At 32.9% G+C, this 136,751-nt stretch overlaps 6 protein-coding genes and 1 long non-coding RNA gene across 9 annotated transcripts; 2 read left to right on the top strand and 5 right to left on the bottom strand.

Moving 5' to 3' along the window:
* Positions 1-5,260: 5,260 nt before the first annotated feature.
* Positions 5,261-15,105, bottom strand: LOC132748951 (uncharacterized). Of its 2 annotated transcripts, none has more exons than XR_009628339.1 (4): positions 14,222-14,374; positions 10,422-10,595; positions 10,054-10,140; positions 5,261-9,017 (listed from the first exon to the last, which is right to left on the bottom strand). XR_009628339.1 is itself a non-coding variant. In XM_060738616.1 (4 exons), exons 1-4 carry the CDS (start codon positions 14,991-14,993, stop codon positions 8,815-8,817), a joined length of 489 nt encoding a protein of 162 aa, XP_060594599.1. In that variant the 5' UTR covers positions 14,994-15,105; the 3' UTR covers positions 5,262-8,814. The 2 variants fall into 2 exon arrangements, 1 of the variants encoding a protein (XP_060594599.1); XM_060738616.1 differs by lacking the exon at positions 14,222-14,374 and adding an exon at positions 14,969-15,105 and having other exon boundaries at positions 5,262-9,017.
* Positions 15,106-18,893: 3,788 nt separating this feature from the next.
* Positions 18,894-21,794, bottom strand: LOC132748948 (uncharacterized). Its single transcript, XM_060738613.1, has 2 exons — positions 20,964-21,794; positions 18,894-20,147 (listed from the first exon to the last, which is right to left on the bottom strand). The coding sequence occupies exons 1-2, from the start codon at positions 21,690-21,692 to the stop codon at positions 19,317-19,319; spliced, it is 1,560 nt and encodes a 519-aa protein (XP_060594596.1). The 5' UTR covers positions 21,693-21,794; the 3' UTR covers positions 18,894-19,316.
* A 13,836-nt stretch (positions 21,795-35,630) lies between these two features.
* LOC132748949 (complement C1q-like protein 4) lies at positions 35,631-36,727 on the top strand. The gene is made up of 2 exons (XM_060738614.1): positions 35,631-35,846; positions 36,233-36,727. The coding sequence occupies exons 1-2, from the start codon at positions 35,693-35,695 to the stop codon at positions 36,682-36,684; spliced, it is 606 nt and encodes a 201-aa protein (XP_060594597.1). The 5' UTR covers positions 35,631-35,692; the 3' UTR covers positions 36,685-36,727.
* A 7,857-nt stretch (positions 36,728-44,584) lies between these two features.
* LOC132748950 (complement C1q-like protein 4) lies at positions 44,585-45,978 on the top strand. Its single transcript, XM_060738615.1, has 2 exons — positions 44,585-44,814; positions 45,398-45,978. The coding sequence occupies exons 1-2, from the start codon at positions 44,661-44,663 to the stop codon at positions 45,835-45,837; spliced, it is 594 nt and encodes a 197-aa protein (XP_060594598.1). The 5' UTR covers positions 44,585-44,660; the 3' UTR covers positions 45,838-45,978.
* Positions 45,979-57,349: 11,371 nt separating this feature from the next.
* LOC132748952 (adhesion G protein-coupled receptor B3-like) lies at positions 57,350-81,782 on the bottom strand. Of its 2 annotated transcripts, XM_060738617.1 has the most exons (22): positions 81,654-81,782; positions 80,910-81,047; positions 79,295-79,393; positions 78,444-78,535; positions 75,408-75,596; positions 74,143-74,214; positions 73,125-73,230; positions 72,765-72,884; positions 70,860-70,935; positions 70,529-70,634; positions 70,067-70,113; positions 68,589-68,721; positions 67,670-67,776; positions 66,857-66,959; positions 66,056-66,206; positions 65,682-65,751; positions 64,279-64,345; positions 61,470-61,555; positions 60,586-60,712; positions 59,668-59,709; positions 59,028-59,108; positions 57,350-58,646 (listed from the first exon to the last, which is right to left on the bottom strand). In XM_060738617.1, exons 3-22 carry the CDS (start codon positions 79,320-79,322, stop codon positions 58,620-58,622), a joined length of 1,830 nt encoding a protein of 609 aa, XP_060594600.1. In that variant the 5' UTR covers positions 79,323-79,393; positions 80,910-81,047; positions 81,654-81,782; the 3' UTR covers positions 57,350-58,619. The 2 variants fall into 2 exon arrangements, with proteins under 2 accessions (XP_060594600.1, XP_060594601.1); XM_060738618.1 differs by lacking the exons at positions 66,857-66,959; positions 67,670-67,776.
* Positions 81,783-81,802: 20 nt separating this feature from the next.
* LOC132748954 (uncharacterized) lies at positions 81,803-83,269 on the bottom strand. The gene is made up of 3 exons (XR_009628340.1): positions 83,197-83,269; positions 82,400-82,454; positions 81,803-81,888 (listed from the first exon to the last, which is right to left on the bottom strand). It is a non-coding gene; the product is annotated as an uncharacterized LOC132748954 (long non-coding RNA).
* A 5,465-nt stretch (positions 83,270-88,734) lies between these two features.
* LOC132748955 (C-type mannose receptor 2-like) lies at positions 88,735-117,491 on the bottom strand. Its single transcript, XM_060738619.1, has 12 exons — positions 117,222-117,491; positions 116,775-116,902; positions 115,292-115,425; positions 110,637-110,702; positions 107,617-107,783; positions 107,166-107,293; positions 105,692-105,819; positions 97,868-98,005; positions 94,326-94,463; positions 91,577-91,714; positions 89,497-89,634; positions 88,735-88,849 (listed from the first exon to the last, which is right to left on the bottom strand). Exons 1-12 carry the CDS (start codon positions 117,333-117,335, stop codon positions 88,827-88,829), a joined length of 1,440 nt encoding a protein of 479 aa, XP_060594602.1. The 5' UTR covers positions 117,336-117,491; the 3' UTR covers positions 88,735-88,826.
* Between the last annotated feature and the right edge of the window lie 19,260 nt (positions 117,492-136,751).

Consider the following 136,751-nt stretch of genomic DNA (forward strand, 5'->3'; position numbering starts at 1 on the left):
ACATCATATATTCGGAAAAAAATAACGTCGCTTCCTTTATTCAAAAAGGAAAATAAATATTGAATGAAGTTAAGACCATAAGTTTTGAACAAGTATATTAAAAATCTGGAAACAAGGTGATCCCTCGGAAGCATTAATCACAACAAAATTACATAAGAATTGCAGATTCGGTTTGATTGAGTCTGCACATGAGGGATAATGAACAAGTGCAACATGCCTCACGCCCCCTAGCACCGGCTTGAACGGTACTCAATTCTCAACACTTAATAGCGCTGGCATCAATGATCCCGAAAGACCAGAAAAATATAACAACACTGAAGTGAAGTTCGGGGCAACCTTTTACAGCTGCCTCACGGCACTTGAAACCTGCTGTTGTGAAGTATAAAAATCTGGAAACAAAGTGATCCCTCGAAAGCATTAATCACTACAAAATTACATAAGATTGCAGACTCGGTTTGATTGAAGTCTGTACATGGGGATTAATGAACAAGTGCAAAAAGTTTTTATTCATACTGAAAAATACCTTATTAAAGATTGTACATATATGTGCTACGGATAAGTACTTTCTTGATTTCGGAAAAGGAAATCTCGGTGGCCGCTTTAAAATATACTTGCATAGTTTTTGTTGAAAATGAAATTTGTGCCAACACATTTTTCAATGATACCAATAAGAATATTGGGTGTTTTTTTTACATTATTAATAAAATTACTCCCTTGAAGTTGGTCATTGTTTCCCCTAAAAATTTCCCAATCGCCGATGTTTCTCAGGAATATATGATAAACAAGATCAACAAGGAAATGCGGCGCTCAATGAACGCAACCCCACATGACCCAGCAACAAGAACAAGTGGCAAGAAGCCAAGGCGGACCCAAAACAAAACACAGGACAGGGCACTAGGCAGAGCACGGACAGGGCTAATCAATAAAATGATAAATAATTTGTAACTGATAAGAACATGATGTTAAAAATAAGGTAATGCATAAGTTATCTTCATCATAAATGGTAAAATCAGCAATTTTCAAGTGATGTTGCTACTGACAAAACTTTTGTAACAAATGTAACATATTTTATTAAAAATGCCGTATGTTGTCCTTCAGTTTTATTTAAAAATATGGGAGAGGCGCCGTTTTATACCTGTCCGCAATAGAAGTTCGTAAATACTCCGAGAGGGGCGGGGCGTTATGCTTGACTTAAAATCGTTTAACTGTGTGAATCTACTTTTGTCATTTTAAACATGTTACTGTGTTAATGTACTCTTGTAGTTCTACAACTGTTAACACGTTTTCTTAAACTCTATTTTCCGTATTCGAGTTTTACGTTTCATTTGTATATTTCAGATCTATAAGTGTGCAAACATGCATATGTATTGCATGCAATGGAAGATACGAACTTGTAAATTTGTTGTCGTTTTAGATGTTAGGTCAGTTGTTACGATATATATGTAAATTTGTTATATAAAGGCGGTAACCTTCAAATAAAAGATTGAATTAAGAGGTTTACAATAAAAATGGTAGGCATACAAGTTCGCATTTTCAAAAGTCATTTTAAAAAGGAACACTTTGCATGTCTGGAATTTTGGCAACGAACGCCCTCCATATTTATGAGCACCTAATTTGTTGTGACATTTTTCGTTAATTTTTGGACGTTTATCGTTAAAGGAGTTTTGGACATTTATCGGCGATTGAGACATTTATCGTCAATTTTTGGACATTTATCGTCGTTTGGACATTTTTCGACGTTTGGACATATATCGGCGCTACACCACTAGCACCATTAGACGCCAGTATAAAGTCGTCTGCATATAATAAACATATCTAACTTAACCGGATTGTGAACTTTGAGAAAAAAAATCTGGTAATTCTTCAACAAGTTTTGGCTAAAGTTGTGTCCCTGTCTCACACCAACAGATTGTTTGATTTATCAGTATACATAGTTTACTCATAACTGTGTGCATCATTTTCATTGTTATTTATTCAAGTTTTATAAAAATAGTTATTTGAATTATAATAATTGCCAGATGTTGAATATGTCTCTGTTGTTTTCTTGTTCCGACTTCCCTTTAATTTTTTAAAATTAAAAAATTTTAAAACCATTTCATTTTTAAAATTTTGGGAATTCTGCTTAACCCGGGTTTGTGGGGGGGTTGGAGGGAAAACTTCCCACTTTCCAGTATTTTTCATGAACGGGGCTAAAAATAAAAATTTTAATTTTTTGTTTTAGAGTTCTTTAGTGATTCCTTTTTTCCCTTTTTTTAACCCAGGGAATTTTAAATTACCCTTTTTAAATATATCCCCACGGGAAACTTTTAAAAAAGGCCCATTTACCCAAAATTTTAAATTTCCCTTTTTTTACAAAAAAGGACTAGAGTGAAAATATTTATAAAAAGTTTTGGAAAAAAACCCCACAACAAAACAGGTTGTAAAGCCATATGACAAGCTATAAATTTTTCAATAATAGTTTTATATACAAACAATTATGACCACTATTGTCAAAATCTTCGACGATACAGACGTGAACAACCATTTATTACTAAGAAACACACAGTGGGTGAACTAAATGTATTTCAATCGAATTTTGCGAACTGCATACTAGTATGCCACAAAATTCAGGGAAAGAAACGTAGATAAAGACTTAAGTATTTGTTTTTTGAAAGATATCTTATAAATGGCCATAAGTTATTGATTGCTTTACAATAAATTTGTAGAAGTTGATGAATATTTCTGTTTCTGTCCGTTATTATTTTCCACGAAATTCGGAGCAGGAGTAAAGTAACTCGTGGCCACGACATAGTATCTCGTGCGCACGAGATAAATTAAAACACGCACGCACGCACGCACACACACACACACACACACACACACACACACACACACACACACTTTGTGCCACCATGTCACCTTTGTGCCACCGTATTTGTGCCACCGTATATTTCTGATTAGATTCCGTTGATTTTATTCATATAGTTTCAGCCAAGTTTTGTACACACGACCTCGAAGACCGTGTTTTTGAACATGACGTCGTTGCGTATCCTTGTATCACAAAGTCATTGACGGACAAAATATCTTAAATTCTACAGCATTCGGCGGAAATTATTTTTTCCTTTAAGCTGATATAAAATTAATCGTTTTACGCCGAAATGTTTGAAAAATGGAAAGAAAACTGTCAATTTTGTGTAAAATTTGACGTTCAGTTTAGCCGAATTTTTCGGCTTTAAAGCGGCTTATAAAAAATGCCTGACATAAACAAATTTTAAACGTCCTTTAAAATGTTTATTTAGTCAAAATGACTAAGAAAAATAGGGGCTCACCGACTCAAATTTTTCGGTGCACGTGATTTTATAATGAGACATTACGATGGAAAAGCATATTCATATCATACGAGAACGTCATAATATAGTCGATTTATGTAAAATATATAAAAATGGTAAACTTTGTATATAACTGATAATACCAGATAAGTTCGTTACATCGCGATTTCACCATCGTACCATCGCGTTTTCATCATCGTACCATCGTGTTTTCACCATTGTACCATCGTGTTTTCACCATCGTACCATCAGAGGCATAGATAATCTATGTTTCTGGTACTATCGTGCATCGCGGAAAAATCACGATTGTAGGTCACTGTGTAGGAGATTGTAGAGAGTTAGAATACAGAATATAAATAAGGATCTGTTATAAATTCTTCTTATTTGGTTAAAACTAACTTGATTCAACAATGCTTAAGTTACAATTTACATACTATGTAATGAAACAACATTATCATAAGTTTAAGATTTCTACTGGAAGCTATCATCTTACAATATCAGCGTCTATCTGTTGTGGATATTTATTAATTTATTAATTAATAATAAGATAATTGCACATATTAAATTTGACCTCAATGGGAATGTTATCTATCGCTGATTTGCTGATATGTAAGACCCCTACCAACTTGACCGGCAGGCGACGTTATGTCAATTTAGGCATTAAGGCCTAGAACTAGATCTAGATAGTCCTGCATCACTGTATTAAATCTTATCCCCAGGATATCTACAGTTATTTTCTGAAGAAAAAAAAACGAATTTAAAAAAAAGAAAGGAAAAAAATAAAAAATAAAGTCTCTACGTATGCATTGTATATGTTTTGCGTTAGATTACGGTATGAAGGGTAGATGTAGCTGGCTTTTGAGAGAAGATCGTTAAATGACGTCACACGGATGAAGGTCTGCGTGACAGCATGATCGCAACTTTTCGGTCTACTTCATACTTTTGTAACGTATAATAAAACTTTCAAATATATTTATGTAGTATTACCAGTGTCATATTTGTATGCTGCTAAAGTTTAATCTTATTTTTCTTGCAGCCCATCACATTACCTTTTCTTTTTCAAGTAGAATAAGTCGAATATAGAAATTAGATGATTATAGTCCATAATTATTGTCCTGTGATGTTGGTCTTAACGGTACTTGGGCATGTCCAATAAAGGGTAAGTTTGCATATTATTTGAGATTGAAAGGGTCAAAAACTATATATAGTTTAATTCTAAAAAATGAGTACCATCGTATAGAAGCTCACTTGGTAAATCAACGTCAAAGTAACGTTTAATGATTTGCACTTGCTCTGCCATGTTACTATGATGATGTTGTTGTTGTTTTTCTCCCTTTTTCATTGTGTTTTTTGTATGATAATTTGAATATACATGTATTTGGTTCTTATAAATTTCTATTTTTATTTTATGTTTTTTTTTTATTTATTTCATTTTTGTTCCACTCTTTAGAAACTAACTACATTTCAAGTGATTTTTAAAAATTTTATTTCACATTTTAAACATCAAACAATTTTAAACACACTACGATTACGAAATATTAATGATTTGAATATATGGATCAATATATAACACACTTCAATTCATTATATTTCTAACATTTCTGATAATGCCTTTTTCCTGACGTTTTACAACTGCATATCAACCTGTGTACAAAAATATTCTATCTCATGCATTTGTAACTATTTGAAACAAAACTGGTCAAATAAAAAAGATACATAAAACACTCAAATGTAATGGTACCTCACTAAGATACGAGCATCTAAATGCATGAAACAACACTGACAATGATGCTCTGTCTACTGCGCTATCAAGGCTCATGGAAATATGACGTTTTAATTTTGTGTTTCATTTATTAGGCTTCAGTCTGCTTTACCTATTTTTCGAATTGTTATTAATTTTTATGTAGAAAACATAGGCTAAAGTTATTGTTCTTGGACAAAAAATGCCCCCAGGTTTATATGTGAAAACAACGTGTGAAATATATCTCCAATGTAAAACGCATATAAAACGTTTTTGAAACGTTCATGTTTTGCAAAATTAAAATAATTCTGTTATATACATAAAATAAGAAGTAGAAAAAACTTTAAACTCAAAATTTTCCAAGAAGTTATATATGATCATTTTAAAATTTCATAGCTGACTTACAAAGACGTTAACTGATAACCCGCTTGGTTTGCGTTTCTTATGCTGTATATAAACCAATTCAAAGATATTTCTGAAAATTAGCCTCCTTATCAATAACATAAGGCAAAGGCATTTTTTAAGTCTGCCCTTTAATAAAAGGGCGGACATCTCTTTGTCCCTTTCTCGTATGAGAAGGGGAATCCTGTGATGCGTGTATGTGGTCGCACGGTCACCTTCCTTCAAACATGTCCTCGATGCATGTGTGTGGTCCCATGGTCGAAAATCCCTAATAAAATGACAACATTAACAAAGGCGTTTTGGTCTAGATTTTAAAATCATAATTGGGAAAAAATATTATTAGTCGTTGAGAAATAAAATCTTACTTAAGAGGAGCTTCAAATACAGAATAAGACTAATAATATAAACTTCTTACATTCAATAATGCAAAGTTCTGTTCAATCCTTACACCATTTGCAATGCTTTATAGGGAAGGTCACTCTAACCGGATCTTTCGTAGCGCAACAATCACCTCCCTTTTAAACCAATACGCCATTTGTTATAGGGGAGGTCACTCTAATCAACTCTTTTTTGAAGGCAACAGTTACCTCCCTTTACAACCCTTACGCCATTTGCAATTTTATCAGGGGTGTTCACTCTAATCAACTCTTTTTTAAAGGCAACAGTAACCTCCCATTAGAGCCCTTACGCCATTTGTAATGTTTTCAGGGGCGGTCACTCTAACCGTCTCTTTTTTATTCCAAAAGTAACCTCCCTTTTCAACCTTTACGCCATTTGCACTGTTTTCAGGGGAGGTCACTCTTACCGACACTTTTTTAGTGTAACAGTAAACTCCCTTTTGAACCTTTATGCCATTTGCAATATTTTCAGGGGAGGTCACTTTAATCGACTTTTTTGGAGCACAATAGTTACCTCTCTTTGTACCCTTACATCATTTGCAATTCTATCAGGGGAGTTCACTCTAATCAACTCTTTATTGGAGCGCAACAGATACCTCCCACCGAACCCTTACGCCGTTTGCAATGTTTACAGGGTAGGTCACTGTAAATGACTATTTTTAGCGCAACGGTCACTTCTCTTTTGAACCCTTACGCCATTTGCAATGTTAACAGGAGAGGTCACTCAAAATGACTCGATTTGTAGCGCAAGAGTCACGTCCCTGTGGAGCTCCTACCAATTTGCAATGTTATCAGGGGATGTCACTCTAACTGACTCGATTTGTAGCGCAACAGTCACCTTCCTGTGGAACCCTAACTCATTTGTAATGATATCATGGAGATGTCACTGACAAAGATACACGCGTCTAATTTTGAGGAGCGTGGAAACAAAATATCTACATTCATAAGTTGTTTTACTATCCATTTAAACAAATGCTCAAATTTTATATTATTTTTTTATAATTGATACAAAGTCTCTTTGTATACAAAAAATAAACACGTTTTGACTTGATACAATGTAGATATGTCTGTTTAAAGTTCTATACATATATAGGTGGTTACGATATTAATATATAGTGTCATTAAAAAACTGGCATCTTTTTTCAAGAAAGGACCAACTTTACTTGTCCTGTAATAGGGAACGCAGCTTCTCATACATATTTTATTAATTCTTTTATTCAAATTAGACATATTCAATAAAAATTTAAGTATTTATTTAACCGCTAACAATTGAATGGTTTGATTATAATAAATGTTTGCCAAAGTATTTTAGATAAGAAGGCCCTCTTCCGTTTTTTTCGGATTAAAGGTTTCTTTCCTTATTTCCAAAGGTGTTGCAGGATTCGGGTATTTCGTATCAACATAATGTTGTCATTTATAAACTTTCAATTAAAATTTCGATTGGAACAAACTTCAATAACTTAAATGTTTTTCTTTGAGCTAAAACGACCAATAAAAGAATCACATGACGGTAAAAATGAACTTACACTAAAAAATTGAGTACGACATAAATTGTTTTTTTTTTTGTTTGTAGTTCTTATTTACTTCTTCATTACTTTTAAAGGATTTTCTTTAGACTTAAGATTTTGTTTCTATTAAAATACTTTGTGTTTGCAAACATATGCATATGATTTTAATATTTAGAAGATTTAAAAGTAAAATTCAATAATAGCTCAACATCATAATTCATATGATTCTTTTTCCATGTTTCCCAAATAGACCAGTTTTAGTTCGGCCGAGTATCTTTTTAAAGATACTTCTCGTTTTAAGTGTCTTTTTAAGGAAGTAGCCACGATATGCAAAGATAAAGTGTGGCTGTCATAAATATGAACATAAATTATTTTTGATGCAACTCTAGTCATGCAAAATTCCGATGTATCAAACTCAAATTGTTATGGTATAAAAACTAAACGCAGTCGCTACATCTCGGTGCCCTGTAAGATGAATTATAGTATATAAAAATAACTTTATACAGGAAAATACATACAGATATATACAGTACGATTTAGATTGCAAAGATCAGAAAATATATTATAATATATTTGTTCGTGTCTATAAAATAAGTTTTAGCCTACCGCAGTCTGATCAGGATCCATGTTGTTCGCTATCAGTTCCTCTACTTGTAATAAAGTTGGTTAGCGAACAGCATGGATCCTGATCAGACTGCGCGGATGCGCAGGCTCGTCTGGATCCATGCTGGTCGCAAACCCATTATGTTGGTTTTGTCATGACGCGGCTCAATTGTATTTCTGCTATAAAATGTTGCATTGTGATAACGATAATACTGACACAATCCAATAATAACCATATTGGACCTATGCCGTATAAAGAACACAGAGGAATTTTCAGCAGCTGCTGCTAAATTGCCTTGTTTCAAATGACGAACTATACGAATTTTATGTAAATATGCCCATATGGTCTTTTTCCGGTGGCGAGGGTAAACAAACGCAAACACACACTCGTTTGATTGTCCTCCGACTTCCCTGCGCGGCGTGCACGTCGCCCAGAGGGCATAGGTTACACCAGATAGATGACCTAGTTAGGTCACTTAGCTGGTGTGACCTAACCAACGGCGAAGGGAGTGGCCGTACAAAGAGCTGCTGCTCCCGGAAGAAGTGCCTTTCCCCCTATTGTGTACTGCGTTCTCGAAGCGAAGAACTGGGTCCTAGAAAAGATCTACGACGAAAGACGGCATGAGAAGACCTCCGTTGCGGCTCTACGACCAGCGACGTTGAAGACGAACTAAGTCCTCCGTAACAGAGGCCGATAGTCTGGGACATATGGCAAAGCCGGCGCCCAGTATAAATAAAACTAAAAACACACCCATTTGATTGTGTAGCGAAGCGAAGGGAGACAACTGCGTCGGAGTTTGATATATAAGTTTCGAATAATTGCTTCAATATTATTTTCGAATGATTTCTTTATATTAGTTTCGAATAATTTCCTTTATGATGGATCTAAGCACTCCATATCTTCTGTAAGGATTATATTGTTTAGAATCTTCGTAGCTTTTCCCAAGTAACTTAAGTCTTCTGATCTTTTGATCAAGCTTTTCTTTCCGCTCTTTTTTTCTCTGTATGTCCGCCTCTATTTCTTCTTTGGTTTTCAACTGTTCGATATCAATATACTCTGAAATAAAACAACAACAAAAACAATAATCATACTATGTATAATACAATGAATAAGACCACAGATAAGACCAACCCTATTGTAATGCTAAAGTTATATAAGGAATGTATATAAACTATATATTTCATGACTGTGTTGTATTAAACTTTCACTAATTTAGTTTATTTATTGATAATGATTACCGTATTTCATATTCATGCGTGTATATATATTGTTGTATATGAAGATGAGCTGTATGTGCTTAATTCAAAATAAAATATATGTTCTGTTTAAAATAAAATAAAATAAAAGTTGAGCATTATCTCAAGTCGAATACTGAACGAATTCACAAGATGTAGTAAGGTATAGTCCATATTGAACAGACATATATATTCTATGATAAAAGAAGAAACAGTTTTTTTAAACTGATAGATCTATCTCGTTTAATAACTAAAACTTTTTCATGTAGAAAATGTATAATTTAATACTCTTAATTTTTTAATTAATTTAGGACTCAATTATCAAGACTTTACCTGTATCTAAATACATGGAAACTAAGGTTATAAACCGACTTTTGCCTTTCAGAAAAAATGAAGCAACTATCCATTGCGTTCATAACATGACGTTACATTAATATATGTACGAGGGTTGTCCCAAAAGTCTGCATAAAGTTCCATTTTGAAAATATAAATTGAATAAAAACGTTATATTTTCATTTTCGTGATATATGGATTATATTTTCACTCATTATTCATTTCAGGCTCGCGACACTACATGTATGTGTCATTTTATCACGTTTCGTGAAAATATATTCCATATTTCACTCAAACGAAAAAATATTCTTTTATTATTTGCATGATCGAGAACACATACGTATTTTAAAATATTATCTAGCTACACGGCAAATTAAATAGAAAATACGTCATTGTTTTTTTTTTCCCTCGAAATGTTGCCAACCGGTGCGCGTCAAAATTCTGGCGATTGTCATATATATATTGTTTGTTGAGATGTAAAGTGAAAAACATTACTAAATACTTTGTAAGAAACACTCTCCTACCAAACGGTGCTTCGCTGGCGTCCTTGACGTATTTTGGTATAGGTGCATTACCGTACTGCTCCGGATGTTCCAAAAAATCAATACACTCTGTAATAAATGTTTTCTTCCTTCGTTAAGACCAATATAGATATATACCTTAAAAAAGAAAAAGTTGGCACACAAAAAAGAGAGAAAATTAAGAGACAATAAATAAAATAATAATATTTAAATAAAAATATATAATATGTCCTGCTTCAAAAAACAAAGCAAATTTCATGTTCAATTTTGTAAAACAGTCACATGTTGAAAATAATCATAGGATTAATTGAATCAATCACCAACTGTAAAAAAGTTTAATGCAAAAAGCCATCACAATGCCACATGATCACCTTTTAGCATCTCCTTGATGTGTCCATATCTCCATAACACAAATTGTCTTTTACAAGTCATATAAATATGACGAAGCCAATCCTCGGCGACCTTATACACCTTTTCATATTCATTTTCTGTTGCAAGCAATTCTTCGGTTAGCTTTTTGTCATCCTTTCTCAACGTTTTCATTTCTGAAACAAAACAAAATTGATGCTATGCCAATTCTTGAAATAAGTTAATTCAAGTTTATAACTAATTAGGTATCATTGACATCAGGGATTCAACCTCATGACACGCAAAACTGTTGAACCATATTGACGTCAGTGTTATATGTACCCGAATGGTATCCAGCTGCATTGCACAGGTTAGTACATGCTCATGCTCACCCCTAAACTGATCATTACAAGTAATATAAACAGTATTGTATAGCAAGTTCTGTTGGCAGCTAGATATGGTCTTTACATTTTCATTCAGTGTCAAATTATGTGCAATCATATGACTCAAAAGAAAATGTGTGAGAAAGCAAGCAATGTAAGTTCTAGCGTTCCTTGAGTATTTGCGCCCTAATATATCTAGTAGCAAAGTTACTGTGTGACAAATCTGAGGTACTATATGCCAAAGAATTGTAAATTGTAAAGAATTGAAAGCCGGACTATACTGCACTATTAAAAAGGTTCCATGCCTCGGTCTGATTGAGCCTTTTTATGGACGGCTGTAATAAGCGCAAATTATCTCTATGCCGCCTAAGAACATGAACATGATCTTTAAGTTTGAATTTTTAAGACATACTCAGAGTTCATACAGTGATAATCATAGAACCTTTAATGTGATACGTTCATGCCATTCCATGAAACCATATTGAACACTTTTATGGTCAATCCAATCCGTGAACATCATCGTATCAGTTTCAAAAACAACACTCCAAGCCAATCGGAACCTCCTCTGCCTTTATTTATAATAACCTCGGACATAATACGGATTGAAAGTACCAAAAAAATGTTCTATCAGGTGGTTTTAGATTTAAACAAAAACAGAGGGTGTAATATTTGATAATGTATAACGAATGCATACATTTGACATCCAAAGGAAAATAAAGTCTATATCGGTAAAATTATGACTGAACATAATTATGTCTGACATTCATAATCAATTTATAAATGCTCACTGATGTACAAAAAAGTATAACCAAATACGAATAAATGTACGGTGGCACAAAGGTGACATGTGTATTTTTATTTATCTCATTTATTTTTTCATAGTATCGCGTGGCCACGACTTAGTAACTCGTGGCCACGACATTGTATCTCGTGGCCACAACTTAGCTATCTCGTGGCCACGACTTAGTAACTCGTGCGCACGAGATAAATAAAAACACACACATGTCACATTTGTGCCACCGTATAAATGTCGACAGGTAGACAATCTGTACTTTCGGTTTCCACAACTTTTATAATAATTGTGCCGATTTTTTTGATGTTCTTTCTCTTTTGTATCATAGGAAAAAATAAAAACAAATTCTTGGTTGGACAGTTTTGTGGTTTTTTCTGTCCAACTTTGTGTCATCTATTATAACGTTCGCTACAATCCTTTTCTATATGAAAGCGTATTTGAAGTTTTTGGTTGATCTTTTGATAATATCATAATCTATTCTTAGATAATAAAGACGTCTGGCTCCGCCAGACATTATCAATCAAAGTTTTGTGTTTGTATTAACTCTACTGATTATGACACAAATAAACAAGGAGGAACATGTACCGTGGTAATAGTGAAACATAAGCACGGAAGCATGGTTTTGGTGTGATATCAGATGGTATCACAATGGAAAAGTGTAAAAGCTCTGCTTAACAAAAATGAAGTACTATAGTATAGATACACGTACTAGTTCATCTTTTTTTTATTTTTGCTGCATGCATATATTTTTATATTCAGAGTTGATTTATACTTCTTATATTAATCGATAGGAACTTATATCACATATGCATAATTACATGTATAAGATACCATTATGTCCATAAAATCTCAAATTAAATTTAAAACTAGAAATGTGTCCATAGGACACGGGTGCCCCCACCGCGCCACTGTTCTATCAATCTTTTTACTAAGTCAAGGGAAATAACTCTACAAATACTGGATAAATCCACAAGCGAAACCCCAGGTGCAAATCTAAATATGCTGAGCAACCTGCCCATAAGGTTTAATGACTATGTCAAATCCTTTTTCAGTAACTTGAGACACAAGTTGAAAATTGCAAAAATTTTCTAAGTGAAGGGCAATAACTCTAAAAATACTAAATAAATCCAGACGAAAATACCTGGTGCACAACTGCACATGCTGATCAATATTCCTGTAAAGTTACATGACTCTAGTCAAGTACTTTTTGAGTTATATGCGACACAAGTTGAAAATTGCAAAATTTTACTAAGTCAAGGGCAATAACTCTGAAAATACTAAAAATATCCGGACGAAAATTCCCAGGTGCACAACTACACATGCTGATCAACATTCCTGTAAAGTTTCATGACTCTAGGTCAAATACTTTTTGAGTTATATGCGACACAAGTTGAAAATTGCAAAATTTTACTAAGTCAAGGGCAATAACTCTGAAAATACTAAAAATATCCAGACGAAAATACCCAGGTGCACAACTACACATGCTGATCAACATTCCTGTAAAGTTTCATGACTCTAGGTCAAATACTTTTTGAGTTATATGCGACACAAGTTGAAAATTGCAAAATTTTACTAAGTCAAGGGCATTAACTCTGAAAATACTACAAATATCCAGACGAAAATACCCAGGTGCACAACAACACATGCTGGTCAACATTCCTGTAAAGTTTCATGACTCTAGGTCAAATACTTTTTGAGATATATGCGACACAAGTTGAAAATTGCAAAATTTTACTAAGTCAAGGGCAATCACTCTGAAAATACTAAAAATATCCAGACGAAAATACCCAGGTGCACAACTACACATGCTGATCAACATTCCTGTAAAGTTTCTTGACTCTAGGTCAAATACTTTTTGAGTTATATGCGACACAAGTTGAAAATTGCAAAATTTTACTAAGTCAAGGGCAATAACTCTGAAAATACTAAAAATATCCAGACGAAAATACCCAGGTGCACAACTACACATGCTGATCAACATTCCTATAAAGTTTCATGACTCTAGGTCAAATACTTTTTGAGTTACGTGCGACACAAAAGAGAACGGACGGACGGAAGGACGGACGGAAGGACGGACGGACAGACGGACGGACGGACGGACAAGGGTAAATCTAAATGCCCGCCACTAACGTGGGGGCACAAAAAAAAGATTCCATATCATAAAAAGTACCGCATTATTACGATTGTGTACACAGGAAAATTATGGTCAAATACCGTATTATTAAGGTTGTGTATACAGGGAAGTTACATGGTGAAAGGTTTGGGAAACATTACCTTACGAGGAAGTAGTATCATCATTCATGAAACAGTAAAATATCAATCGCAACGAGGAATTTATAAATCCTCATGATAAAGTTACTCTTGTGTTTTTATCTTTTCTAAATTAAAACAACTAGAACAATGACAAAATCAAACAAACATGCAACAAAAACAACAATAAGGGAGACACACACTAAAAGCTTTCCTCTATAATTTGAAATGGTAGAATCATTTATATTTTTTCATTTTTTTTACAAAAGTTACAACTAATGTTGCGATTCGGAAAATCTGTTTTTACTTTCGATATTAGTTTAACCCTGACATTTCAGCAATAGTCATTTTAACTAACTGTAAGTTCTTTGATAGCTATAATGTTATAAAATCTTACCGACAAATATCTGATATTTATTGTCCCTCTAAGTACTTCCGATTCAAAACCCGGATGTAAAAAACAGATTTTAAAATAACGTCAATAGATTGTACATAACGAAAATATTTCCCTTGACAGCAATAAAGAATTTCGAAGACTTATGACAGTACTGTGCATGTATGGACAATTTTGAAGATACAAAATACGATAAATTGTTGAGATTTCGTTTGCGGATCAGGACCCCTTATCAGGATGATAACAGTAAAGACTGCGTCAAACTGTTTAGTAATTGAATGATTTTGATAAATGATCACCTATTTGAGCCGCGTCACGACAAAACCAACATAGTGCGTTTGCGACCAGCTTGGATCCAGACTAGCCAGCGCATCCGCGCAGTCTGATCAGGATCCATGCTGTTCGCTATCAGTTTATCTACTTGTAATAGGGTTGGTAAGAGAACAGCATGGATCCTGATCAGACTGCGCATATGCACAGGCTGGTCTGGATCCATGCTGGTCGCAAACGCACTATGTTAGTTTTGTCGTGACGTGGCTCATTTTAGTCTCTACTGCTCAGCATGTATATTTAATTATATTTAATTATCTATGTTTGTAAAATGTAAACATTAGTTGGTTTACATAATTATATTTATATCAAACCACAAACGTAAAAAATGCATTAATACTAGTACATAAAGTATGAAGTATTTCTTTCTACAGTGAACATGAAGAAAATCAGACAATACATATAGTATAAATTGAATACCTGAGTTAAAGAACGGTATTTCCATTATATTTAATTTATTTACGACAAAATAAGTAGAATATCAATATGTAACTTGCGTGACTAACAAATTCAAATGAAAATTTACTACATGTAAAATAATGACATACACAATATATACTTGGTTAAAACAAACAAGTAGATTGGACATAGTTCAAGTGACTGTAGTAAATAATGGAGATAAAGAATAGATTTTTGCTACGCAGAACAAAAAATCTTTAAAATCATGGCTAAAAGTAGTCAAGTTATGTGATTAAAACGCTTCAAACTATTGGTCAAGTCGACAAATTAAAAGTTTGTTCCGTTTTGACATGAATCATATCAAATGTCGAGTTGCTTAATGTGTACTGTAGAATAAGTCAGAAAACATTGACAATAATGTGGGTTTTCTGACATTTACAATTTTTTTCCCAGAGTTTTCATTTAGACATATAGGCAGAAATAAAATACATCTGCCACACTTATTGACCCAATAGTAAAAACTCCGAGCGACATAAGAGATTTTTATGCTAGTAATATTTTTATTAATTTTGCAGCACTAACCTTTAATACATATAAACGTTGAAGTTGGAATTATAAAAATGCGGACTTTGTGCGGTTAAATGAATTGATAAATTCATATAACTGGTCAATATCATTTAATGGTACTGTAGACGAGGCTTCCGATTCATTAACATCTTCATTTTTAAATTTGATTAAACGATGCATTCCATATAAAGAAGTTACAATACGACCACACGACAGATCATGTGACGATTCAATAATACGATGAACTTCCCGTAAACGTGACAGACAAAAATCACGTGCAATTCAAACTAATAAATTGTCTGGATGGATTTTATATAAACTTTTAAGAAACAAGGTTAATAATTTCAAGAAGCACGCGATACAAGTTTTCTTCAATTTAGAATTTACTATCAACGATATAAGTAGTAATAATCCTCGCGAATACTGGAAAATTTTGTGAAAATGTTACTTAAAGATAATAAACAATGTGAAATAATACCGCCATTAAGACTAAATAATGACTTGTATGTATTTACTGATAAAGAAAAGGCAAATGCGCTCAATGATATGATTGCTTTATCTCCGTATCATCTATTGATAATTCTAATATTTCTTTACAAATTTTCAATCTTAATACATAAGAATCTTTGTGTGACATAATCATTAACGAAGAAGAAGTTACAGACATTCTTTCATGCTTAATAATAAAAAAAGCTAGTGGACCAGATGGGATAAGTCAACGTATGCTTTAAGAAACATCCTTTAGCATTTGTAATCCTCTATGTACACTTTTTAATCGTTCCCTTCAAGAAAATACATATCCCACATGTTGGAAAAACGCAAGCGTTATGCCATTATTTAAAAAGAGGGGCACGATATTTGTTCTAATAACAGACCAATTTCTTTAATAAGATGCATCGGGAAAGTTATGGAAAGAATAAAATGCAAATATATTTATAACCATTTACATATAAACAATCTTATATACAAATATCAATCCGGGTTTTTTTCCAGGATATTATACTGTATATCAACTAATTGACATTTATCATCAAATATGTAAAGCTTTTGATGAAAAGAAATCCACATGTATAGTGTTCTGTAATATCTCTAAAGCATTAGACCTTGTTTGTCATAAAGCTCTCCTGTTTGAACTGCATCAGTACGGCGTTACAAATAACTTGAATACTTGGATTGCTAGCTATCTTAAGTCGAGGAACCAAAGAATTTTTGTTGTTTCTTCTTTTTCTGATTCAAAATTCATACATGCTAGTGTACCTCAAGGATCTGTGCTTGATTCTCTTCTCTTTTTGATTTATGTTAATGACATTGCTGAAAACTTACTTAGTTTGCCTTGTTTTTTTGCAGATGATAGTTCTTTATCAGTAACAAGCGATGATTCTAAATTTATAGAAATGACTCTAAATATTGATCTTAAAACTATTACCGAATGGGCAGACCAATGGCTTGTAACCGACAGAAGTATTATTTTGTTGTTTTGTACTCTAACAATGTTCAACTTAATTACATTCAACGCCATAGGCATCTAGGGTTAATCTTAAGTAATGATGGAACTTGGCATGAACATATTAATAATACAACTAACACGGCGTCCAAAATATCAATTTTTATGCATTTATTAAAGTTCAAATTAAATAGGATAACATTAAATTAAATTTATATTTCCTACATGATGCCTTTATTAGAATATGCTAGTGTAATTTTAGACAGTTGCACCTTATATGAAAAAGAAAAAAAATTGAAAAAATGCAATACAAAGCTTCGCTAAGTAACTGGTTTGACTCGCTCGATGTCTTTAGAAAGACTTTTGCACGAAATAGGTTGGGTCTGTTTAGCAAAACTCCGTTTCATGCAAACATTATCGATGATGTATAAATCTAAAAATGGGGAGCTTCCAAGTTATCTGGACAATTGTATCAGAATTTAGCCAATATATACTTAGAAATAACGATAATTACGTAACAATATCACGACGAATAGAAGTATTTTCTACATCATTTATACCCTCAGCAATATCGGCATGGAGTAGTCTTGATAATGATATACGTGATTCGCCTTCTTTAAATGTGTTTAAAACTAAACTTAAGGTTAAATTCAAACCCACACTTGTTCCTAACTATTATTAAATTGGAGAAAGATTAACATCTGTTTAACATGCACGTTTAAGAAAAAGATGTAGTAATTTGAGTGATGATCCTTATAGAAATTACTTAGCAAACTCCCCTGTTTGTGAGTTTTGCCATATCGAGGAGGATGATTTTTTTTCTAGAATAGATTAAAAGAGAAGTTTGCAGCTTATTGAATCAACGCAAACTGGTTTTGTCAAAATATAAGAGACTGATAATGATTCGTCTCAATGACAAAGTGGATGAATTAGTTAAAATACTATTTTCATGTAATGATATTTGTATATACAGTCGCACGACCAGTATTGATAGAACAGTTCTCATATTTTGAAGCTTAAACCAGCTAACTACATAATCAACAACAAAACATCATAACCACCAAAACAAACACAAATCAATATAAAGCATATTTCCATATCTCTTTGACGACTGTATGTGTGTCTAGATACCAAATATATTACATGATAAAACTTAATCTTTCGTTTGCATCAATGACAAATAAGTGTGTTCCACTCGTGTCTGAAATAATGCAGAGGGTCCCTAAGATCTCCCCACCAGTAAAGCTCGAAAGTCGTCTGAAGATGTGAGATACTCTCGGTGTGAGAAAACACCAAACACAAATAATAATCTATCTTTGTAATAAACAAATTATGATGTTATCAAAATGTCTATATAGTTTATCAAACAAACTTGGTGGATTACTGCTATTTGCATCTCCAATTGACATAAATTTCAGAGAAAACAGAAGTTTGGTTTTTATGAATATAAACTATAATTAAGCATGATTCTAACTTATGTACAGTTTGATAACCCGTATTTCTAAATATACTGTCCTAATTTGCCTTTTTGTATAATGGAACATGTTGCCCTCCTAACAGATGAATTCATAGAAGGCGATTTTATTGAAATAAATGCAGCATTTATCTTTTTAAGAAAAGATTCAGAATGTTATCAATAATAATAAACGTGCACATATTTCATACTCTAGGCATAAATCAAGGTTAATATTAATAAAAACAAACAAGCAAGACTTGAATAACTAATTTGATCTTGAAAATAACAGACTTAAATAAAAAGCAATGACACACGCACGCACGCACGCACGCACACACAAATACGCGCACGCATGCGCGCAAACATTAACCGACGCAACACTTCAAGAACGCCAAAATAAAAGAAACCTTAATATGAATATCGCACAAGAGCACTGTTTTATTTAGTTTGCTCATGGGAAATAATGAACACTATGAGAATTTCTAAAGACCAGCACAAAACTGTATACTACTGAGGACATTTTTACAAAAGTAAAGTTCTAAATATCGTCAGTATTGTCATAAATATGGCATTTTCGACAACTAGACTATGTCATCTATGCTAATGTTGAGTCAAGCATGATGCTTTTCCATGTGTGCTTGTTAATATCCACATAGTTGATTTGACGACTGTAAAACCTACGTTTGTATTTTTAATAAATGCCATACACAAGCTAAGAAAAGTACATGCATCTCATTTCCAAAGAATTTGTCACAGTGGTTGTCCATATCTGACCATAAAATGATATAGTTTCTGTCATTCATTTTCTTCTCAAATTTACGACTTAATGTAATTTAGTGAGTCAAATTTTAATTATGTCGGATTTACTGTACGTAAAGCTAAAGTTATTTTGAAGTTCATAATTACAAGCATGTTGCGACAAGAGACAACCAAATGACAGCTGAAAACGAGTAAAAGAAAGCAACTCTGGCTGAGCCAGATTTAACGACACGTTTAATAACATCTGATTCCATCAATCCCGAATCCTCCAAACAGACTCTCGCTCTCATCTTCCCTTCGAAATGCGGCGCCGTAGTTATTGCAAATTCACCATTAAACAGTGGCTGATTTGTAATCTTATTGTACAAGACACGTTTGTCCCATAACTCGTACTCGGATGGGTTTAATTCGATCTGCTCGCAGAAATACATCTTCGTGACAACAAAAGAACTCGTAAAAAACCGGATGAATTTCTCATCATGTAAATCGCTGAATTGCGGGAGATCAAATGTCATTCTGTTTATTTCGTCTTTATTTAGAGTTTGTATTGAGTCATCATTGGAGAAGAGCTTTGTGTCAAATCCAAGTTCAGCAGACATGGAAATTAATGTTCCATTACTCAACGTCAACGTCCAAGGTAGTTTTAATAACTTCCAAATGCTTTTTAGAAGCTTCCATGTGTACGCTTTTGGGAAAAGATTAATCATTTTAATATAGAGATTCCTGTGCATGTGTGTATTAAGGATTCTTTTAGAGACTGATTTGATTATCCAGAGACGCGGCGGCCATTCGTGACTCAAACTAAAGTTGTTACTAGTAAATGTCTCTCTAATGTCAAACACGGTATCAGCTGTCAGCATAATGTTGATATCTAGTTTGTTCATGAATATTTTCTTCACCCAAAACACACATTTATTATTCTTATCCCGTAGTTGACCAGACGGACAATAAACGTGTCTGCAGGTTTCATTCATCTTAAAAATAACATAAAATGGAACGATATTAAATTCAAATGCAAACAAGGAAAACAAAAATCAGACTTAACAAACAAAACGGACAAAGGTCAATGAAGATGCCTTAAATTATTTAAGCGCAAAACATGAAAACAAGTTTCATTCATTGATAACTAATGCTGTCCTAGGAATCACACAATTATTTTTCCTACACGAATGCATTTATTTTTTTATAGATTTTAACTTTCTTTTCATCAGTTTAACGCTGTCACGTGAAACATTTACTATAAGATGGTCTTCGATATATTTGATATAGCTATATCCTGTAAAGTGTGATACTTTATTAAATCAGTAAGACACCGGTATAACATTCTATATAAGTAACTGCATGACAAATTATTTCCGGAAGCTTGGTCTGCTTTTACTACTTTTCAAAACAGTTTCTATTTATTGCGTACTTTATAATTTAATCCATGAATTGATAAGGAATGGTGCTAAAGATATTGAGAATACAGGTGGTACAATGCTACGTATGCAAGAATATTTCGTGTGAATAGAATTTGCAAAATATCCGTCACTCAAACATAAAACATTAATCTATTGTGATCGAATTTGTAACCCAAGACCTGCTGGTTCGAATCCTGGGCAAGGCGAAATTTGTCAGTGAAAATTGATCTTTTACCTTGGACCTAATGGCCAACTGTCTTTCACAGCCAATTCAGAAAGAGATAAGTGGACGGTCACTAACAAACAAACAAACAAACAAACAAACAAACAAACAAACAAACAAACAAACAAACAAACAAACAAACAAACACGAAACACATAATTACCAACCCTATCAAATACATAATTTTCAGGGCATGGAGGTGGAACTGTCTTCATTTCTTTAAGTCTGCGGAATGTTTCTGAAAGGAATATTCCATCTACATGAAAGTGCATAAAAAACCCGCTAAATCTTCGAGTCCCGTCAGCATCAATATAGCATTTGTCCCTCTCTGAGTATCTGTTGCCATTGCAAATATGACAAAACACATTTGCATACATATCTGTCGCTCGATAAGGTGAAACAAGTCCACTTGTGCAAGCCTGCCTGATTTGTGACATTGTAAGATTTATGTTTCCGGGTATAGCGAACTTTTCATTTGCGCAAGTGCTGATCAAGTTTGTATAGCACCTTTCAGACTTAAGGTCAAAGATATTTCCAGGATATTTAAAATGCAAATGGCAGATTTTTGGAAATGAATTCTGATGTAAGTTAGAAATATATTGAGGTATATCGTTTATGTGTATTGTGTTGGGCAAATATTTACAATTTATAATAAAATTCCACAATACACCATCGGTTACATTATCAGCTTCTGCACATGCGCTGTTGTTATATATTTTCCTTGTTGATTTTGAAAATACTGGTATAAACGAGCCCCATGGATCAGTCTTTTCATCCCCACATTTCAAATTTGGCAGAATGGAATGTCCTGTGCCAACATTATAGTTTCGGACATCATTAATAACCCAGTAAGATTGATAAAGCCGTCGAAATGATCTTCCAACTTGCCCTATCATCGGATATAGACATTTACTATTAGAAACCAAAGTTTTCGATGTTGATACAATTTCTTTAGGAAAACAGCAATTCTGATTGACGTCACAGGAGGGGTCACGGGAGCAATCTGGAAAAGAGCATGATGAAAGCTTTAAATTAAGTAAATATTCTTAAACCTCTTTCTTTCATTCATGGTGACTGTGTGATATAATCAATTTATAAATATACTTTTCTTTACTAAGCATGGTGTTAAGTGCCTTCATTATATACTCGAAACATATGAATGGAAAGCTAAAAGAACAAAAGTATACTTGAAACTGTGTAATTTACGTTGTAGATCTAAATCAAAGGCCTTAATTAAGGGCCATAATGGCTTACGGGTTTAATATGACTTTAAAGTGTTCATGATGTTTTGAAGTTCAAAAAAAAAATAAGGTATCGCTTTCAGTGCCATAGAGTCCTTCGAAACAACCTATTGCAACTATGTGTGCCTATCTGTTAAAACCGGTTTGATTGCATGGCTAAAATAGCTTTCTCGGGAAATCCGAATTATAAAGAAGGCGAAAAATATATGGTGGTCATCAGATCTACAAGTAGATCTGAACTTTAGTCAGATTCAGTCCGTGGATAAACGATTGAAAATAACTGAAATCGAAATTGCGAAACCTGCCGATTTTACTTTGAGTTTAGATCGATGTATAAAATAAGACGGCATGAATAGATAAAGGTTCTTACCAGTACAGCAATGTCCTTTTTTCAGTGTAGACTCATCTGTTAATGTATGGTTTCCGCGACAAACATTTATCCCAGGGCATAGTTGGGGTAAGAAATTACGGACAATGTCCTTTGATGTTCCCTCGACATCTGCTTGATTTTGTGATGCTTTTTTGTGCACACGTGGCTAGTACGACAATTATCAGTATCATCTTCATGTGTGTAGTTATACATGTAAGCTCGACTGAAAGAAACGTGACATACTAGAAGCAAAATATTTTACATCATGTAAGTTTATAAAGAAATTAAAGATTAAACAAGGTGCTTGTTGAATATATACAAACGTGAACGTGAAAAATATCAATTGGTTTGATATATCTAATTTTTTTTGAAAATTATTAATATAAAGTCGATCTTTTTAATGAAATTTTGGTATTTTTGTTTCGGATAAATCTTTTATAATAATATGAGCCCCTTTGAAAACTGAGATTGGAATATCACAACTATCCCAATCTTGATCCAATCATAACTTTAATGTATGGTGGCTGATTTGGTACGCCTTTGTGCATCTAGTTGGCGCTAGCGACAACACGACAAAACGTCAAATGGCGCGTTGTCAGACTTTTCTTGTCGCTAGCGACAGCACGACAGAGCACCAAACGGCGTCCTGTCTCAAGCGCGGCACGCCAAACAGCGCATTGTCGTGCATTGCATTTTCGCGTGGTCGCCCTGTCGCTTTGCTTATTAGCCAATCATTCATTTGAACCGAGCGACAATGTGACATCGCGACAACACGTCGCACGACAACGCGCCGTTTGCCGCGCTAGAGACAGGACGACAAGACGCGACGCACAAAAGCGTACCAAATCAGCCACCATATTAATGTGCATAATTATACAAACGTCGATGGAACTTATTCATGTACACATCAATGCCTAAAATAATTAACGGTAGCTGGGTTTAAGGATTCCCAACATTAACGTGGTTTATTCTCTACTTTGTCTATATGAATTACAAAAAACAAAAATCTACCGCAGACAGGGTCTTTTTAAACCTATGACCTTGAAAGTATTACTACATGCAAATTGATGAAAAACAATTCATGAATACTATCTATTTGAAATCAGTTATCCTCTCGCAATATCTTGTTTTATTTACTTTATATTCATTTCATAATATATTTTAAATAACAATAATAAAAAAAATAAAATAATAATAATAATATTAATAATAATAATAATACTTTTGTTGAAAGTAAACTCTTTGCGACAATAAATTGAATTTGGGATCTTATAAAAGTTTAACAAAAGAGGTGAAAATTGTATATGTATTAAGAGAAAGACTCATTTATTATACCCGAGTATCAAGTATTGTACTCGTAATACTTATTAGCATAGTTGTATAGTAAATTTAAATATTTTCCATAAAAACTTTTTTTTTTCACAATTATTTTATCTATTTTTATATATTATAATCTTTATTTAATTTAACAGACATGTTTATAAATAACTCCATAATACTAATGAATAAAAATTATACAAAAATAAAAAAACTTACACAATTGATGACGGCCAACAAAAACCTTGCTGATATAAAGTACTAAACAGCGATTTTGAGAACAGTCGTCCTATTTATATACTTTTCCAGTTAGATTGAGTTAGATTGAACATTTGGACTGTCTTTCATAGAAAAATATGTATGGGTTACATAAAAGTTTCCATACTTATTCTGAAAAGGCTAGCACTTTCTAGGAAATTGAAAATTATCCCTGGTTTCCTCACAATCTACTATTGTGTGTTATTCTTTCACAAGACAAAGACGCCAAAATTATCTCATTACAAAAAGTGTTTAAAAGTGTTATGTATCTTTACAAATCGAGTTTTTTTAATGTCATAAGTGTCCTTTTCACGCAAGTCTTATACTGAAGGGCGAAAATGACACCAGTTCTGAGAGACATTTGGCACCAAAAGGGAAACTTATTAACGTTCAAGGAAACACGTATTTAAAAGTTTTTTTTAAAGATTTATAGATTGTAAAGAAGGGCAGACGTAATGTTTTAGGAATCGGTAATGATGTGGCTTCTATTTGTCAGCTCTTTCTTTGGTATATCCCTTTATTAGTTGATAAGTATATTTCTGGTTGATAAAATTATTAATATTTACTGTAACATATTTTAAAAAGAAATATATAAACAAGATTTACCAAGCTTATATTTCTTTCTTCTTTCAATTGAAATGTTTGAATTTCGAAAAAAAAAGTTTAGTAGAACGTATGAATATCGGCATCGACTGAATGTGATATAAATTATTTTATTGTATGTTGTAATCTTATTTGTGAATTTGTAAAATTGTAAATACTAATACTAAATATGTTCCATTATTTATAAAGAAAAATGAACAGTATAGCCGTCAGGCCGAGGCTGCAGGCAATGGTAGTGCATGGCTGTGATGTAATTAAAAAATATGAGCCACGCCTTGACAAAACCAACATAATGGGTTAGCGACCAGCATGGATCCAGACCAGCCAGCGCATCCGCGCAGTCTGATCAGGATCCATGCTGTTCGCTATCAGTTTCTCTACTTGTAATAGAGTCGGTAAGCGAACAGCGTGGATCCTGATCAGACTGCGCGGATGCGCAGGCTGGTCTGGATCCATGCTGGTCGCAAACCCATTATGTTGGTTTTGTCGTGACGCGGCTCAATTATCATAGTATGAGAGCATTGTGAGACATGTGGCTAGCTAGGTTGCGTTAAATGCCCGTTCTTACCTTAAGAAATACACAGGTTGACATCATTGGCTAATCCTCCATTGTTTAATGCGAAAAAAATGTCGTCAAGGTTATTATTATTACATGGGAAGATGAAAGGGGGGACAATTAGGTGTGAACAAGTATAGACAAAAACTCTCAGATATCGTGTAAAACGCGTCGACAACAGTCAACGTGTCTACTATACAGGGTGTGACTAGATCTTAGTGATATCATAAATGATAAAATACAGGGTGTTTGCCACACTCTAGTAAAATGTGGTTATTTCGTTCATTTAATACCAATATTCAATTTCAGTTCTGTCTATTTGAAAGAATATCTATGACAATCAATTAAAAAGTAACTATAACCAGATGTGACATCAATCAGACATTTTGGTAATGCCTCACGCATTTTGTGAGAATGTATCATTTTGTAATTATCACATGCAAGTATGATTGTATCATTCAATCTGTATAAAGATTACCATTGATAAACTTAGATTTAAAGCAAATGCCGACAAGTCTTTAATCTTTTTGGTTTTTCTTTTTACATTTACTTTTTTTCAAATAAAATTACATAACTGATATTTTGTATAATTTTATTGGACCTCAGGGGATAAATAGGTATGGCTAATTTGGAAATAAACTTAAATATTCTGTTTTCAGTGTATCTATGCTGCTGATAGGCGGCATACATGTTTTACAAAAATATCTTGTTTGATTGGCCCTTTTTGGGGGCCTCTAGAGCTTAAAATAGGAAAAAACAACAACAAAAAAACCAAAAAAACATTCATACATCTTCTTCTACGGAAGTAATTGGTGGATGATCACCGAACTTTGTCTCTAGCATCTAAGATGGTCTGTCATCAAATTTATTCAAGTTACTTTTATTTGCCTCTTTTAGGGTCACCTTAAGCTAAAAATAGAAAAAGAAAACCTGTAAGCATCTTTTTCTACTGAAAAAAATGATGGAAAATCACAAAACTTTGTCTATATAGCATTTTAGATGTTTTTTTGTTGGTTTTTTTTATCAATTTTAAAAACAATTTTTGTTGAATTTTGTTCTGAAAACTATCTAGAATGATAGGAAATGGTCTAACTAAGAAAATAAATTGAAACCAATATCTTTAATTCAGTCATTAACGCTGTACATCCGTTTAAAGTGTTTTTAACATGACTTCACAATGGAGCGCCAAACAGCGCGTGCAGAAACAATAAAAAAACAAAAACGCTTATTCTTATTCAATGCCGCAATAAACTTAATTTCACATTTATTTCACTCCAAACATATAAAAGTGAAATAAAGTAATGTTAGAATGGAAATATATTTTTTTTATTTTTCATGCGTAATAATAATAATAATAATAATAATAATAATAATAATAATAATAATAAAATAATAATAATAATAATAATAATAATAATAATAATGATAATAATAATAATAATAATGATAAATGGCGGCGATAATTTGTGTATTGAACCGTGTCACGCATCTATAAATAATCACTGTATATTACTGCGCGTTGCGTAGCAAGCCATTTTTTGCTTTTGTCATTTTTTTTATTTACGTGAAAGATTCAATATATTTTCACTGAACATGATAAAATACGACATATTTTCAATTGCCGTTCCGGATCGTGGAAATATGTGACATTTTATCATGTTTCGTGACAATATATTCCATATATCACTCAACAGAAAAAATACCCTCTTAATATTCGTGTTGATTCATTGCTAAATTTAGTGTACGAGTTGAATAAAAATTTTATCAAGAGAGCCTCCTGTATAAGATCTACACATGACCTAACATTCGAGTTCTTAGAAAATATAAATAAGTTCGAACTTTTTAAGACGCATGCTAAATAGCACTATAGCATCCTTAAATCAAGTTTTGCTAGTCATGTTAATACATGTATATGGTGTTTTTTTTTTGTTATGACTATATGCGATAATATGACAAACGGATGAACAACATATGAAATGTTAACTTTAATCTGCAAAAGGCAACAAACAATGCTGATCGAAGTGGATTTAAAACACAGTTCTCATATATAGATATGTCAAATTGTCTTTTAAATAAAACTGATTATTATTATATGTTAATCGTAATGTTAAATATGTCATGAATGTTTTGCAACAATAAGTGACGTCACTTAACGACGTCACTTAACAACGCCATTTGACGACGTTTTCTAGCAATACCAGGGCTGAAAGAGATCCAAGATGACCGCTGCAATTTGCCATTAGCTGAAATGTCCTCACATAAGGTGAGAATCATAAAAGTTGAGCCCTCAGATAGTACGGGATCTCTACCCCCATTGAGGGCCAACATGAAGAAAATGATTGAACAACAGATTATACTGGCAAATAAATGAAGTCAAGTTTTTACTCAGAAGCCGCCAGGAAAGACCCGAAGTCGTTCTGTACCTGCCGACAGAACATTTAAAGATGTTCAATTTACGTTTGCGCGGGAACAAAGTTTAACTAGGTCTACAGAAGCGAAATATCGTGACGATTTTTCTGTTTCCAGTGATGAAGAATTAGAAGAGGAGGAAGTAAAGGTATCAGATACACCAAAGCAAGAAACAGAACAACCGGAAGCTGATATAAGTACGGGTTTGGAAGAAAAAGATGAAAAACATAGAGAGTCAATAGCTGTAGTGGATAGTACAAACAAGAAAATGAAAAGCGAGGCGGAAAATAGGGTAAACTTCGAGTTTCACCTCATAAGAGTTCTCCTTGTTCTTAGCATGATACTATATGCTTATTACTAAGTAAAGGGAGAACATATTTTATGAAAATATATTGATATATATGAGCCGCGTCACGACAAAACCAACATAATGCGTTTGCGACCAGCATGGATCCAGACCAGCCTGCGCATCCGCGCAGTCTGATCAGGATCCATGCTGTTCGCTATCAGTTTTTTTACTTGTAATAGGGTTGGTAAGCGAACAGCATGGATCCTGATCAGACTGCGCGGATGCGCAGGCTGGTCTGGATCCATGCTGGTCGCAAACCCATTATGTTGGTTTTGTCGTGACGCGGCTCAGTCATTTACTTTTTTTTTGTTTCATGTTTATTATGACTATATTTTATTACATGTCTTTGACATAAATTGATTATATTATATATTAATGATTATATTATATGGACATGAAACATGCCTGTTTTGTTCTTCACGGACAATATTTAATAGACTCTAATTCTGGTCTTTCCAAATACAATTGCCTATAAACAGGGATTTTAGTGAGTTATATCTGCAATATCCCGGAATATTTTTAATGTAAACAATGGCCGATTTCACTTTCAGTGATAATCGGGATCAAACAGACGCTAGCTTCTAAAAATAATTTATGTAAATTCCACCTAATAATAATTTATATGTAACAAAATACTGACGAATGCCCTGTCTACTACAGAACCATTAACAATTATAGCATCCATTCCGTAAATTAATAATTTTACTTCACATTAATAAAAAAAATCATATCTCTATATATAATCCGGGTATAGTCCCCGGATATCTTTTCTTAACGGCATTTCCCATTGAAAGATTTGTCCCGGGACTTTTCTTTTTCGAGTGAAATAGTGTTATTTTCTTACAAGATCAGACGTTGGCAGCATGTTCATAAATAATTATTTTATTACAGGAAACAATAATTATTGTCAAATTGTACTAATTCTGAACCATATAAGAAAAAAATCATATTTCCCGGCGTTACCGCGAAGCACAATTCACGTATATCGGCGTTACCTCATAAAAACGGCTTGGATCACATTTTATTAGTTTATTTTCAAATTTCTATATCACAAGAAGTTAAGTTTATGTCACTCTTGCCTACCGCAATCGATGATATACGGTATAATATGCATTGTTGTACTTAGAAGAGCCGACAAAAAGCCAAAATCTCGCTCAAACGGTGGTCAAGCCATCGTTTTCACGAATGATCTTGAAAAGTAAGCAGTTTCGTGGAAATAATCTTGATCAGGGATAAAGAGTTATATCTTCGCAGCCGTATGCGGCTTTTGATTTTATTCAGTTCGGTTAAATAAAAATTATATTGGCCAGTTTTCTTACCGCGATGGAAATCCTGTTAGATATCCGCCATTTATTGCACAATTTTGCGTTACTTATTGCACGAATCGTGCGTTATTTTCATATTCCGGCGCTACTGAATATACACGGTGTTTAAAATATGTGATAAATAAAATATTATATTTGTGTAGATTCAATACTAAATTTATTGAAGTCGTTTAATAAAACAATATCGGTCAGTATTATTTTTTAGTACATATCACATCATAATCACCAGCTAAAAAGTCCATATTTGTTTTTTTTCCAAATTTTGTTCAAAAATGTAAATTTACGGAATGAATGTTATTTTTAGGAAAACAACAACATTATGGTTGGTATGGAGTAAGCACATTTCGTGAACATGTTTTCCCAAATAAAAGGTAAAACAATGTATTTCATGCACATAAAATTTAAGCACAAATATCATGACTTTCGTAATTTTAATGTGTACGGATAACCGCCCAATAACTAGTGTTTTGCTATGTGCACAACACATTTAAGCAAGCGTTTATATAATCTTGATTAATATAGTAAACAGTAATAATTTTATATGTGGTCAAAAAATGGAAGAAAAAGAATAGTCCCCGGAAGGACTATTCCGGGATATTGCCGTTATATTTTTCAAGCAAAAGTTGTAAGTTCAAGCTTACAGGTGCAATCTACAAACCAATATCAAATTAACAATATATATGTTACAATACAGAGCACATTAAGTGTGTCTAACTTGTTCTTTGTTAGTGTACCAGACGACGGTTCATCTTTTTGCATTAGACAGTGTTAGATTACTGCCGGAAAGATTTTTGTCAATTATAATTGATACTTACATATTCCGGATTGATTTTATTCTTTTCATGTGAAGGATTGATAATATCGAGGAACACATTACTTTCTTGTTTTTGAATTTCAATTGTACATGTTTGAAAACATTTGAATACTCTTAATGTAAGCGGCACCTTATTTGTAATCTCTCTTGGGATTCCTCTTCTTTTGAAGAAAAATGAGGACATTGATGAAAAAGATCAGAAAGGAGGAAAGGAAAACATTGCAATCACTTCTAAAGAATCTGACGAAGGAAATGACAAGAAGAAGAAGAAAAAGAAGATGAAGCACCCAAGTTGCTTTGGTTTTATTTCCACTTGGATTGCCAAAAGAAAGGAGAAAAGGCGGGAAAAGAAAAGGAAGGCTATAGCTAGCCGGGTTCCAACACCAACGCTAGGTAAGAATTACACTTAGTACACAAACACATCTGACTCGAATATTGTGGCAGAAAAATATATGTAAGTTTATTATCGTCATACTTTTATTTCATGAGAAAAACATGAAATATTCGACTGTGTACTGAGAAGACAAGAATGAAGTTATTTGAAAGTATTTAATAAGATAATTAATTGGCAATACTTTTCCTATTTTAGTTCAATATGAGCATAGAAAGTCACGTGGCGGTGAATCTTTTGTCATTGAGGTCGACTGTAAACCAATTATTATGAAACCGATATTGCCGCCAATTAAGACAGCTGACGGGTCTGTAAGTATAAATTCCATTTTGAATACAACATACTTTCTTTCTATGCTTCCGACTGGAAATATTTCTGAAGTATAATTGAAAATTATATACATGTCATAATGAGATATTTATATCTCACTGCATTTATCGCTATTTAGTCAGTATATAAAAATGTTAGAATTTCCCCGGTTTCGTCCAGACTGAGATTCATTTAACATAGTAACGTAATTAGAATGGTTAGTTTTAGAAACATTTGAAATTTGCCCTTTGACCTCAACTGAAAGATTATATATTTAATCTGCAACTTAAGAAATATGCCCAGTATTGACGAATATACGATGAAGTTGTGTATTGCTTAAAAAATGTCTATAAATTCACAAGACAAACAACAGCACTATATAGAACGTAAGGAATAGCCAATAGTCTAAAATTCAATTGGACTTGAATTTAGACAAAATTGAATTTTTTTCCAAAGGAAAATTTCAGTTTGCCTTAAATGTTTGTTACATTTTTAACAGATACGCCTAGATTGTGAGGCTCGACAAGAGCAAGCCGATGCCAAAAGAAATGAGGAGCTCTCTAAAAAGAAAGCACTGGCAAGAGCAAGTCGATGCCAAAAGAAATGAGGAGCTCTCTAAAAAGAAAGCACTGGCAAGAGAGCACCAGAGAAAAAAGTAAGGTCACTTATATTGTCTAACAACCATTTGATTCGAATACATGTACATTTAATATCAACATTTATCTTATATAAAGAAATGTATGTTCCCGTACACCTGATGGTCCGACAAGAATTATCATAGTTCGCAGGTTTAATCATTAAACATTTTCGTTATGAAAAATTTCATTTACAAAGTGTGATAATTGTATTATTTACTTAACACAAACTATGTATAACATTGAATCACACTAGACAATATATCATTTACATCACACCAGCTATATATCATTTCCATCACATCAGATATTCTATGACTAACATCACTTAAGATATATCATTAACAGTACACCAGATATATATCGTCACCTCGTTGCAATAACTGATTAACTGCTATTAAATTTAGAAGCTTTATATATTATATGATATATGATATCCTTTACATCACACCAGATATTCTTTAATTTACATCATATATGATTTACAATCACACCAGATACTACATCATTTACATCACACCAGATATAGATGTAACATTAACATTAGACCAGATAGTATATCATTTATATTACACCAGATACGATATTAATTACACCACACCAGATACTGTATCATTTACATCACAACAGATATTATATCATTTACATCACACCAGATACTATATCATTTACATCACACTAGATATATAACATTAACATCAGACCAGATAGTACAATGTATATCATTTATATAACACCAGATACTATATTAATTACACCACACTAGAAACTGTATCATTTACATCACAACAGATATTATATCATTTAAATCACAACAGATACTATATCATTTACATTGCACCAGATACTTTATCATTTACATCACGCCAGAGTACTATATTATTTACACCACACCATATATATATCATTAACATCATACCAGATACGATATCATTTACATCACACCAATCTACTGTATCATTAACATCACAACAGATACTATATCATTTACATCACACCAGATATATAACATTTACATCATAACACGTAGTATATCATTTATATAACACCAGGTACTATATCATTTACACCATACCAGATATATATGATTAACATCACACCAGATACTATATCATTTACATCACATCCTATACTAATTCATTAATATCACACCACATATTTATATAATCTACATTACTCAACGAGATCGATAAACATTCAATTGACACAATTATCTTTGATAATTTTTAGAAGTGAATGCATGCAACGAAAAGACGAGGCCGAACGTCAGTTTCAGGAAAGAGTTCGGCTCACTATCAGACATAACCAGGCAGACGGTGAAAGAAATAGGAGCCGAATGTCGCTCAAGGCCACATTTGCCGATGTCAACAATAGCAAAAAGCTAGGTTTTTCTCCCCTCAACTTGCAGGGCAAAATAACCCCCCAAATCGGGGCCCCTTTACAAATTTTTGCCGGGGCGACACTCCCATAAAAATAGGGCCCCCATACATTTTTCTATTGTCAGTGTGAGGTTTCATGAAATTAATATAAATTACAAAATAAAAGCAACTTAATCCCTTTTGCCCTACTCATTTTTCATTTTATAATGTTAAAATTCTTTTTCATATTTCCTCACAGTTTTCAGCTTTCCCTTTGTTATACTTCTATACAAATTTCAAATCATATAGTGTGTAACATATGTCTTTGACAATTTATTCAGACATGTATTTATTTTCAGTTTATCTTTATTTCGTTCATTTTCAAAATCCTGCTTTTGGAAAAGAAAAGTTAATATCATTTCGCGCGTAAGCTTGATAAATTTTCAAATGACCAAATTCTGTGAAAGTTTAAGAAAATTCTAAACCTTTAAAGAAACATTTCTTGTCATAGCCCTATGTATATATTTCAATCACGGGTTTGTTATATTTCCTAAGTTTCTTTTTTTTCCTTTTCAAAATATGGTAAGAAAGCGCACCTAATTCATTTTTGTACATTCTCATCTTAGCAACAAGGACCTATTTCTTGCTTACACTATACAGACTATCTAAGATGTTATAATACAAATAGTTTTAAACATTTTTGACAATTCAAATAACTTTTATTTTTTCATTTTGTATTAACAGTTAAAAATATGGCTATAAATATCATTGATATTCCTAGTTTTATTATTTATTGACTATTCACGTGACATGGCTCCGATATTTCAAGGTATAAAGACCCTTTTGCCTGCTGTTAAAGGGATGTTGTCGGCTTTGGCTTTTGGCATCTTGGCATTTTGTTTTCAAAATTCACAATATCTTTCTTCCTCCTTTCATTGCACCATTGATTATAAAACTTAAGATAGGTATATCAATAAAATAAATACATCTACAGTTTATTTAACACTATCTCCTAATACATGCATTTATAAATAAAACAATTTTGGATCATAAAGCATACTGAACTTGTTGTTGTTGTTGTTTATCTTCTCGGGAGTACAACTCATCGTAACAAGTAATCGAGATAGATCAGAGAGGCTTTGTCAATATTGTAAACGTATGTCAGGATACAATTCTTAGTGTGTTGTTATTATTGGATTTAAAAATTTACCAATTCAGTAGTTCTAGAGGCATATTATGCCTTAGAAACTTCTTTAGAAAGGGTAAATATGAATTTTATAACATAAAGATAATGGTTTTAGAGCATGTAAGATGCTTGTGACCTGAAAAATTTAGAGATAAATGTAAAATAATTTGTCATATTCTGATCTATTTTTGATAACTTTATGTGGATTGTACTTACCGTTTGCAGCACGTAATTATTTTCTTCGTTAACTTCACATTGTTTTTCTTTTAAATGCATTTTAGAATGATAATTAACATCAATTTTGAGGCATGTCGCTTTTAATGTGATAATTAAAGATGTTGAATGTGCATTTTGTCAATATCAAGTACTTGATATAAACTGTCGCTAAAGGTAACCTTTTGACTACATCAATATAAAATGTCTTTTACTTTGTTTGTACGTAGCATTCACTATAACAAAGCCCTAGTCAGACCCTAGCTTCGGAGTGTTGCGAGGATATCAGCTTTGACTTTGTCTGTTTAATTGTGATTTTGTTTTGTTTTTGTGTGTGTGTGTGTGTTTTTGTTCAGAAAAGTAAATACTTTTTGTTATATTTTTCCGATATGCATTTTTTGGCATAATTTTTTAGTAATTATTGAAGTGTAGATGAATTTCGTTAGCTTGAATTTTATTAAAAAGTATCATGAATTAATGAATATTTAAAATGAACATTTTTTTACTCTTTCCCGGCAACTATAGCGCAAAAGCCCTGAAAATTGTTTTGTTGAACGGTTTTAAGCGTTATTCATTCTTGCTGATGAGTGGATGTCGATGTTATCATGAAAAAGAGGCAAACGGCTGATGACTTTACTCAAACTTTGAAGACACTTAAACGCTCTATATCTTTAAAAGAAAAGCATTTTTGACGGAATGGTTTTGATTATTTAATGACGAAATGTTGACGTTTACGAATCGTATCTCAATCATGATAAAATGTAAGTTTTTGTTAAAAAATGCCGCATTTCATCAGAAAGTGAGGCTATTTTCAGTCAAAATTCACGTACAGTAAAGCTTGCACAGGGCCAAACATTTGTTAGCATGCTCCTTCTGATCCATAATATTGATTTACTCAATCTTAGTTGGGATAAAAATAAAAAAAGATAATTAGTTACCGTCCGTAAATTGTGTTTTTTTTATACCGACATGTATAGTACGGCTGTCGAAGGTTAAACGGTGAGGATACCAGTGAAAAAAAGTGTTATTTCCAATATCACAACTTTACCTTGCTTATTTTTTAATAAGGATCCCATACGTGTGTAAAGCTATAAACCTGCAGTCTGTATTTAACAAAAATGGCGTTAAATATTTTAAAAGAATTTTTCCAAAATACCTGTTCAGAAAAATATGTTTTTATTTCCTCTCGAGTTTAATTTCAAATTAAAAGTCCCCACCCCCCCCAGTACTCGACATTTCCATTTCCGGTTTCTTCCGGTAGTCTTGTCTGTCTGGACGTTAATTCAATGAACGGCGCCCTCTTTTGTTGAACTTTGTGTATATTTCAATGTATATATAACACTGTGAAATGTTATTCGTGAACCACATATCATATATATAAATGTATGTCATAAAGGAGCAACTGTGATGAAAAGAGAATTATCACTTATTAAGACACCGATGTTATCTATAGAATTAAAATGAATGACCTTCATTGCCATGACCTGGCGTCTTATCACTTGATTATTTTGTCTGCTCCCATTTCGTAATTGTCAACTGACAATTTAAGTTTAAATGTCAAAATGTTAAGGTATTTGATACTAGCAATAGCCACGTCTTGTTTCCAATATGGATCACTGGCAGCAGATGTTGACCAGCTTCAACAGGAGGTCAATAGTTTGAAGTCCCAGATGGGCCAGTTACAACAAACCATACAGCAAATGCAAACACAGCTCAGTAAGTATTCGTTTATAGTGATACGTAGATATGTCTTAAGGCTGTGACAAATGGGGTTATTTTGCGATTTTGTTTTATAATGTAATGTCGGTCTGAGAAATTTCTCTCATCCAAAACTTTCTGAAACATTTAGAATTTATACTTATCCAAATTCAATGAGCTGATGAAATGTAAAATAAATGAACCAAAACCTTTAACTTTCTATATCTTGATTCAAGTGCTCGATTTTGAACATTCATCAAGACACGTGTTAATATAAATACATAAGGAGGTTTGTGCATATTTGATATCAAAAGGCATTTTTTGCCCATTTCAAAGTGCTTTTTAGAAATCATTTGATCATGTAGAATATATTTGTTATTACAGTGTACAATTTTTTTCTTCAGATGCATCATCTGCGCTCGTTCATTCTGTACCACACGCACAACCAATTGCTTTCACTGCACACCTGTCCAAAACAATCGTAAGCATTCAAGAACACCACCATGTTAGCTTTGACAACGTCATCACAAATATAGGTGGAGCGTATAATAAAGAAACCGGTCATTTTGTGGCACCCGTGTTCGGAACATACGCCTTTTTTGTTACTGCAACAAATACGCCTGGTCACTCAACATCATTGACTTTGATGAAAAACGGCCAATGGCAATCGGTAACATTGGCACATGGAACAGCTTCTACTCCATCGCAGTGGGAAACCAGCACGATGTGTGCTATGTTGTTGCTTAATGAGGGTGACGAGGTTTGGGTTCAAAATGAATCTAAGTTCTCAACAACAGAAGATCTTGATGGATACAATTATTCATCCTACTCTGGTTTTCTAATACAACGTCTGTAATTGTACGATTAAATTTGGAAGTAAAGAGTTACAAAATGTACAATTTATGCTTACTCAGTAATTTATTGTGAAAATCTTAGCTGAACATTTACTTACCTAAATCTCTTTACTGATAATGATAAGTCTGTGTATTAACTAGTTCTTTTGATGTATAGTTTCAATCAACAATCAACAGAAACAATGCTGTTGTAGTTAAAAAAGTCAAAAATGTAAGTTTTTTTCATCTGTGGAATGCAGAATTTAATTAATGCTACCACACGTCTACACCCTCAGTAGAAATCAACAATGAAAAATAAAACGTAGACGGCCAAGTAATAGGAAAGCGGATTACGTCTTAGAAAGATCGTAAATGTTAATATTGAATTCTTCTATATAGACATTGTAACTCGATTTGATGTTCTTTCTTTAGTCATATCGGTTTAAGATGAGACTATATTACAAAAATCCATTGTAGTGTTTTTGCACGCTTACTATGCGTCAGAAGATTATATAAATATTCAAGCTTTTAAATAACAAGACACATGGCGATGCCACGAAACCAGGTTTTCAATTATCACCATGGAAGAAAGTTGTGTTGTCATTGGAATATAATATATACACACAGCTACAGGCAACGTACAATGTGTCTTTGTGCATTGTAAATGATAAATAATAATAATAATAATAATTATAATAATAATAATAACAACAACAAAAAAAAAAAAAAAAAAAAAAAAAAAACAACACAAAAAAAAAGAAAAAAAAAAAGAGAAAAAACAAAAAACAAAACATTTGTTACAACAGAAGATAGAAAAATAAATATTATATTTGCCTTAATGTTAGTGGGTCCCTAAAGCAATCCTAATCAAAGTATTCATAAAAGCTTGCTATATACCAAGTTCTTTTAAAAATCGTACTCCTTACTCTACTTTTCTATTTTTAGAAACAGTGACATTGACCATATCGTGCTCAAATGCAATCCGATTGAGGCTTTTAAATATGAATAATATACAAGTTTGATTAAATTAATTCTTAATTCTAGTCATTGAATGGAAACGCATTTTCTTCTTTAGTAAAAGTGACGTTAATTTTGACCTAAGGGAGCCTAAAAGCAATTCCAAGCAAAGACTTATTAATCCTTCCGCATAGCCGGAAGAGGATTAAATGAATGGTCCGGTCTGTCAGTCTGTCTGTCCGTCCGTAACACTTTCATGTCCGCTCCATAACTTTTAAACCGCTGAAAAGTTTTTAAAATAACTTGGCACAAGTGATCACAGTTATAAGATGATGTGCAGAGCGCAATAATTGGGTTGCTATTCCCAATGTCAAGGTCACACCTAAAGGTCAAGTGTTGAAAAGTGTACATCTCGTGTCCGCTCTATAACTATTTTACCGCTGAATCATTTTGAAATAACTTGGCACAAGTGATCACCTTTATGATACGATGTACAGAGCGCAATGATTGGATTGCTACATTTTAGTTCAAGATCACACTGAAAATTCAAGTATTAAAAAGTACATTTCATGTCCGCTCAATAACTTTTAAACCGCTGCAAAAAATGAAAACTTTGGCACAAGTTATCACCACCATGAGACGATAGACAGAGTGCAAGAATTGAATTGCTACCAGAAGGTCAAGGTCACATTCAAAGGTCAACTGTTAAAAAGTTTCGTTGGCATTTTTTAAAATAACTTGGCACATGTGATCACCATAATGAGACGATGTACAGAGCACAATGATTTGGTTGCTACCACCAGGTCAATTTCACACTTAAAGGTCAAAACTTAAAAAGTCTACATTTCGTGTCCACTCCAAAACTTTAACGGCTGAATATTTTTGAAATAAATTGTCACAAGTGATCACCATTATAAAACGATATGCAGATTGAAATAATTGGGTTGCTACTTCAGAAGTCAAGTTCACATTTTAAGGTCAAGTGTTAAAAAAACTACATTTTGTGTCCGCTCCATATTTTTTAAACTTGCTATTTTTTTTTTAAATAACTTGGCACAAGTAATCACCATCATGAGACGATATGCGGAATACAATAATAAGGTTGCTACCGCCAAGGTCAATGTCATAATTAAAGTTCATTTGTAAAAAAGTCCAGATTTCGTGTCCTCTATAAACTTTTAAACCGCTCAATGTTTTTAATTAACTTCGCACAAGTGATCACCAGCCTGAGAGTATATGCAGAACGCAACAATTTGGTTGGTACACAAGGTCAAGGTCACACTCAAAGGTCAATTGTTAAAAAGTCTATGTTTCGTTTGCACTTCATAACTTTAAAACCGCTGAAATTTTTTGAAATAACTTTTCACAAGTGATCACCAATATGAGATTATATGCAGAGTGCAATAATTGGGTTGCTATACCTAAGGTCAAGGTCACACTTAAATGTCAAGCGTAAAAAGGCTACGTGTTGTGTCCGCTCAATAACTTGTAAAGCGCTGGTTTTTTTTTTAATTATTGGCAGAAATGATCAACATTCTGACATGATGTGCAGAACCCAACGTCCAGGTTGCTAGCCCCAAGGTCATAGTTAAATGTTTACCAAAGCCTTTTGACTTTATGAAGATTTTAAATAACTTGTCACAAAAATTACTATCACGAGACTATAATGACACAACATCAAGGTCATGGTCTGTTAAAGGTCAATATGTACACATTCATGTTTGCTTTGGAAGGGGATTGAGCTGTACTTCAGACTGAATTGTTCCAAACTAGTTATTGACCGGAAATCAATTTTCTTTGTTTAGAAACAGCGACCTTTTTTCTTGATCCTATGGAACCCAAAAGCAATTCCCAACGAGATCTACACAAAAGCTTTCTATACACAAGGTTGCATTAAAATATCTCATGTCTAACTTAAGTTATTGCCCGAAAACCGATTTTCTATTTTAAGTATCATTGTCTTTCACTTTGACCCTAAGGGACACAGAAGCAACCGAAGCGATGTCTTTACATAGGCTTAATTTACAATTAATTTCATTAAAATATCTCATTCCAAACTGTAGTTATTGACCGGAAACCAATTTTCTATTTTTGTGAGGTTTTAAATCTGCGAATGATTCAAAAGTTCATGTGAAATAGTGAATTCTGCATAAGCCGGTGCTAGGGGGTATGGACGGTAGCTTAGAAATTACCACTTTTGTCCATGAATAGGCTCAATCAAACCGAGCATGCGGCATTTTCAATTTTGCCGTGATGGGCTTTGTTTAGAAATTCTGTTTTTCTCTATTTTAAGTCGCTCCAACACGAATAGATCACATGATTACTTTCCAGCTGTACTGATGGAGAAATACCTTAGGTAACCTTCCGTTCATTACTTTTAGCACGAAGTGGCACCTAAGTAGAACCAGATAGCTTGATATTTTTTTTTACTATTTTTGTAACAGTGATCTTGTCCCGAGCGGGCCCAAGAGACTTGACCTTGACCCAGGAGGTCCAAAAGCAATCGTTGGCGAAGTTTTCACATAAGCTTGATTTACATAAAGTTTCTTTGAAATATCTCATCTTAAGCTCTTATTATTGACCGGAAACGCATACAGCCCAAAAAAAACACAGACCGTTTTAGTGTAACACAACTGTGGAGGCATTGCTGAGTGGTTAACACATCGGGCTAGTAATCTAAGAAAATTTACACTCATTGCTCATGTTCTGGTTGGTTCTATAGGAATGGATTGTGGGTTTGTCTATAAACTTTATGCATATTGATCGCTTGTCCTCCAAGATACTGAATTAGCTCGTGCAGCTTTTGATTCATCAGGAAACACAAGGGTAGAACCACCGACCTTTTTGAAATGAAAGAGTCTGAAGTCCTTACTGGAATTCGAAAGCTATATCGGAAAACTGATTCGTAGTCATGAACATCAGTCTATACCACACATCGTACAATCAAATGGGCAGACAGCTGTTCAACCGTCGACAGCCGTACCTGTATATACATGTCGGCGCAGAAAACACAATTGACAATGGTAAGTATTCATCTATTTTTAACATATTCCAACTGTGTTTGAGTAAATCAATGTTATGGATAAATAGTCAACATCCAAAGGAGCATGTTAACAAATTTATGGCCCTATGGAAGCCTTACTTCACGGGAATTTTGCCTGAAAATAACGACACTTTCCGATGAGATGCGGCATTTTTGTTTACAAAAACTCACAAAGTCACATAATCTTATATTTTCTCATGATAATAAATCCTTTTATCATACGATTCGTAAACGTCAACATTTCGTCATTAAATATTCCAAAACATACCTTCAAAAATGCTTTTCTGTTAAAGTTATAGGGTATTTTAATTTGAGTGTCGTCAAAATTTGAGTATCGCCATCAGCCGTTCGTCTCTTTTTAATGATAACATCGACATCCATTCATCAGCAAGAATGAATAACACTGAAAAGGAAACAATTTTCAGCGCTTTTGTGCTATAGTATCTAGGAAAGAGTAAAACTTTTGTTCATTTAAAATATTCATTCAATCATGATATTTTCAAATAGACCTTATGCTTACCGTCTGCCAATTGTGTTTTCTGCGCCGACATGTATATACTGGTACGGCTGTGGAAGGTTGAACGGTTGTATGTTCATTTGATTGTATAGCGTTTACTACCTTGTCATAGATTAAATGCCTGACTCAAAAATTGTGAATCCAACAAACACCACTAACTGCAACTTTCTTTCATCTTATTTAATGTTGTATACGTATCCACGAACTATTTGGTAAATTTGTTTTTTTGGTTTGTAGTGATAATGACTCAATTCCTTTGTAAATGTATTTCAAAACCACTGAAATTCCAATTATTTTCTATAAATATAAGGCATCTGTCGGAAATATCATAACTAGTTATTGTAACTTTTCTCTGATTTGGATGTTCAGTCTTAAACAATTTGAGACTGCAGTGGCTCTAAATTGTGCGACCCGAACTAATTAAAAACATTTGCCATAGAAAAAGTCACGTTTCACGCTCTTAAATCGTACACTGGGCTTAATATTTCACTACCTATACTTTAAGACATTGTACTATGTATATCTATGTCAAAGTTTGAACAACCCTTTCGTTTCTATTTGATCTAGATATTTCTGTCAAGTTTGATCATACCGTTTTTGAAACAGGTTTAGGTAATTCCTAAGATTACTAATTGCCACATTGATTTATATAACTATGAAAGAAATTTCAAATTAAACATCCTATTACTCGACATGTTCATATCCGGTATCTGTTCGGTGGTCTTGTCTTTCGTTCATTGGTGTTGCGTTCAATGAATGACGCCCTCCTGTGTGCACCTAGAGTACGAGGTATGAATAAAACGTTCTCGGCCCGATATACTTCTAGCCACTAAACTGACATTTACACACGATACGTCGATACTATTATCTTATTTAAGATTACTGACTGAGTTACAAGCGGTTTACAGATTAAGTAAAATAAAACACACTTTGATCAGTAGAGGGGTGTGTCATTTAGACCAAATAGAGAAAGTTGAAATCAGAGCCGTCATTAAGTAAGAAAGGGATGTCCCCAAAGGAAATCCATGAAGACTTCATGGATACACTTGGAAAGGAGTCCCCTTCCTATAGCACTGTGAAAAATGGTATGCTGAATTTAAGAGGGGCAGGGAGAGCATTGGAGATGATAAGCGGCTTGGGCGGCCAAAAGAGGCCACAAACGATGACACTTCCGAAGCAGTGACATGTGCGACAGAAGGCGAGACCTGCGAAGCATTGCTAGGGACGTGGGTATAAGCTTTGGTTCAGCTCAGGCAATTCTGACTTATGTCTATGGCATGTCAAAGGTTTACGCTAGATGAGTTCACAGACAGTTGAGTGACGACCAGAAACGGACCAGGCTTGACATTTCAAGATATCTTTTGTCTCGCTACGAGGATGAACCTGATTCCATCAACCGGATCGTAACTCGGGATGAAATATGGGTTCATCACTTCGATCCAGAATGCAAACTAGAAATATGTCATTAGCACACGGGTGCCCCCACACTCCACCGATTTGTCAATCTTATGTCTCTAGGTCAAATATTTTTTTGGCCACATGTGCTCAAGTTGAAAACTAAAAATCTTTCATACATTTTTACACATGCTGACCAACAATCTTTCAGGCCTACAGGTCAAATACTTTTGAGTTACGTGCAACACAAGTTGAATATTGTAAAGTCAAGGGCAATAACTCTTAAAATAAATACTTAAAATATCCACACGACAATACCCAGGTAAACAACTACACATGGTGAGCTGCATTTCTTAAGGTTTCATGACTCTAGGTCAAATACTGTTTTATTTACGTGCGCCACAAGCTGAAAATAAGAAATGTTTACTGATTCAAGGGCAATAACTCTAAAATACTAGATAGATCCACACAAAAATACACAGGTGCACAACTACACATGCTGATCAACATTCCTGTAAGGTTTCATGACTCTAGGTCAAATACTTTTTGAGTTACGTGTGACACAAGTTGAAAATTGCAAATTTTTACTAAGTCAAGGGCAATTACTCTTAACATACTAAAAATACCCACACGAAAATACCCAGGTGCACAACTACACATGCTGAGCAACATTAAGGTTTCATGACTCTAGGTCAAATACTTTTTGAGTAACGTGGGACACAAGTTGAAAATTGCAAATTTTTACTAATTCAAGGGCAATAACTCTAAAAATACTAAATATATCCACATGAAAATACCCAGGTGCACAACTCTAGGTCAATTACTTTTTGAGTTACGTGCGACACAAAAAGAGAACGGACGGATGGACGGACGGACAAGGGTTAATCTAAATGCCCCCCCCCCTATAGTGGGGGAACAAAAACAGATCTTGCAGTGGTAGCACCCTGGCTCTCCCCCTCCGACGAAATTCAAGAGGGTGCCATCAGCAGGGGAGATGATGACTTAATTTTTTTGGGATAGTCAGGGGATACTCATGATTGACTATCTGGAGCAAGATCGTACCATAAACGGTACCTACTATGCAGAGCAGACGAATTGAGACGTCTGCGTCAAGAAATCGCGCGTAAAAGGAGGTGCAAACTTACTCCTGCACGACAATGTGCAAGCTCACACATCCCAAGGTGCGATGGCTGCTGGCTTTAAAATTCTTCCCCATCCCCCATTTTCTCCGGACTTGGCCCCCTCTGACTTCTACCTGTCTCCGAAACTGAAAACCAAGCTTCGTGGTAGACATTTTGGAAGCAATGAAGGTGTCATGGAGGCGGATAATGAGTTATTTGAGGACCAAAATAGAGAGTTCTATTTTTAAGGGTTAAACAAGTTGGAGCACAGGTGGGGCAAAGTGCATTGATGTAGAGGTAGATTTTATTGAAAAGTAAGACAGTTAGTTAGGTTCTCTGACTACCGGAAGTACATTGGGCCAAGAACTTTTTGATCAATCCTCGTATACATGTATATTTTTAAGATCCTGTATGTTTTGTGATTGATATTGGTACTGTGTGTAAACCACACTTGCAAAATATATATATGTATATAATTATGAAAATAAAACAATTTTCAAACATCGAAGAATATGTAAAATGTGTACTGCAAAATATTTGTGCACATTATATTTAATCAATAGATTATATTCATTCATTTCTTATTTGAAAATAAATTTCTAATTACCTCCCTTTATTTACATGAAATGTTAAATTCGGTAGTATCTTTATAAATAATGCTTGTTTGAACTTACAATATTGACAAAACCTAATTTGAGCTTCATATTTATGCAATAAAACCATAAAAAGTTGTGTTACAGGATCTTTAAGGTATATATATAACACTGTGAAATGTCATTCGTGAACACAGTATCATGTATCAATGTATGTCATAAAGGATGAAAATAGCATTAGCACTTATTAAGACACCGATGTTATCTATAGAATTAAAGTGAATGACCTTTATTGCCATGACCTGGCGTCTTATCACTTGATTATTTTGTCCGTTACAATTTCTTAACTGTCAACTGACAAATAAAGTTTAAAATGTTGAAGTTGTTTATTTTAGCAATAGCCACGTCTTGTTTCCAATATGGATCACTGGCAGCTGATGTTGACCAGCTTCAGCAAGAGGTGAATAGTTTGAAGTCCCAGATGGGCCAGGTACAACAAACCTTACAGCAAATACAAACACAGCTCAGTAAGCATTCGCTTATAGTTTTAATTTTGTTATTTCTTCGAGTGATTAATGAATCATAAGGCTGTGATACACAGTTTTTTTGCGATTTTGCTTTTTAATGTAATTGCAATATGAAAATTTCGCCCATCCAAAACTTTCTAAAACAGTTAGACTTGATATTTATATAAATGTTCTCTCTCTCCATTTCTTCAATACTTAGCACATGATTTGGAACAGCATTCATCAAGACACGTGTTAATAGCAATATATATTATTAAGGAAGCATGTGTATATTTGAAATCCAAAAGCATTTATTGCGCATTTTAGAAAACATTTGATACATCTGAGAGGTCAATTAATAAAACATAATTGAAAACTTTAAATTTTACCCACCACGTAAATTTAAAGAAATGCTGTATGTCTTAGGATCGATTTGAGCCTGTCCACGAATGAAAGTTGTAATATAAATGCTGCTTATCATTGAAAACAGCACCGAACTCATTCAAGTATAAAATTTTGTTTTTGTAACATGCTACCATGAAAGCAATTCATGTAGACTACACAATTATTATTGCACTGTGTTTTTTTTCATATGCATCATCAGCGCTTGTTCACTCTACACCGCACGCAAAACCAGTTGCTTTCACTGCACATCTGTCCAAAACAATCGTAAGCATTCAACAACACCATCATGTTAGCTTTGACAACGTCATCACAAATATAGGTGGAGCGTATAATAAAGAAACTGGTCATTTTGTGGCACCCGTGTTCGGAACTTACGCCTTTTTTGTTACTGCAACAAATACACCTGGTCACTCAACATCATTGTCTTTGATGAAAAACGGCCAAAGGCAATCGGTAACATTGGCACATGGAACAGCTTCTACTCCATCGCAATGGGAAACCAGCACGATGTGTGCTATGTTGTTGCTTAATGAGGGTGACGAGGTTTGGGTTCAAAATGAATCTAAGTTCTCAACAACAGAAGATCTTGATGGTCACAATTATTCATCCTACTCTGGTTTTCTTATACAAGGGTTGTAAAATACCTTTAACTTTACAAGTAAAGAGATATAACAGACATACATACCCTTAGTTTATTTTTTATCGTGCAAAAGTTTAGGTGAAAATGTACTTGCTTAAATTACATTGCTAAGCTTGTATATTAATTAGCAATTAACTTTGTTTGTTTGTTTCATTTTACGCCTTTTCCCAACAGTATTTCAGTCATATAGGCGGGTAGTTTCCTAACCATCGTTCCTGGAGAGTTACACCAGTACTTGACTACCTTCCTCCGCGCTAAACTACCAAAGCATCTCCCGGGGATCGAACCCATGCCAGTTAGGTAACTGGATTAGAAGTCATCGACTTTAACCCCTCGACCACGAAGGCGTACTAAGCAATTAAGTGATCTTGACCTTAACCATAGTCACCTAGGTAGCATACCAAAACTGCCTCTTGATATAAGCTACCCATACACAAAGTTTGGTGTCAATAGGCCGAAGCAAACTCAAGTTATCGTGTGGAAACTGATTTCTTTTTTTTGTTACAGTGACATTGGCCTTGATCACATACTCGTGGCAGCAATCCCAAGCTGCCTCTTGACAAAAGCTACTAACAGACCAAGTCTAGTGTCAATAGGCAAAAGCAAACTCAAGTTATTGAGCGGAAACTGAATTTCTATTTTTATTAATAGTGACCTTAATCACTATTTTTCGGTCAAATGGTGTCGCCGTGAAAATGCGGATAGTAATGCTCTAGTTACATGGAAACGTAACATCTTTAAAATTATTGATTCACGTATTAATTTTTATCGTGGAAATGAACATCTTTTGCCACCTAAACCAAGACTTACTTTAAGACATCTGAAAAAAGATATTCTAGCTTTTCATTCAAAATTTGTTTTGGTGCCAGCGGACAAGGCGGCTAATAATATTATAATTGTTTGACGAATCCATTACATTAACGTTTTGCATAAGGAACTAAATAGCACTAATGCGTATTCTAAAACCTCTGCCTCCGAAAAAGACATTGTAAACAATCATATTACTAATATTTCCAATCTTAAAGTCCAAATTAATGAAAAAGAACTCAAACTTCCTATTATGTATTGGATTCCTAAATTACATAAAAAACCTTACAAAGCCAGATTTATTGCTAACTCTACATCTTGCACTACAAGTAAACTTTCTATTTTATTGACGTCTTGTTTGACTGCCATTAAAACACATGTAATTAGATATTGTGATAAAGTCTATGAAAACACAGGCAAACATCTCTTTTGGTCAATTAAAAATTCTGGTGAAATCTTGGATAAATTCAAAATTAATAACTTTCAAGCTTCAACTGTCAGTACATACGATTTTTCTACACTTTATACAACTTTGCCACATAAATTAATCAATGATAAACTAATTTCCCTAATTCAGAAAACTTTTGCACGGGAAAAAGTTACCTTTCTAGCATGTAATTCTAACAAAGCTTTTTTTACTAACGGTATTGTTAAACATTATACTATGTGGACCTGTGACGAAGTTTGTAGAGCACTCTCTTTTCTTTTAGACAACATTTATGTCAGGTTTGGTAATACCCTATTTAAACAGATCATAGGAATTCCTATGGGTACTAATTGTGCACCCCTGGTCGCCGATTTGTTTTTGTACTGCTATGAAAGAGACTTTATGTTGAGTCTCTCTGAAGAGAAACAACAAGATGTTATAGTCGCATTTAATAATACTTCCAGATACCTTGATGATATTTTTAATTTAGATAATCCTTATTTTGATCAAATGGTGTCTGACATTTATCCGCATGAACTACAACTTAATAAAACGAACTCTTGAAATTTTAGTACATCATTTTTGGATCTTCATATTACTATCAATAACAATTCTATTCACACGAAAATTTATGATAAAAGAGATGACTTTGACTTTTGTATAGTTAATTATCCACATTTGGATGGAGACGTACCCCATGCAACATCCTACGGGGTTTATGTTTCTCAGTTAATTAGATTCGCTAGAGCTTGTAACAACGTAAAGGATTTCAACGAGCGGAATATTTTTATTACCAGCAAGCTTCTAAAACAGGGCTACCGCTATCATAAATTACGGAAATATTTTACTAAATTTTACAATCGTAACTTTATTTTAATTTCTAAATTTAATAGTGATTTAAAAACTCTTCTGCGACAAGGGATTAGCCAGCCTGGTTTTTATGGCGATGTGATTTACAAACTTCGTAAGATTTTGGGTCATGGTAATTTTTCTGCTGTTTTTACTAAAATCATTAAACGTTTTATTAAAAGAGGTTATGACCCTACTATTTTAAGACATACTGCATGTTTAGTGTTCAACCCTTTTACAGTTGGACACTACGCTTTCCTCTTTTGATTACATCTGACGGACCAAGTGGGAGACTCTATGATGGATAGTTCTTAAAGCCCTTTGGGACTGAATTGTCTTAATGTTCGTCTTCTGCCTTGCTTCGTCGGGCCCTTGTAGGTGATTTTCTTGTTGCTCTGTCTTCCTTTAGGACATTGAGTACTTTTGTTATGGTCATTGGGTTTACTTTTATATGTTTCTACATGATCATTTTGGTGTTTTACTTATTTAACCTTTTGTAACCATAACAACTGTTAGAATTTCACTTGGCGGGGATTCATTTTATTTACACTGTCTCGTTTATAGGAACATGGTGGGGCTAAGAGCGAGGTTTGGTGCACCATTAACCGGTTTAAACTCCCCAGCAGTCATTATTATGCTGCTGACCGTTCCAAGGCGGCGCCCCTCTGTGTTCCTCAGATGTATGTCTATGTTGTTTCATACTGTTTTGGTGACACTTTTGCTTGTGTCCCTTGTTGTTTTCTCGTCTACGGTAAGTATCTTCCCCTTTGCCCCTAGTTTTTATTTCTTTGATTAAACCCCCCCCCCTTCCCCCGGTCTCCTGTCCCCTTCCCCTTTGTGGGCCTTTTATTATTTTCTTTGAATTCCTAATCAGTTACAAATTATTTATCATTTAATGATTAACGTGTCGTTGCCCTGTCCTTTTTATGTTTGGGGTCCACCTGGGCTCCTTGCCATTGGTTCTTGTTGCTGGGTCATATGGGGGTTGCGTTCATTGAACGCCGCCTTTCCTTGTTGATCTTGTTTTTCATATTTTAATCGCAGACAACTTGGTAGTAATCTCAAGCTGCCTCTTGATATAAGCTACACATACACAAAGTTTAGTGTCGATAGGCCAACGCAAACTCAAGTTCTTTAGCTGAATCTGAATTTCTATGTTTTGAAACAGTGACCTTGACCTTAGTCACAGACATTTGGATAGCAAACCGAAGCTGCCTCTTAATATAAGCTATCCATACATCAAGTTTGGTATCAATAGGCCAAAGTAAACTCAAGTCATTGAGCGGACACTGATTATCTATTTTTAGTAACAGTCACATTGACCTCGATAACATACAGCGTGGTAGCAATCCAAGCTACCTCTTCATATAAGCTACCCATTTACCAAGTTTGGTGTCAATAGCCCAAAGCAAACTAAAGTTAGTGAGCGGAAGCTAAATTCCTTTTTTTAGTAACAGGTTCCTTCACCTTGATCACAAACACCTGGGTAGCGATTGAAATAAGCTAACCATACATCAAGTTTGGTGTCAATAGGCTAAAGCAAACTCAAGATATTGCGCAGAAACTAAATTTCTATTTTTACTAACAGTCACAGTGACCTTGATCACATACACCTGGGTAGCAATCCCAAATTGCCTCTTGATATAAGCTACCCATACACAAAGTTTGTTGTCAATAGGCCAAAGCAAACTCAAGTTATCGTGTGGAACTGATTTCTATTTTTAGTTGCTGTGACCTTGACCTTGATCACATACACCTGTGCAGCAATCCAAAGCTGCCTCTTGATATAAGTTACTTACTAGACTCAAAATTTTGCTACAATAACAACTTTAATAATTTCACATTTACAACTACTTTCGTCAGAAATACAGGCAAAACAAAAAAGTATTTAATAATGTAAAGACGCGCCTTTAATACTATTAGGGCCACAAATAATTGGCTACCAATTAAATGATGCGGGAATTTTCTATCTTGACACGGATGCCTCAGGCATTGGAATTGGTAGAGTTTTATCTCAGCTTCAATCAGGTCATGAAAGAGTACTTGCATTCGCAAGCAGGGGTATGAAAAAAGCAGAAAAGAATTACTGCATTACAGAACAGGAGGTTTTAGCTGTCATATACTTTATACAGTACTTGAGACAATATCTTTTAGGTCGCCACTTTGTTGTTCGAACGGATCACAAGGCGCTAGTATGGCTCTTTAGGGATTCTTATTTTCTCTATCTTTAGCTTCAGAGAACCCTCTGGAAAAAAAGCTCGCTGGAAAGAAATCACTGCTTTTGATTTTGCAGATGAATATCGCCCGGGAAAAAATTGGACATTGCGACGCACTCTCAAGGTGTTTTACTCCACGAGACTGCACATGCAGTGAAGTTGATATGAGTAAGCCTCTCAAATGTGGACCTTGCCGAAAGTGTCGGAGACGTGCAGAATAAATGGTACTACATACAAAGCTCTCCCAGCAGGTACCAGCAGATTACCAGGGTAGTATTAAGCCCAACTCATCCACTGACCCAACCGAAATTGTACGTGCCACTAAATCCAACACTCAAAAGGTGCAAGAACAATAACCTTCGAGATCAAACAGTAAATCGCAATCACAAACTTGGTTATTTGTAGAAAGGCCTAAAATTTGGCCATAGGACAAAGTAATGACCCAGATATAGGACTAATTTTGTCTTCAAAATGACAAGGTGCTAAACCTAGAAGATCAGATATGGAAGCCATGAGTCCAAGTATTACGCATTATTTGATATTGTGGGACAAATTATTTTTATTAAATGGAGTTTTATGTAAATCCTATAGCAAAAGGAATGGGACAGGTGAGTTCATACAGCTCATTACTCCCCGGGAAATGCAGAAAGACATTTTAGCTCAGATGCATAACAGTGTCTTGTCTGCCCATTTTGGTGTTAAAAGGACTAAAGAAAAAATTACTCAACATTATTACTGGTTTAACCTGAAGCAAGATGTGAAATGGTACATTAAGCGTTGTGATATTTGTGCGGCTGACAAAATTCCAGCCAAGCCACCAAAAGCACCAATGGGCCATATAAAAAGTGGCGCCCCTTGGGATACCCTCGCACTGGATTATTTAGGTCCATTCCCTCGTACCCCTCGAGGAAACAAATATATATTGGTCATGACTGATCACTTCACTAAATATGTTGAAGTACTAGCAGTCCCTAATCAAAAGGCTGAGGAATGTGCACTCATAGTAATGAACGATTTTGTCGCTAGATGGGGTACTCCCCTTAAAATTCATAGTGATCAAGGCGCGGCCTTTGAAAGTAAGGTTTTTCGCGAACTCTGCTCACTTTTAGACGTCAAGAAAACACGTACAAGCCCTAGAAATCCTCGCTGCAATGGACAAACAGAGCGATTTAATAGAACGCTGCTTAAAATGATTCGGGCCTACTTAGCAGATGAACAGGAAGAATGGGATTTATACTTGGGGTGCCTCGCCGGAGCCTATCGATCTACACTGCATGAAGCAACCTATATGACCCCTAATTTGCTTTGCCTTGGTAGGGAAATAAGACTGCCAGCGACCATCATTTATGACAATGCTTTGTCTGCTACTGATGAGCCAAGTCCTACCTAATGCGACTTCGTAGAAACACTTCAAAATAAAATGCTTTATGCGCATTGCTAGAAAATATCTTCAACGAAAGGCTAAACGCAGTAAAGAAATCTATGATACTTATGTTGTGCTGAATAATTATGAAAAGGGTGATATTGTGTTGTGTCTCCACGAAATAAGAAAAGTTGGCATCATGCCGAAACTAGAGAAAAGATTTCATGGTCCTTTCATCATTACGAATAAATTGTCTCCCCTAAATTTTGAAATACAAATAGACAAAGATGGTACCAAGGAAATACTGCATCACATCAAGTTGAAACGGTATGAAGGTGTTCAACATCCGAGATGGGTTTCCAAGCTTGCTAAACAACTGAAGTGCTAGTATTATGAAGAAATGATATTAGTTCGAACAATTGAATAACGTTTAATTTTTATGTGACTACATTAATTGTTGTAATGAAATAAACATTTGATTGTATAAACAATTTAATGTTGTTCAACCTATGTTTAGTTTCTTTATGGTTGACATATATTGGTAGAAGCGATATAAATTGTGTCTTACTTGACTTGATTAACCTTGAAATGTTAAAGGATGTTGTAAAACATTTTGTAAAAAGATGTAGGAGAAGCAGTCTCTGCTCGACCACATAAGGAAATACAGTAGGCATCGAGAGGGAGAGGCTAAACGACGAGTGCCTGATTATTTCATAGTTCTTAGAAAGTCATCTTACCCCTACTGTGTTGGTGATGAGGATGTTATTCAGTTGTCAAAAGAGGAGTCAATCAAGTGGTTCAGCCGAAACTTCAGAGGGAACCCTCAAGATGGCACTGATGGGCTGTTCGAAGATGACGAGGATGAAATTATCTATTCTGGGTGACTTGCCATTCCTCGTTGGCTTGTGATCGATCCTTTTGCCAGCTTGACATCACCAGTTTTTAAACAGCCTCTGCAAAATTCAACAACCTCTACTAGTACCTGTCAACAACAACCTCTGATCCAGCCACGCTTCTTTCAACCCGACAACAGACTTCCTGAATTAATCCGTCAACTCCAAACCAAACCCTCAGTCAAATATGATAAACAAGATCAACAAGGAAAGGCGGCGTTCAATGAACGCAACCCCCATATGACCCAGCAACAAGAATGGCAAGGAGCCCAGGCGGACCCCAAACAAAAACAGGACAGAGCACGGACAGGTAGCCAGCAAAGGTCAATGTTCCAGCCTTTACAACGTAAGCTGCCGGTTTAGGCACTATTAACACCGCAGACGTAATTTCTCTCATTGGGCAACAGCTACTAAATTCTGGAAACAAAGTGATCCCTCGGAAGCATTAATCACAACAAAATAACATAAGAATTGCAGACTCGGTTTGATTGAGTCTGTACATGAGGGATAATGAATAAGTGCAACATCCCTCACGCCAACTAGCACCGGTTTGAGCGGTACTCAGTTCTCAAAACTTTATAGTGTTGGCATCAATGATCCCGAAGGACCAGAAAATATAACAACACTGAAGTGAAGAACGGGGCAACTTTTTACGGCTGCCATACGGCACTTGACACCTGCTGTTGTGAAGTACAAAATTCTGGAAACAAAGTGATCCATCGGAAGCATTAATCACAACAAAATAACATAAGAATTGCAGACTCGGTTTGATTGAGTATCATCTGCTCCACCTCCACAAGAAGCCCAAACTAATAATCAAAATCTACAGCAAAATAGTGCAATTGCCAAAGCCATCCTGGAGGCCGCCAAATTGATAACTAGTGCGATTGATTCTAACACTAGGGCCCTAAGGTGCCAAGAAAAAACTCAAGAAAAGGTGGTGAGCGAGATATCATGAATAGAAAGGAAGTTGAATCAAATGGAAAGAAATCATCCATCTTAAAGTAGAACAAGTCAAGCAACAAATCTGTAAGAAGTGTGGTCTTTTCTTTGAAGAACAAATGAATAATAATGTATATATTTAACCAAACAAAATAGTGTTTTAGCTTTTTGGCGTATCTAGCTGATGATTTAACAAGTGTTATCATTATAATCAATTAATGTTTCTTTAGAATTTTAAAGAAACTTTTATTATTCATTGCTTGTAAAAACAAGTTCAGTGTTATTGCGCTCATTATTTTTGCATAAAAGTGAGCACATGTTTTGCCAGGCGTTTGGATTAAGGCATTACATGGGTAAAATCGCCTGTCATGAAGTTTTGGTAGGTCAACATATTGCCACGGTGTCGTTTTTGCATTATGTGGGAATTGGGAACAATTCGTTATTACAAAACGTGCATCTTTAAACCTTTTAAGTGAACTTCAAAACAGTAGTGACTTTTAATTCAAAAAATGTGACTAACATATTAACTTTAAAGTGAAGCAGTCGCAAATGAAAATTCAATTAAAGTTTTATAGTGATAAATTTGTTAAAACTTGACAGTGAATTGCATAATGATGACAATTACAAAGTGCTCATTCTTAATTTTAATGTGTATCGACATATAAAGTCATTTTAGTGATTTTTTTAAAATAAATGTGATAAAATAAGTTTTATTTAATAAAGCTTGAACACCCGTGATGAACAGTTAAAGTCTATTATCTTACTGTATTTGTACTTTGTACGAGTGAATTCCTAAATAGTTTCTTCTTAATAACAGACTTTATCTTGTAAGATACAAACTTTGTGTTAAAAGTACTTTAATCTGTGAATTATTACAGTTCTAAGTTTTGTATTAAATTAAGGTTTAATACTCATATTAATTTTAGGCTGCTAAAGGAGCTTAGCTTAGCTTAGCCTATAAAGGAGGGGGTAATAAAACACCCGTGTTTAACACTCACAAGAATTAATTAACATTTTAAACAATAACTTGTAACTTACCATTTATTTTTGTTTACATGTGTGTGACATCACAATTTTCATTTAATTCTACGGCTGCTTATTTTTACCAGTCATTAAATGCACAATAGACACTGTTTTAGAACAAATACAAAACACATACGCCCATTACACAGGAAAGAAACTGGTTTAACACTGCACTGATTGATTTCCTATGTACAAATTGAATTGTTATTTGAATTCACGACTTGCCAGTTTCCTCTTCAATTTATTCCTCTGTAAGATTTTAAATAGTTCATTGTGTAAAGACATCACTTTTACTTCATTTTGCTAAGTCATTGTTATTTATTCCGATTTTATTGTAAGTTTGCACCAAATGTTTGTTAATTTGTTATTGACGGCCATGTTAACTATTGCATTATTGGTGTTACCAAGGTCAGCCACCTTAGTAACGAAAATTAAACAAAACCTAAAGAGAAATGTACCAGAAACTTTCTTTAAATAGCAGTTTAAGGTATAATAAGAGTGAAATAAGTTTGTTTTATTTACTATATAATTGTACCTAAGTATTTTTCATGTTATTTTTGTAACTTTACAAATTAGAAAGATTTCCGTCACGGTTGGGTGATACGCCTATCCTTGGATGATTCACCCTTTATGGTTGAATGACTATGGGCGAATTGAACAATTATTTTAAGAAATCGACCAAAATTGGTTGATTTTTACCGTTTCTATTATGTTTTTGGTTGTTGTTGAACGGTCTAGTATATTAAGGCTCTGAAATTTTCTCACTAAGTTCAGTTTTGGCCAGAAATTCCAACTAGATCTACGTACGTCTGTTCATTAAAGTTCAATAGCCGTTACTTGTAAGCAGAATACAACTTACTCATTGATGATTTCGACATAATTTAGAGTTAAATATCCTTGAGCTTCGGATCTTAGACGTAGAAAATCAATCAAGTTCAACTTAAACGTTTCTTTATAATATAGTTATCTATATTATAGCCATATTTTGATGTTATTCACTGGTTACCTTTTATTTTTAAATCGTCACGGGTCACCGGTGCGCTATATTTTCAATTATGGAAAGCCACATATGCCTTCATCAGAGTTAAAGCTTTATCTAACATCTCTCTTAAGCAGCACTATTGTAGAATATATATTTTTGCTTGAGAATTGCCTTTGGAATTTTGTATCTTTGTTAACTTGTTGACCTTCAAAGTGATAATTTGAGAGATAGGACACAAAATGGGCGCAATTTAATGAAACACTTGTACTATGTTACAAGAATAACTCTAAGTAACATGTACGTAACATCAATGTAACACATATAAAGGCTGTACCCTTATGTTCCATACTGATATATGTTTTGAAAGCAATTCTGCCCATTTTACGTGGACGTACACAGTGTGTTACTAGCACGTAACAATATTAGATGCTTAGCATAGGAAGTAAGTGTCACAAAGGTGACATTATTTGTAATGAAAATAGCAAATGTTAATTAGATGACGACTTTCATACAAAACACTTGAAATGTACTTATCGCCAAAGGAGAAAAAGAAGGTTCAGCCACAAATGTATGGCCAAAATGTGCGTGCGTGCGTGTGTTTTGTTGTGTTTTTTTGTAGGAGGACACCATTAAATATTGCTCAGAAATAAAAACCATTTTGTGTAGACTAATTGGGTCTTTAATTCCAATAATGACAAATACCAATGATTTCAAATATGTCGTTACAAAATGAAAATTAGTATTATATTGTTAAGCATACCTTAAAACATTTGACTTTTATAATTTATTAATCGTTAAAAGTTGTTAGTAACGCTTTATTATTGAGACCTTTATTGGAAATGATATTAATATTGAGTTTTAAAGACTGCATAAAAATTAAAACACACATTTGTGTACAAATGTTGAAGTCTGCTGAATATGTATGTTCTTGATCTTTCTATATGGTCCTACATGCACATCTTTGTAAGTGTTAATATACATTTCCTTTCTCCAGTTTGCCCTTATTTCAAATTATATTTTGTTAGCATTTTACAAAGAAGCATCAAATAATATGTCTCCGCTTATATTGTTAAATGAATCTTTGTGGTTGGATAATTTCCGTCTATAAACATTTAAATGTCATACCAAGTATAATAAAAGACATGCCTCGATTACAATATCAAAGTTGTCAGTCTGTTGTTCCATAGCAATATCTGGAATACTTAAAAAATTACAAAGAAGCTTCAGTTCATTAAACAGACCCTTGAAATATAATGCATGATGTTGATAATGACTTGTGGATAACCTTAATCCAGATGATAAACAAAGAAGGGAAGTAATCCATTTAAAACATAGAATCATACGATAACGATCTTACACATGTATGACATTGAAACCATCATCTAAACAATGGACAGTGAACCTGCTAGAGAAAACAGTATCCTTAAATTACTATAAATCCGTTTTTAACATGATTTCGGTAAGTAAGTGCAATTTTACACAGGCGCCGGCGTTGCTTATGTTTAATGGCTCATGACAGTGATAACAATGAGCGTTATCAAAATCGCCCTGTATGTTTCCAATAGAAAATTATTCAGATGCAGATCTAGGGTTTTTACGTGTGCGTTTTCAGAGATAGGTTGTACTCTTTTTGTACTTTCTTTGTTCATGATACTCAAATTCAAATCAACATCAAGAAGAAGTTCTTTTACCAGACTTTCTCTACAATTAGTATGGTGTGTTAAAAAATTGATTGTTGAAAATAATTCCTTATTCCAAAAGAGTTCCTTAGTTAGTTTAAATGTCCAAGAGAAAATATTTTAATTACTAACCATATATCAATTTTGCGTGTAATAACTATTACACTTTTCTACGATAGTAAGTGCGTTCATTCAATGATATATGCATAGAATTAATTATTTATGACCTAGTTTGTTATTTCACAGGAATTCAAAGGAATTCACTCGGTCCATGTCATATATGGTTCATCAATGGTGAATTGTGATTTAAATAAAAAACAAAAACATAAATGATTAGAATTTTTGTATGAACATAATCATTTTATGAGGGTTGATTCAGAATAAATGCAATGTAACTTAGGTCTCAAAAGACCAATACATTGTTATTGCCGAACAGGCTTCATTGAACGCCACTCCTCCTGGTTAATATTGTTTGTCATATTTTAGAAAAAAGTTAACATTATATCAATCACTTCGTGAAGTTTCGAAGACATCTATTTATCCTGGTAGAGTTATAGCAGTGGCTCCTATAACACCGGCTTTCATCAATCTATCAAATATACTTATATCTGTAATCCAAATGACCCTTGTTAGCTTTTGTTTCAAATTGTGTTGTTGTTTGGGGTTTTTTAAATTCTCAAATGATGCAAAATGTCCGTGAATATCAAAATCATGTTGCATTGAAACTGCCACAACTTTGTTATATAAATACTGTTCATCTATTTTAAAGGATTTGAAACAAAACAAACTATTTTTTACAAAAATGGTGATACATATATAGTTTTTGATACCTTTAAATATAGCAAGCCTTTAAATGTAAAAGATAATCTTTAATACTTAAACAAATGTAGCATTACAAACTGTAAGTAACAAGCAATATTTATCAAGATACTATGACAAATTCTCCTTTCGAGATTAAAATCCAAAATGTATCACAGCGGCGATGGAAATATATTTATCTTTGCAAGAAGACAGTTTCATTTAATCCACATATTAAAAAAAGAAACATTCACCGTAACATATCAAATGAATACACAAACAAGCGTTATTGCAATATCACGTACACAAGATGTTGTTTAAAGCTGAGAATATGTGGTCTTCCAACATATCAAGGTTTGTAATACTGAATAAGTAGATGTCCGACACATCGATATTCCTTTTGAAAAAAACTACATCGATGGATCCATTGAAAGCTAAGAATATGCAGACATCCGACAAACCAAACTGATATTTGAAATACTCAGTACCTGTATCCACGGATAGTTGTGAATATGGAGACACAGGATAAAGTTACAATTGAATACTTTATCGGTGGATTGAATTTTTGAAAATGCAAAAGTTTGAAATATCGGTGATTCAAATACTGCATCGATGGCTTCATGGAATCTGTGAATATGTAAACGTCCGACAAACATTGAAGTACTTCATCGATTGATTATGATCTACGAGAAGCTTTAATATACAAAGTGCTGTTTTAGATGTAGCCAAGTCTTGAATGATCAAAATGTCCGACACATCACATTTTGAAATACTCCATCGATGAATTGATTCTTCCTGGTTTTCAGAAAACGGAAGTGTCTTGTGTTTTCTTAAAAGAAAAACGAAAATAAACTAATTTGACACTAGGCATAATAAAATACAAATAAAAAATTTACGTTCTATTCTAAGCGATTCAATGTTTATCAAATGATATAGATCTAACATTAGCATAGATACTGGTCAGACAGCACGGAAGTACAGGCTGGCTTAGCTCTATACTGGTGAAATAGTTAAGTTATTTTCGGTGCTAGAAGGTTAACGGTTAAAAAAATTAATTATGAATTTTAATAAACAATCAATTGAATAATTTGAGAAGAAAAATTATTCAAAATCTACTTTTTGAATTGACTTAGCACACTTTGTTACAATATAAAAGAAACAGATAAAAATATGTAACTGTTCTTTAAAATATGACAAGTATGATAATTACGCTTCTCTTTCCTCCAGAAATTCCGAAACTCTGCGTCGACTGAAGCCATTTGTGTCTCTGTTTTGTAAATGCATCTTTTATCTGCAATTGAAGTCGTTTTACATTAATGTTTATTTTTTCAACAAAGTTACGTACTTAGCTAACCACGGTTTGGTTTTTGGACCAACCAAAAAAACTAAGCTATCCACATTTTAATTTAGGACTCCTAATTTAAAGAATTTTGAAAACTCATCTTTATTTTATATGAATAATGTATTGAACTCACTTCATGAAGTCATATTGCAAGAAGATACAATTTATTGGGTTAGCTTTTTAACTGTTTTGCGGCAGTGCTATGATTAATGCGGTTAGGTCGCTCCACTGAGAGCAATAACATTATAAACGAAGATGGTGACAGCATAGCTACAATGAAAGGAGTAAAAGATCGCTAAACACCTAGGAATCGTCTTGTCACTTGTTAGCGCGCCAAGTCAATATGCTATCACGTATGATTCATTATAGCAGTTTAAATGATGTTTTAGATATTTTAAGCGTCCAGTGTGTCTTGCGGTTTGAAACTTAAAAGGAACAAAAATGATATAACCAAGATTGCAAAATCAAGTCATGATATCAATTTTGGCAAATAATTAGAAACGGTTACCTTTTTGTCCAACACGCAGTGAAATATGAAGATCAGCAGTCCCTGTAAATTATATTCTTTTCATAATTTTTTTCATAAATACATAATGGAAATAAATAATTTAAAACCTGAATACGTTTGATAATGGTGGCATCATTATACTATTAAACACACACATTTAGGAAAACATGTGTTTTATAGTACAGTGCCCGAAAACAGTACAAATATAAATAAGATATCTGCTCACACATAACTTAAAAACATGAAGAGCATCTACGACGTACAGGGAGTTTTAATAATAGTATTTTATAAATGTTTGGTTAGAAGTTTGTTCTTAACTAGAGTGTTCTACTTTTTCTTGGATTTGCTGAAGGCGCGGGTTCGCCGTGCTTGATCCGCGTTCGTAAAATAAATGAAAGCAATTACAAGTACAAGATCAAAGTATTCCTTCAATGATCCTTAATTATTTCGTTTCCCGAATAAAACATATATAACTAGTTAAAAACCTTTATAAATAAGCATTAAATTATCATTCGGGCAAAATATGCCGCATTTTTTTGATTTTTAAAAGAAAAAATAAGAAAAATTTTTAAAAAAAACCCCGTTAAAATATTTGTGCTTTTAACTTTTAGCAGACATTAAGCCTATGATCTGTAAAGAGGCAATTATCAAAATTATCGGGGCACCGCTGAACATTGTGAAACAAGTGTTGCAACCAGTTAAAGCCTGGACAGATTACATATTCATATTTGCTGATTGTAGATCTTTTTTTACAATTTGACATAGTTCTTGAAACTTTGACTAGATTGTTCCAAATTATATTTTAGGTATCCCATTTCACGAATTCTGAAGGTTAAAAGTAAATCAATGGAGCGCACTTGTTCATTATTTACATTTGAATGTTGCATTTTGATGAGATTTAAATTAATTGTTGGATACCTGAAAACTGTTAAGAATAGCGAATATGTACTGGAAAGCAATTGTGTCACTATTAAAAGATAACACTCCAAACCCCCAGGTCAGACCCATCACCGGCATGAGCACCAATATGCAACGTAATGCTGCCCTGAAATGATATGATATACGGTGTTATATTAACATAAGTAGTCATTAATTAAAGTATTAAAGTACTGATGGAAAACGATCTTGTTTTCTTGGTCCAATCAATATGAGACGGCGATTCAAAAAGGCGATGTTTTGTCTCCAAACACATTACACAGATTCAGCTTACATAGAATGTTTCCAAATTAATCTCATTTATCATCAGAATATGTTGCTTAAATTTGCAAAAGTCAACAGTATGTGTATAAGTGAGTGTTCGTCAATATAAATATTTATTTATTTACGATCGTTGTTATACAAGTGTCATAAGAAATATGTAGCAGATGACAAAATGTGGGATGCCCGTAGTCAAGCGATCATTAACAGTGGAGTGAATTGAAAACATAACAATGAAAACAGATACCAAACAGCCCTCAGTATCTAGGAAATTTTAAAGTGTTCACAACTGAGTGTGTTGTGATTTTAAAAGATAATATCGGTATGTCTCGATGATGTTTGACTGTGGGTCACATTGCTTTACCAGGTAGTATTATAATTTGTTCTGTGTATTCAAATGAAATGATATCATGCTGGTTTGTTGGCCTGTTTGCTTAAAAAATTGCGTATTCAATATTAGTAAATTTTGTTACAAAAGTCCTTTGAGTATTTGCATTTAAACGCTGTTGTCCATAACTTACTGGACAGGCTTTGTATTTATTTATTTATTTTAGTACAATTGATAACACGCCTGACAAAAACACATAAAGCAGGAACTGTCATACTTTGCCCGTCCTTTGTTTGATTTCTTCGACATTGCTGTAGTGCCACACATTGTCCGAATCACGAAGACAACAATTATAAAATTAACCTGAAAACAAGATCATGTTCATAAAATAATAGATTTATATAGTTATAAATTGATTGATTAATTAATTAATTTATTCCGAATTTAAGCTTAGCTTTATTAATCAATCAATCAATCAATGAAGTTATGAATTAATTTCAATAAACTAATTAATTAATCAATTTTATAAATAAATAAATTCATTCTAAATTGATTGATTGATTGATTGATTAAGATTTCATAATGTTATTTACAGCAGTCGTGTATATAGATAATTTAAACGCCATGACTAACTGAAACTCGCACTCATTAAAATCATGATTGGTCATCACGTGACATTTGCTTAAGGTAACATCGGATCATGACAAAAAGTATTTTCTATTGTCCTATTTAATTTTTAATATTTTAACTATTATCATACATCATGTTCCATGCAATTATTCTCCGATTCATAATGTAGCTCTGGTACATTTCCCGACGTTCCTGCAGAATTTGTGACACATATTGTAATCAAAATGTTGCAGCATAAAAAATCTTCTGCAAGCGTAACGATTACAGTAAAAATCAATGGGCTGCAAGCTCTGTGGTATTTTCTGATCTTTGCAATCTCGTACTGACTATCTGTATGTATTTTCCTATATAGGTTTATTTTTATATACTATAATTTATCTTACGCAGCGACTGCGTTAAGTTTTTTTTCTATAACAGTTTGAGATTGATACATATGGAATTTTGCATGACTAGAGTTGCATCAAAAATCATTTTTTATGACAGCCACACTTTATCCTTGCATATCGTGGCTACTTCCTTAAAAAAGACACTTCATAAAAAAGTTGCCTCGACTGGGATTTGAACCTTAGGCCTGCCTCTCACACCCTAAACGAGCGCGATACGAGCGCGATACCCCTGCACCACGGTGAAGTAATCCGTAAGGAAAAGAGTCAACTCGGCCCTATACCAACTCGGCACGGGTCAACTCGGCCCACTTTACAAAAATATATATAAAGTATTAACTTTGCTTTGCATGTTGTTAAGGTAAATGAATAATGAGAAATATCTTATTATTATATAATTACACTTCTGCCAAAATAAGTACATTTAGATTTTTTTTATTTATTTGTCTTGCAGATTCGATAAAATTAATATAGATCTAATTAAAATGTGTTTCCTTAGATGCATTTTGTTTGTAAAGTAATATTAAAAAAAAAGGGAAACAAAAACAAAAATATTAATAATTTGAAAAGTGGGCCGAGTTGACCCGTGCCGAGTTGGAATAGGGCCGAGCTGACTCGGGGGCCGAGTACGTTTTAGGGCCGAGCTGACCCGGATTCCTACGTAATATGTAGCCTGAATAAAGACAAATACATTGTAATTCTCAATTGAGAATTCCATTTCGTGTTTGTAATCCTTATCAATTTCGAGGTATTTTGTTCACGATAAACCTGTTTAACACTGATAAAAATAATTTAGCGAAAATCTTCTCGCCAAAACAGTCCGACATGTATATATTCCACTACTCGGCAGTCAGATTTATTTGTATACTACGCCCTGGAGTATTCAGTAATCGACATAGCTAAAAATAGCATTTTCATTGATTAAAATGATATTCATCCGTGAAATTTGTGATTGTAACCTCATATTTCTATTGACTAATCTGAACTTTCAATGCACTGTAATTCGTAAATGCCTACATTAAAAATTATTCTGTCTTTTAAATTGCTGGTTTTAAGCAGTTTTGAGTGAGAACTACTTTGCGTTGTTAGGTCTGTTAGGAAATTTTGTGTTAGACCGTGGATGTTAGCTATGTATTTACTGATCTTGCGATCAGAAAATACAAAAACTATTATAATGGAAAACTATTTACCATTGGAATCTGCAAATATTTACCTGGAACATGGTATTTGTTTATAAGTCAAATATTAAAAAATGAAAAATTAGCAAATACTATTTGCGGTGACCCATTGTAAGCGTAAACAAATGTCACTTGGTCACCCATCATGTAAAACGTAGCATTATAAAAATAACAAAATGTTATGATTGTCCCATAAAAATCGACGTTAAAAATGTACATAGCTTCAACAATAAAGACACCAGTTAAAAAAAACTATTGTGAAGTTTAAAGTGTATAAAGCTACATGTATAAATCTAATGCAAAAAACATTGTTTTGATTTTGAAAAAGAATACTTCAAAATGCTTGTATAAATAAAAATGGCAATAAATTGCCTAAAAGCGAGTAGTGCATGCACAAAGTAATTGAAAATCGGATAAACCCCCACTTAAAATAGCAAAATAATATTTTGCTCTGGAACATTTTATTCTGTTTCCGTCCATTATTCGTGTGTGTTAAATAACAGAGACATTCTATATTACTACCTTTTCGAGAATCAACCATATAATAATGGAATAATAGATACTAGATTAACAGTTTTATACCATTTATGTACAGTGCATGTCATTATACTTTGCTTTAATTTGTCATCTTATTGTATGATTATTCTCAATCTTGCTACTTTTATTTCATGCCTTAAGTTGCTACTAGTTTTAAATGTTTTTACTTTCAGATCTGTTCTATTTTAGTAAATATGTTTTATGTCTTTGTTATTGTCGGTAAATAGCTTATTAGCTAATGTTTCTTGTAATATGCAAACCGACTTTATATAAAGTTTCTTGTATCTTGTATCATAAAAAATTTCGCAAATACAATACTATACAGTTATACAATAATACAGTCACACAATATACATACCACTATAACAACAACAACCGGAGCAATAAATGCCCATATCAATCCAGTTTCAGTCGATAACCAGCATCTGGAACATATCTAGATATATGAATATCATTTACATAAAAACGTTAAAAAATATGAAATAAGTTTTAATCATAGTTTGGAGACTTAACTATTGAAAGTGCGTTAACTGTAGTACAAGTATCAGTTACCCGCACTCACTGCTCGTTGATTGGCTCATTTTTTCTGGGGTTTACTAATTGGGACCACAAATGAAAAGAGATAACAATCAAGTAAAAGGGGTCATATTCAGATAAAACCTTGTTAAACTACTTTCTGCCCATTAATATTGCGACCAATGACATGGAAACATGTTATTAATTATATTCCATTTCAAAAAGTCTGTAATAGAAAAGAGAAAAGAATCAAGTCGAATACACACGGTGCAACTGAATTTATAACAAATTTGACGAGTTACCACTCTCTTTGGTACATTTGGGTAATGGTAATAGATTAAAATTTAAAGCAAATTCAAAGGGGTTAGCAAAAAAAAAAAAAAAAAAAAAAAAAAAAAAAAAAAAAAAAAAAAAAAAAAAAAAAAAAAAAAAAAAAAAAAAAAAAAAAAAAAAAAAAAAAAAAAAAAAAAAAAAAAAAAAAAAAAAAAAAAAAAAAAAAAAAAAAAAAAAAAAAAAAAAAAAAAAAAAAAAAATTTTTTTTTTTTTTTTTTTTTTTTTTTTTTTTTTTTTTTTTTTTTTTTTTTTTTTTTTTTTTTTTTTTTTTTTTTTTTTTTTTTTTTTTTTTTTTTTTTTTTTTTTTTTTTTTTTTTTTTTTTTTTTTTTTTTTTTTTCCTGGGTTTTTTAGGGCTGAAAAAAAAAAGGAAAGAAAAAAAAACACCAACATTTTACCTGAACATAGACCATATTTTTTTTTTTTAAGGTAATCAATACATAAGTACGTAAAATTAAACACACAGTACAGAAACTAAAAAAAATGTATCATACAATAATTAATTACTATTGTTGGAAATGGTGCTGGTTGTAATCAACATAAATTTAGCCTTTTTATCTATTTTGTTACTCATGTTTTCACGATTTATGTTCTTTTGGACCATACTCTTGTAAATGATGCACCCTTTTAGGTTAACACTTCTGCAATGTTGTGGAACCGTCCTAAAACTCCATTTATGCATGACGATTTTATTTGTTGAGGACAATAAAACTTCTAATTCAATATACGAACAATTATATAATTCCAAAAATAAGATTTTATGACATTAAGTTTCTATAAAGCGACCAATACAAATATGTGAAAGTATGTTAAGCACATTTATGATATTAAGTAATCACAAATCCATCATCAATGAAAATGCAAAAACGCAATTTACCGTTAGAAAAGTTTTACATAAAATGACGGAAACTTACGCCTGTTCGGTTCCATATCCCTGTAGCTGTGATGCACCCACAGATATCACCACAATAATTACTGCGAGGACTGGAAATAAATAAATGACATTGAAAAATTATCTCATTACAACATGCATAAACATTTTTATCACATTACCCCCCCCCCCACACACACACACAGACTATAGGCGTGGGCCCAAGCCCTACTGCAGGTGTCCACCGCCCGGTCATGTCAATACAAAATCAAACAATTATAACAAAAATATAGTACTGATACTATTAACTATTATATTCATTAATATTTACATTATATTAATATTTATATATAATGTTTAACTAAAGTTTAACAGATATGATCTTAAAAATCAACTGATTTACATATACATGTATACCATATGACGATATCATTAGTGGCATCCCAGGTTTTATAGTGCTTAGTGGTTTGAGAACCGTATATGAAAGGTAACATCCCTCCGCCAGCATTCCGAAGAAAACTATCAAAAACACTAGGTGCAGAAGTACCGCCATTGCTGTGCAAATGTCCTACACATTGATGAAAACCATATTAAATTCAAATAAAGCGTCACTATCGAGAAAGCAATTCTCTAACAAAAATTCTACAAGGCATGCAAGTTAAAATAAACAATTGATGCTATTAACCAAAGCGAAAACCAACTAGCAAAAATGGTGTTTTCATACTAGAATATAATACCTTTCTCTACACATACAAAAGCACTAGCAAAAAAGCATAATTATCATCTTGTCAAAAGCCATTCAGATGGCTGCAAAGTTTTATTAAATTATTGCTTAAAATATTTAAGAATAAAGTGAAAGAAAAACATTTCAAGAAATCAAATTTGAATATAAAATTTTAAGAAAAAGAAAAAGATTCCAAATTCAAGTGTTAATTTACATATTATGTGCAATTAATGACTAATTTTTCAGTATTTCACCATATTTCAACAGCGTGACTTACTCAGTAGTGGCTATTTTTGCTTATGTGAATGTGAAAATGACTTCCTTTGCACGCTACACAATCTTTTACTCTTATACAACATATTTTCCACATTTCCATGAAAAAATAGAATGATTCTGGAGGCATGCTGCATTAAGATTAGCATTTGATTGAAACTCTCAACTTATAAGGATAAGTCTACCAGAGAGCACTTCATCTGCCCAGTGTGTGACATTACCTTGTTTTCTGTTCTGTTTATCCCAGCAAGAAACAGGATATATGCAACAATTAACCAACAGGATAAGTTCACATGAATGATATACCGAACCGATTCAATAAACCTGAAAACATATGTTCAAATGTTTATTTAAGATCAATCAAGATCTAGGTGTATTATTATAACAGTAACAAAATGATTCATCACGATAACTTGTTTCTATTAAAACATTAACCAATGGTTCATACATATACAAAATGCCAAAATTCAAGCAATTTCTAAACACGTTTTTCAATTTTCAAGTACGACTTGTGCACATTTACCGGGTTTTAATGGAAACTCTCTGTTTACAATTCAAAATTTGAATCCGGACAAGTTCAATACAAGAATGTAGTAGGAAATGTGTGTTTCGTTGCTTTATTTCATATGTATTAAATAATGACTGTAAATATTTTTTTTGTGTTTCTTTGTTCTTTTTGTTGCTGTTGTTATTGCTGTCCTGGTTTTTTAGAAGTTTTGTTTCATATTTTTGCATATGTTTGCTCTTGTTTGTTTAGGTTTGTTTGTTTGTTGTTGTTGTTGTAGCAGCTGCTATTGCTCCTGTGGCTGTTAATACTGTGATGGTGTTATTGTTTTGTTTGTGGCGTTTCTTTTATTTAAGTTTGATGTTTTTCATTGCAATATCTCTTTGTTTCTAAGGCTTATTACTCCTTACTTTTGTAATTCTTTATTTCTTTTATTTGTTTATTTTGTGTTTTTTTCGTCGTTTTTCATTTTTGTTTCAGTCGTTGTTTTTCTTTATCTTTTTTTCTCTTATAATAAATATTTGCAAACCTCCAGAAGAATACATGTATAGCTACATTAAGCACAAGACATATCATGGAAACTATACATCCTATCATGGAAATGATTGACAGTGCCTCCTTATGTTCCCCCTTAATCTGAAAATATAGAGTACATATGTAAAGGGTTTTGTACAATTGTTTAAGAATTGTTTGGAGTGTGCCTAAATGTATATTCACTTGTATCCATACTACGGATGTGTTATCTTTTATTCTTTAATATGACATCGAAAGGCCAGGTGTTTTGTAGTTCATGTGATATGTGTAAGAAATACTTATTGTTGTTATAACTATTTTACTCGAGATAATATTGGCACAAAGACATGTAATCAAGATTCAGATTTGATATACATGTAATTGTCAAGTACTAAATTTTCCTCACTGATCAGGAATACTTGATACGTAAATATTATCTTTCTGTGGAACTTTAAGGTACAGCAACACTAGTATTGTCATTTTACGACATTCTAGGTAAACCGATAGAGCTAGTCATTTGTGCGCATAAGTGGCCAAAAATCGGGTTCCTAAATAGTTACATCCTCGCTTTATAACATTAGCTTATTTGCGAAAAAATTTGGTCTGAAAATTAATATACTTTCTTTGGCGACTGTTAAATAAATGCAAGTATTGACTAAATCATTACTGACTTTTTTATTTGTCATCCGAAGATGTTTCGTTTCAAATATTTTTTTTTGGAAATTTATAACTTTTTTTTATGAACTCATAATACTTTAAGTGCAAAATGCACTTTAAACCTCTTAACCCAACTATTACAAACTATCAGATTCTATGTCTTATTTCAAGCTAGGTCACTTAATCATATATAAAAACTTGTGAGCAGAAATGATTAATTCCCACTCATGCAAGCGATGATATATGCTAAAATGTATAGTATAATAATACCTACATACCTGGTGTGTGGATGGACTCATAAGCACAGCAAAATTAGTAAGATGGTCGCAAACGCACACAACAACTTCTTCGTCCTTGTCATATTTTTTCAGTCGACACCCTTCATCTGACCAATAACCTAGTGACGTTTCGCTTCACAAACAAGAAACAATTATTGCATTACATTTGTTACGTCGAATTTTGTCGGAGTATTTTTACTTGCCAATTTATGGATTACCAAAAAACATCAATTGAACTATTACTGTAACATAGCCACGCGATAGTTATAACTTATAATTGCGTACATAAAGCATATCGCGTGACAACGTTTTGGTTTTCGCCTGCGTACGTAACCACCGCGTGGCCACGCAATAACTATCTCATCTCATCTCACATCGTAAAATAAAAGAATTTCATTTACATAGATAATTACGCAGATATATTTGAACCGTGTAAAAAATGACATTTGCTATATAACCCTCACATTGGTGGGATATAAAAGTCTTAAACCTGTTTATGAACTGGTCAAATAAACCGCATGTTTGTTTTTATTTGTTTGGGTCCGTCAGACAAACAAATAATGGAAGCGAAATTTCAGAGTCTGATGCTGTTAATTGCAAACGCCGAAAGTAGGCCGTTTTTTTGAAGCGGTTACTTACCTTTATATGTACACTAACGACGAAAAAATTCAGGGGAGATCACTGCGTAAAGATGGTCAAATGACAGGCGCTTTAATTTTCAAGCAAAATAATTCCCGTATTGTTGGAAAATTTCTAATATTGTTTTATCCTTTATAGATATACATGCTTATAATAAGCTCCATGATTATAAACATCTGTGTTAAAAACAGTTAGCGCCGAAATAATAAGGGTTACAAACCCTAATTTAGAATAATATGGTTTTCTTCAGGCCTTTTACATGTAACTTCACCGTGGCCGAGGGGTCTGGAGTTCAAATCTAGGAAGGCAACTCTTTTTTTCAAATTGTTTAAATCAAATAAACATTGAATTGAAAATAAGTGTTGCAATTAGTCTTAAAGCCAATTAACTACAATTAAAACGCTGGAAAGCACTGGTGGCACTATACAAAAACAAATTGGTTTATAATCTCACAACCTTCACCTTTCTGACATTCTGAGACCCAAACAAATTCAGCGCCTTCTGTGCTTTGGAAAACACACTTGTGCCAACAGTTAAACATTTAATTATCACATACATTATATCATACTACATGTAACTTGATAGTTTTCATGTTTATAAGATAAATTGATAGCAGGTACTTATTTCAGTGTTTTTGAAAGTAAAGTAATTATTCGTCATCTTAAATTTAAGGGAAAAATATCACTTGTTAATCAGATAAATATCTGTTGTACATTTTTAATTAGGGAATAAATGTTTAACTGCTGGTCGAAAGACGCCACTATACGAAATACAAAGATAAATGTTGATCAGCGGAGTTTTTTTTTTTTTAGATCATTTGCATTAATTTGATACTTCACCTTTTTGATTCCTTCCAAAACGAACATCTCGCATTATCCAACGTATTCTGAATTTAAGAAACAATTATGTTTTACGAAAATTTATCTAGACAGTATTTTTTTTATCTCCATCGAAACCCTATGAAAAACATTCTAAAATAAATTTATTATGAAAATATTACAAAAATATAACGTTTTGGTGATTTATTTCAAGCTTTTGTTTGTTAAAGTTGTTAATCAACCATATCGGTACCAAAACGACAAACTTATAATCATATTAATAAATAATAAAAACAAATCTGGATCCCTTAATGATGGCCTTATTACTTTACAGTATACCGGTAGTTTCATGAAAAATTAGCCAAAGTAAATTATGTTTCAGAAATATAAGTTACATGTATTTGAACAATGAATGCATGTATTACAATGCCCTTCCATTTATATAAAATTGCATGGTGTTAATTTTGAATAAAAATGACTTACGTTATACAACTGAAATTGAATTTCCACTGGGCTGACAAGTTGTCGCGTAATGTTCGGATAAAATGTAAATGATATTACTGGAGCATTCAGCTGAAGATCTTCGGATCTGATGTGAAAATAAAATAAAAACATTAAATTATTTACAGATATCAAGCGTATGCTTTTTAAGATATGACTTAATACATTCATATTTCAAACAGATATTTACAAAACGAATTGAGTACAATGATAAAAAGCAGCACGGTTTTATCACATAGACAAACAGACCATTTTGACGTAAATGTTGATCAATTTATCAGGATGAGACATTTAAAGAAAACCTTTTACTTACTTAGTGTTGTTAGTTGATGATGATATCATCAGTGATACATTTCTGTACATAATTCCACTAAAGGATTCAACGGTACCTGCAAAATTGCAATCATATAGTGTATTGATATTTACCAAATAAAATAGTAGAGCTAGTGAGAAAAAAATAAAGTTGTAAGAAAAATCATTTTTATTATGATTAAAAGAAAGGCGGCTGTAAAAGGGTTATTTTATATCTGGAAGTTTCTTCTATTTGTTGAGAGCGAACTTTATACGACGTCAAGTCACGTGGATGTATATACGAGGGGAAGTTAGAAAATATCCGGACTTTTGACTCCTTCTCGAAAACCATTCAACATTTAAAAAAAAATCTTTCTACTCTTTTTCAAAATATTCTCCACCTTCGTCTACACACTTTTGCTATCCTCGTGGGAGCTTTTGTATTCCCGCTGTGAACCATGACGTAGACCTATGTTTTAGGTACTGTGTAACAGATGATATCAAAGCCGCTCTGTCATATATTTCTTTCCAGCAAGGAATTTTTTCAGTTCTGGAAACAAATAAAAGTCACAGGGGGCGAGGTCTGGGCTATAAGGAGGGTGAGACAACAATTGCCATTTGTAAGAGTTGATAACCTCCACTGCAGCTGCGGCGGTATGGGAGGGGGCGTTATCGTGAAAAAGGAGGACATTTTACTGTGCTAACCTGGGACGCATTTGCTTCAGCTTTTCTCTGAGATTTTTCAGAATTACTTCAGAATAGTACTTGGCGGTAACAGTTCGACCTTTTGGCTTGAAATGAGTAAGTATCATTCCTCGTGAATCCCAAAAGGCAACAAGCATGACTTTGCCAGCCGAAGAAGACAGCTTAAACTTTTAAGGAGGTGGGGAACCAGCTCGTTTCCACTGCTTTGACTGAGCTTTTGTCTCAGGTTCGGAATAATGTACCAACATCTCATCCCCAGTGATAAAGCGGTTCAAAAACGTATCTCCGTTACGATTAAAACGACTGAAATGTTCTTTTGCATTGGTTACTCTGGTTGCAAATGACCTGCGGACGGCTGTCTAGGCACCCACCTGGCACTTACCTTGCTCATGCCTAGGTGTTCGTGTAAAATCTTGTGTGCCAATGCCTTACCGATGCTTAACTTGTTGGCTACCTCCTCCAAAGTTACTCGACGATTTTTGTCGACAAAAGCTTTAACATTTTCAACCATTGTTGGGGTCACCGCCTCAGCTGGCCGCCCAGTCCTAGGCCTGTCACAAACACTTGTTCTGCCTTCACGAAACTGAGAAACCTAGTTGTAGAAGGTTGGACGTGATACACAATTATCAGAAACCTCTGAAAGATGTGGCAGGGCTTTTCACCTTCTGCAACCAGAAACTTTATTACAGAGCGTTGTTCCTCTAACAAAGAGTCCATGATAGACGAAACACCTATCATATATCAGAGGACAAAATACTGTGTAAACACAACTATCATTGAAAATAAACTGACCACGTTATTGGCGAATGAATGTAGTTTTCACCAATATATAATGTGTGTATATTGCTGCACGAAGAAAGAGAGGAGCATGGAAAGTCCGGATATTTTCTGACCGTCCCTCGTATGTCTGATATCCTCCCTGACAAGGCGTCTTGTTGCAAATAGTCAAATCGAAGGAGAATAGCAGAGATGGGCGTTATTTAAATGATCTTTATATTCACATATTACCTTGAAAAATATCAAATGTTTCAAGATACCAAGGTGTTCCATAAAAGTTGTAAAAATTGCCGAATCTATTCTACTCCTGCAACCTTTATTACGCTTTTATTTGTAAACAATCTACATCTTAAATATTATTATGTTTAACAGGCGAAACATTTACTGTTTGCGATAGATATTTTACAATCATACTTTTTTATACATTTTATTTAGCGTAACATACTGTCACAGTCAATTACGAGCCTGTCCTTCCTTGATCTAGCCCACTCAGAGATACCTTCTTTTCCATGTTCAGGGAAATTCAAGGCTCCGTTACAGGATTGTACAGGCGCCATCTTTAAATCTGCAACATGATTTAAAATGATAAAATGTATCATTATCCGATTGATCTACTAATCTATACGAAACGTCTTAGCATTTGGTATTATATAAGTAGTTATAACAGAGGAAGTTTAATAATTCGGTAACATTAATTATACCGATTAAAAACGTTAGTGTTACAAGAATTCACTTCTACACAATACTTCTTAGTGAAGTTAATTTGATAATGAGTTATTTTCTAATTTTAAAAACTGAAGCGCACATAAATTTGACTTTGATATCTCAGCAGTGAAATTGTAGGATTTTGTCAAGATCTTCTCCACAAAACGATCTGTTGTCTTCAGAACAACGTCTGCCCCGGAACCTGTCTAAATAAAACATAACATGATCAGAAGATTATCTGCAGATAATTTGTCTGAATAAAACTGAATAAAAAATAACATAACCAACTCCATAAAAATGTTTGCCCTGGAACCTGTCTAAATAAAAATAACATAATCAAAACAGTGTCTGCCACGGAATCTGTCTAAATAAAACATACCATAATTAGATCAATGTCTTACCAAGTACTTGTTTATGGTAAATTTAAACTTATCATGATGGAAACGCTATCAGTTCAGGAAGTGTTTAAATCTGTCCAGGAAATGTTTAGATAAAACATAACGTGTTCAGAACAATGTCTATCACGATACATGTTTTGTAATAATGTCTGCCCTGGATAATGTTTAAATAAAACAAACCATGACGAGAACAATGCCTGCCCAGGAACCTGTTTATATAAAACATGACATAGCGACTGGAGCTGTATGAATAAACCATACCATGGTCAGAACAATGTCTGTCCCGTATCCTTTTTGTGTAAGATATTACAAGATAAGAACACTATTCGCAACTTGGCCAAATAAGGTATACCATGATGCCTATTTAAAGTTAATTATCTAAGCCTGAATGGTGAAAGTTGAAAGCTGATTTGAATCGCTGCCTGAAACTGAACAGTACTGGTGTCGAATGACGAAAAATAGTCGTGACACCGGAAAAAACTTGAAACTTCGATAAACAACATATTAGCAAAATGTTACTTGCTTTCAGCAGAGTTATTTACGAAAACTCAGTTAAGTCGGGTACAGCAATACATCCATCAGGTAAACAACCGCGAAGCTAAAATTGCATACAAACAAACCCACATTTGTCGAGTTTATGTTAATATCTACATTTAAAACAAGATAAATCTATTATACAAATTTATTGCCGTGAAAAGATAAGATACGTATAATAATTACCTGATTTATGTTCACCTTCCACGTCTGTGTTGTACTTTCATCCAAGATATTGTTGATTGTTTGTATATATGACTGAAATAAAGAAAGATGATATTTCATCTGCAAATCTATACAAAACTATCAGATTTCCGCTACTACTATCTAGATTTATATTCATAAGAAATATTACATGTATAATATTCCAAATTATACAGCACCGGAATTGCAGTATTTCCAACAGGCAAGCGGGTCTATACACGCTGGTGACAGATATGTAATAGAAAGAGCACCGAAACACGAGGCTATCTGATTTGTACGAGGGGGCGTAGCCCCCGAGTATAAATCAGATTGCCGAGTGTTTTGGTGTTCTTTCTCTTTTGTATCAAAGTCAAACATTAAAACACGTTCCATGATGTCACAATATGAAACCACAGAAAACAGTAACCAATGAACGAGCATCGAAATATGATATTTCTATCGCTATCCCTTTCTCTGTCGTTACAATATGTAAACCCCAGACAAAATGAACCAATCAATGGACATGCTCTGGAGTGCGGGTAACTAATACCTGCATTTCAGTTAACGCACTGTGCATGTATATGTATACGATTTAACTCGACACATTTTCAACAGAAAGATCCCCAAACAATGATACAAATAAGAAAAAGAAAACGAACAAATACAGTTTTTGGAGTTATTTCGGTTAACGCGCAATGAATAAAGCTCTCTTTGGAGCATTGCGTCAAAGAACTAATTCCATTAAAGCGGAGTGTAGAACATTTATATATTTTGTAAGTCAAAGTCATTTGTTTAGAAGATGTTAAATTAAGCTGGGAGAATTATGATACATGTATATATTTATGCCGTTAACAATTGGTCCTTGACTTCTTATTTTGATTACTTGTTCCTTTCGGATTGTAATCCCGGACTCTCATTTGGATTGATATCCAATCTGAGACTTGATAAAATTCATGTGCAAAAGGTCGGTATCTGCATCGAGATGCCCGCACACGAATCAAACTAACTGTATTGAGGCATAATTATGTAGGTCTAACTTCACCAAAAAAGCTATTAAATTGATTTGCGGTCAGTATTGAAATTATAACAACACTTGAGTGTAGCACGGAGTAACTTTGTACAGCCTTTAAGCATCCGGTTATAATTCTCTGATATGTTAGGTGCAGTTGCACTGCTCAAAAAAAATCACGGAATGATATGACAGAAATTACCATGGTAATGGAATTTTGAGTCTTAAATAATGTCTTTGAATGATAAAATCTATTTACATCTGTAACATTTTTAATGTCTGTTGTGTTGACTGTTACCACATCAACTATTTGTGCAAGTGTATTAACAGCGACGTTTATATCTCCAATCAAAAGTGTACTATTCTCGTCCGTGTCTGATGTCTCATTTGATAGCTCATCCAGTACATCAACTATGTTAACCTGACCAGTCTTTTTGGCTTCAATTAACTGTAATGCAAACAAAAAGCAAATTTTGTAAATCCTTAATAGATATTCTTGATTCTGAACTACATGTCTAGTGTAATTTAATGAGGAATTTACCTTGTTTAGTTCATTTTCACAGAATTCTTCTCGGCATAAACTGATGTGAATATATTTATTTATTTATAGACCTTTTTACAGTACGTTTTTTTCCATAGTAACGGATGTTGCATTTTACGCATGCGCATTCTGCGTATGGCAAAAAACGCAATACCGATGACTACAATTTATCATAGTCAAAGGCTTTAGAAGACGTGATTTCAAGTTATGCCACACAGAAAACAGTAATTTTGGGATGACTTAAAGCAGTCAGTTCTGAAAAGTCAATTGATATCTGTAGCATATATAGGGTAATATTCAATGATTCTGTTTAAGGTGTCATTAAACGATGTTTCCATCAGTAATTAAAAAAATGAAACAGCAAATTATAAAGATAAAATTATATGATCCCTGCATTACGTAATATTGCACAATTTGTATTGTACACTTCTTTTGAATAAGTAGATTGGCCAGATTGACACGTGACCGGTTGTTTATTTCTGGCTGGTTTACAATATCATTCAACCGGGGCGTTTTAGACATGACATAGTTAATCACGTAAAATTATGAAAATCGTAATTTAAGTATCTTTTACATATACCGATCTCATCAATGCTTGTTGATAAAGTGTGACGTGCATTAACATATGTTACGAGGAACCGGATGATGACATATGTGTTTTTTCACTACCCACTAACAATCTAAATTTCTCAAGATTTTTGAAAAATTATCTAAACATTTTTATGTGACTTAAAAAGTTTTTGTTTGACATCACAGTCAAATCGACAATTATGTTGACGACTTTATTTGCTGATAGAAATATTTCAACATTTTTTACAACAATTATCTCAGTATCATGTCCGTGAACGTAAGGGGGAATTCTAAAAACAATCATCTATTCCATACCTTTCTATTGAAAACTTGGCCACAAAGCTTTAAAGGCATCTTTTATGTTTTGTATGGGCGATGTTCTTTTTGCCCTATCTAGATTGCGCATGCGCAAGAAAATACTACTTCCGATCGATTTTTCATAGCAACGGATTGGACCGTTGCTATGAAAATCGATCGGAAGTAGTATTTTCTTGCACATACGCAATCTGCGTAGATTGAGAAGAGCATTGCCCTACATGGAAATATAATAGAAGTTCATAGATAATTCCGAGTTTGTTTAAGGTAAAAAGTAGAAAATTATTTAAAATAGCTTTTAACAAAAACATAAAAGATGCCTAAATAGTTTGGTGGTAAAGTTTGCCATAAAAAGGCCTGGAAACGACGATTGTTTAAGAATTTCCACTTACGACAACGGACCTGACATTGACATTGTTGTAAAAACATGTGGGAATATATCTATTAGCAAATAAAGAGGTCAACTTAATTAATGTTGAGATAGTTCAAATAAAAACTAAAGAAATTTTAATAATATATGAAATCGAGGTTAATTATCCCCCTGAAAAATGTCAGAACACGTGATGATGCATTTTAAGTTTTCAGTTACCTGATTTTATCCTTTATCCGACTGATGCCAAACAGAACATTGTTAAGTCACATAAATATATTTACATTTTTTTCACAATATTGAGAAATTAAGATGTGTAGTGGGTAGTGAAATAACACTTTTCATCATCCGGTTGCTCGTAACAAGTGTAAATGCACGTTACACTATTTGTCACTAAACATTGATGAGATTGCTATATGTTAAAGTTACTTAAATAACGATTTTCAAAATTTTGCGTGATTAACTATGTCATGGTACTAAAACGCCCCGGTCGAATGATATTGTTAACTAACTGGAAATAAACAACCGGTCACGTGTCAGTGTGTTTGGCACTTAATTACCGCCTTGCCAATCCACTTATTCAAAAGAAGTGTAAAATACAAATTGTGCAATATTATGTAATACAGGGGTAACAAAATTTGAGCCGTGTCACGACAAAACCAACATAATGGGTTTGCGACTAGCATGGATCCATACCAGCCTGCGCATCCGCACAGTCTGATCAGGATCCATGCTGTTCGCTTACAAACCCTATAACAAGTAGAGAAACTGATAGCGAACAGCATGGATTTTGATCAGACTGCTCGGAAGCGCAGGCTGGTCTGGATCCATGCTGATCGCAAACCCATTATGTTGGTTTTGTCGTTACGCGGCTCATTTAATCTTTAACACCATTCTGTTTCAATTTAAATTTCTGATGGAAAAGTCGTCTAATGATATCTTTAAAAATAAAGACTTGTACATGCGCTTTTTTCATTGAATTATTCCTCATAGTTTCGTATTTTTTGTTATAGATGCCAATTAAAATTTAATTAAGTACTTACTGCTCTAAGTCATCCCAAAATTACTGTTTTCTGGGTGAAATCACGTCTATTTAATAATTAAAGCCTTTAAATATGATAAATTGTAGTCATCTATTTGGAGTTTTTGCGCATGCGCGAAATGCAACATGCGTTACTATACAAAAATCGTATCGTAAAAAGGTCTATAATATACGTTTATAACATCGCTTTTTATTGGATAACTGTGATGATAACATATGAAATCTTTTTTTTTATTTTAAGTCTTTTGTTGTTCGTAAAATATATAAATTATCATGAAGCTGTTATGATAAATGACTTAAAGTCTTTGGATATTTTCTTGTAAGAAGCTATCAAGTTATATTGCGGAAGGTTCTATTTAGATGCACGATTGTGACTAAAATGATACATAAAAGATATCTGAGATCTTGCTCTACCATGGAACGATCAACCAAAATCATAATTATCTACATGAATTACCTTATTGTAAATGTTTTCAATTGAAGCTTTCGTACAGTTGTAAACGGGGTCCTGATAAATTCCAGTTTTGGAACAGTACCTTGTTACATTACCTGAAGAAAATTGAATATTTTGCTATTGTATGGTTATAGTAAGTCTTATTGTATGTTATAATGGTATATGGTGAAAATAAGACTTAAGTTAACTGATTTTTTTGTAAACGCGGTGATACTTTAAAGTTACATATTAATAGCGTGGTTGTATAATATATTTGACGCCATGTGAAAAAAATCACATGGCCTCGCTATGCCATATTTTAAGGAGAAGTAAAACGCAACAAAAGCATGAATTTAAAATTCCCATTTTACCGTCAAATGTGATCAGTTTCTGAGATTTCGGACAAAAAGATGACGCGGAAAGGGAAGGATGGGGCTGGGTCTGAAGCCATAATGTCTTTAGGGAGGAAACGTAAAATGTGTATGAAATAAAAACGTGCAAATAAATCAAAATTAATGGTCTTACATGTAAATCGGCACATTTCGGATGGTTATTCTAATATATTGTTTGATAAAATGTTTATAAAGTGATTAACTATAAACATTTATGTGTTGAATAATAATCATAATAATAATCATAATAATAAAAATAATAAAGACATATATCGGATCACTTTTCTTCTTTCCATGTTCAATTCTTTCACGATTAAGTTTGTTAATTTATCGATTAATTTTGTTAATTTATCTTTCATTGCAAGGATATTAAGGTAATCTCATCTTAAATAATGCATACAATCTATTATAAAACAGTTTCTTTATTTTTGATTTTATTTTTGAATACGAAATATCTATCTTCAAAAGCTAAACAAAATATACCTCTATATCCAGTCGGGCAATTATGCATAGATGTCTCTCCTGGGATCCCTGTATCCCATTGGATATGCCTGTAATCAGTATCGCTTAAACATCTACGAACTGAAATTGGTAGTTTTGAGAGTTAGAAAAAGATGTCAGTAAGAAATCCTGATAGATTTTTATATAAAAAACATCTCTGTTGCATTCATAATATGTTTTCAACAGCCTGTTGTAAGTTGTTTTTAAGCGTTTTTGATACATTCTCCAGCTTGTTTTCCCCCGCCGATGGAATCGGGAGGGGGATATAGTTTTGGCGTTGTCCGTCCGTCCGTCCATCCGTCCGTCCGAATTTCGTTTCCGGAGTAGTTCTCTGCAACTAATGGCTAGAATTCAACGAAACTTTATGGGAATGTTGATCAGCATGTGAAATTGTGCACCTGGGTATTTTCGTCTGGATATTGTTAGTATTTTTAGAGTTATTGCCCTTAACTTAGTAAAATTTTGTAATTTTCAACTTGTGTCGCATGTAACTCAAAAAATATTTGACCTAGAGTCATTAAACTTTACAGAAATCTTGATCAGTATGTGTAGTTGTGCACCTGGGTATTTTCGTCTGGATATTTTTAGTATTTTTAGAGTTATTGCCCTTGACTTAGTAAAATTTTGTAATTTTCAACTTGTGTCGCATGTAACTCAAAAAATATTTGACCTAGAGTTATGAAACTTTACAGGAATGTTGATCAGTATGTGTAGTTGTGCACCTGGGTATTTTCGTCAGGATATTTTTAGTATATTTAGAGTTATTGCCCTTGACTTAGTAAAATTTTGCAATTTTCAACTTGTGTCGCATGTAACTCAAAAAGTATTTGACACACATCAACCAAACTTTACAGGAATAATCCTAGGGTGATCCCCTGTCCAAGTTGATCAAATGGTTCCGGTCTGTTGCATAAGCAGGTCACAGGGGCAGAAAAGGAGTTTCAAAAATGCAAAATTAAAAATTCTTGTCTGAAAGTACAAAGCCTAGAGCTTTGATATTTGGTATATGATATAACCTATAGGTCCTCTACCAAAATTGTTCAAATTTTAGTCCTGGGGTCAAAATGGGCCCCACTCCAGGGGGTCATAGATTTTCCTTATATGTATATAGTGAAAACTTAAAAATTCTTCTTGCTTGAAGGTACAAGGCTTCAAGTTCAAAGAATATTACAGTTTATGCCATGATTAATATATAGATAAAGCCTTATGTCTTTAGTTGTTGTGTTAATAATAACCAGTACTCGGCGGGGATATAAATTCAACGAATTTGCTTGTTAGTCGGTTAGGTGCCCTATTGGGTGGCTCTAAGTTGGTCCTGTGTTGGGGCTGCGTTCTGTTGGAGCTGCGTTTTGTTAACGTCGCTTTTGTTCTCACATTTTTACTTGACATCACATATGTTTTCTTGATTACATAATATTCATGTAAAGAAACGAAACCCACGTGTTCCATGAATTATCAATTTTAATCAGCTCGGACTAATTCAGTTTAAATGAGATCTAAAGAAATTAGTTCAAATTATTAAAATTGCCAACTAATTTCAAAAATATCCGGTAATATTCATGAATGCCTTGAAAAAAAACTTAACTGAAATACTTACATTCAATAAATAAAGAAAACGTGGTAACTGATGTTGGATAGACTATGTCTAAAGCTTGAACGGAAAGAGTACAAGTCTTGATGTGGTTTGGAACTCTATTTGTAAGCTGGACCAATCCATTATTACTGATGTTAAATACTGAAAAAACATTGTCATTCTTGTAATATTGTACACGAATATTGAAAATGCATGGCCAGGTCCATTCAAATAATGTACTATACAATGCAATAGCAGCCAGTTAACACCTTTGTAATCTTTAAAACATTTTGATGACAGATGATGGAAAGATTAAACGTTTGGTAATTAAGAAAGAAATGGACCAAGCAGAAATTTTAATATCGTGAACTGGTGTTGTTTATTTACCAACCTTGTTCATGCAAAAGTATTGTGGTCGAAGTTTTGGCCGGTCTCCAAATTTAAATTGAGGAATCTGACCATTCAAAATAAATGTAACTGTATGCTGTCAATGAATGCATGCGTCTGCCTGTATACAAACCAGACTGCAGAAATTTTTGTATGAAAAACGTCCTCTGATTCGTACACTGGCCTCGGTGAGATACATTTTATTCAAAAACATTATCTGTAATCAGCAATATGTTACTAAGAATATTAATGCAATTTGGGTGGCATAAAACTTGTCGGAGAGTGACTAAACCTAGACAGGAAGGGCATTATTTTAGATATGATGATATACATACGTCGTTCAACAAATTAAAATACGATTGTACAATTTGTCTAACTTACAGTTACAGCTGTCTGAACTCAAAACGTATGTTACTTTTTGGAAGTAAAATACTGCACTGACGTAGTTTCGTGCACTGCAAAAATTGTCTAAACTAGTAAACCGTTTCACCCTTTCTTGTCATATATGTTGGTTGTCTAAAAATAGGATTTTTTGCAAAACTGGTTTGATATCACCGATGTCTGTGACTGTGACATTGATATTTGAAAGAGCACTTAGACCACCGCCGTCCCTTACCTTGAAATACAAAGAAATATTTATTGAAAAAAGAACTATCAGGATGACCATGCCCGAGAGAAACTCTGGTTATATGATGTTATGATCTACATCGATACTTTATAAGAATAAAAAGCATGGAACAAAGTCAGCCGCAGCCGGTGCTAGGGGTCTTGGACAGTAGCTTTCACTTTCAAGTACCGTATATGTACAAACTGAATCGAACCGGATCTAAAACGTTTTCAGTTTTGCCGTTTGAGACGTTCTTAGGGAATCATTTTTTTCTATTTTGAAACAAATCCGACATGTTCTCTTTTTTTAAATTTTGAATTAAGATGTTCAAGACTTGTTCTATGAACGTCTGTATCAAAGCAAATAAGACAATATGAGAAATGTGTAGATACTAAAAGATACGATATATGTCTTAATTAAACCAAATTTTATGTCATGTTTAATGTATATTTATTAATTCACGATAAAAGAAAATGCATTATGCACGTTGAAATTCGTAAAATAAGAAAAAAAAACTCACCAAAACATCAAAAAGCAAAGTAGGTCCACGTGGATTGTCAATGTAAGTAGCCACACTGTAAATGATTCATCGTAGTACATTTAAGCAAAAAATAATTTAATAAGATAAATACAATAATGAAGTATTTTCCATTTCAGGTAGAGTATAGAATTCTGTCTTAGCCAGTGCTATGGGAGTGGATGGTACCTTGCAAATACCGTCCATGAAGAGACTCAATCAAACCGAGTCTTAACATTTTCCATTTTGCCGTTTTGGACGTTCTTAAGGGATTCTTATTTTCTCTACTTGATTTGTTTGCAAGATAATGCGATTAAGTTTAATGGTATATAGCTATATCTTATGTAATAACATTATAAATTTAAAAACAGGTTTGTTCCCATAATCTTAATTCTCGAAAGAGTTGTTACAAAGGCTATCTCTGTTATCTAACTGTACGTTAAGATAATAAAATACTGTTAAATAAAATATTATGCTGCTATTTCAATTCTACCAATGATTTTGTGCACGCGCTATTTCTTTTGAAGGATATTTACTTACGGAATCCCTTCATTCTAGAACTTTGGAATGTTCTTTTTAATAAACAATTGTTTCAAATGTCACATACATGTATGTTGTTTTAAAAACTGTATGTGCTTAACAAAACACAAATATATCATTCAAAATATAGCATTTAATGCTGGTATTTCATTGACAAAGAAACGTATTAGTAATCTAATAGTCATTCAAATGTGTATTTTTTTATCCAAAAATGGTTAAACTACAATGATCTAGAAAGTAGCTTTATAGATACGATTTACCTGTCCCAGAATTTATCCGCATCCAGCACTGATGCTGTCTTGATGTGGTAGTTATCGTTTGATATTTTTTCCAAACTTCAAACAATTTCCATTAAAAGTCTCTATATCTAGAATATAATTGAAATTATAAAATATGACCATATTACATAAAAATTAAAACCGTACTTATTCAAGAGGGCCAGTGTTTTTTGTTGGTTTTTAAGGGGAAATTTTGCTTTTGGTTTTTCTGGTGCGTGGTTTTTTTTTAAAAATTGCAACGGATCGGAGCAAAAACCCCAATAATCAGTTCCGGGGACCATTTTGATTAAAGTTTTTTTCCCCCACACTAAGGGGTTTTAGGGTCATAAATTTTTAAAGAAACATACCCATCACTGCAGGGGGTTTTTAAAAACGAAATTTTAGGGAAAACCCGCTTTTTGCTTGAATAAATTGTATTTTAAGTTATTTTGAACACAGCTTTTCTTCAAAAATTGAATAAATTTTAGCTCATATTTAACTATAAAGTGACTTTCGAGCTTTACTGTAATGTTGGCTCAAATTTGGACTTAATGAACAACATTAATTAAATGCTTAGCTGATGTGTACGAAACTCGATATATCTATAACAAGGGGTAGGACCTACATCATTGTGTTCGGTGCCTTACGTGTAGTCTATAACTAATGGCGGCAATGGCGTAAATATTCTTTTTTTAAGTCAATCAGCAGCAATTTGCTTGGGATCTTTTGCTTACCAAATCATTTTGCGTCATTAAAGTGATACCTTTAGTAAATAAGCTCACAGTAAAATATTTCCAACTCGAAAAGCACAAATATAGTGCTTTTATATTCGGCTTTGTAAACTAAGACAATAAACGTATATCTCGGGTAACCTTAGGATCATTTCGTGTAACCTCGGTTTTTAATTTATATTTGAATTAAAATTTATCAAAATAATTAAGTTTGAAAATAGTCTGTGGGAATATAAACGTTATGTTAAGTTAATATGATTCCATTAATGTTCTTATATAGATAGAGTGTTTCCTCTAGCAAATTGCTTCCTACTGACATAAAAACGGGTTACCTTATTTGGCACCCCTTCATTAACTTGTTGTAACATATTTTTCTTTCTTAAAGTACCAACAGCTAGTAGACATTAAGTAATAGAAAGAGCACCGAAACACGAGGCTATCTGATTTGTACGAGGGGGCGTAGCCCCGAGTATTAATCAGATTGCAGAGTGTTTTGGTGTTCTTTCTCTTTTGTATCATAGTCGAACATAAAACCACGTTCCCTGTTGTCACAATATGAAACCCCGGCAAAAATGAACCAATGAACGAACATCTGAATATGACATTTCTGTCGCTTTCCCTTTCTCTGCCGTCACAATATGTAAACCCCAGCAAAAATGAGCCAATCAATGGGCATGCTCTGTAGTGCGGGTAACTAATACCCGCACTCCAGTTAACGCACTGTGCATGTATATGTATACGATTTAACCCTGACACATTTTCAACAAAAAGGTCTCCAAACTATGATACAATGGGAAGGTACTGGTCATATACATAAGAAAATCCGATTACCTGTTTAAACTCCTGATTAATTAAGAGTAAATAAGCCAATTGATTTGGTCTAGCGTAAAAATGTAAGGCTTTCTAAAACAGGAAAGCAAATATTTTACAGGTTTTGGCAAATATAACGTAACCAAAAAGCTGACACTTATTTTTTTTAATTTATATAAAACAGTATTTAGTAAATTTAGGTAATAAAGAGGTTTCGCGTATAGAATATCTATCAAATGTGCGCAAAGGTGAAAGTATTAATTGAAAAATTCATATTAAGTTTACATTTATATAATTTATTTAAACAATATTTCAGTAAATTTAGGAAACAATTCTTTTTTTGCTTTAAAAAATTAAATAAATTTACCCTGTGTGACTTTTCTAAATTAATCTGTTAAAATCTCCGAATTTTTCCATCATCCGGGTCAGTCATTGAGAGGTTGGCTACTATGGTGCCCGACTGGGACATCTTCAGGTACGTCCGTTATAATGTATTCCGGAAGAATAGTTGGTCGGTCATTCGAACTTCTTCCACATCTATTCTGAAATTGGAAACTTTCTATTTGCGTTTCATTTCTGTAACGGGCTCTTCCAGTACACTGACAGTTGTCTGTGTCCCCCAAAATAAAAGAAAAACATGAACAAGAATGTGGAAGAGTTTTCAAGTTTCAAAAAATTTTAAGACCCAAGATGGCCCCAACGTTAGTGCAGCTAGTTCAAAAAGAGGCGGAAAAACATTAACGTTTAAATCACTTTCGCAAAAATAGCTCTGGCCCCCCCCCCCCCCCCCCCCCTTTTTTTTTGCCCCCCCAAACCAGATTTCCCTGAAAACGTTCCCGTCCCCCCAAAGTTTTCGATTCTAAAAATGCCCCCCACAAGGGGGGAAAAATGAACCTGAAAACCAAACCCAAAAAAATTTTAAAAAGCAAAAACCCCTTTAGAAAAAAACATAAAAAAAAAAAAATTTCCTTTTCAGATTAATTCCGTTTTTGGGGAAAAAATTTTTTTGCCAAAAAAACAGGCCCCAACACAAAAAAAAAAAACCCCCTAAAAAAAAAAAGGTTCAAATATTTCCCTTTTCCCAAAAACAAAAAATTTCTTTTGCCCCCCCTTTTCAAAAAAAATTTCCCTACCAAATAAACCCTTTAAAAAAAGGTCCGTAAAAAATTTGGTTCAATTTTTATTAAAACCCAAATAAAAAATTAAATTGGAGAAAAAAAAAACTTGAAAGGAAAAAAAATTTTAAAAAAAAACCACCTAATTTTGGGTTAAAAATATTAAAAAATTATTTTGAAAATTGGGGTTAAAAATTTAAGAAAAAGGGGTTTCTTTAAAAAACAGTAAAAAAAATGTATAAAAGGGGCCAAAAATGGTTAAATTTTAAAAATATTTTAAAAAAAAAAAAGTTTTCCCAAAATTTGAACCCCCTTTGTTTTATTCCCAAAAAAACAAGTTTTCCCCTAACCAAAAAACGAAAAAGTTTTATTCATAAAAAACGATTTTTTCCCCTTTTTGAAAAAAAACTTTTTAAAAAAAATAAAAAATAAATTAAAATGAAAAAACAAAAAAAAAAAATAAATTTTAAAGCCCCAATAAAAAAAATAATCCCCCCGAAAACTAAATTTAAAAACCCAAAAAAAATAAAAAAAGGGGGTTAAAATATTGTTTTAATGAAAAATTTGGAACAAAAAAAAACCCCAAAAAAAAAAAATTGAAAACCCGGGTCCCCCGGTTTTAAAAATTTAAAATAAAAGGCTCAAAAAATTAAATTTAAAAATTCCCCTCAAAAATTTCCCGAAAAAAAAAAAAAGGGTTGGGTTTTTTAAAAAAAAGAAAAAAAAAATAAAAAATCAAAACCCCCCTTAAAATTCCCCAAAAATTTAAAATTTAAAAAAAATAAAAGGTTGCCAAAATTTTTGGGAAAAAAATTGGTTAAACAAGGTAGTCTAAAATAAAGAAATTAAGAACTATGTAAGGTAAATAAAGGTATATCTACAAAGTGAAAACTTACGATTTCCGTTACGCACATTGTTATTTAAACCAATCATAAACTGAAGGCATATAGTTGTCTTTCATGCAAATTAATTTCTGATTAAGTAGTAACCAATGCAGAACATGGTTTAAAAAATAAAGATAAGATATAGATTAAAAAGAAATGTCGATCATATAAACTCGAAATGTTTCAATGACCTTGCTCTTTTGCAGCATAATCATATAATATGCATGTGCAAACCCTTTAACCCTTTCACTGCCATAGGGACGGCTTAAGCCGTCCCTTTTATTTTCGGCGTATTTGCCATATGGACGGCTTTAGCCGTTTCTATAATAATAATAGTAATAATAATAATTTAAAAAAAATAATAATGAAAATAATAATAAATATAAAGAAAATTATACCATCGACAATAATTATTATTATACTAACAGATTTGGAAACATATATAATTATTATAATACTAATAACAAATAATAATAATTATATTAATTAATAATATAGTAATTTCTTAGAAAATCCTCTGGCAAATAGGTGAACATTAAAACAATAACCCTCTGGCAGCGAAAGGGTTAAGATAATTGGCACGAGTCTACTCTATAAAATAATCTGCACTACTAAACTTAATGAAACAATCAGCACGTGCAAACCCTTTCAGATAATTGCCACGAGTCTACTCCATAAAATCTGCACTACTAAACAGCAAAGAGAATCTTATGACATAGTCTACACGACAAATCCCTACAAGATCATCTGCACAAAGCAACTCTATAACAAAATCTGAATGAGTCTACTCCATAAGGGAATCTCTACGAGTCAACTCTATAACGTAATTTGCACGAGTCAACTCTATAAGAAAATCTGCACGAGTCAACTCTGTAACAAAATTGCACGAGTCAACTGTATAAGAGAATCTGCACGAGTCAACTCTATAACATTATCTGCACGAGTCAACTTTGTAAGAGAATCTGCACGAGTCTACTCTATAAGAGAATCTAAACGTGACAACTCTATAATTACATTATCTGAACGAGTCAACTCTATAAGACAATCAGCACGAGTCAACTCTCGTAGGATAATGTGCACGTATCAACTCTATAAGATAAACTGGCAGTCCTTTATATCAGTGTTCTTTTCTACATTATGTATATAATTATACATGAATATGAAGTTGAACTGAATGTCTAGTGCGTAGGTCATGGTAAAGTATCAAATATTTTATGAAAATGAAGTTGCTAATTACGACAAAATCATACAGGCATACTGGTCTATATCTTATTATAGATTATTGTGCATTTTTTCTTCGTTATAATGTAATTTGATTTAAAGCAGCACGTCTCAAAGATTTCTGTAATTTTTACGAAAATTTATACGAATGCTACAAATGAGTTTAAAATATTGTCAAGCGTAAAAATTACGTGATTAGTCTGATATTTTATTCTTATCTGGGGACGTGCCCCTTTAATACCAAATTGGTATATACTACAATTGTAATGACATATAAGTATATTAGCAGTACTATTTACAGTAATTACAAGTCAGTACTATGTTTGATAAGTAAAATAGGGTTGACATTTTGTATATAATAGTACTTGAATTAATACAATTAGGCAATAGATATATACATGTATATAGAAAGAAAATTTCCAGATGCGGGGTGTTTTCCTATATGAAACCTTTTTTTGTGGTACCTTTTCTAATGTTTTCTAATGTTTACCTGAACTTCCATCCTGCTTTTCATCATTTTCCCAAGAATCTTCGTAATAAATTGGCTCCGGTAAAACTGGAAGAAAAAGTAAAATGATTTTATAATGATCAACATAATTATTGTAACGTTATGCTGTAAAACCAATTGTTTATTTAAATTGACATTAAAACGCCACAAAATAACTATTTTGGGTTAATGTGGTATTTATATATATATATTTGTATTCTTTTTTATTATAATTTTGTTTTGGCAAATTGAAACTTAGATTAAGGTAGACCATGGGTAATGCATTACCTTCACTTTGAAGAGTAGTCAAATAGGTTAAAATCGGTTGCAAAGTACGTTGAAATTGAGGGGCGTGGTTTTTTTCTTTTTTTTTTTCTTTTTAACATTATTTATGTGTCTCTCTGATTCCTTATGGAAGAAAAAAAAGGTTTGATTTAAATTATATAATTATTGTAGGTATTTATTTGCTAAATAATGTCAAAATTTATTGCAAATATGATACCAGATATTTTCAAAGTTTAATAAAATAAAAACTACACGGTAAAAGTAGTTTATATTTCGCATGATCAACCAATATACCTTAAAGTAAATTAAGCCAAACTTCAAATTTACCTCATTATGGTAAATTTTAGGAATATTTTGAATAAGGTATTTAAGATAGGGAAATGGTAAAATTAGTGTTTAAAGTGGGTGGGGGAGGGTAACATTTTTATATATATTGAGAACATTTTGTTTAGAAACAAACATTTTGCTTGTGTAATTTGTTACCTGCATGTTATTATTTGTTTCTTAACAATGGGCAATAGAAAAACGTTTTTTATAATGATGATATTACAGAATATTTAGAGTTTCCTCATTTCTGAAAGTAATCCTTCTAATGGCAAAGTCATAGTTCAGAAATATATCCATAACTCATAAACCACACGGTAAATTTTATTTAAATTTTGCATACAGGTGACCTTGAAGACATATAACATGTTGTCAATTTTTATGTGTCGCTTAGTTAATAAGGTGTAAAATGAAACAAAATGATCAAAAAACTAAAGTATACATACTTAGGCAATGGTTGCTATCAGTAATTGTGTAATAACCACTCTGGCAGTTACAAGTCTTTGTACCAGTCCCTGTACACTGAACATTTTGTGTTGCTGAACATTGAGATACCTCATCACACGTTTCACCCAGACTTCTTTCTGAAATTTTGAAAAACAATCCAAATATTAAAACTGAAAACTGATTTAGGAAATAAAATACAACTGAAGTCATTCAAGAAATATGATTTTATTCTGAATTTCTTCAAAAAAAATATACAAAAGCATATATTATTAAATAACATGATTTTTTTCTTTTCTCAATTGTCTTTTTTTAATTGGAGGATTTATCTGTTATTTTTGAAAAGAAAAAATTGAATGTAGTTAAATTAACTCTTTACCTGATATAGACGTGTTTTGACGACTTTTCACCCCCTCCTTTTGAGGCCTCAAACAGTGAAAAAATGCCCTATTCAGTCCCCAAACACTGTTTTTCATTTGAGAATGTTGTTAAACAAGAGGGCCAATATGGCCCTTGATCGCTCACCAATCCCTGACCAATCAAAATCATCCGGGCAATTGACTAGACAAGCATTTTGACAAAGTTTGATGACAATTGAGTGAAAAATATGACCACTAGAGTGTACACAAAGTTTTTCCATATTTGGGCAGTGTGAGATAGTTTTTCATCCCAGGTGACACATATTTCAACTTGATCTAAAGATCATCAAAACAATCTTTCAGACCAATTTCCAGGATATTTGGATAACAACAGTAGCCACTAGAGAGTTAACAAGATTTTTGTATTTTTTTCTCCTGTGACCTTGTTTTAATTCATCCAAGATGGATCATGTTTGATCTCATTTTAGCAATTAACTAGACAAGCATCCTGACAATTGAGTAAAAAATGTGACCACTAGAGTGTAAACAAAATTTTTCCATATTTGGGCATTGTGACCTAGTTTTTAACCACATGTAACCCATATTCAAACTTGACCTATAAATCAACAAAACAGTAGCCACTAAAGTGTTGACAAGATTTTTCTATTTTTAGCTCCTGTGACCTGGATTTTCATCCAAAATGACCAATGGTCAAACTCATTCAGGCAATTACATAGACCAACATCCTGACAAAGCTTTATGATGATTGAGGCAAAAGTGTGACCACTAGAGTGTTAACAAGGTTTTTCCTTATTTGGGCAGTGTGACGTAATTTTTGACCCCAGCTGACCCATATTCAAATTTGACCTAGAAATCATAACAAGAGGGCCGTGATGGCCCTGAGTCGCTCACCAGAAACAACTGCTTTTCAGTGTTAGAAAATATCCATTGTCAATATTGTCTAATATTAAATTTGAGCATAGTATATCTTTAAACAATAATTTGAAGAAATGCCACCACTGGGGGCATTTAAGCTTTAGCTTAAACGGGGCCAATCAAATTCATATGAGCAAACTTGATAAGAGACTACCTAAGAATGCTACATACGAAATTTGGTGATCATCCATCAATTAGTTCAGAAGGAGATGTGGTTAAAAGGTATTTCTAATTTTAGCTTAAGCGACCCCTAAACGGGGTCAAACAATTAAATATGAGCAAACTTGAGAAAAGACTATCAAACAATGCTACAGACAAAGTTTGGTGCTCATCCATCGATTAGTTTAGTACAAGGAGATGATTTAAGTTTATTTTTAGATTTAGCGGCTCCTAAAGGGGGCCAATTAAATTAATATAAGCAAATTTGACAAAAGACTACCTAAGAAGGCTACAGACAAAGTTTGGTGATCATCCATCATTTTATATAGGAGAAAAAGACGTTCACAGGTTTTTCTATTTTACTAAAAGAGGCCAATTGAAATGACATGAGGAAATTTAAGTGTGACTGTCAAAAGGATGCCACAGACCGAATTTGAGGTAAATAACTCAGCTACAAATAATTCAAGCAAAAAACTGGGGTGTGTTTCATATAGAAACTGATTTAAGTCTAAAATGCAAAATTGTGGCAAAACTGTGATAAAACCTAAATAATGATATTAGGTATGTAACACTAAGTTATATACGTGTAAAATGAAACAAAATGATCAAAAAACTAAAGTATACATACTTTGACAACGGTTGATATCAGTAATTGTGTAATAACCACTCTGGCAGTTACAAGTTTTTGTACCAGTCCCTGTGCACTGAACATTTTGTGTTGCTGAACATTGAGATACCTCATCACACGTTTCACCCAGACTTCTTTCTGAAATTTTGAAAAAAAATCCAAATATCAAAACTGAAAGCTGATTTAGGAAATAAAATACAACTGAAGTCATTCAAGAAATATGATTTTATTCTGAATTTCTTCAAAAAATTATACAAAAGCATGTTTTATTAAATAACATGATTTTTTTCTTTTCTCAATTGTCTTTTTTTTAATTGGAGGATTTATCTGTTATTTTTGAAAAGAGAAAATTCAGTTTCAGTTTCAGTTTCAGTTTTTATTAAACCAAGGCATATAATATGCAACTGGTTATAACAACAAACAAACAGAAAAATAACAGTCAAAAATCACTAATATCACAATATAAAAATACAATTATGACTAGCTTAATAAACAAAAAGGAGATCATATTGTTCATTTCAAGTTCTGAATTCAATACAACATGTATTTTATATTGTAACAAATGAGAACGGAGAAAGAGAAGTATTACTTATCTAAATTTTAACATAATGTTTTTACAAAATAAAGATAATTGAATGTAGTTAAATTAACTCTTTACCTGATATAGACGTGTTTTGACGGCTTTTCACCCCCACCCTCCTTTTGAGGCCTCAAACAGTGAAAAAATGACCTATTTAGTCTTCAAACACTATTTTTCATTTGAGAAAGTTGATAAACAAGACGCCAATATGGCCATTGATCGTTCACTAATCCCTGACCAATCAAAATCATCCGGGCAATTGACTAGACAAGCATTTTGACAAAGTTTGATGACAATTGAGTCAAAAATATGACCACTAGAGTGTAAACGAAGTTTTTCCATATTTGGGCAGTGTGACCTAGTTTTTAATCCAAGGTGACACATATTTCAACTTTATCTAGAGATCATCAAAGCAAACTTTCAGACCAATTTCCGGGATATTTGGATAACAAGAGTAGCCACTAGAGAGTGAACAACTTTTTTGTATTTTTGTCTCCTGTGACCTAGTTTTTTATCAGAGATAAAACATGTTTGAACTCATCAAAGAAATTTTCTTGACAAACATCCTGGCAAAGTTTGCTGATGATTGAGTCCAAAATGTTACCACTAGTGTCAACAAGATTTTTCCATATTTGGGCAGTGTGACCTAGGTTTTGACACCAGGTAACCCATATTCAGACTTGATCTAGAAATCATCAAAACAAATTTTCAGATCAATTTCCAGAATATATGGATCAAAACAGTAGTCACAAGTGTTAACACGATAACACTACTTTTAATTCCTGTGACCTAGTTTTCATCCAAGATGGTCCAAGTATGATCTCATTCCAGCAATTAACTAGACAAGCATCCTGACCAAGTTTTATGACAATTGAGTCAAAAATGTAACCACCAGAGAGTGACCAAGGTTTTCCCATATTTGGGCAATGTGACCTAGTTTTTGACCCCAAGTTTTATGACAATTGAGTCCAAAATGTGACCACCAGAGTGTAAACAATGTTTTTCCATATTTGGGCATTGTGACCTAGTTTTTGACCACAGGTAACCCATATTCAAACTTGACCTTTAAATCAACAAAACAGTAGCCACTAAAGTGTTGAGAAGATTTTTCTATTTTTAGCTCCTGTGACTATTTTTAGCCACACAATGACAAATGGTCAAACTCTTCCAGGCAATTACGTTAGACAAACATCCTGACAAAGTTTGATGAAGATTGAGGCAAAAATGTGACCACTAGAGTGTTAACAAGGTTTTTCCATATTTGGGCAGTGTGACGTAATTTTTGACCCCAGCTGACCCATATTCAAATTTGACCCAGAAATCATAACAAGAGGGCCGTGATGGCCCTGAGTCGCTCACCAGAAACAACTGCTTTTCAGTGTTGGAAATTATCCATTGTCAATATTTTCTAATATTAAATTTGAGCATAGAATATCTTTAAACAATAATTTGAAAAAATGCCACCACTGGGGGCATTTAAGCTTTAGCTTAAACGGGGCCAATCAAATTCATATGAGCAAACTTGATAAGAGACTACCTAAGAATGCTACATACGAAATTTGGTGATCATCCATCAATTAGTTCAGAAGGAGATGTGGTTAAAAGGTATTTCTAATTTTAGCTTAAGCGACCCCTAAACGGGGTCAAACAATTAAATATGAGCAAACTTGAGAAAAGACTATCAAACAATGCTACAGAAAAAGTTTGGTGCTCATCCATCGATTAGTTCAGTACAAGGAGATGATTTAAGTTTATTTTTAGATTTAGCGGCCCCTAAAAAGGGCCAATTAAATTAATATAAGCAAATTTGATAAAAGACTACCTTAGAAGGCTACAGACAAAGTTTGGTGATCATCCATCATTTTATATAGGAGAAAAAGACGTTCACAGGTTTTTCTATTTTACTAAAAGGGGCCAATTGAAATGACATGAGGAAATTTAAGTGTGACTGTCAAAAGGATGCCAGAGACCGAATTGGAGGTAAATAACTCAGCTAAAATAATTCAAGCAAAAAACTGGGGTGTGTTTCATATAGAAACTGATTTAAGTCTAAAATGCAAAATTGTGGCAAAACTGTGACAAAACCTAAAAAATGATATAAGGTATGTAACACTAAGTTATTTACGTGTAAAATGAAACAAAATGATCAAAAAACTAAAGTATACATACTTAGACAACGGTTGATATCAGTAATTGTGTAATAACCACTCTGGCAGTTACAAGTTTTTGTACCAGTCCCTGTGCACTGAACATTTTGTGTAGCTGAACATTGAGACACCTCATTACACGTTTCACCCAGACTTCTTTCTGAAATTTTGAAAAAAAATCCAAATATCAAAACTGAAAGCTGATTTAGGAAATAAAATACAACTGAAGTCATTCAAGAAATATGATTTTATTCTGAATTTCTTCAAAAAATTATACAAAAGCATGTTTTATTAAATAACATGATTTTTTTCTTTTCTCAATTGTCTTTTTTTAATTGGAGGATTTATCTGTTATTTTTGAAAAGAGAAAATTCAGTTTCAGTTTCAGTTTCAGTTTTTATTAAACCAAGGCATATAATATGCAACTGGTTATAACAACAAACAAACAGAAAAATAACAGTCAAAAATCACTAATATCACAATATAAAAATACAATTATGACTAGCTTAATAAACAAAAAGGAGATCATATTGTTCATTTCAAGTTCTGAATTCAATACAACATGTATTTATATTGTAACAAATGAGAACGGAGAAAGAGAAGTATTACTTATCTAAATTTTAACATAATGTTTTTACAAAATAAAGATAATTGAATGTAGTTAAATTAACTCTTTACCTGATATAGACGTGTTTTGACGGCTTTTCACCCCCACCCTCCTTTTGAGGCCTCAAACAGTGAAAAAATGACCTATTTAGTCTTCAAACACTATTTTTCATTTGAGAAAGTTGATAAACAAGACGCCAATATGGCCATTGATCGTTCACCAATCCCTGACCAATCAAAATCATCCGGGCAATTGACTAGACAAGCATTTTGACAAAGTTTGATGACAATTGAGTCAAAAATATGACCACTAGAGTGTAAACAAAGTTTTTCCATATTTGGGCAGTGTGACCTAGTTTTTAATCCAAGGTGACACATATTTCAACTTGATCTAGAGATCATCAAAGCAAACTTTCAGACCAATTTCCAGGATATTTGGATAACAACAGTAGCCACTAGAGAGTCCAAAATGTTACCACTAGTGTCAACAAGATTTTTCAATATTTGGGCAGTGTGACCTAAGTTTTGACACCAGGTAACCCATATTCAGACTTGATCTAGAAATCATCAAAACAAATTTTCAGATCAATTTCCAGAATATATGGATCAAAACAGTAGTCACAAGTGTTAACACGATAACACTACTTTTAATTCCTGTGACCTAGTTTTCATCCAAGATGGTCCAAGTATGATCTCATTCTAGCAATTAACTAGACAAGCATCCTGACCAAGTTTTATGACAATTGAGTCAAAAATGTAACCACCAGAGAGTGACCAAGGTTTTTCCATATTTGGGCAATGTGACCTAGTTTTTGACCCCAAGTTTTATGACAATTGAGTCCAAAATGTGACCACCAGAGTGTAAACAATGTTTTTCCATATTTGGGCATTGTAACCTAGTTTTTGACCACAGGTAACCCATATTCAAACTTGACCTATAAATCAACAAAACAGTAGCCACTAAAGTGTTGACAAGATTTTTCTATTTTTAGCTCCTGTGACTATTTTTAGCCACACAATGACAAATGGTCAAACTCTTCCAGGCAATTACGTTAGACAAACATCCTGTCAAAGTTTGATGAAGATTGAGGCAAAAATATGACCACTAGAGTGTTAACAAGGTTTTTCTATATTTGGGCAATGTGACCTAATTTTGACCCCATCTGACCCATATTCAAATTTGACCTAGAAATCATAACAAGAGGGCCGTGATGGCCATGAGTCTCTCACCAGTAACAACTGTTTTTCAGTGTTGGAAATTATGCATTGTCAATATTTTCTAATATTAAATTTGAGCATAGAATATCTTTAAACAATAATTTGAAGAAATGCCACTACTGGGGGCATTTAAGCTTTAGCTTAAACGGGGGCCAATAAAATGCATATGAGCAGACTTGATAAGAGACTACCTAAGAATGCTACATACGAAGTTTGGTGATCATCCATCGATTAGTTCAGTAGTAGATGTGGTTAAAAGGTTTTTCTATATTTAGTTTAAGCGACTCCTAAACGGGGTCAAACAATTAAATATGAGCAAACTTGAGAAAAGACTATCTCACAATGCCACAAACAAAGTTTAGTGATCATCCATCGATTAGTTCAGTACAAGGAGATAATTTAAGTTTATTTTTAGATTTAGCGGCCCCTAAAAGGGGCCAATCAAATTAATATAAGCAAATTGATAAAATACTACCTATTACGGCTACAGACAAAGTTTGGTGATCATCCATCATTTTATATAGGAGAAAAAGACGTTCACAGGTTTTTCTATTTTACTAAAAGGGGCCAATTGAAACGACATGAAGAAATTTAAGTGTGACTGTCAAAAGGATGCCACAGACCAAATTTGAGGTAGATCTGCACAGCAGTTTAAAAGAAGATGATTGTTGACGCATGACGATGGACGACTGACCATCCCCCTTTGATTCTAACAGCTCACCTTCAACCTTCGGTTCTGGTGAGATAAAAAACAATTTCTTTCTTCAAGGGCAATAACTCAGCAAAAATAATTCAACCAAAAAACTGAGGTGTGTTTCGTATAGAAACTGGTTTAAGTCTTAAGGTAGACCATGGGTAATGCATTACCTTCACTTTGAAGAGTAGTCAAATAGGTTAAAATCGGTTGCAAAGTACATTGAAATTGAGGGGCGTTGGTTCAAACCCCAGAAGAGGCAACTTTTTTTTTCTTTTTTTTTCTTTTTAACATTATTTATGTGTCTCTCTGATTCCTTATGGAAGAAAAAAGGGTCTGATTTAAATTATATAATTATTGTAGGTATTTATTTGCTAAATAATGTCAAAATGTATATATGATACCAGATATTTTCAAAGTTTAATAAAATAAAAACTACACGGTAAAAGTATTTTATATTTCGCATGATCAACCAATATACCTTAAAGAAAATTAAGCCAAACTTTGAAAACAGCCCCTCATTATGGTAAATTTTAGGAATATTTTGAATAAGGCATTTTAGATAGGGAAATGGTAAAATTAGTGTTTAAAGTGAGTGGGGAAGGGTTACATTTTTATACATATTAAGAACATTTTGTTTAGAAACAAACATTTTGCTTGTGTATTTTGTTACCTGCATGTTATTATTTGTTTTTTAACAATGGGCAATAGAAAAACATTTTTTATAATGGTGATATTACAGAATATTTAGAGTTTCCTCATTCCTGAAAATAAGCCCTTCTAATGGCAAGGTCTTAGTTCAGAAAAATATCCATAACTCATAAACCAAACGGTAAATTTATTTAAATTTTGTATACAGGTGACAATGAAGATAATAAAACTGTCCTATGTTGTCAATTATACAGTTCCTTATGGTCCCCATTACCCATGGTCTACCTTAAGTGCAAAACTGTGATAAAACCTAAATAATGATATCAAGTATGTGACGCTTAGTTAATTAGGTGTAAAATGAAACAAAATGATCAAAAAAACTAAAGTATACATACTTAGACAACGGTTGCTATCAGTAATTGTGTAATAACCACTCTGGCAGTTACAAGTTTTTGTACCAGTCCCTGTGCACTGAACATTTTGTGTTGCTAAACATTGAGATACCTCATAACACGTTTCACCCAGACTTCTTTCTGAAATTTTGAAAATCAATCCAAATATCAAAACTGAAAACTGATTTAGGAATTAAAATACAATTGAAGTCATTCAAGAAATATGATTTTATTCTGAATTTCTTCAAAAAAATTATACAAAAGCATGTTTTATTAAATAACATGATTTTTTTTCTTTTCTCAATTGTCTTTTTTTAATTGGAGGATTTATCTGTTATTTTTTATAAGAGAAAAATGAATGTAGTTAAATTAACTCTTTACCTGATATAGAAGTGTTTTGACGGCTTTTCACCCCCTCCTTTTGAGGCCTCAAACAGTGAAAAAATGCCCTATTCAGTCCCCAAACACTGTTTTTCATTTGAGAATGTTGATAAACAAGAGGGCCAATATGGCTTATGATCGCTCACCAATCCCTGACCAATCAAAATCATCCGGGCAATTGACTAGACAAGCATTTTGACAATGTTTGATGGCAATTGAGTCAAAAATATGACCACTAGAGTGTAAATAAAGTTTTTCCATATTTAGGCAGTGTGACCTAGTTTTTTGATCCCAGATGACACATATTTCAATTTGATCGAAAGATCATCAAAACAATCTTTCAGACCAATTTTAAGGATATTTGGATAACAACAGTAGCTTTTAGAGATTTAACAAGATTTTTGTATTTTTTTCTCCTGTGAGCTAGTTTTTCATCACAGATGACCCATGTTTGAACTCATCAAAGACATTTTCTTGACAAACATCCTGGCAAAGTTTGTTGATCATTGAGTCCAAAATGTTTCCACTAGTGGTAACAAGATTTTTCCATATTTGGGCAGTGTGACCTAGTTTTTGACCCCAGGAAACCCATATTCGGACTTGATCTAGAAATCATCAAAACAAACTTTCAGATCAATTTCCAGAATATTTGGATTAAAACAGTAGTCAAAAGTGTTAACACAATAATTCTATTTTTAGCTCCTCTGACTTAGTTTTCATCCAAGATGGTCCATGTTTGACCTCATTCTAGTAATTAACTAGACAAGCATCCTGACCAAGTTTTATGACAATTGAGTAAAAAATGTGACCATAAGAGTGAAAACAAGATTTTTCCATATTTGGGCATTGTGACCTAGTTTTTGACCACAGGTAACCCATATTCAAACTTGACCTATAAATCAACAAAACAGTAGCCACTAAAGTGTTGACAAGATTTTTCTATTTTTAGCTCCTGTGACCTGGATTTTCATCCAAAATGACCAATGGTTAAACTCATCCAGGCAATTACATAGACCAACATCCTAACAAAGCCTGATGATAATTGAGGCAAAAATGTGACCACTAGAGTGTTAACAAGGTTTTTCAATATTTGGGCAGTGTGACTAAATTTTTGACCCCAGCTGACCCATATTCAAATTTGACCCAGAAATCATAACAAGAGGGCCGTGATGGGCCTGAGTCGCTAACCAGAAACAAACGCTTTTCAGTGTTGGAAATTATGCATTGTCAGTATTTTCTAATATTAAATTTGAGCATATAATATCTTTAAACAATAATTTAAAGAAATCCCACGACCTGGGGCATTTAACCTTTAACTTAAACGGGGCCAATCAAATTCATATGAGCAAACTTCATAAAAGACTACCTAAGAATGCTACATACGAAGTTTGGTGATCATCCATCAATTAGTTCAGTAGGAGATGTGGTTAAAAGGTTTTTCTATTTCTAGCTTAAGCGACCCCTAAACGGGGTCAAACAATTAAATATGAGCAAAGTTGAGTAACAATGCTACAGACATAGTTTGGTGCTCATCCATCGATTAGTTCAGTACAAGGAGATGATTTAAGTTTATTTTTAGATTTAGCGGCCTCTAAAATGGGCCAATCAAATTAATATAAGCTTGATAAAATTATACCTAAGAAGGCTACAGACAAAGTTTGGTGATCATCCATCGTTTTATATAGGCGAAAAAGACGTTCACAGGTTTTTCTATTTTACTAAAAGGGGCCAATTGAAATGACATGAGGAAAATTTAAGTGTGACTGTCAAAAGGATGCCACAGACCAAATTTGAGGTAAATCTGCACAGCAATTTAAAAGAAGATGATTGTTGACGCAAATTAAGGGGCGTAGGTTCGAACCCCAGAAGGGGCAACTTTTTTTTCTTTTTAACATTATTTTTAATGTGTCTCTCTGATTCCTTATGGAAGAAAAAAAGGGTTTGATTTAAATTATATAATTATTGTAGGTATTTATTTGCTAAATAATGTCAAAATGTATATATGATACCAGATATTTTCAAAGTTTAATAAATAAAAACTACACGGTAAAAGTATTTTATATTTCGCATGATCAACCAATATACCTTAAAGAAAAATTAAGCAAACTTTGAAAACAGCCCCTCCTTATGGTAAATTTTAGGAATATTTTGAATAAGGCATTTTAGATAGGGAAATAGTAAAATTAGTGTTTAAAGTGGGTGGGGAAGGGTAACATTTTTATACATATTAAGAACATTTTGTTTAGAAACAAACATTTTGCTTGTGTAATTTTTTACCGGCATGTTTTTATTTGTTTCTTAACAAATGGGCAATAGAAAAACATTTTTATAATGATGATATTACAGAATATTTAGAGTTTCCTCATTTCTGAAAATAAGGCCTTCTAATGGCATAGTCATAGTTCAGAAATACATCCATTACTCATAAACCACACGGTAAATTTTATTTAATTTTGCATACAGGTGACCTTGAAGACATATAACTGTCCTATGTTGTCAATTTTACAGTTCCTTATGGTTCCCATTACCCATGGTCTACCTTAAAACTAGCCGTGCTCTGTTCCAACAAAATGCGAAAGTCGTGATCTGTATTTTCTTACAATAAAAAAGAATATATGTTAACCAGAATAAGCGTAGTGTTAATAGCGTTTAGCTTATAAGAACAGTATTTCATTTTCGTGGTTTATTTCCAATTCATTTTAAATAGTATGTATCCATTTCCTCCGTTTTAACACTATTGATTCATGTATTAAGAGTTTCATAGATGTTTGTTTTTTGCTTACTTGAAGGTAAAATCATAGATCACTTCAAACCAAATATTGTGCGTATTTGTTTGTTTGTAACTACGATTCATGTTTTTTTGTTTTTTTTTTGGGGGGGGGGGGTTGTTGTTTTTTTTTTTCATACCTAATGATAAGTAATTTATCTCCATAAGCTGACTAGAACTATGCTGAATCAAATCTGCTTAAAACTTCATGTTCGCAAGTTTTAATGATATATAACATTCCTTAAATTATCGCTTTTTCTTAGCGGACCCTCCTAATTTTAGCCTTGTTTTGTCAGCTGTTGTCGCGGCAGCAGCTGCAACAATACCAGAAGCAGAAACAGGCACAACAAGAACAACAACAAGTATACGCACTTAAAATATGAAGTTGACTTTAAAAAGTATGCTAGGTGGAGGTCAATATTTTATAGATGAAATAGGGGGTCATTATTTTATATATAAAGAGGTCAGTATTTTATAGAAGGGGGTCACTATTTTATATAAAATAATGACCAGGGGTCATTATTCTATGGGAATCATTTTACAACGTTAACACTATATTAAGTAATGCACTGCTAGATTGCCTAGCCAGCTGAGCGTTCCAGCAGAGCATTTTTTCACTATAGCTAGGAATGCTCTGCTAGATTGCCAAGACAGCTGAGTATTGCAGCAGAGCATTTTTACACTATATTTCGGAATGCCCCGCTAGATGCCCAAAACAGCTGAGCATTACAGCAGATCATTGACTTCCCTATATAAATTGAAATGCCTTTTTGCTTAGCTCACTGTTCACTGCTAACTTATCACATACATTTTTTTTTCAAAATCTTTAAGGAAAGTGAAATAACACTCATTTTATCCGGTTCCTCGTAACACATGTTAATATCTTTTTAATGCAAGTCACACTAAGTCACTTCACAAATCAATAAACATTGATGAGATCGGTATTTAAATTACGATTTTCATAATTCTACTTGATTAACTATGTCATGGTTCTAAAACGTTCCGGTTGAATGATATTTATACAATATCTAGCTGAAAACAAACAACTACGGTCGCGTGTCAATCTGTCTGACACTTACCGCCTGGCCAATCCAAAGGAAGTGTACAATACACATTGTGTAATATTATGTAATACAGGGGTAAAAAATTTAATCTTTAACAACCTGTTGTTTAATTTTAAATAACGGATGAAAAAGTCGTCAATGATACCTTAAACAGACGTTTTTGTATGCGCCTTTTGACCATTGGATTATTAGTCCTGCATATTTCTTATTATATATATCTGTTACCAATATCAATTGACGTTTAAAGTTCTTACCGCTTTAAGTCATCCCAAAATTACTGTTTTCTGGTTGATATAACATGGAATCACGACTATTAAAGCCTTAAAGAATCATACACTGTTGTCAATTTTATTGCGCTTTTGCCCTACGCAGAATGCGCATGCGCGAAATGCAACATTGGTTGCTATGGAAGAATCGTATTGTAAAAAGGTCTATTTTACCATTTAATTGTTTCATAGCAATATGTACTTTAATTAATCTTTGTCAATATTTCTCCATAAATGTGGTGCTATCTGTCAATCAGACTCCATAATTATGTGTGGTTCTAAATGTCAATCATTCTCAATAAATGTGGTTCTTACTACAATCACATTTATCAATCAGACTCAATAAATGTGGTTCTAACTGTCAATTTTTCTCGATAAACGTGATGCTATCTTCCAGTCATACTTCATAAATGTGGTGCTATCTTCCAATCATTCTTCATAAATGTGGTGCTATCTTCCAATCATACTCCATAAATGTGGTGCTATCTTCCAATCATTCTCCATAAATGTCGTGCTATCTTCCAATCATACTCCATAAATGTTGTGCTATCATTCAATCATACTTCATAAATGTGGTGCTATCTTCCAATCATACTTCATAAATGTGGTGCTATCTTCCAATCATACTCCATAAACGTGGTGCTATCATTCAATCATAGTACATAAATGTGGTGCTATCTGTCATTCAGACTCTATAAATGTGGTGTCACCTGTTAATCAGACTCTATTAATGTTATGCCGTCAATTAGTGTCCATTTCATTCTATTTACGTGGTGCTATCTGTCAATAAGACTACATTTATTTGAAACAACTATCCGTCAATCAGACTCCATAAATGTGGTGACCACTAGTGAGTACCATCAGCTCTTCATCTGAAAGAGTCAGTACACATTTTCTAAATTCTAAAATTATAAGACAAAACAAACCATTAGAAAAAATAGTAAAGATGGACAAAAATTATTGCAATTATAAAAGAAACATAAAAGTTGGAGAAACTGACAACTTACCAACTATTCTCAACGACTCGTCAAATTGCATTCATTCTGTTCCGACTCACCTTCTAAAGTGTGTGTGTGTGTTTAAGTTTATTTATTCTCGGCGCCGGAATAACCATAAGTCCGAAATTATAGCATCCTTGCCGATCCACTACGGTAGTCTCAACGGGGACGTCTTTTTTCAAGCAGAATCTTCCTGTAGCCCATTCCTCGTTCGTTGGTGGTAAAGGAGACGACATTACTGTCAAGCATCAACATAACAAAACGGCCTTCGTTAGCGCCAACCCTCCAGAGTTAGGCACGACAGGTCAACCAATCACATCTGATACTTGAGATGACTTGACCTTGACCTGCCGTGTGCCTTCTCCGCGAGGTGCACGCCTCTGGAGGGATTTGGAGAAGACCTTCTAAAAGTTCACAGCTTCTCAGAGTACATCTGTCGCGCCGGAGTATTATATCGCAATGTAACACAAAGCTGTTAAATGCCTCGACTTTTGTTGCAATTGATCAATCGTTCGCAGTTTTCTATGAACTTACGAAGGAGTGTATGTCTGCCTAAATTTCCATTAATTTATAATATATTCTTTTAATTCGCATTTGAAATTTAGTTTGGCTACTTAGAAAATATGTTTTGATAATTTCGCTATGAAAGTATCAAAATTTAATATAATTTTACTTTTCAGAGCAAGAATTAGTACATCTATACATCGAATGAAATAAATTTATCGCTTTCCTGATATAATCAAAGGGCTTCAAGCTCTGTGGTATTTTTTGATCTTTGCAATCTAAATCGTACAGTATATGTATGTATTTTCCTGTATAAGTTTAATTTGAAATACTATAATTCATCTTGTAGGGCACCGAGTTGCAGCGACTGCGTTTAGATTTTCGCTATAACAGTTTGAGTTTGATACATACGGAAGTTTTCATGACCAGAGTTTCTAACTTGCATTATGGAATCATTTATGACAGCCACACTTTATCGTTGCATATCGTGGCTAATTCCTTAAGAAAGAATGTTAAAATCGCAAAAAATACTTTAAAAAAACAACAACAAAAAAACAAAACAAAAAAACACACAAAAAACATGAGTTGCCTTGACTGGGATTTGAACCCCCCAGACCTCTCGCTTCCTAAACGAGCGTGTTACCCCTGGATAAAAAAAAGTCTGAAGCAAACTACATTATTCTAAATTAGGGCTTGTAATCCTTATTAATTTCGAGATACTTTGATCACGGTAAACCTGTTGTTTAACACTGATGTAAATGATTTAGCAAAAATCATCTCGCCCAAACAGTCCAAAATGAATATACTATATTATATAATATTTCACTACTCTTAGTGTAAACGCGCTTAAGGTAGAACGCGACACTTTGCGAACTTTCGAGTAGCGTCTAGAACATTTGCATGCAAAAAGTTGACCATATTTCTGATTAGGTTCCGTTGATTTTATTTCAATAGTTTCAGCCAATTTTTGTACACACGGCGTCAAAGTTGATCATCAAAGCCCGTTTTTGAACATGACGTCGTTGCGTATCCTTGGCAACGGTTACGGGTATTTCAAGGCCATTGGCGGATAAAATATCTTAAATTTTACAGCATTGGACGGAAATTATTTTTTCCTTTAAGCAGATATAAAATTTATTGTTTTACGCCGAAAATTGTTTGAGTAATGGAAAGAAAATTGTTAATTTTGTGTAAAATTTGACGTTCAGTTTAGCCGCATTTTTAGGCTTCAAATCGGCTCATTAAAAATTCCTGAAATAAATTTTTGATTTTTTTCTTTAAACGTCCTTTAAAATGTATACTTAGTCAAAATAACTATAAAAATTAGGGGGTCACCGACTCAAATTTTTACGTTGATTAAATTATCGGGTGCTTAACTTATAAGACCGTTACTTATGGTAGAAATTGATTGTCGATCGTCGACTGCCTAAATTCGTCCATGTCCTAGAGTCAACATCCTTACTTTATTTTTCAGAATGTCTAAATAACAAAGTTTCATTTAGGCGATCACAATAATCCGAAACTTTACGGAAATAGCTGAGCAATATTCATTGATTCCACGTAATTTGTGACTGAGCATTTATTAACAATTCTATAAACCAAAGCTACTTTTAAACTTTGAATGCGGTATAATTCGCTGGATACTTGTAACAAAATAAAAATATTTCTTTCGTTTGAGCTGTTCTGAGAACTACTTTTGTTGTTAGAATTGTCGGGAAGCGCTGTTCCTGAGATTGAATGTCAGCATTGTATTTCCTGATCTGCGATCAAAAAATACAAAAAAAATGATATTTTAAGGTACATAAGATAAAAATATATGATTAAAGCACTTTTTTGGCATTAGTTACCTTTAAATTGTTCACATATGTAAGGTTTCTCTTGTTCGCATTCCGCTTCTTCCAGTGTTCCTTTGAAAGTAAAAAGTCCACATTTTCCTGGTTTGCTTTGAAAACGCCCCGAACCAGCGGCCCATTCACTGAAATATATTGATCAATATTATTTTTTAACCAACTGGAAATGTCAGTTTCCATAAAAGAAAAATGAAAAAGAAGTTCATATATTTTATTATCCGATTGCTCAGTTGCTAATTTCCAAAGTCAAACTCAAAATTGTTCTGTATATTTAGCATACATATATGTGCAAATATAAAAACCCATACAATTATGAAGAAATAGTTCTAAAGTATAAAGTATGAAATATATTTTATTAGAAATTAATTATACATGCAAGAATATCTTTAACAAAATGAAAAAAGGATATTTCTTTTGTATACAGTGAATAGAAATGAAATAGAATAGTCCATTTAATTAATATTTTACATACAATAGCATAAGTTTATTTGTCTTAAGCATCAAAAGCTCTTAGACATAAGCAGATAATTACATAGTCAATTACATAGTCAAAGTCAAGTCAAATAGTTTATTGTCATAAACATTTTACACGTTCATCGCCAAGTTTTTATGAATGTAGGTTTATAATTCAACATAAAACATTGCATATACAATTACAAATTTAGTAATAAATACATGTACAAAACATACATACTATTTAAGTACAGAAAAGTATGGTGATGGATTTAACATAGCTACATAATTACAAGTAATAACAGTGGGAAAAAAACAATAAATTAAATACGCTATTCATATAGTGCAATTATCTACAAATACGTAATTATAATTGACTGAAATAAACAATTATAAGTAGAGATACAGAAAAAAAATCAGAGAAAAGCATTGTCTTATTTCATATCTAACATAAACCTTAAAAAGCCTTTTGTGTATAGAGGAAGTTTTATTATATCAAGAGCAAATTTCTTAAGTATTGATTGTTTGATTCAATAGTTCTTTAAATTTGCTAGGATTTTCGTATGAGTATTTCCTAACTCTTGTATGAAAATCGTCATATTTTCTACTTTTCAGAATGAAATGGAACTCTCCTTCTATGTCAATGATATTACAATATCCTTTTTCTTGGAAGTTGCTTTCCTGAGTGTATTTACCTTTTCAATCAATAAATAGTTTGGACATAGCCTTATTTTAACGATTACGCGTCTGTATATTTTTTGATATTCAAAATAATAGACCTTTCCATCTCATTGAAAAACAAGTACAGGGTCTATTAAAAAATGAAAGAGAATAATTACATTCCTTTCCATGTATTTAACTTGAAAAGTTTACTTTTGCATTACCTTTTTCTGTGTTTTTATTTACATCCTATTTTAGTTTTGATAAGTTATTGTTAACAGAGTAACACATTAAAAAATAATGCATTTTATAACCATCAAGTATATAAATCTGTGTAAATCAGTTAAAACGAACGTACGGTATTTTTGCATATTTCTCGTCATTATCCAACCACAGCCATGAGTGTCCAACTTCACGTATTCCAATCCACCACTGGAGTAAGTCCCTACTACGTATATGTGCCCTCACTAAAGGATTCAACTTTCCCTGAAAACATGCAAAGACTCAAGTAAATCGAACTCATTTTGTCACCTCTTACAACCACGCACGGTAAAACGGTGGTTGCAATTCTGATGCATCAGCTCGTAAAGGCTACCATTCAGCCTTTAAGAGGCATCAGTAAATTTGGCTTTTCTGAATGCAAAATGATCCGTCAGTATGAATCTGACTGAAGGAACAAGTCTATAGAACGACTTGTTTTTTTTTGTCGTCATTGTGACGCCATCATAATTTAATGCAATACCCAGTAACTGTGCAAACATAAGGGAACAATCGGAAATTAAACATTCATAAATATTATAAGCACTTACATTTTCCTCATTGCCGTTAACACTGAGAAGGTCAGCATTCATACTAATACAGGAATCGCGAGCTTTTTGCCAAGTTGAAAATGGCTTCGCTATCATGAACTGAACACACGTCCTGTGAAGTTTTTCCCATGGCAGGTCGCACTTTGGTCCTTCAGTGTCGGCAGAAACTGCAAATATATATACATGTGTATAGATGTATACGGGTGTCAAGTATTTAGAGATATTTCAACTCTATAACATAATCTGCACGTGTCAACTCTATAAGAGAATCTGCACGAGTCAACTCTATAACATAATCTGCACGAATCAACTCTATAAGAGAATCTGCACGAGTCAACTCTATAAGAGAATCTGCAGGTGTCAACTCTATAACATAATCTGCACGAATCAACTCTTTAAGAGAATCTTCAAGAGTCAACTCTGTAACAAAATTGCACGAGTCAACTCTATAAGAGAATCTGCACGAGTCAACTCTATAACATAATCTGCACGAGTCTATTCCATAAAGGAATCTTCACGAGTCAACTCTATAACATAATCTGCACGAGTCTATTCCATAAAGGAATCTTCACGAGTTAACTCTGTAACATAATCTGCACGAGTCAACTTTATAAGAGAATCAACACGAGTCAACTCTATAACATAATCTGCACGAGTCTAATCTATTAGAGAATTTGCACGTGACAACTCAATAAGATAATCAGCATGTGTCAACTCTATAAGATTATAAGCACGTGTCTACTCAATAAGAGAATCTAGACATGTCAACTGTATAACATAATCTGCACGAGTCAGTCAACTCTTTAACATAATCTGCACGAGTCTACTCTTTTAACATAATCTGCACGAGTCAACTCTATAAGAGAATCTGCACAAGTCAACTCAATAAGAGAATCTGCACGAGTCTACTCTTTTAACATAATCTGCACGAATCAACTCTATAAGAGAATCTGCACGAGTCAACTCAATAAGAGAATCTGCACGAGTCAACTCTATAACATAATCTGCACGAGTCTACTCTATAAGAGAATATGCACGAGTCAATTCTTTTAACATAATCTGCACGAGTCAACTCTATAAGAGAATCAACACGAGTCAACTCCATAAGAGAATTTCCACGAGTCAACTCTATAAGAGAATATGCACGGGTCAACTCTGTAAGAGAATCTGCACGAGTCAACTCTATAACATAGTCTGCACGTGTCAACTCTATAACATAATCTGCACGAGTCAACTCTATAAGAGAATCTGCACGAGTCAACTCTATAAGAGAATCAACACGAGTCAACTCTATAACATTATCTCCACGAGTTTACTCTATAAGAGAATCAACACGAGTCAACTCTTTAACATTATCTCCACGAGACAACTCTATAAGAGAATCAACACGAGTCAACTCTATAAGAGAATCTGCACGAGTCTACTCTTTTAACATAATCTGCACGAGTTAACTCTATAAGAGAATCTGCACGAGTCAACTCAATAAGAGAATCTGCACGAGTCTACTCTTTTAACATAATCTGCACGAATCAAGTCTATAAGAGAATCTGCACGAGTCAACTCAATAAGAGAATCTGCACGAGTCAACTCTATAACATAATCTGCACGAGTCTACTCTATAAGAGAATATGCACGAGTCAATTCTTTTAACAAAATCTGCACGAGTCAACTCTATAAGAGAATCAACACGAGTCAACTCCATAAGAGAATCTCCACGAGTCAACTCTATAAGAGAATATGCACGGGTCAACTCTGTAAGAGAATCTGCACGCACGTGTCAACTCTATAACATAATCTGCACGAGTCAACTCTATAAGAGAATCTGCACGAGTCAACTCTATAAGAGAATCAACACGAGTCAACTCTTTTAGAGAATCTCCACGAGTCAACTCTATAACATAATCTGCACGGGTCAACTATATAACATAATCTGCACGTGACAACTCTATAACATAATTTGCACGTGTCAACTCTATAAGATAATCAGCACATGTCAACTCTTTAAGATAATCAGCACGTGTCACTCTTTAAGATAATCTGCACGTGTCAACTCTATAACATAATCTGCACGAGGCAACTCTATGAGAAATAAGCACGTGACAACTCTATAAGATAATCAGCACGTGTCAACTATTTAAGATAATTTGCACTTGTCAACTCCATAAGAGAATCTGCACGAGTCTACTCTATAAGAGAATCTACACGTGACAAATCTATTATTACATAATCTGAACGAGTCAACTCTATAAGACAATCAGCACGAGTCAACTCTCGTAGGATAATGTGCACGTATCAACTCTATAAGATAAACTGGCAGTCCTTTATATCAGTGTTCTTTTCTACATTATGTATATAATTATACATGAATATGAAGTTGAACTGAATGTCTAGTGCGTAGGTCATGGTAAAGTATCAAATATTTTATGAAAATGAAGTTGCTAATTACGACAAAATCATACAGGCATACTGGTCTATATCTTATTATAGATTATTGTGCATTTTTTCTTCGTTATAATGTAATTTGATTTAAAGCAGCACGTCTCAAAGATTTCTGTAATTTTTACGTAAATTTATACGAATGCTACAAATGAGTTTAAAATATTGTCAAGCGTAAAAATTACGTGATTAGTCTGATATTTTATTCATATCTGGGGACGTGCCCCTTTAATACCAAATTGGTATATATTACAATTGTAATGACATATACGAGTAAGTATATTAGCAGTACTATTTACAGTAATTACAAGACAGTAGTATGTTTGATAAGTAAAATAGGGTTGACATTTTGTATATAATAGTACTTGAATTAATACAATTAGGCAAAAGATATATATATATATATATATATATATATATATATATATATATATATATATATATATATATATATATATATATATATATATATTATATATATATATATATATATATATATATGAGAAAGAAAATTTCCAGATGCGGGGTGTTTTCCTATATGAAACATTTTTTGTGGTACCTTTCTAATGTTTTCTAATGTTTACCTGAACTTCCATCCTGCGTTTTATCATTTTCATAAGAATCTTGGTAATCAATTGGCTCCGGTATATCTGGAAGAAAAAGTAAAATGATTTTATAATGATCAACATAATCATTGTAACGTTATGCTGTAAAACCAATCGTTTATTTAAATTGACATTAAAACGCCACAAAATAACTATTTTGGGTTAATGTGGTATTTATATATATATTCTTTTTTATTATAATTTTGTTTTGGCAAATTGAAACTTAGATTAAGGTAGACCATGGGTAATGCATTACCTTCACTTTGAAGAGTAGTCAAATAGGTTAAAATCGGTTGCAAAGGACGTTGAAATTGAGGGGCGTGTTTTTTTTTTCTTTTTTTTTCTTTTTAACATTATTAATGTGTCTCTCTGATTCCTTATGGAAGAAAAAAAAGGTTTGATTTAAATTATATAATTATTGTAGGTATTTATTTGCTGAAGAATGTCAAAATTTATTGCAAATATGATACCAGATATTTTCAAAGTTTAATAAGATAAAAACTACACGGTAAAAGTATTTTATATTTCGCATGATCAACCAATATACCTTAAAGTAAATTAAGCCAAACTTTGAAAACAGCCCCTCATTATGGTAAATTTTAGGAATATTTTGAATAAGGCATTTTAGATAGGGAAATGGTAAAATTAGTGTTTAAAGTGGGTGGGGGAGGGTAACATTTTTATACATATTGAGAACATTTTATTTAGAAACAAACATTTTGCTTTTGTATTTTGTTACCTGCATGTTATTATTTGTTTCTTAACAATGGGCAATAGAAAACCATTTTTTATAATGATGATATTACAGAATATTTAGAGTTTCCTCATTTCTGAAAGTAATCCTTCTAATGGCAAAGTCATAGTTCAGAAATATATCCATAACTCATAAACCACACGGTAAATTTTATTTAAATTTTGCATACAGGTGACCTTGAAGACATATAACTGTCCTATGTTGTCAATTTTACAGTTCCTTATGGTTCCCATTACCCATGGTCTACCTTAAAACTAGCCGTGCTCTGTTCCAACAAAATGCGAAAGTCGTGATCTGTATTTTCTTACAATAAAAAAGAATATATGTTAACCAGAATAAGCGTAGTGTTAATAGCGTTTAGCTTATAAGAACAGTATTTCATTTTCGTGGTTTATTTCCAATTCATTTTAAATAGTATGTATCCATTTCCTCCGTTTTAACACTATTGATTCATGTATTAAGAGTTTCATAGATGTTTGTTTTTTGCTTACTTGAAGGTAAAATCATAGATCACTTCAAACCAAATATTGTGCGTATTTGTTGTTGGTTTGTAACTACGATTCATGTTTTTGTTGTTTTTTGTTGTTGCTTTTTTTTTGGGGGGGGGGGTTGTTGTTTTTTTTTTTCCATACCTAATGATAAGTAATTTATCTCCATAAGCTGACTAGAACTATGCTGAATCAAATCTGCGTAAAACTTCATGTTCGCAAGTTTTAATGATATATAACATTCCTTAACTTATCGCTTTTTCTTAGCGGACCCTCCTAATTTTAGCCTTGTTTTGTCAGCTGTTGTCGCGGCAGCAGCTGCAACAATACCAGAAGCAGAAACAGGCACAACAAGAACAACAACAAGTATACGCAATTAAAATATGACGTTGACTTTAAAAAGTATGCTAGGTGGAGGTCAATATTTTATAGATGAAATAGGGGGTCATTATTTTATATATAAAGAGGTCAGTATTTTATAGAAGGGGTCCCTATTTTATATAAAATAATGACCAGGGGTCATTATTCTATAAGAATCATTTTACAACGTTAACATTATATTTAGTAATGCACTGCTAGATTGCCTAGCCAGCTGAGCGTTCCAGCAGAGCATTTTTTTTACTATAGCTAGTAATATAAATGTGGTGCTATCTTCCAATCATACTCCATAAGCGTGGTGCTATCATTCAATCATAGTACATAAATGTGGTGCTATCTGTCATTCAGACTCTATAATTGTGGTGTCACCTCTTAATCAGACTCTATTAATGTTATGCCGTCAATTAGTCTCCATACATGTCGTGCTATCTGTCCATTTCATTCTATTTACGTGGTGCTATCTGTCAATAAGACTACATTTATTTGAAACAACTATCCGTCAATCAGACTCCATAAATGTGGTGACCACTAGTGAGTACCATCAGCTCTTCATCTGAAAGAGTCAGTACACATTTTCTAAATTCTAAAATTATAAGACAAAACAAACCATTAGAAAAAATAGTAAAGATGGACAAAAATTATTGCAATTATAAAAGAAACATAAAAGTTGGAGAAACTGACAACTTACCAACTATTCTCAACGACTCGTCAAATTGCATTCATTCTGTTCCGACTCACACCTTCTAAAGTGTGTGTGTGTGTGTGTGTTTAAGTTTATTTATTCTCGGCGCCGGAATAACCATATGTCCGAAATTATAGCATCCTTGCCGGTCCACTACGGTAGTCTCAACGGGGACGTCTTTTTCAAGCAGAATCTTCCTTGTAGCCCATTCCTCGTTCGTTGGTGGTAAAGGAGACGACATTATTGTCAAGGCATCAACATAACAAAAACGGTCTTCGTTAGCGCCAACCCTCCAGAGTTAGTCACGACAGGTCAACCAATCACATTTGGTACTTGAGATGACTTGACCTTGACCTGCCGTGTGCCTTCTCCGCGAGGTGCACGCCTCTGGAAGGATTTGGAGAAGACCTTCTAAACGTTCACAGCTTCTCAGAGTACATCTGTCGCCGGAGTATTATATCGCAATGTAACACAAAGCTGTTAAATGTCTCTAATTTTGTTGCAATTGATCAATCGTTCGCAGTTTTCTATGAACTTACGAAGTATGTCTGCCTAAATTTCCATTAATTTATAATATATTCTTTTAATTCGCATTCGAAATTTAGTTTGGCTACTTAGAAATTATGTTTTGATAATTTCGCTATGAAAGTATCAAATATAATTTTACTTTTCAGAGCAAGAATTAGTACATCTATACATCGAATGAAATAAATTTATCGCTTTACTGATATAATCAAAGGGCTTCAAGCTCTGTGGTATTTTTTGATCTTTGCAATCTAAATCGTACAGTATCTGTATGTATTTTCCTGTATAAGTTTAATTTGAAATACTATAATTCATCTTGTAGGGCACCGAGTTGCAGCGACTGCGTTTAGATTTTCGCAGTTTGAGTTTGATACATACGGAAGTTTTCATGACCAGAGTTTCTAACTTGCATTATGGAATCATTTATGACAGCTACACTTTATCCTTGCATATCGTGGCTAATTCCTTAAGAAAGAATGTTAAAATCGCTAAAAATACTTAAAAAACAACAACAAAAAATAAAACAAAAAAACCACACAAAAAACATGAGTTGCCTTGACTGGGATTTGAACCCCAGACCTCTCGCTTTCTAAACGAGCGTGTTACCCCTGGATAAAAACAGTCTGAAGCAAACTACATTATTCTAAATTAGGGCTTGTAATCCTTATTAATTTCGAGATATTTTGATCACGGTAAACCTGTTGTTTAACACTGATGTAAATGATTACGCAAAATCATCTCGCCCAAACAGTCCGACATGAATATACTATATTATATAATATTTCACTACTCTTAGTGTAATACGCGCTTAAGGTAGAGCGCGACACTTTGCGAACTTTCGAGTAGCGTCTAGAACATTTGCATGCAAAAAGTTGACCATATTTCTGATTAGGTTCCGTTGATTTTATTTCAATAGTTTCAGCCAATTTTTGTACACACGGCGTCAAAGTTGACCATCAAAGCCCGTTTTTGAACATGACGTCGTTGCGTATCCTTGGCAACTGTTACGGGTATTTCAAGGCCATTGGCGGATAAAATATCTTAAATTTTACAGCATTGGACGGAAATTATTTTTTCCTTTTAGCAGATATAAAATTTATTGTTTTACGCCAAAAATTGTTTGAGTAATGGGAAGAAAATTGTTAATTTTGTGTAAAATTTGACGTTCAGTTTAGCCGCATTTTTAGGCTTCAAATCGGCTTATTAAAAAATTCCTGAAATAAATTTTTGATTTTTTTCTTTAAACGTCCTTTAAAATGTATACTTAGTCAAAATAACTATAAAAATTAGGGGGTCACCGACTCAAATTTTTACGTTGATTAAATTATCGGGTGCTTAACTTATAAGACCGTTACTTATGGTAGAAATTGATTGTCGATCGTCGACTGCCTAAATTCGTCAATGTCTTAGAGTCAACATCTTTACTTTATTTTTCAGAAAGTCTAAATAACAAATTTTCATTTAGGCGATCACAATAATCCGAAACTTTACGGAAATAGCTGAGCAATATTCATTGATTCCACGTAATTTGTGACTGTGCATTTATTGACAATTCTATAAACCAAAGCTACTTTTAAACTTTGAATGCGGTATAATTCGCTGGATACTTGTAACAAAATAAAAATATTTCTTTCGTTTGAGCTGTTCTGAGAACTGCTTTTGTTGTTAGAATTGTCGGGAAGCGCTGTTCCTGAGATTGAATGTCAGCATTGTATTTCCTGATCTGCGATCAAAAAATAAAAAAATGAGATTTTAAGGTACATAAGATAAAAATATATGATTAAAGCACTTTTTTGGCATTAGTTACCTTTATTAAATTTTTCACATATGTAAGGTTTCTCTTGTTCGCATTCCGCTTCTTCCAGTGTTCCTTTGAAAGTAAAAAGTCCACATTTGTTGTCTGGTGTGCTTTGAAAACGCCCCGAACCAGCGGCCCATTCACTGAAATATATTGATCAATATTATTTTTTAAACAACTGGCAATGTCAGTTTCCATAAAAGAAAAATGAAAAAGAAGTTCATATATTTTATTATCCGATTGCTCAGTTGCTAATTTCGAAAGTCAAACTCAAAATTGTTCTGTATATTTAGCATACATGCATGTGCAAATATAAAAACCCATACAATTATGAAGAAATAGTTCTAAAGTATATAGTATGAAATATATTTTATTAGAAATTAATTATACATGCAAGAATATTTTTAACAAAATGAAAAAAAAGATATTTCTTTTGTATACAGTGAATAGAAATGAAACAGAATAGTCCATTTAATTAATATTTAACATACAATAGCATAAGTTTATTTGTCTTAAGCATCAAAAGCTCTTAGACATAAGCAGATAATTACATAGTCAATTACATAGTCAAAGTCAAGTCAAATAGTTTATTGTCATAAACATTTTACACGTTCATCGCCAAGTTTTATGAATGTAGGTTTATAATTCAACATAAAACATTGCATATATACAATTACAAATTTAGTAATAAATACATGTACAAAACATACATACTATTTAAGTACAGAAAAGTATGGTGATGGATTTAACATAGCTACATAATTACAAGTAATAACAGTGGAAAAAAACCCAATAAATTAAATACGCTATTCATATAGTGCAATTATCTACAAATACGTAATTATAATTGACTGAAATAAACAATTATAAGTAGAGATACAGAAAAAAAATCAGAGAAAAAAATTGTCTTATTTCATATCTAACATAAACCTTAAAAAGCCTTTTGTGTATAAAGGAAATTTTATTATATCAAGAGCAAGTTTCTTAAGTATTGATTGTTTGATTCAATAGTTCTTTAAATTTGCTAGGATTTTCGTATGAATATTTCCCAACTCTTGTATGAAAATCGTCATATTTTCTACGTTTCAGAATGAAATGGAACTCTTCTTCTATGTCAATGATATTGCAATATCCTTTTTCTTGGAAGTTGCTCTCCTGAGTGTATTTACCTTTTCAATTAATAAATAGTTTGGACATAGCCTTATTTTAACGATTACGCGTCTGTATATTTTTTAATATTCAAAATAATAGACCTTTCCATCTCATGGAAAAACAAGTACAGGGTCTATTAAAAAATGAAAGAGAGATATTACTTTCCTTTTCATGTATTTAACTTGAAAAGTTTACTTTTGCATTACCTTTTTCTGTGTTTTTATTTACATCCTATTTTAGTTTTGATAAGTTATTGTTAACAGAGTAACACATTAAAAAATAATGCATTTTATAACCATCAAGTATATAAATCTGTGTAAATCAGTTAAAACGAACGTACGGTATTTTTGCATATTTCTCGTCATTATCCAACCACAGCCATGAGTGTCCAACTTCACGTATTCCAATCCACCACTGGAGTAAGTCCCTACTACGTATATGTGCCCTCACTAAAGGATTCAACTTTCCCTGAAAACATGCAAAGACTCAAGTAAATCGAACTCATTTTGTCACCTCTTACAACCACGCACGGTAAAACGGTGGCTGCAATTCTGATGCATCAGCTCGTAAAGGCTACCATTCAGCCTTAAGAGGCATCAGTAAATTTGGCTTTTCTGAATGCAAAATGATCCGTCAGTATGAATCTGACTCAAGGAACAAGTCTATAGAACGACTTGTTTTTTGTCGTCATTGTGACGCCATCATAATTTAATGCAATACCCAGTAACTGTGCAAACATAAGGGAACAATCGGAAATTAAACATTCATAAATATTATAAGCACTTACATTTTCCTCTTTGTCGTTAACACTGAGAAGGTCAGCATTCATACTAATACAGGAATCGCGAGCTTTTTGCCAAGTTAAAAATGGCTTCGCTTTCATCAACTGAACACACGTCATGTGAAGTTTTTCCCATGGCGGGTCGCACTTTGGTCCTTCAGTGTCGGCAGAAACTGCAAATATATATACATGTGTATAGATGTATACGGGTGTCAAGTATTTAGAGAGATTTTAACCTGTTATATCTATACATGTATATTATATTCATTAGATTATTGGACACATTTTAGAACCAACAAAAAATACGAAAATGTAACGTTCGTGTTTAAGCTTCAAACAAACTTGAAAGGGCCATTTTTAAAATCAAGATATGTTATTTGTATTGTGTACAATGCTTCGTCCTTGAAGTCAAGTAAGTTTTGTCTTTATTATATGTGTCATTACTACTACAAGTATATTCATAATTATATTATTATTATCATTATAAACTTATTTATCAAACATGAAAATTAAATATTTCTTGATCAACCACTCTCAAGCAGTTCATCCTCTACAATGATTTGATATAATAAAGCAAAGGTCATGCATAAAGCTACCAATCACATTGTATTCGTTAAGCGTTATAGTTGTTAATTAAATATCTATTATGTGCAATTAAATACGTTAAACGTAACAAGTCTGTTGGCTCTGACTTTATTTTAAACGTCGGGTATTTTATTTTATCACATAAACCGCGGCGCAGGAGTGTAATAAATAGAGGATACCAAATGAGTGTAAGTTCAATACTGAATTTATTGCACGAGTTGAATAAAATTATATTATGCGAGCCTCTGGCGAGCATAATATTATTTTATTCAACGAGTGCAATAAATTCAGTAATGAACTTACACTCATTTAGTATCCTCTATTTATCACATATCCAAAATAAAGACCGTTTAAAGTGAAAAAAGAGTCATTTTCATTGACGCGCATATAGTATAACGCTAACATGTAGCGTGTCCCTACACCATGTTTGTATAACGCTAATGACGCCACGTCAAAATATATGCACGGCCATGCAATACAATATTTACGGAGTCGCAAAATCGGCACGGGGGTGTGATAAAGCCATTTAATAAAAACGATATTACACTAGACAATATTACACTTGTGTAATAACACTTTGACGTCACGGCATTTGCGCTATAAACATAGCGTTAAAGCGCGTTAATGTTAGCGTTACACTATAGGCGCGTCAAAGAAAAATGACTCTTGATAACAGTTTACCGTTCTTATTTTATATATGTGATAAATAGAATATTATACATGTATTCGTGTAAATTCAATACTAAATTTATTGAACTCGTTGAATAAAACAATATTATGCTCGCATAATATGATTTTATTCCACTCGTTCAATAAATTTAGTATTAAACCTACACTCATTCAATATCTTCTATACTTAGAATGTAGTGATATATTGGCGACACGGCGTTGTCTCTGATGAAATGCCTTTCTTGTGGCACATGGTAGGAGCTGTTATTATTAACAGTTAATATGTTGTCATTTCTTACATTAGTATACATGTATCAAGTAATTGTATGCAAACATTTTATAACAAAATATATGATTATATACATGTCAGCAAAAAGTAATCTAAAAACATCTCTCATTATTTTTCTAACAAAAACACACAGTTAACAAAGCATATTGAAGTCAGAAATTTTTAACAACTTGTTGAAATTCCATGTATTTTAAACTTTATAACATTTTGGTATAATCTGCACTATGGTTAACGTCATTAAGAACTCCATAAAATCAATAAATTAATTCAAATTTGATAGAAAAATCTTTCATAATGACCATTTATGAGTAAAATATCACCCGAGTATTACATCCCCCTTTAAGCAACATTCACATGATGTTTTTACACAAACAGTCCACATGTAAAACTTATACGTATGTTAGAAGTTAGCAGTGATCAGTGAGCTAAGCAAAAAGGCATTTCAATTTATATAGGGAAGTCAATGATCTGCTGTAATAATCAGCTATTTTGGGCATCTAGCGGGGAATTCCTAAATATAGTGAAAAAATGCCCTGCTGCAATACTCAGCTGTCTTGGCAATATAGCAGAGCATTCCTAGCTATAGTGAAAAAATGCTCTGCTGGAACGCTCAGTTGGCTAGCAAATCTAGCAGTGCATTACTAAACATAGTGTTAAATTCCCTGCTGGAATGCTCAGCTGCCTAGCTAAGCTGACTAGGCAATCTAGCAAGGCGTTACTAAATATAGTGTAACATGCTCTGCTGGAATGCTATGCTGGCTAGGCAATCTGGTAGGGCATTACTAAATATAGTGTAAAAATGCTTTGCTGGAATGCTAAGCTGGCTAGGCAATCTAGCAGGGCATGACTTAATATAGTGTAAAAATGCTCTGCTGGAATGCTAAGCTGGGTAAGCAATCTAGCAGGGCATTACTAAATAAAGTGTAAAAATGCTCTGCTGGAATGCTAAGCTGGCTAGGCAATCTAGCAGGGCATTACTTAATATAGTGTAAAAATGCTCTGCTGGAGCGCTAAGCTGGCTAGGCAATCGAGCAGGGCGTTACAAAATATAGTGTAAAATGCTCTGCTGGAATGCTAAGCTGGCTAGGCAATCTAGCAAATCGTTACTAAATATAGTGTAAAAAATACTCTGCTGGAATGCTAAGCTGGCTAGGCAATCTAGCAGGGCGTTACTGAATATAGTGTAAAAATGCTCTGCTGGAATGCTAAGCTGGCTAGGCAATCTAGCAGGGCATTGCTAATTATAGTGTAAAATGCTCTGCTGAAATGCTAAGCTGACTAAGCAATCAAGTGGGGCATTCCAAAATATATTGTAAAAATGATCTGCTTGTATGCTCAGCTAGCTAGGTAATCTAGCAGGGCATTCCTACATATAGTGTAAAATGCTCTGCTGTTATGCTCAACTGGCTAAGCAATCTAGCGGGACATTCCAAAATATAATGTAAAAATGCTTTGCTGTTATGCTCAGCTGGCTAAGCAATCTAGGAGAGTATTCAAAAATATAGTGTAAAAATGATCTGCTGGTATGCTTAGCTGACTAGGCAATCTAGCAGTGCATTCTTAAATATAGTTTAAAAAATGCTTTGCTGTTATGCTCAGCTGGCTGAGCAATCTAGCGGGACATTCCAAAATATAGTGTAAAAATGCTCTTCTCAATTGCTCAGCTGGCTAGGTAATCTAGAAGGGTATTCCTAAAAAAAGTGTTAAAACTGCTCAGCTGGCTAGACAATTTCAGCAGAGCATTCCAAAATAAAGTGTATAAATGCTCTGCTGGTATACTCAGCTGGCTAAGCAATCTAGCAGGGCTTTCCCAAATATAGTGTAAAATTGCTCTGTTGTTATGCCTAGCTGGCTAAGCAATCTAATCAATCCAGCAGAGCATTTCTACACTTTATTTTGGATTGCTTTGCTAGATTGCTTACCCAGCTGAGCATAACAGCAGATCATTGATTTACCTATATAAATCGTAATGCCTTTTTGCTTAGCTCACTGTTAACTGCTAACTTCGCACATACGGCAAATATATGGTTTTCAAATAATCCAAAAATGCAAACAAACTTGTGATTAAACAAAAAACAAAAAATTTAAGTCTCAAGTTATCTAAACTTGCAGGACTTATGATTTGCTACAATTACTGTATTGAGCAAAAGCGAATTACCTAACTGCTTGTCCCCTATACATTCACACATTTTTAGGCAGCGTTAACCCCATCATACAATCGAAATAACATCAATACACCGGCAAAGTGATATTGGATACAAGTATCAAAAACGGTGGAAATGATCTGTCAGGATCTGCCTTCCCGTTTTTACTTTAAGGAATATGCTGGTGGTCCAGTTAAAGTTTTGCTTTATAAGGTTAAGTTCTGTAATCGACTTTTCAAATGAACAAAACGCTGAACAAAAACAAACCCAAGTTAAAAAAATAGTTTAATTTAATTTTGCTTTCTTTTTCATGCTGTTGATAAATTTCGACATGCCATTATTTCATAGTCATATATTTACCCCTCTACAATTGAAGATTGTAGGACAATAGCCCATAAGGAAAGTGACTCACTAGGACATAGCCCGTTTCACAATATTCCATTAAGACAATATCCCATTATAGTCATATTTGATATAATTCACTTATAACATTATCTACATTTACAAAAGCAATTATCTAAAATATCTTATTCTTAAGGTGACCATTTCTTTATTTCGTTTAGTTGCTGTTATAAGGGCTTTCAAAACGAAATGGGAGAAATCAGCCACCATATATTCTATATTTCATGCACACAAGTAAAATGTTTCAGTCAACATTAAATGTGTAAAATAGATGTGTTCTGATCACGTCAATCTATGTAATTTCTCATCCTGTTAGTTATTAAAAGGTACATTTAGCCATAGAAATTTTTGTGTGTGTATTTTGACTGGGAAAACATGTTTTTAATAATGATTTTGTAAAAGATTTAGAGCATGTTAATTGCATATTGTATATTGCATATTGTATTGGATATATAAACGCTGAATGAGAAATAATCAGTCAGAAAAGAAACAAAATATAAACAAGGAAGTATTTTGATTTCCGTACACACAAAAAAAATAAATAACCTAATACTTAATGTCAAAACGCTAAAGAAGCAAATGATAGTTTAGCTATATTGCTAGTATGTCATTGTCTAAAATACTGTATCAGGACATCAAAAAATATAACGTTTTTGCGGAGAAAGACAAAACATCTTTTGGCCTGTATGGACAAGTCATTTTCACATATTAATAAATATTCATTATGACAAAATGCGTAATCAATTATCAGTACTGTTATAGTTTTCTTTTTAACAATGCTCAAATTACACAAGTTTGATTCTAACCAAATTTGAAAAGCTATGGGCCTCTGAACTACTAGAAGACATGAACATATTAAAAACAGTTTTACAAAGTATAACTAACATAGAACAAACATTAAATACAATAAATCTAAAAATGTCAGAAATGGAGACAAAGATCTCAAATATTGACGCCCGTGTATCAGATGTCGAGAAATCGTGCAGTTTTATAAACAAGGAATATGAGGAACATAGCAAATACATAGAAAAAGCTAAAAATGATGTATCAAAGGTTGATAAAAGCTGCGGGACGTTAAATAAAGAAATGCAGTCATTACAAAATGAGAATGATAACCTCCGTTGCAAGATACTAGACCTTGAAGGAAGATCGATCAGCAATAATCTCATGTTTTCGAATATTCCAGAAAATAGTTCTGAAAATTGTGAAAACGTTATTAAACAGTTTATACGTACCGAGCTAGAAACTGACTCAACAAATAACAAAATCGAACGAGCTTATAGAAACCCAGCCATAGCCGGCCCTCAAACTAAAAAACCACGCCTGACCGTAGTAAATTTTCATAATTATACAGATGACAGCAGATTCCGACAAAGGGAGTGAACTCAGAAATAAATGGATGGGTGTTGGACCCCAGCGCCCGAAAGAAGTTAGAGAAGCTCGACGTGTACTTCGTGATGGATGCAGCCAGACATGACGGAAAACACGTGCGCATGTTCGGGGACAAACTATATCAATGGAAAACTATATAATCAAAACGCCAATGAAGCTGTGAGTCATTCTACTACATTATCTAAGAAATAGGGAGGTCGAGAGGGGCGCTTAAACCTAATAAGTTGGAATGTGACCGGTTTAGTGAGAAAATAAGCGGACCTTGACTTTTTAGTGTATTAAATCGTTATGATGTAATTATTCTATCTGAAACTTGGCTGTCGAAGAACACGCACTTCAATCTTGACATTCAAGGGTATCAAAGTGAACATTTATACGGCAACAAATCTTTGAATACTAGAAAAGGTCGATACAGTGGTGGAATAAGCATTTATTTCAAAAATAAACTTAAACCATACCTTAAAATAGTAGAGACAAATCAAACTGGTATAATATGGCTGAAAATATGTAAATCATTGTTGTTCTTAAATCTAACTGGTATAATATGGCTGAAAATATGTAAATCATTGTTGTTCTTAAATCAAACTGGTATAATATGGCTGAAAATATGTAAATCATTGTTGTTCTTAGATCAAGACGTATATATATGCTGTACATATATTACACCACCCCATTCAAAAATAACTAACAGAAACGAAACAGACATATTTGAAATTCTAGAAACGGGCATAGAAAGGTACAAAATTCATGGTAGAGTATTTTTAACTGGCGACTTTAATGCTCGAACATCAGACTGTAAAGATTTTATAATATATGATAGATTTTTGGATACTAATGAAGAAACTTTCATAGCAAATGTATGTAATATACCATTAAGATTTAACCAGGACAGTACATTAGATTCTCAAGGGAAAACACTTATTTCAATGTGTAAATCTTCAAATAATTATGTTTATTGGAAATAGGCGATTAAAACGACAAAGATGTCGGAAAATATACATATACAGGCATAAATAGATCAAGGACTGTAGATTATCTGTTATTAGACTTTAGAGATTTTGATTTTATAAAACATTTTGAAATATTAGATATCACAGAATTTTCGGACCATTCCCCCGATAGAGTTCTCTGTCGAGGCGCAAATGGGTAACGATACTGAACAAACCTTCACACAAAATGAGAAACAAACCGCATATATCGAGATAAATTCTGAACTCAAAAACGCATTTATCGATGACTTACATCACAAATGCCATTAATTCAAGAAATTAGACAAAATATACCAAAGGAAACAACCAATAATACTGTTAGTAAATTAACCTCTCTTATTCATAAATCTGCCCTTTGCATTTTTGGCAAAACTCCAAAAACAAACAACAGACCAGCACCAAACAAATCAAGAAGTTTATTGCAGAAATGAAAACGGCAAAAAAGAATGTTAACATCCACAGAAATAAATATATAAGACATAAAACAGACGAACATAGAAAAATAAACATCAAAGAAAAAATTCAAAAAAAACATATACAATAAGTTAAAAAAAAAACATTAAATAAACTATAAAACAGAAGAAGGAAAGAAATTGACACTACTCGCAAAAAAGAATCCAAAAACATTTTGGAGTCCTGTAAAAAGGCAGTACACACCACGCAACAAAGACACTAGATTGCCAACACAAGATAATCTTTTTCATCACTTTAACACATTATATGGTACAATAAATGATACGACTACACAAAATACCACACATATACATGATAGCACACAAAATAATGAACAGAACAATAATCAAGAATCACAACTCAATGCTCCATTTACAACCTCTGAATTACAAAAAGCAGTTTTTGCCCAGAACAGTGGTAAAAGCCCAGGACCAGATCAGTTACCAGCAGAACTGTTAAAATACTCATTTCATTTAATATCCCCGATCCTTCTTGACTTATATAACCAAATTTTCACAAAAGAACAATACCCATTAGCTTGGGGGGAATCATTGTCCAAATTTTTAAAAATGGTAATCCCAAATACCGGTAAATAAAATATGCAAAATACTATAGAGGAATTACACTTGTAAATATCTTAGCAAAATTATTATCTACATTACTAGCAAACAGACTATCACACCGGGGCACAAAATAACAACAAACTCATAGATAACCAGTACGGGTTTCAAAAAGGAAAGTAAACAGTAGACTGCATTTTTATTCTTCAAGCAACAATTACAAAACTTTAGAGGAAAAGAAAAAAATTATACCCAGTTTTCTTAGACTGGGAAAAAATGTTCGAAAATATTAACAGATCACATTTATGGCAAAAACTTATTTCGCATCATGTCAGTACAAAGCTTGTAAAAGCATTTCAAGCAATGTATGCATCAATTAAATCATGCATAAAAATGAAAAAAAAAAAACAAAAACAAAAAAACACGCATTCACAATATATCTTATCAAATATTGGAGTAAAGCAGGGAGACCCGGCCAGTAGTCTTCTCTGCTTATTTTTTCCAGAATGATATAACCACAAGCATAAACTAAAATTTTGAGAATATATTGTACTTAGATAATCTAAAACTGTTCATACTATTATTTGCTGACGATGCGGTTGTTTTCGCTCATTCGCCAGAATTACATTACAAAACCTTCTCAACGAAATACATTTATACTGCGAAACGTGGGGCTTAAAACTAAATATCGGCAAAACTAAAATCATGATATTTTAATTAGGCAGACATTCTATATGCGACTTTAGAATAAATAATCAACCCATCGAAATAGTCGACTCTTTTAAATATTTAGGAGTTCATCTTTATAAAAACAACAATTGGTACAGAACACAAAAACGAATTGCACAGCATTCATCACACGCTTTACACAATCTCTTTACTGTATACAACCAGACAGATACCTATCACCGGAAAGATCAAATTATTTAATGCTTTAGTTGCCCCAGTTCTCAATTACGGGGCCGAAGTATTCGGATACCATGAATGCAAAGACATCAAAATACTGCAGGAAACTATTAGGTGTTAAAAGGTCAATGAACATAGATGCTTTGCATGGTGAATTAGGATTACTACCACTATACATAAACAGAAAAATAATTCTGATCAAATATTGGTTCTAAAATACTTAAATTGAGTCATGACCCAATTTTACACATGGTATACACTATGCTTAAAAATCAAACAAACTATGGTCCAGATAACAAAAACAACTGGGCATTTCATATCAAGACAATATTATAGAACTGTGGTCAGTATATGAACTTTGGTTAAATCAAGAAAACATCAGTGGTGAGTAATGTTTGGTCATAAAACAAAGAATAATTGATATCCACCAACAAAACTGGTATGCAACATTAGCCTAGTTGTACCATCTCTCGAACAATAATTTCACTTAACTGTAATTATTTTTTAGGATGTTAAGTTTCTTTAAACTTAGTAAAGTTCTTGATTGTAGAGGCATGTGTTGTGTCCGCTTTGACCTATTTAAAATTTGTCAACAATACTTTTGAAAATGACTGCCGTGGACTCATTGGCGTGCTTGATTAGTAGAACAAAGTTGACCCCTTGCTACCAATTATCGAACCCAGTTATTTGTATTGTACGAATAACATGTACAAACACATTTTTATTCGTTTTCATGTCATGTCACATTCCTGGAGTATACATCAGGCTTTTTAGATACAGCAGCTTCACAAATCAGAGGCAGCTTTATTTACATCAACCAAAATTTGATTATCCCTTTTCAACATTGATAATGGAATCAATTGCATATTGAGAACAAAAGAAGAAATACTTAAATTTAGTGGTGTTTAACTTGTTTGATTAAATATTTGATTGAACAAAACGATAAATCAAGAAACTAGGTCAATGTCGACAGGTCATATAACAAATCAAAAATACAGTAAAATTACGCTCATATTTTCGTGAAAGAAGGCTTCATAATGAATTCTTATTGTTCTCATATATTCCACAAATCTATATTAGTTAAGTGGTAAATTTACAAAAATTCACAATTTTAAAAATGAAAGTAGGCTGCTATTATCTTAAAATTGAACTTTCATCTACTATTAAAATGGTCAAAATGAAGCTGTAAAAATGGAACTTTGCCAAAACAAAGGAAATGTAAATGCTTGTCACTTTATTAAACTATCCCTTGCTGCACAACATAAATTTGATTTGTCAAATATAAAATGTATCACTTTGGTAGAGAGATGGTAACGTTCGAGAGATGGTATCAAAAGGCTAACAATTATAGCCGATTACAATCTTATTCTTTATATAAACATTATTATTATATAGAAAAATACCTACAACAATTAAAAAATTTAGAATAGCACTCACACGATTTAGAACAAGTTCACACAATCTAGCCATAGAGACAGGCAGATACAGAACACAAATATTCCTAGAAACCAAAGAGTATGTACAAACTGCAACCAACAACAAATTGAAACAGAGTACCATTTTCTTTTGGTATGTCAAAAATATTTAGATATTCGAAGAAAATACTTAAACATAATGAGTGATAACACAACAAAAATATTGTAAACCTAGCAAAATTTATATACTATGCTAATAATATCCGAACACAAAATTAAAATAAAAATTCTTAAGAATACTCACATTTCAGCTGAAAAAATCCACTATTGAATTTACACATCACGTGGCCAATAGTAACTTTCAACAGTCTTTCACAAACTTTTATTATCAATGAAATATACACAAAATAACAGATGACACATTCATAACAAACTAACACACTGACGCAAGCACGTGGTAAATAGTATTTCACATTTATTGTTAAGCTTGAGTAAACATAGGATCACATAGTTATTAAAATAATTAAATTCTTCAATATTGTTGCGGCTAACTTGAACTGATGCTCATTATATATACATATATTTTTTTCTGATTTCTTTGATAAATGTTTAGAATTATATGTCTATTACATTTTTATTATGCTAAATGTAATGTAACATATTAATTATATTTGTTCATATTCCTGTATACTATGCTCCTTGAAAATTTCATGTTACATGTATTTTTCTATCATTTGTAATTTGCTATAAGTATGTATTTACTTAATTGCAATAAACGTTTGAATTGAATTAACGATAAAAGGGTGTTTACGGCATATTTTGACAATGTAGGGTGATTTTTACAGAATATTAGGTAATTCCGGTTCATCACTTCGGAAGTATTTTACTTTTATCAACATAAAAAGCGTGAATCTTAAGATATGATAATTTTCAGTTTGATTTTTGAATTAAAGTTATTTTAAATAATTATGATGAACTAAAAAAATAATAAAAAAACTTTCCTCTTAATATTTATTTCGTTTAGTACGTCATTGTAAGTATGGTTTAGAGTAAAACAGCCCAAAACATACCCGGCCTTAACTCTTATGATCCAATGTTTCCAATGTTAAGGTTATTCTGCTTTGTCGGCCATGTTTGTTTTCACTAAGTGGTTCCAAAGTGAAAGTAGGCCAAAATTCATATAACAAAAAAGCTTACAATGTAAAATGATGAACCATTTGAAAGTGCACTTCCGTGTCTATGTGTTGAACACTATCAAAACAAAAATAAAAATGATAACAATAAGTATATGAGCCGTGTCATGATATTTCCAACATAGTGGTCAAATGACGTAATCGTAGAAACGCGACGTCAAAGTTGACGCCAATATTTCCTAAGAGTGAGACTAAAAAAAAAGGATTGGAGCACCACACTAAATACCGTATTCCGGTACATATCGGGCAAGGCGCTTGAATCATAAAATGCTAAAATCTTGCCTTTTTACCCAACGGAATGAACTGAAATAGGTCTAATTCACCCTTTCACACCGATTTATTTATGATAATGAATGAAATATGATATTTGTCTATTTTGTGATCATGATTTCTGCAAGCGTCTAGAGGTACAGCTCCAATCCTGTATTGAGTTAAATCCATTTCCAAATGATATAGCGCGTGCTTTTCCAATCTTCACTATGTAGTTTTCAGGGAAAAATAATCTGATCTATCATTTTTCAGAAATTTATATAGAAGAAGAAGAAGAAATAGTTTATTTCGGTAACTTATACATTTACAGTATCTCGTTACATACAATAATTACAAATATAATAATTCTGTGGTCACATGACAAAAGCAAAGAAAAAAATAATAAGAAGAATATAAAAAGTTTTAACTGATGACATTCCAACGGAGAACAGACAGCTGCAAATAAAGGAACAAAAAGCATCACAATCTCATTATCATTCATAGAAATAAAAAGTTCCAGTAAGAAGAAAAACACCAAAAACAGAAAAGACGTGACAATAACAGCGTCAAAAGTATAATATTACATGTATCTTTTTAACGATAATAAGGATAATAAGTTGAACCAATTAACATTTCAAAATGTTTTATGGATTAACAACGGATAGTAACAATTCTTGTCGCTTTTTATTAGCTACATCTATATGTTTTCCTAAATTTACAAGTATAGTTTTATTATCTGATTGTAGTAAATCTACTAATTTATACATAGAAGGTCTAATATAGTAATAACGCTTGATAAATCTTCTTCGAATATCTTGATAACATGGACAAACTAAAATAAAATGATATTCATCTTCAATTTCTGGTAAGTTACATAATTGGCATAATCTTTCATTTCTTTGTGTTCTATTACGTCCGTATCTACCGGTTTCAATCCTTAAGTTATGAGCAGATATTCTAATTCTACAAATATTCATACGTATACCTTTACAATAAATATTTCTTAAATAAGGTTCAATATAAAAGTCTTTTTTGATATAACTATACAAAGTGTTTAGTACAATATTGTTTTCTATGTCTGAATGCCATTTTTGCCTAAAACAATCAATAACTATTTGCTTAAATTCAGATAAAAATAAACTACTTTTGATATTTATTGGGTTGTCCCACACATAAGAAAAGCCAAATTCATTTAATAAGGATTTTACATTTTGAGCCCAATTATTTACACCAGTCAAACTATTGCTTACTGTATATCTATAAATTTCTTTCAGTATAATAATATCCGTATTGACAAGCTTAAGCCAAAATTTAATGATTTGAATGTATCTGTTGATATGCAAGGGGTATCTACCTAATTCGCCATACACTGCATTGTTACTAGCACATTGTTTTACTCCTAATATTGATTTGCAAAACTTAAGGTGTACCCTTTCTATATCTTTAGATTTAGTAAAACCCCAAACCGGACATGCATAATTAAGTATTGAGCCAACAAAGGCATCAAATAATTGTAGTGAAACACGAGGATTTAAATGAAATTTGTTTATCTTATTCAATAAAATGCTCATAGCTTTTAAACCTTTCCCTACTAAGCACTGCGTATTTAAAACAAAAGAACCTGTATAATTGAAAACAACCCCTAGATAATTAAAATCGTTAACAACTTCAATATGTTTTCCATTATAATACCATTTTTCACTTAATTTGACCTGTCCCCTTTTACGGAAAACAACAATTTTGGTTTTATCCGTATTGACCTCAAGTCCCCATTTATTGCAATAATCATACAAGGTAATTTAGGGATTTTTGTAAGTCTTCTTGTGATCTGCCAACTATCACCATAGCATCGGCAAATAGTAAAACAATAATACATAATTCATAAATATTGAGACCACAATCCATTCGGTTTTGTAAAAATAATTCAAGATCCTCTAAAAATAATGCGAAAAGTGCCGGAGAATTATTTTGTCCTTGCCTTAAACCTATCGATATATTGAAGAAGTCAGAAAATGTATTACAATGTTTTACACAAGATTTTACAACTGAATACATAGCTTTAAATATATTTAAAATTTTACCATCCAAGCCCATCTTAAATAATTTATACCATAGCGCGTTTCTATACACAGAGTCAAACGCTTTTGTAAGATCGACAAAAGCGCACGGAAATCTTTTATTTTCAGATAACATATGTTGTACTAAATTATGTAAAACAAAAATTGCATCCACGGTGCTGAGCCCTTTTCTTAAACCGAACTGGGCGTCTGATAACATATTATTATCATCAAACCATTTTTCTACCCTTGAAGTTAAAATACTAGTAAATAATTTACCAAAATTGCTGATTAATGTTATACCCCTGTAATTATTTACATTTCTATTATCCCCCTTTTTATGCAAAGGTACAATAAATATATATATATACTTATTTATTTATTAACATGTCAATTGCAAACTGATAATATCGTCAGTGAACAGTACATGGCAAACATCGACAGATATATGCAAGCCGGCAATATACTTGTACATTCAAATATCTCTTTATCTGTATAAAGATATACTACACATCACATCACGGTCAAGTATGCTTTGTTCGTTTTTGACCCATTCGTGTTTGCCTATTCATTCGGTTTAACCCCCGCAGATATGAATAAACACAATTTTAGCATATTTAATGTCTGAAGTACACATATTTTGAGTTTATTGTTCTACCATACATTTGGCTATACAGAGAATAATAAACAATTGCAATGGATGATTTGATCCGTTAAATGTTTTGTGTTCTGCTTTAATGGCGAAACCTGATAATTTTAATTTAATATTGTCGTTTTCTTTATCGTATTGATGTTTTAAAATGATAATCAAAAACAGAGATATTGTTAAAAATATGTTTTAATAAATTAGGAATCGAACGTACTACCTCTGTAATCCGCCCACTAAGCTATCTGTTTAGGAATTACTGTTGCTTAACGATAAGATATTTTTGTCAACAGTTTGGGCTGTTACTTGAAATTAATTATAGTTGTCATATATTGCTGTACAGATCTTAATATCCGTTCCCAGGGGACTCGCCAATCGGCAGGTTCCCGAAGGACGGATATTCCAATCCGATTGGAAATTTATGTCCTTACACCCGTAACTATTTTCGTACAGTAGCGTATGAAATTGCAACTTCATTCACAACGGCGAAATAACGTCATCCAAAGCATGTCAGTGTATAGCACGCGACTCATCTGGCACCCCCATGACGATGAAATATCCGGCATGGGTAAAATTAACGGTAACACCAGTCTGATATGCAAGAAATACTCTGTCAAATCAATGTAATAGTTTATGTTTATAAATGAAGTATTAAGTGATGATTACGTAAGTTTCCCTATAAATGTATTGTGTAACTTGTTCTTTCAAAGCATATTTCTCGATTCAATGACAATAACTGCAATAACCCCTCCGCAATGATGACATTATTCCGCTGTTAAACTCATTTTTAAGTAGCAACTGCGCTGATAAACTTTTTCGGGAAACCTTTAACCCTTGACAGACATTTGCTCAATCGTAATTTAAGTACCATAAGAAAATGAAATTCAAGGAAATTTATGAGTTGACAATTTTAATTTCATCTGTTTAAACGAGACTTGATATATTGTCCTTGCGACAGTGAACACTTTCAGGGCTTACTTAGACAACAATCCCATTTATTCTTTCGATTGTTAATTTATTTCCACTGTCATGTTGTTTTTAAAGTATTTCTCTTTAATCATATACATGTATATAGTAACATGTAGGGGCTGATATACATTATATAAATCAGAGTAAATTCTTTAATGTCAATAGAATAAGGAAGATATTACATTATATGTTGGTATCATTGTTTATTTTAACGGACATAAAATAATAAGTGTATATAATTTAGAGACAATTGTTCTGTTAAGTGAATGTGAGTAACACACTTGTAGTTGTTGAAATACATTCCTGCTTTATATAAAATTAAATTGGAAGAAAATAAACCGAAATAATTTTGTCTTGTTTTATAATAATTATTGATTTTGGTCTCATCTTAAATTGTTGAAAGAAGCCGGAAATGAATGATAATCAGGAAAAACTGAATGAAAATTGAGTGATGCAGACTAAATCGGATAATTTCAGTAAATTGCAGCTACGTGCTGAATGACACCGAAAAACATATTTTTGAGATATTGAAATCATTAAATTCTTTAAAATTTCATTATTAAACATAATGTTATGATATCGTTAAAGCAGCATACCTCAAGATCCATGTTTATTTTCATAACAATTCGGAAAATGTGTTTAAAAGTACAATATTGTGAAGTGAATAAAGGAAGCAGTTTACACATTTCAAACGACACTTACAATCTACGTAAAATAGCCCCTACTGTATTATATTGTTGATTGCTTTGTTTTTCTTTTTGTTCTTTTTTTTCAATATGGTATACATGTATACATATACATTTATATAATCATACAACGACGTGACAAACCATCAACATGTCAATACGCACTCGTGAAAAATAATTCTCTTACTTCTTTGTGTGATATAACATAGCATTTTTACAGAACAACTAAATATCTTCTATTTACATGTACGCACATTTTTTAATAAAACGTTTATGACTATTTACGTTAATAACCCGTTTTAGAACCTATCAGATGACCTTTGTATCGACCATTATTCCAGAACAATTTCTCGTTAAGAAGACGAATATTACCGAAGCTTGACTGAGCATTCAGATTTTTTTCATAATATTTCTACTGCGTTACTAACACAGCAAGGGCATTTTTTATATATCTAAAAAATATCATGAAAATTAGAGCAAAAATCTTGAGCGTGCTGCTTTGAGGATACGGTGTCACAGTTACGCAGTATTTAAAATGTATGTTTATATCATGTCTTGGAAATAAGATGATTCTTGAACGTATTCAAAAGTGATATCTCATTTTTTTATTTATTCCTGCAATTTTTTGAAACATAAATGTTGGTATTTCTGTGCACATTCATTACCTGAGTATTTTGACCTTATATAAGGATGGTTCCACATACTATATTCAAAAATGCACATCGTATAATATTATATTGACATCATATAAAGACACATTGACATCAAATATTGTTCAGTTGACTACATATAAAGATGGATCCACATAATATATTAATGAGTGCACATTGTATACGGAAAGGTTGACTCAATATATTGCTAGTTGGACATAACAACGTTCAGGTTTATAATAATAAGACAGTCAAGGCTTTCCATTTACTTGTATATGACAAGTCGTGACATGTACTTAAAATGGCTTACAATTCACACGGTACTCTTTACCAATAAAAATGTGAGCTTCGTCACGTTAATAATATACATGCTAAGATACATGTATATAGGAGTATATGTCAAGCAAAACGATGAGTCAGTTTATTCACGTTGCATTTTTAATCCGCCAAATAAAATGACGTCATTTATAATGTAAAAAAGCGTTATAAATCAAGTTTTCTTTGTCTAAAGATAATAAAATTTGTCTTGAATGATAAAGAAAAGATTGCATTTTGAAAATCTTTGAAAAGAGTAAAATGTCAAAGTTGACCACTATGTTGGAAATGTCATGTCACGGCTCATATATACTTTGAATGTGCTACATTTCTGAAGACCAAGTTCAATCTGTTGTCAAGTTTTATGCATATTTCATGAATGGCAAAGTCCAATTTAGTGTCTGTTTTAGTGCAGACAAATGCTATTTTTTGCAGCAAGTACAAAAAATCTTTCAAAACTTAATTCCAAATAAAGCAGTGTATCATGTCCTTCTAACACATTTGCTCCATTATTGTTTCTAAAAAAAGTAGTCCAAGAAGACAATCACCATTTATAGCCTTATGAACTACAATTAAAATGAAAACACATTCCAATTGTTAAATTTAACCTTCCTATTGTGTAACACTGAAGTGTGTTTGTCTGTCATGTACACAAGAAATGGATAAAAGAAGTTTATTTGATTGGTACTACTTTTTTACACATGGCATGGAGGTCATATTTTTTTAAGGTCAGATAAATTGCTTTCCTTAGATTTAAATTTTTGCAAGTTTTTTGTATATGCTGCAATAAATAGCGTTTGTCTGCACTAAAACAGACTTTAAACTGGATTTTGCCATTCATGAAATGTGCATAAAACTTGGCAACAGATTGAACTTGGTCTTCAGAAATGTAGCACATTCAAGGTAAATATTCTTATTGTCATCATTTTTTTATAGTGTTTAAAACATAGACCTGGAAGTGTACTTTCAAATGGTTCATCATTTTACATTGTAATCTTTTTTTGTTGTATGAATTTTGGCCTACTTTCACTTTAGACAGACTTGGTAAAACAAACATGGCTGACAAAGCGGAATCACCTTAACAAATATTCAAAGATCATAAAAAGAATTCATGTATTGAAATTTCTCTCTAGTTTATGCTTGGACTTAAAATGACATCATTTGAATCGTGGAATTATAGAAAAGGGTTTTGAAGTAATTTACAAGAATTTTGTGTTGGCGATTAGAAGTTGATTCAAATATTGATTCTGGTCCTAACATATACTCTTTTAGTAATGCTGATCTTAAATTAAACTCTTATATGATACCTTACATGATATCTTATATGAACACTTACTCTTATATTGATCTTGATCTTATAATGTACTTTTTCTTAAAATTTAATTTAATGTACTTTTAAATAGATTCTGATATGTACTCTGATATGTATATTAATCTTGATCTTAACATGTACTCTTATATTAATTATCCAACCTTTAAATGTACACTTAATATTATCCCGAACTTAGAATGCTCATTTTATTGGTCTTGATCTGAACGTGTACTTGTATTTTATCCCCTTTTTAATCCAAAATAATTTGGCTTCTTTGCAAACCCGCAGGATTTTATATTATTTATATACGAGTATATAAAGTTTATAGACCAAATTAATTTGTCATATATTTTGGTCTTAGAAAACCTATTAGCTTTTCCTGTCAGTAAAGGGCAAGCTGCCTGCACATTTTCCCGTGCATTAGTTTTCTTTCTTTTTTTTGGCGGGGAAATTGTGGAAAAATGCAGATTATGAAAGATTGGAATTTTTACAATACGAGGTCATACTCATGGCGTTGAAGATCTTCAACTTAATGTTTCAAGTTTCAGCTAACTCAGTGTCATTTACTGTCTAAGTCTTATATTTTAGTCCGTATCATTCAGTGTACAGTTTTTAAACAAATACTTACAAAACGAACAAACTCCCATTGCTTTTAATAAAGCTTTTATTTACCAAAACATAAATTGTGCGTATGATGGAAAAGTTGATAAAACAGAACATTATAAGATGAAGGTGTTATATATTAGAGATACGAAGGTATTATACAATGTTGTTTTCAGATTATAGATTTTTTTTATTTTAACAATGTGTGTTATTAGCCTATAAAAGAAAGATGATGGGCTATAATGTATTAATTGTCTTGACGACACATATAAATTGTGCTGACTATATTCATCTTTAAGACAAGAATTGAATTTATTTTCTGTAAGATGATTAAATTTTTGTATATTTTGAACTACACCATGCTGTCCCATATCAAAAAATATAAGTTAAGTCTCAAAAGTTTAATATAAATTGAGGTCAATAGAAAATAAATATTTTATATGACGCGTAAAAAAACAATCTGTTATGCCTAGGTCACAAATAAAACGGGCGCCGTCCGATTAAACGATTTTTATAAAATCGGCAGATTTTTTGATGTCGTGGACGCCGGGCGATTTTAAATCTGATACCTTGCGTGGTCACGAATGAAACAGTCGTCGGGCGATTTTTGCCGAGTGGATTTTACAGAAAGAATTGAACGGATCAGGCGGTCGCCGCCCGATGTCCGTACGGCGCCTGTGCGATTTAAAAGTGAATTGGACGGTTGCCGCGCGGGTGCCGGGCGACAATGACTTTACATTTAATGACATACTTGATAAATCAGCCAGTTGTAATTATGCCAGCAAAGAAGTCAGCTGCCAAACCCAAGGGGAAGGCCAAGGAGTTGGTCCGTGTTGTTGACAACGAGTCACCAACGGCCAGTATCGAGGCCGTAGAAGGCGAAAACAATCAGACATTCGCATGGACATTGAGGAAAAAGTTCATTTTTACTAGTATTCAAAAGAAATTCACAAATATATTTTTGAGGCAATTACAACTTCTTCAAACTGAAATAACAGCTAACACAAGCACCCCGGCGCCGTACAAAAAGATGACCCCCCCGGTGCCCGTAC

This window comes from Ruditapes philippinarum, unplaced genomic scaffold, assembly GCF_026571515.1.
Source record: "Ruditapes philippinarum isolate M1 unplaced genomic scaffold, ASM2657151v2 ctg2341_1_1_1_1, whole genome shotgun sequence".
NCBI lineage: Eukaryota > Metazoa > Mollusca > Bivalvia > Venerida > Veneridae > Ruditapes > Ruditapes philippinarum.

Coding starts and splice junctions, on each gene's coding strand:
- LOC132748951 (XM_060738616.1), bottom strand. CDS start 14,993: ATGGAAATACCGTTCTTTAACTCAG. Junction 10,596..14,968: donor AATACCGTTCTTTAACTCAG/GTATTCAATTTA, acceptor GTTTTGTTTCAG/AAATGAAAACGTTGAGAAAG. Junction 9,018..10,053: donor CGCCAGCGAAGCACCGTTTG/GTAGGAGAGTGT, acceptor GTTTTATTTCAG/AGTATATTGATATCGAACAG.
- LOC132748952 (XM_060738617.1), bottom strand. CDS start 79,322: ATGCATAATTGCCCGACTGGATATAGAG. Junction 72,885..73,124: donor GATATCAAAGTCAAATTTAT/GTGCGCTTCAGT, acceptor ATCATGTTGCAG/ATTTAAAGATGGCGCCTGTA. Junction 59,109..59,667: donor ACTGCGTGTTGGACAAAAAG/GTAACCGTTTCT, acceptor CTTCAATTGCAG/ATAAAAGATGCATTTACAAA.
- LOC132748955 (XM_060738619.1), bottom strand. CDS start 117,335: ATGACGTGTGTTCAGTTGATGAAAGCGAAGCCATTTTTAACTTGGCAA. Junction 115,426..116,774: donor GAGAAATATGCAAAAATACC/GTACGTTCGTTT, acceptor AATATATTTCAG/TGAATGGGCCGCTGGTTCGG. Junction 107,784..110,636: donor AACGCAGGATGGAAGTTCAG/GTAAACATTAGA, acceptor ATATATTTGCAG/TTTCTGCCGACACTGAAGGA.
- LOC132748949 (XM_060738614.1), top strand. CDS start 35,693: ATGTTAAGGTATTTGATACTAGCAATAGCCACGTCTTGTTTCCAATAT. Junction 35,847..36,232: donor GCAAATGCAAACACAGCTCA/GTAAGTATTCGT, acceptor TTTTTTCTTCAG/ATGCATCATCTGCGCTCGTT.
- LOC132748950 (XM_060738615.1), top strand. CDS start 44,661: ATGTTGAAGTTGTTTATTTTAGCAATAGCCACGTCTTGTTTCCAATAT. Junction 44,815..45,397: donor GCAAATACAAACACAGCTCA/GTAAGCATTCGC, acceptor ATGCATCATCAG/CGCTTGTTCACTCTACACCG.
- LOC132748948 (XM_060738613.1), bottom strand. CDS start 21,692: ATGATAGGGCAAGTTGGAAGATCATTTCGACGGCTTTATCAATCTTAC. Junction 20,148..20,963: donor AAAATTATGTATTTGATAGG/GTTGGTAATTAT, acceptor GTTATTTTTAAG/ATGAATGAAACCTGCAGACA.